The following is a 144179-nucleotide window of genomic DNA, read 5'->3' as shown; positions in this document are numbered from 1 at the left end:
CACCCCAGTGGCGCTGCTTCTCCGCGCTTCCCGCCAACCCTGGTTCCGCAGTGGCAGCCGGCGGTGGTCAGTGACTGCCCCCCACTTGTTTTCCATTAGAGCCCCTACTGCTTTAGAATCCCCACTGATATTGTTATTTTATGTGTGTTCCCCCTAGGGGGATGAGACCCTGGAACAGTGGAGCTGTGATTTTAACATTCCTGGTTTACCAAGTTGCTGTAAATGTAATCTAACTGTAACTAAATGACTGACTTGAACTGTATTTTGTTGCTGTGAATGGTGGATTTGCATGGTGGATTGTGTCTGCCATGATTTTGTTCCTCAATAAAGGTTTTTGAAAAATAAAAAAAAATAAGTTTTTATCTTGAAACTGTATTGCTGTTCTGCTTTTCAAAATCCATCAGTAGAGCAACAAAGGATGCCGAAGCCCGCAAGGGTTCCTCAAAGTCACATATGTTGTTGTCAAGCTCCCACTGATCCTTAGGATTTGGTGCTATTTGAGTTCTTATTTGAGATCTTGATGTGAAAAAGAAGGCTGTTGCTGAAGTCAGTCTGGTGCCAAGTGTTGGTTCATTTCAGCTAAGTGGTTAGTATTTGCACTACAACAATCTTCCTGGCTTTTGTAGTTCCTGCATTGCCCCCTAGAAGACCAACACTTCCAAATCTAGATTTAAATACATGACTGGAGTAAAGGGAGTCAGCAGAACTTGCTTAACGAATATTATCCCTTGATAACAAAGAGTTCTCTTTTTAAAAATGTACTACTTTCACTGCAGTAGGAAATGTTTGCCAAAAAACTAAAAATAACTTTCAAGCAAATCTGTATTATTTTCATGTGCTGAAATATGAACATAGGCTTTTATTCATAATGAAGACTGCTCAAGGAAGATTGCAACTTTATCTATAGATTGATAAATGTTTTTGGGGGTCTTTTCAGGGTGTGGACATATATTCCTTTACTATTTAGTATGTAACATGTCCACATCATCCATCTACACAAGAAGTGGCATCACTTTATTTACCATCATCCATATGAACAGGAAGTGACTTCACTTGTATCCCAATAAAACTGTCTTCAAAAGAAGAAGCTAAGCAGTTGGACTAAATTCCATCATCCATCTACACAGGGAGTGATATCACTGGATTTCCCATCATCTAGCGGCCCAGGAAGTGACATTACTCCTCTCATCCCCCATGACCTACTTAGTGGCTGCTGCAGGTGTGCCATATGCAAGCCCTTCAACCTAAGCGGGACTCTCATTCACAGGATCTCTGAATCAGCTCACCAACTTCACTGCCATGGATTTTGTCACAACACTCACTCTTGAAGCTAGCAATTACTTCCAACTCTGAGACCTGAACTTCCATTTGGAAGATCACTCCTAACCCAACTTAAAAGCATTAGTCGAAGAGCAGGGAAGGCTGGACATTACCCATTGAGTAACAAGGCCTACCAGTGCCACTGCACACATTCTGGACCCTATGTTCACCACCTACAACAGCATCAGAGTTGACAAACCCACACTAGTCTCCTGGACAGACCACAGCATTGTAAAGTTTAACATCCCTTCATAGCACAATGCGCAGGCACCACCGCCAGACTAAAACTGGAACAGCATCACTGACAAGGACTGGAACACTGCTCTCAAAGCCCACTGACCCAAACACAGCAACAGCCTGTCCTGAAGCTCTGACACGTTGTTGGAGTTAATTGATAACTACCTGATCCTGATTTCCATGGCTTCACAATTTTCATCTGCCAGAGGTAAGAGTGACCCCATCCAGTAGCTACGTTGTTGCTGACACTACAGACCACCTAAGCAGAACGTCCCAACCAGAAGGAGCCCTGAGAAGGAGGAAACAGACAGAAAGCAAAAAACCTCAAAGAAGATGCGGGAAGCCATGACTGAAGGCACCAGGGAAAAGGCAAGATAGTCAGGAGCGAGGAACACAATGACTGGGATACTCGTAGATTTGCGACATGAAGAGTAGACAAGAAGATTCTCTTTATATAGGCAAAAGAGAAGGCTATCACCATATTTGATTAAACAGATCACCTTTTTTTGTTGAAAATACTTTTATTGGCATTTATAAACATATAACATACCATTCACTCAGAGAATTTCAATATGCAAAAGTTGACAATGATAACATTTTAAATTTCTATTGGCTCGGGCAAATTGCCCTCAGCATATTACAGTACATACCCTACGGAGATAAGCAAAAAGTCTAACTTTACAAACAGTCAGTATTCACACTACCCCATATATTCCATTCCAGTACATGGGCAGTTCAACCCACCCCGTCTAGCATTTATCCGTGTCCTTATCCATTCATGATCCCTGGGGCCTGACAAATATCAAGAACTAAAAACCAGCACAAAACCCTTTCAATGGGCATCAAGTGCACATGTTATTACATAATAAGTCATTAAGCTAGAACATCAAAACAAAGAAAACATTAAACCAGTCCGCACATAGGCTATTTTCATTACCAGTACTATACATGCGGTGGCAGTTCTATGCCCCTAGCCGAGCAAGATAGTGTCACTTGTTCGCGCCTGGAGCAATGCCTATCTCAGGACCTCCCGGCAGCCTGTGGGAATCCCAGGGGGCAACCAAGGGGGGGTGGGGAGGGAACAAGTGGGGCGAAGAAAACAAGGAAGGAGGAGGAAGGAACTCCGGACCCAGAGAGCTCCCCATCAGGTGGAGTCACGCAAAAGTAGGGCGTGTAGCCTGGGTCAGTCCAACTAAGGTCAAAAGTCATGCCATCACATCCGTGACAGTCTTCCACTCTCATCCCCATGCTGCTCTATACATAATTCTCATGTGCTGAGGACAGCCGGCTCCCCCCCTACTACTTGGATGACTCGAATACTCCTAATTAAACAGTACTTCACCCCAAGCTTCAGCGATAGGGAGCTTGCACAAGCCCTTCAGTTCTTCTCTGTGCAGTGCCCTGCCCTCTGCCGCCGCCCAACGATGGACCTCTACTGTCCAGATCCCTGACCGCGGCCCCATCGCTGATTTCCAGGAGATTGAATTCACCGCCTGGCCAATGCCAAAGAAAATCAATGAACTGACTTCCCACCTTTCGCTTAGACAGCCTGGGGTAAAGACCCAGAAGGCAGACCTCCACCGTGAGGGTCAGTGCGTGACCCAGAGTATCATTGAGTTTTAGAAACACTGCCTCCCAGAACTGTTGCACAATTGTGAAGTTCCACATCATTTGAAGGAAGTCTGCATCTAAGTGTCGACATCTTGGGCACTCCCTAGGTTCACCTCCGCATGCAGCCTGTAGGCAATGCGGGTCATTATTGTAATGTGTACATAGTTACCTGATATATTTGAGTCGAGAATTATGTGAAATCTTCTTAGGAGATCCCAAATCCCACCTCCATTCTGCATCAGTAAGCTGTCTATTAAGGCATATCTTCCACCTCCCCCGTAAATCCAACAATGGGGACATAGCTTCACAAGTGATGCATAACACCATTTAATTTGGTGTCCACAGAGTGAAGGACCCCATGCAGCAATGGTTCCTCCCGCCCTGCTCCCCATAATCGCTCAAACGTCCTCACCAGTGTCTTGTACATGAGGAACTGTCCAGAGGCAATCCAAAACTCTCCACCAGCTCCTCAAATGGGAGTAGGCAATTTTCCTGAAAACAATCCCAAGTCGTGTCAATCCCCAACTACGTCCAAGTAGATAATTATTCCGCCCCCAGAATCACCTGCGGCTCTCCATGAGGTAATCCTATCAGTGGCAACATTGGTGTGTAACGCAGAGTGTGCCCCCCTGACAGCATCATTAAGATAGACCAGCAGATCATCTGCAAACAGCAAAATTGTATAATTCCTTCCATTCAACAGTATACCTAATCCCTCGCCTCCTGCTCTAAAAAGTGCTGCTAGCGGTTCCACCGCCAGTGCGAAAAGCAACAGTGACTAGGGGCATCCCTAACAAGTGCCGCGAGTTATTGCTTATTCTGGGGATATAATGCCCCCCATCTTAACCGTGCCATCGGGGATGTATACAACAAATGGACCAACTTCAACCAGCCCTCACCCAGCCCCATCATCCGCATGACCTCCAAGAGGAAATCCCAGTTAACTGTATCAAACGCCTTCTCCAGATCTACTGAGAGGAGCGCAGCCCGAGGCAGATCTTTTGCCTCAGAATGATACAGAGCCGAATACAACTGTGTAGATTACATTATGTATTGCAGGAGGGCACAAACCCGTCCTAATCCGGGTAAACCAAGTGTGTCATGTGGGGGAGCAATCTGTGCGGTACAACCTTACTAAGCAGCTTGAAGTCAGTATTACCATTAAACGTAATTGGGTAACCCAGTAACCCTCAGAACCTGGGTAGTCAAGCTAAAGAAAAACAATGATTCTGTCGGAAAACACAATTTCATTGAAAATATACTCTATATACAATTTAAGGAACTGAGAAGAAATCGTGAAAAACAAACACCTTACCAATAAAGAAGGTGTAGACAAATTATTGTATTTTAACCTTTTTCACTGTTTGAATCAATTAACGCTGTCCAGAACATACAATAATTAAACAAACTGTACAAATAAGACATGAGTAGTGACTGGTGACTGGGTGCATAATAGAAAATTAAACAACAACATAACCTTGGACATACATATATATATATACAATATTAACATCACGGTTGTCCACTATTAAATACACTTGTTTCAAAATGGATCAATTATTTCTTTCGTTTGTTGAAACTCTGTGTGGACCGATACATAGACAGAACGTAGACGTTTTGACCCTAAAATATGATGCGCTGATTTGTCTGCATCTAAAAAGCGGGTCTTCCTCAGGACTGCAGAAGTTGGACAGCCTTAGAATGTAGAAAAAATTTAAGCTGTGACTTGAACTGTAGTAAGGAGGATGTCAGCAGACACGCTCCCCCCTTTGGTGTTGGTGAATTTCCTTCCTTGGATTGGAATGGTCTCTGACACCAGCCGGTGTGAAGATCCTAGTGTTCTTGTGACACAATAGCGATCATTTCATGTTTCAGCGCGGGACGTCTTACTCGTGCTCTGAAGCGCGTCTGTATTGAGCATAGTTAGCGGTCTATAATCCCGCACACCAGCCTCCAGGTGATCAGTCTTGGGGAGTGGTATCACAGTAGCGAACCGCGCGGAGGGCAGCAGTTCATCCAGCCTGCGGGCTTCATTATACATAGTTACCAGGCGAGGGCCAACGCTGATATATATTTCGTAAATAAAATTCAGCAGGTAGGCCATCCGTGCCAGGGGTCTTACCATCGGCCAACAAGAATATGGCACTCCTAACCTTCTGGAGCGTAATCGGGCTACCCAGATCTTACACAGCGTCCTTCTCTACCTCCTCTAGAGGCAGGGGAGCCAAAAAGGCAGCAATCTCATCCTGCATTGGGTCAGGAGGTGCCTGATAGAGCGTTTCATAGTACGCCTGAAAGGCCCTGTTAATCTTATCTGGGTCATACTCCACCCTATCCTCTGACTCTCTGATCTGAGTAATCGGGGAACCCCTGAGCTCAGGTCTAATAAGCCACGCCAGTAAGAGCCCCGCCATCCCCTCCTCACTCTGCCAGCCACGGTCGGCAGAAGGAGTTCCTGCAGGGCGGTGATGTGGGGAGGGGGAGGGGCAGGGTGAGGGGTAGTAATGTATGGATTATGGAGTTTAACAGATAAGTAAACATATAAATAAATAATACGAATTTCGTTGCGTGCACTGCATCGCATTTGGTGATGCAATGCACGCAACAAAATTCATTTTATTCATTTATATGTTTACTTACCTGTTAAACTCCGTAATCCATACATTACTACCCCCCACCCTTCCCCTCCACCTCCCCCTCCCCACATCACCGCCCTGCAGGAACTCCTACTGCTGACCACGGCTGCACTCTGCACTCAATCCATGTAAACTCTATAATCCTGCGCACAGAGCCTATCCAGCACTTCATCATACAGCGTGCGTTTAGCCTGTAATTGCTCACAGGACCTGCAATCCGGATGCTGCACCAGGGTTCGCAGGACCTCCTCAATCCCGGCAAGCTCTCGATGGAGCTACCTCTGTATCCCTACAGTCTGTCCCATACAATGTCCCTGTACCCTCACCTTCCCATTCAATTAGAGCTCTGGATGCAGTGTCGGCATTCTCAGTAAAGAATGTGTCCACAGCCTCGCATAATGATTCCGCAAACGGCTACTGGGGTAAGCCGCCAGGCCGGTATCAGTGGCCTACGTATCAGAGGGTGAAGAGTTAGCAGTAGAGGGCTCTGTTCAGAAAAAGTACAGCCCAGATATTTGGTAGAATGAGTAAGGAATCCAATCAGTTGTGAGGACCAGAATTAATCAATCTGGGTGTGGAGCTGACGTAAGTGTGAATAATAAGAGTAATCCCTGTCCCCTGTATGCGGAAATTGCCATATATCGTGTGAATCCCAATGTGCCATCCACTTCCGTAGCCTCACTGCTGTCCTATGTGATTGTGCGCCTGCCAGGGGGGGGTGAGAACGGTCCAGACACACATCTGCTACATAATTAAAGTCGCCCCCAACATCAGCTGACCCACTGCCACGTCATCTATGTGTGCCGATAAGGATGTCAGATACGTCAATTGGTAGTAATTGGGAGCATAGCAGCAGCAAATAGTCACTTCTTGACCCATCAGTCGTCCCACCACCAGTAAGTATCTACCGGCGTCATCCACCAGGTTACGGGTCATCTCAAATGGAACCCCAGGACATACCAACACCAACTCCTGCCTAGCAAATGCAGAATGCCCCGTGGCATAAACCTGTCCCCTCCATCGTCTCCTCAGTCGGTCCACCTCTTCATGTGTCAGAAGGGTTTTCTGCAACAAGGTGAATTGCACTCCCCCATGCTTCAAATTATTATAAATATTCTAAGGCTTAGCCCCGGAGCCCATATCTCTAATATTCCAGGAAAGTATTTTCACCTCCTGTTGAGCCATCATCATTCTGTGTATCCCATCAATCCCCCCCAACAAGCCTGCCCCCCAGAGAATTAAGATCCATTAACAAAGCAACCCCTGCAGGTGAGAGGCATATCTGATAGACTGTAACAACCCCAAACACAATCAATCAAAGTACTTGTAGAGCGCGCTACTTACCCGTGAGGGTCCCAAGGCGTTGAAGGGAGGGGGGGAGTGCTGCTAAGCTCGAAAAGCCAGGACTTGAGGAGTCTTCTGAAGGTGAGTAGGTCTTGGGTCTGCCGTATGTGGGTAGGGAGGGTGTTCCAGGTCTTGGCGGTGAGGTAGGAGAAGGATCTGCCGCCACCGGAGGTCGTTGGTTGGATGCAGGGGACAGCGGCGAGGGCGAGGTTGGCGGAGAGGAGCTGGTGGGTGGGGGTGTGGAAGCTGACTCTGCTGTTCAGGTAGGCTGGTCCGGTGTTGTGGAGTGCTTTGTGTGTGTGGGTGAGGAGTTTGAAGGTGATCCTCTTGTGGACGAGGAGCCAGTGTAGGTTTCTCAGATGGGGGTGATGTGGCTGCGGCAGGGGATGTTGATGATCAATTGGGCGGAGGCGATTTGGATGCATTGTAGTCGTTGTAGGTGTTTGGCTGGGATTCCTGCGTAGAGTGCGTTGCCGTTGTTCAGTCTTCTGCTGACGAGGGCCTGTGTCACCGTTCTTCTTGTTTCGGTCGGGATCCACTTGTAGATCCTGCGGAGCATGCAGAGGGTGTTGTAGCAGGAGGAGGAGATGGCGTTGACCTGCTTAGACATCCAGGGGGAGGAGTCGAGGATGAATCCTAGATTGTGTGCATGATCGGTGGGTGTTGGTGCTGTTCCCAGTGTGGTCGGCCACCAGGTGTCATCCCAGGCTGAGGGGGTAGATCCGAGGATGAGGACCTCCGTCTTGTCCGAGTTCAGCTTCAGACGGCTGCTCCTCATCCAGTCAGCGACGGCCTTCATTCCTTCGTGGAGGTTGGTTTTGGCAGTTTGTGGGTTTTTGGTGAGGTAGAGGATGAGCTGGGTGTCGGCGGCGTTGCAGATGATGTTGAGGTCGTGATGGCGGGCCACTAGTGCGAGGGGGGCCATGTAGACGTTAAACAGCGTCGGGCTGAGGGATGAGCCCTGGGGGATGCCGCAGATGATGTCGGTGGCTTCGGCTCGGAAGGGTGGGAGGCGGATGCTCTGGGTTCTGCTGGTGAGGAAGGACGTGGTCCAGTCAAGGGCCTTCTCTTGGATTCCGGATTCTAGGAGGCGTGTCTTTAGAGTGTGATGGTACACCATGTCAAAGGCGGCTGGCAGGTCCACGAGGATTAGAGCTGATGTTTCGCCGTTGTCTAGTTGGCGCCTGATGTCATCTGTGGCGGCGATGAGGGCTGTCTCGGTGCTGTGGTTACGTCTGAATCCAGACTGGGATCGGTCCAAGATGTTGTTGTCTTCCTGGTGGCGGGTCAGAACAACTCCCGGGCCCCAGGGCAATATGGCAACGGTCATCCGCCCAAACTACACCCGCACAATAGTCAAAGAGTGAAGGCCAAACCTAACATGATGAAACCAGCAGGGTGGTCGCAGCTCTGTCACCTCAGCAAAGTTATAGTAAGCTACAGCAAACCTGTCAGTATGAACAGTAATGCACGACCTCATTTGGCACCAGTCCAGCTTCAAGCTTCCAAGCTGCAGGATCCAGCCTCTCTTGTTACATGATATCATCCGATGTGTGCAGGGCCAACACCATGAGTTCCAAACTAACCATGTCCGCAGAGTGCGATTTGGAGCCTCCCGACCCCTTGGCAGACCTCGAACCCTGGTCCGATGGAGAATCCCCCTTCCAGGCTTTTTCAACCACAGCCTGCAATGCTGCAGTACATTGTAACTCTGACTGTAATGAGGTGGGTTTCTTGGACCCAATGCATTCTGACTGTCTGTGAAACCTTTTCCCCGATCCACGGTCTCTCAGTGGCCGATGTGGCTTTGGCGCCCGGCCCAGTTGCTCCATGTGGTAGGCCTCAAACCAGTCCCAAGCACCCTGAGGGCTGTCGCAGAAGTGAGTCTTACCATCCACCACAACACGGAGCTCAGCCGGGAACAAGAGCAAGTACTGGATACCCTCTGCCCGGAGTGCCTTCTTAACCTCAAAATAAGAGGCCCATTTCCGCTGGACCTCCAATGTATAGTCCGAGAACATAGAGACCTTGGCATTGTCAACCACAAACAGGCTGTCTGCATGGGCTCTCTGAAGAATGATGTCCCTGTCCCTGTAGTGCAACAGCCTAGCCACCATCGGCCTCGGGGGTGGCCCGGAGCCACAGGACGGGCAGGCACACAATGTACTCTTTCCAGCGTGAAGAACTGTGTCAACGCTCCCAGGGCCACAACCTCTCGGAGACTCTGCTCCAGATATGCCACCATGTCCTCCTTCTCAATCCCCTCCAGAAGACCAAGAATGTGCAGATTGTTACGATGATTGTGGCCCTCACCGTCCTCTGCACGCCGTTCTAGGATCCGTACTCTGTCAGTCAATTCCGCCACCTGCCATAATAGGGCCCTATGGCCCGGCACCAACTCCTCCAATCCAGATTACACCACCTTCACCCTCTCATTGAGCTTCTGATGTTCGGCACGCAAGAGGCCAAGGCCCACAGACACCATACTATATCCTGGTGGAGAGTGATTTTCGTGTCTGCAATAGCGTCCAGTATCTTGGAATGCTGTTGCTGGATGGGGTCTGGCCTTGTCTGGGGCTCAGGGCTACCCTGCTCCTGATCCGTTAGAGCCTCCTCATGGTCAGGTGTGGTTCCAGCATGTTTACCCCGCGACTTCCCATTATTTCAGATAGAGTGGGTTGGGGAGGCCCAACAGTCGACAGCAAAGAGCGTTGCTACTCTCTCCAAGTTGTGTCCTAAGCGATGTACGGTCGCTCTCAATGGCCTAGTCACACCAGGAAGGTGACCTACCCGACCACGGAAGCTGGTCTCCTCACAACCAGGAAAGATTAAGAACAAATCTCCCACACCTATCCAGAAGGTAAGCTCAGGTCTTCCCCAGTGCTCTTATTCCCTATCAGCCTCTCCGCCATGTGTGGGCAGTATAATGTAATGTCTACTGGACTCAAGTCAGTATGCCTCTGGCCTCATGGCTACTTCTCAGTTACCCTCAGTGGGACCAGCTCCTCCACCATCTCGCCAGTAGGCTACCAGCAGCCACAGATCGACCCCGGCTTTGCTTTGTGAAAGGCACCGTACCAGGTGGCAAGGTAAATCATGGTCAATCTTAATGGGGCCCCCTTGTTCACCCCTGGCCACCACAAGTAGATTTCATGTCCTCTGGAGCACGCCAACGTTTGGGGATCTTTGCAGCGTCTGGCGCCTCAATGCTGCGTCACAACATTTTCAATGGCCTCCTCTGGCAAGGGCCAGGCAGCAATCAGCCCTAATGCACTTCCGAAGGCACCCTTGTTCCAGCGCTACTGTCCCACTATGGGAGCAGGACTGCTGCGCTACGAGATCTCTCCCAGGCAGCTCTGGCTGGCTCCACAGTTCCACAGGCCTCAGCGTCCATAATCACTCCTCCGAGCCCCATTTCTCCATTCCGTTCATTGGACCTCAGCCCCATGTGTGATAACCTTTTTCCAGCCTCCAGGTGGACCTCCCGCTGGCCCAGTCACAGCAGGTATATCTAACATCAAGGAGCCAAGAGGGAAAATTGGGTCATGGGTCGCCCTCCACTCAATACTATTGTCACAAAAATGACCCAGACCACCAAGGCACTTAGAAATTTATTATTTTCATGTTGTACCAAATGTTACAAAGCTTTTGCAACTAACTCCTCTATTTTATTTATTGAGGTAGGAGGTACATCCATGTTGTGCCATATTAAAAGAATGCCCAAGCCCTTAATATAAAATACCAGTTGTGAGTCGACGAATATCACACACCTTAGTGTCGCACTCAGACAGACATGAAAAAAAGTGTGTGAGAGCAAGATGGTGCCTCACGGGTGCACCACCAACGGGAACCTGGCAGGTACTCACCAGGATTGCCCTGATCTCATCATTGGCACCATCAAGCTCAAAGGAAATTGTGTCCAAATAACAAACAAGACAGTGTGTTTGTGAAAGGGTACAGTGTGAATAAACCACAGACAACACATATAGTGTCAAAAACAACATATAACCCACAAACAACATGGATATATGCCTTTATTCGGTCTCTTTCGTGTTGGTTGTGGAATCTAAAAAAGTGGGTATGGCTACTCCTTATCCAGCCATACTCTACTTGCCGACATGTTTCATTGCCATTCACATTATTGGCAATTTCTTCAGGGCATCAAACATTTTTAAGCCACTGCACTGGACATACGTAGTCTTCACAACCTTAATCGGCCAACTGGACTCATACCAGCCGACAAGGCAAAACCCTCCTGTGTTTCTAGAGGACTCCAAATGTGAGTCCCCTTAAGCTCCCTTCGATGGATTTCACGATAGGGACGCTTGTGAACAGCCGTATCATCAACCCGTTTTCTTTTTTTAGTGTTAAAATAAGGGGCAGTGAATGGGGTACTGAATGCTCTCACTGCTGAGCCGCCGTACACGCTATATCTAACATCAAGGAGCCAAGAGGAAAAATTGGGTCATGGGTCGCCCTACTCTCAATACTATTGTCACAAAAATTACCCAGACCACCAAGGCACTTAGAAATTCATTATTTTCATGTTGTACCAAACGTTACAAAGCTTTTGCAACTAACTCCTCTATTTTAAATATTGAGGTAGGAGGTACATCCTTGTTGTGCCATATTAAAAGAATGCCCAAGCCCTTAATATAAAATAATAGTTGTGAGACGACGAATATCACACACCTTAGTGTCGCACTCAGACAGACATGAAAAAAAGTGTGTGAAAATAATGAATTTCTAAGTGCCTTGGTGGTCTGGGTCATTTTTGTGACACCAGTCACAGCAGGCCCAGCACCAGGCCCGGACTGGCCATTGCGGGCACCGGGCAATACCCCGATGGGGGCTGGTTTTGGGCCCCTGGGGGCCTATTTTGTTACAGGGCCGTTTTTGCAAAAACGGCCCTGTAACAAAATCGGCCGAAAACCGGCCCTGGCAAATAGCGCACTCGCACCCCCAACCCCCCGGGGGGAGGTGGGGGCCGGCTGAGCACTTTGCCTGGGCCGGTTTCGGTTCCCAGTCCCGAACTTGCACGGCACCTTTCGCCTGGGCTCCGCTGACCCACTCCCCCCGGAGAGGATAGGAGCGCTCTCCGCCTGGAGCTGTCTCTCGAGGTCAGGGCTTCGCTGCTATACTCGGCTGCTGCTCCCCCGGGTGGCAGTCGGAGCGCCCAGTTTTGGCTGAATTGCAGCTCCGTGGTCTCAAGCCGTGGTACCAGGGCCAGCTCTAGGGCAGTGCAATCGGTGCCACCGCACCGGGCGCTGACTTGGGGTGGAGGCATCATTTTTACAAGTAAATTATCCTTTTAAAAGTACCTGCTACGGCGTTCCTGGCCTCCAGCAATTTTCAGGCCTCAATTAAACTAACAAGATAACTCTGGTGATTAATCGTCTCCCTGGAAAGAGAACGGAGGTTTGTCCAGTGGAAATTTTGACTCTTCCTAATGTAGCATAGAGGGTTAAAATGCCTGCTGCTAAGAACGTGTACTATGCAGATAACAAAGTGCATATAATGTAAATAGGTCAGTAGATTACTGCTTCTGTAAGAGAGCTCTTTTTCTAACCTGTCTTTTATAAGACAAAATCCTAATATACAACATTGAGCTATTAACTGTCATCGAAGAGCTGCATGCAAACTGCAAGGTATATGTTAGAGCTATATGTTTCTTTGTCCAGTCTTTCATCATCCTAATTTTGCGAAACGGGTTCATTTGGGTAGACAACAATTCTTATTATAAAGAGAATCCCTAACAATGATGTTACGTTTTAAATTCTGAATTTGTGATTTTCAAGAATAAGGACTCTTAAACTTTATTGCCTACCAGTATCAATGACATGTCACTCCTACACCTTCTAGTCCTGTCAGATGTAACATTTCCTATATACTGATTTACATACATATGCGTGTGTGATTTAAAGTGGTCTGACACCTTACACTGGTATGAGCAGTGCTATAAAACTAAATTAATCTGAGATACAGTGGTTATGGAGACTTGATGGGCACTGTTAAAGTGTGCTTGTGAGGGAATCCATGGCAGAGGTGGTCATGGGGGGGGCGGCTAACAGACATTGTTGCACAGGGCGCAACCAATGTCAAAGCCTGCCCTGGGCGGTAACCCCGCATCCGAGGTAGCAGGCCAGATCGCTGCTACTGTGTTTTGCAGGAGAAATGCTAGGCCGGCGTGGAGCTCATCGCTCACACATCCGCAAACATTGGAAGTTCGCCACGCCCCCCTTGATTAGACAGATCACAATAAGGTTCCTTTTGGTGGTAGCCATCTTGTTTTGGGAAATATCTACCTTCCCCGAGGAAGAGGAAAACTGCCAGGAATTTGGACGATGTGCTTGTCTAAAAGCATGGCCCCATGGAGAAGAGTTCATGGCAGGGAGGCAGCACCAGTGGACCTTCTGTCATGAGGTAAGTTTCATCAGGAGAGTAGTTGGCCTGCTAGTGCAATCGCGCTCTCTCCTGCACCTGGGATGCTGAGAGATCAGTGCGTCCCGCCTACTAGTGGCTGAGGCTGAGCATGGAGGTGACCACAGCAGCAGCGTGACAGTTTCAACACTTGGATCACCTGCTGTGCTGACTCCCTGCCATGGGTTATGAAATTTTTTATCACAGGAGATTAGATTTACTGAAGAGCACCTATGGAGACCATACCCCTACCCAGTATAGCAGAAGCTTTCATAGAGACACCATGTGGATAGGGTTTGAGCTACTTCGAGCCTCAAGGGAAACTTAATTTTATCTCCCACCCCCAAGGAAACAGAAAGAACATTGCTGAACAACTAATTGAACTTCTCAAGTAAAATGCCATCTCCACTGGAAACAACATATTCCTACATGCGTGTGATCCAAAAGACGAAACTGTATTTCCTCTGCCTTACTATCAAACAGATGGAGCAATGACAAATGACAACTACTACCACTTGTCTGGTTTAATCACTGGTATAATCACTCTTGAATCCTCTTGTCACTCAGTTCCACAAAATTAAAAGGCAATGTACAACTTTATCACATATGTCAATCACAGACACCCATGATGATAAATGTGACTTCGTTGTTCTTCTTTGTTGAAAAGATGTAAAAGATCAACTAGCCCACGTGGATATACTAAAAGCAAAAGTCTCAAAACACAAGTCCAAATGGCGTAGATCTCATAGTCTATCTTAGAAAAAAATCAGGTTTTTAGAGATATTTACGACCATATTGTTTTTGACATCTTTCAACATAAAGATTTTACATTTTTCGAGTTATATTTTCATTCTTTATATTTTTTTATAAATATAAAATAAGATGAATACATTATTTTGCATTTATTTTTACAAGTATATTTAACACATATTTGCATTTTTATAAGATGATGTTTAAGCAGTTTTTACACTCTCATTAATTTTTTACTTTTATTTTTAGAAAAGAAATACATTATTTGCATTTACTTGTTCCATTGGCATGTACGGAAAGAAAGTTTTTTTTCATTTCCATTATTCTGCCATATTTGTTTTCACCCGCTTGATTTTTCTTGATCTGTTTTTTATCATTTTGGAGCCTGAACCCTCAGTCAGTTTACTTTCAGGGTCCGAGCATCCAGTCTGCCTGTCTTCAGTGCCTCCAGCATAACTGCCTTCTGATCCAAAGCCTTTAGCTTGACTGCCTTCTGACCCTGAGACTCCATCTTCAAAGACAAAACTCTCAGCATGTAAACTTCCAGGGCCTGGGTCTCCTGCACTTCTGCTTACAGAGTCTCCTGCATGTGAGTCTTCTGTATGCCTAACTCCAGGGCCAGAGCTGCAAGTCTGCTTCATTTTAGCTCCTATATCTTCCATCAGCTTGCGTTTAACTTCTGGTCTTTCGGCCAGTTTGTATTTGGCTTTTGAGCCTACAGTCAATCTGCCTTCCTTTTCTGAGAGCTACTCCAGTCTGTCATCATCTGAAGATCATGCACTTTTTATTCAAGTGCCTAAGTCTCCATTGCTGGATTTGTATCCTGCAAGTCTGCATTCAGTCTTGTCTGGGGCATCTGAAAGCTTATCTCTACATTGGTCTGCCTCTGATGCTCCTGTTAGTTAGCAGGCAGCGATTCTGCAATCCAGAGCTTACATATGGAACTTTCCAGTGTTCAAATAAGCTTCTGGATCTTCTGCTATCTCCACATAATGAGCTCCTGGCTCTTTTATGCTATTTGGAAAGTTCCGTTTATTCAGGATCAATTTCAGGGTTTGTAAAAGCCAGTCTGCTTATGCTAAAAACTTCACACAGAGAATTCCCTACTCACTGATTCGTCTTCACCCCTTCAGGTCAAGGATAGGTAGAGGAATTCAGGACACCTGTGGCAGCAAGGAGCTAGCCTGCTCACACCTTATTCATGTAATTAAAGTGAGATCTTTTGAGCCCCAGCTCCCTTGAGGCCAACATTAGTCATTGTAGCAGTGTTCCTGTTGGAGTGACCCTTTGTTTCCTGAGTTCCTGAACTTTAATTAATCCTTATTCCTTGAACTAACACTGCCTGCAATGTTACCTTCATTCCCGACCCTGAGCCATCACTTTTTTAGTGCAACCTTGTTCCTTGAAAATACTCCCTTTCTGCAGTTACAGTTTTCCCAATTCCCACCTTTCTTCCTATTTGCCTTAGTCCTAGTTTCTAGTTTGCTGCATTCTGTTCCCGCTATATTAGCTTCTAGTTCCCTTGTGTGGTTAGTTACTTCCTTTCTGCCAAGTGTGTCCTTTGTTTGCCTTCTGTCCTGTTACAGGCTCCTTCTGCATGCTCCTTGTCTATCGTGGCTGTGTATTTTAGTTTTACACCCTTGCTCTTATTGCATTCAGTGTTCTTGTTTGACCACCATGATTCGTGGGCACAGCTGACAACTTGGGTGTTATTTCTTGTCCAAGTTAGTACTGTATTTGAGTTACTGCTATACCATAACCCTGCCTTTGAATATATATCCTATATGTGGGTATCTTTAGTCAGTATTCGTAACAGCATTTGCGTATGAAAAGACACTGAGCTTCAGTCTTGCTGCATGGAGCTCCTGAGTGCTTTACCCCACATTTGTTTCATGGTTAATGTGGTTATATTTATGTCTTGCACGTCCATCCTGGGTGTTAGGCATTCTAAATGACAATTGCCTCTTGAGTGGCTGTTCTTTATTAGCTTTGACTTTTTTGTTTCCTTGTGCACAGCTTCCCCTTTGGCTGCCTTTTCAACCCTCTTAATCCATCTTGCATATTGCTAGCTTATTCAGAAATCCCTGGCCCTGTGTCAAAACTAGGAAACAAACACAGGTGGTCATAACAATCGTACATCTTTGAAGCTGCTCTCCAGTCAAACCGGTGTACCCTGCCCCAGCCTCCCAACAAGGAACCTGAATCCATCTTTTTTTTTAAGACGCCTGTGACCCCCTGACAACAGCAGAATCTTATTAAAGGGTCCATGGAATTTTTAAGCTGTGCGGCTGAGGAAAGGACACAGCATCAACGGCTTGTCATTGACTATAGTCTGTTGTTACTCTGAATTTTACATTAAATTTGGAAGGCCATAACACGCATCAGGCTAAACTTGACTCAGATAACATACTCAGTAAATTATTGCTGAATTGTTGGATTATACATCTCCAAGTCCGCCAGTTGTTTAACACTTCCTGACACCTTATTGGCCCATGATCATGTTTCTTCCCGTTTGCGCTATGATGCTCTTTCTTGGTGGCCTACCTGTTGCTTTTAGAAGTAACCTCTATTTTTATTAACTGTATTTTTTGATACTATGCCGCCATGTGGTTATATTTAAGCAAAGATCACCCTGTCCTAGAAGTAAACTATTATAGTAATAATTTTACTGTCTCCTTTTTATTGAGAATGATAGGAGGAGCCAAGTGAAAAATGTGTTGTAATTTTTTTAAAGTTTTGTCTCTTTTACATGGATTGTATTGATTTAATTAATCAAACAATAAAGTACTAGCCTTTTCAACGCTGACTCCCTGTGTGATCAGAGATGTTTTACGACATGGGCAAAGTGGGCTCTGGCCAAGTGCCCCAGCCTTTTGAGGTGGCCACCTGAAGGAGACAGCTCTGTTCTGCAGAGAGTCTTGTCCTAATTCTGACCTTGCATAATTTTTAAACTGATTGTTTTTTAATTCCATTTTCCATTAATGTATTTTTAATGTGGGTGATGTGTGAAAACATATTACAGACATTTTGCAGAGAAATGTTGTGTTTATGTTTCATGCAACATCCGTTAAAACGGTTTCTTTGGATCAAACAGAACCTCCTATATGAGAAGTGGGAGAGTGTCACAGAAATATTTTCAGTAATATTAGTGAGATGCTGCTGTGTTACAATATTGAAAACACATGTCACTATCCCTGAACATTACATGTAAACACATTTAGAATTTGGACGAGTGTGTCTGTGCACTGTCAGTGACCTGGCCAAAATGGGCATGAAAGAGCTGAAACTAGATCATTTATTCACAGCTGTTCTAAACAGAGGCCCCCAAATAGGTTTGGGCCAGGTCCCCCAAAATCCTTAAGATGTCCTTGTGTGTGATCTTGGGTGGCTCTGTACCCAATATTCTGTTTGCTTTGTCTACCCTGCTACCAGTTCTTCCCAAATTCCCTGACAGTTGCAGCCTTTAAGGCTGTAGTTTCAGTCAGGCAGAGTGGCGCATGTCAACAACAGTGGCTTCTTCTGCAGCAATCAGTTGGATATTTTTGCTTTCAACCCCTCCTCCCCCTCCAGCTTATTATTATAGTTCAAAACTGGCCGAAAAAGAAAATATTATTGTATAGGTTTCCACACATTGTGGACTCTGTTAAATGTTTGAATTTCATTCTAGACAACCTGGTACTGAAGCTCCCTCTCCAGCCAACTCAGGTCAACTCCAGTGCTACGAAATGCCTGGCCTGTTGCTCAGGATATGTTGCCTTGGGAGACTGCAGTACCCCACTGGGAGACTTGTGGAGTTAAGATATATTATTCATACTTTTGGAAAGATGAATAATTATCAGATTTAAAATAGTTTCTTTGGCCTGAAGAATTCTATGGTTTTCTGGAACGAAACACATTGGCTGTGTTATTCTTCATATTATGAAATAAAATTAAGAATACTTTGCAACTTCATATGATTCATTGGTCTCTAGGGCTCCTATGCTACTCACTGAATTTCTTTGTATACAATTACACAATGATAGACAAATAAATAGCTGCAATGATAGTATGTGCTCCTCCCAATCTTTTGTGGTAATTCATTCATAGTGGAAGAAGTTAGGTCAGATATAGCTCTCTATGGGCCAGATGTGCGACCATCGGATTTTGCAACTCGCAAATTGCAACAAATTGCGAGTCGCAAAATTCAATGTACAACAGAGTCACAGACACTGTTTGCGATTGCCAATGGGGTCGCAAATTACATGCCTCATGAATATTAATGAGGCTTTTGCAATGTGCCACCCCATTGAGAATGGTTAGCATGCCCAGGGATGGTGGCCTACTGAGATCAGCAGACCACCATGTCCGGGACTGCTCTGTCAATAAAGCAGGTTTTTTTTTTAATGCAGCCCATTTTCCTTAAAGAAAAATGGGATCCATTAAAAAAAAGTTACGCTTTTCGGGTTCATTTTTTAAGGGCAGGCAGTGGTCCATTGGGCCCATGAAGCCACTGCCTGCTCTTGAAAAATATTTGCACAACCATTCTCAAACGGGAAAGGGTCCTGGTGCCCCCTTCCCGTTTGCGAAGTGTTTACCACCTACTTGAAGAAGGTGGTAAACTGTGAGTTTTTTGCAACCGCAAACGTGTTTGCATAATACTCATACATGGCATTTGCACTCACTATTAGGAAGGGATGCCCTTGGCAGGCCCCTTCCTAATAGGGAGTCGCTAACCCTATTTTGTGAGTTGCTAATAGATTAGCGACTCGCAAATAGGGTTGGTACATTGTGCATCTGTTTTTTGCAGTCGCAAACAGGCCAAATGCCTCATTGCAACCGCAAAAAACAGTTGTATATCTGGCCACAAACCTCCTGCAAAGAGGTTAATCTAAAACACCATATGTGCACTCAAGATGGTGCAAACAAATCTAAAACGAAAGTATGTCTGTTTGTCCTTAATGCATTAGTACACCATTAATCCGATCGGCATGAAACTTTGGGAAGTTGTTAAGTACACTCCCGCGAAGGTTTCTGGCAAAAAAAAAATACAAAAATGTAATAAATAAATAAATAAATAAATAAATAAAATTGTTAAAAGTTGTTGAGTACACTCCCGCAAATATTTCTGGCAAATATCGGCCCCCCGTGCCCCCAGGGCCCTCATAATCTTTCCAATACTGAACGTTTACAGCTTCCGGTGCGATTCGCTTTTGCAATGACTATCAACTAAGCACAAGGACAATCGCTGCAAGTGTGTTGAATTGATTTGGAGAATCTGTGTTTCTCACATGGACAACTGTATGTGGCCAGCTCACGCGTCGGAAAACCTTCAGTTTTTTTTGTGTACGCACCAGACGGAAAAACTAAAAATACTGTGTATCCACAAGCACTCGAATAAATAAACAGAATTAAAACAACACTTTAAAATGTTTTCCATATTAAAATGAATAAGTTTAAATAAAAATGACACAATGTAAATTAAAAGTTAACATAACAAGTTTCCTTAAATGTCCTTTCTTCTGAGATCGCAGCAACGCGCGACGGGTAAGTTAGTATATAATACAATTCAGCTTAAAGACCAGCTTGACCTGCCACTAAAAACTGAAAAGTCAAGACATTTTAAGTATGAAGTGTTTGCTTAGACACTGCAATCTCTCTTGCCATGACGTTAGTTTCCCCTTGATTCATTTACAAAAGATTGTAAGTTTATGTGTTAAAAGCAGTGTAATCATTTTATTTTAGAGCCAAGGGAATCAAAAGTCTGATAGTGTCTACCATGTGAATTTCACACAGTGCATTGCATCCTACTGTTTATATATAAATACTGATTACAAATTCAATTTTTTTATTTCCTGATTACTGTTAGACTTGAGTTAGTGATACCAAGTGGACAAAGTGTAACAACCTGTTTTAAATACTTTGAAATATATTTACTGTGATGTGGTAATCATGTCAAATAGGCGTTAACTTTCAAGCATTTCTCAGTTATCTGCAAAGAACCTGTGTTCCTTTTATGGCATTAAGATACATCTGATTTGAATAATTATCCTTGGAAATCTTTTTAATGATACATTTTTATGTATTTTCTGACTGTATCTTGGTTTTATTCAAGTAAAGGTTCTCATCTTGTGTATAACATTAGAGTTTACACATAATAGTTCCAAGTCTTTGATGTGTTTTCTGTGGCGTTGAATCGGGAGAAGCAAATCCAGTCCAGTGTTCAACAAATTTCACAAAAAATATATTCCCAATCGAACAACTTTAGTGATAGACAATGAACATTAAAACATTAAAACATTATTGAATTTTGACGGGGGCGAAGGGGATGGAATTGTAAAGTAGTGAGCAGAGAGCTCCTTCTTTCCAGAAATTGCACTCCAACTAAGCATGAGCGAATTTTGCGGATCTCGCGTTCGCGAATTTTGCGGATTTGCGGATTCGCAATCCGCAAAATCCGCGAATTCCCGCGAATTTGCGGATTTTTTTTTTTTTGTGTTCGCCCGTGTTTCTGCCAGTTCGCGAGGGTTTTGTACACTTTCGCAAATTGCGAACTTACCTGTCGGGTCGCAAGTTTCGCGAACTTGTTGTTTCTACGTGTCCAGCCTGTTTGGGACACTCTTCTTCATCACTGCCACTCTCTGTCACCACTGCCACTCTCTGACTACTCATGCCACCCTCTGGCCCACCCATGCCACCCTCTGTTTCATCACCACACCCTCTGGTTGTCCAGTGTACATTATTTTCGGCAAAGCAAAGCACACCTTCACTGCCTCAAGTGACCTGAATTATTTTGGGGCTGATTCATGTGTCACAGAATATTTTTTTAGCTGGCACCTGCTTCCTTAGTGCGCCCTGATTAGTGATCTTTTGCACTTGCTAAGTGCTTTCATTGTTGCAAAATTAGTTACAACACCTGCCCTGCCCCAACTGACAATAATGAATTAGGGGCTGATTAATGGATTTTAACTTCCAGCCTGGCTCCTGCTTGTCTCCCTTAGCTGTAATTCAGGACCTTTGTGGCATATGTGTAACTATTCTGAGGTTCAGAGCAGGGTCACATAATAGTTTCAACTGGCAACTGAACTCTGGAGGGGCCCCTCAGGAAGCACTCCAGGAAATGGCTACTAATGATGAGCCTGAACTTTTGAACCTGGTAAGTAGTTACTTTCAGTTTTGCTAAGATCGTATTTCTGCAATTTTGCACTTATTCGCGGGGCGCGAACTCACGCGAACAGTGCGAGCAGTGCGAGCAAAATCCGCTGCTCGCGGATTTGCGGATTTTGCGGGAAATTCGCAAATCTCGCGGATTGCGGATTTCCCGAAAATCCGCAAAATCCGCGAGCGGAACGGATTTTCCGCCCACGCCTAACTCCAACCTTCTTGGAAGCGCAGTCCTTAGGAGATACAACCTCTCTCTCTCCTGTTTTTCAACAGTCCCAAATGCAGAAGTAAGTGACTAACAAAGTGGAGAAACATCTCTAAAGCTGTGAGAAGACTTTTAAGCACACTATAAAACACTAAAATGGATATCTATTGAACTGGCATTTTTGTGCAGTGGTCAAACGTTTGTTTGGACTTTGAGTAGAACTTCTCGCCCCATGCTTAAGTGTAAGACGTGTATGACATTGAAAGAGCTGGGGGTAGGCTGGCTGCCTACAGTTTCATTCAAAGCCTACAACAATCCTTCTCAGGCAGTCGCCCAAGAATATAAAACTCACTCCCATCAGACCTTTGATGTGTCACTTTCCGCATCAGCTTCAGAACAGTCTTAAAACCCCTCTTATTTAGAAGGTATCCCAAGGAGAGGCTTCAGGTAGACCACCCTTTCGCTAGTTTAGGCTCATGGTAAAAGTGGTAATGGCAGCCTGAGAATTAAAGCACCTATGCAGTGGTGTAACAAAACTTAAGAGCCCCCCCAATGCATAGTACATGCAGGGGGACCCCCACCCCCTGCTCCGGACCCAGTCCAGAGCTCTCAAACAAGGGAACTGCCAGTGAAGGAGCTGGCCCCTGGAGCTCGAGGCCCGCCCTCCCCCTCTCCCCCACACCACAGGGGCTGCGGGCTTTTATTACACCACTGCAGCTATGTCTCCTCCAGACCCTTCTACAGTTGTTGCTCTAGAGAACATATGTCAGCAGCAGCCCTCTCTGATCTTCCATTTCATAGTCGAGTACCCTACGGTCCTCCCTGTCCCATTGTGGGCACCATGGCAGCTGTGACATCTTCATGCTATCTATACTTGTCATTTACTTGTAATACATGGCCCTGACTCATCATCGGTTAGTACTGTCCTCATTGGATATGATAGGGGTATGATAGCCACTTGACATCAACTTTACACGACGCACAACCTTCCTGTACCCACCCCTCACCTCCTAGCCTAGCCATTCCACAGCTTGACTATTGCAAGGTGTGTACTTTCCAAGTAGAAGTTGGGTTTGCGTGGGGTCACAGCTGTTAAGCTATAACTCAGTTTATGTCTTACCAGGTGGATCCTCCAACCCCTTTCTTTTCTGTCTCATCTTTATCTGATTTGAGCTGTTAAGGCACTAAAGGTGTGATCATTGCTACATTAAGCTTCCATTTACTGTCCTCCTGTCCCTTCTGTCATACCTGGAACTTCCCCACCCCTCCTGAATGTTTCACCTGTCTCCATGTATCACACCAGAAGTATTTTACAAGGTGACCATTCAATCTTTGAGTGAGTGAGTAAGTGGCAGACACTTATCATAACACATTAGCCAGACAGCTTCTTGGAATTAGGGCTGCTCCATCCATGAAAGGGAAAAGAAACAAACCTTTAAAACTAAAATGTAGAACAAGTGGGCCTCATGACCCCATTAAGAAAATTCTGGTTCACAATTGGGCGAAAAGTGAGCTTTGTCCGCTGTAATTATTCTTTGCCAAGCACCACATTCAACCGCATTGCTACTGTAGGGGTTTATTACCACAAATCCCATCTCTCTCTCTCCAGCCAAGTTATTTTACTCCACGTGAACCCTTTGGTTGCTCGGTTAATCTGCTCTAAACCCAAATTCTGTCAATTACTTCCTGTTTTTGGTTGACTCCCATGCTTACGGATTTTGCCATTAAAAATAAACATTCAATTTATGGTTTTACTCTGTATGGATTTCATGGTTATTTAATTACCAAAAGCCCATCCAAATGCATCCATTAGAAACCATTTGTAACTGGTCAACTTGTATTTACATTAGTGAACGTTCTTAACAGCATGCTGCAAAAAAAGAAGGTAGACAAAGTACGGCATTCTGCATTACACCTCAAACTAATTATAATCTTCAGCTGAAAATGATAAGACAGTTTTTTTAAATGTCACTATTTTAAGTAACCTTGTAATTAATTAATATGTTTTGAAAGTTATGTGTAAAATACAGGAGAGGAAATTACCGTTTTCGAACGAGTGAGGGGGAATCAACAGCGTTCAAAATAGTTTTATGAACCCTCACCTTGATTAAAATAGCAATTAACAAGTACATTTTGAATGCGAAGTCGATAAATCAGCTCAGGAACGGAGCTCCATGTTCCCAACATTATCAATCACAAGCGATTTACAAAATGGAAAAATGTACCAGAGCACAGTCACAGACCTTATCACAATTGCTTCCTGACAGGAAAATAGAATAAACAAACTCCTGCCAAGGCCCACCAGCGACTAGCATGGAAACCATATTTCTTGCTGCTGTTGGTTCAAAATAGGAAGTAAACAGCTTAAAAACAGTGCTGAGAATTACACGAAGGAAGTACAGCTTCCTCTCTACGTCTTTGCATCTCTAGCAATGTCAAGTAGAGCCGAAAACCAGTTGAATTCCTTTCTCAAATCTATATTTGTATTATTCCATTTAGTGGCGGCAAAGACGTGGTTAATATCCGAATACAGAGGAATACCTGAAGATGTTAGTCACAGTTCCAGTCTAGAATTCCGCACGTATCCAAACTGTGCGATGACGGGCAAGTGGTCCATCAGTAGGACACCATAGAAACTGAAGAAATCCTAGCGTTAAACACCGTATAAAACCCACTGACAAAGTCAACACGTTAAGCTTTGGGTATTATTGTGCTGATCGTGAAGTGGTTCGGTGTTTTGTTGCTTTAAGGTTTTGTGTAGCAAGGTAAGTAGCAATAATCGGTTGGTTCTGATTTTAATATTTATCTGCAGCTGTCTATTTGTTTGTGATATAGCATAAGAGCAAAGACAGGTATTAATGCAATCGTAGCGAATGTAAAGGCATGACAGGGCCACGTCCCTGTATCCCGAAGCACTGATACGGTTGTTGTTAGTAATTCTAGGTCGCAAGAGTGCAAAGACATTCCAAGGTTCCTCGTGTGAAACGGTACAAAATAGCATGCTGGAATCAATGTTTATGCAACAATTCCTGCATGTTATTCCCCATTTACAAGGGTTTTATTTTTTCAACAGCCTTTTTGTCTCCTTTCAGCAGCTGAAATGTCTGTGTGAAAAGTCAGGAGCTGCAAAATGCAAAGTAGCATTTTATGCTACTTTCTGATCCATGGCATCAAGGGTGATCCCTAATGTCGGCATTCCAGTGCAACCACCCATGGTTTTTGACACAAAGCACTATCTACTAAAAATGGTAGGCAGGGTGTATGCTTTCTCAAAGCACCTGTAACATTTGAGAATAGGTTTCTTTTCTCAAAATGTTTCAAACTTTGCATGTGTGCTGTAACATAAAGCGCGCATGCAACATGGGAAAAGTGTTAAACTAAGCATACTTATTTATTTATTTACTAGTTTTATATAGTACGAACTTTACCCGAGGGTATCAGAGCACTTTACAGAATATGCATTGCAGCATTTACATGCAGTATACAAGGAAAAAAAAGAAAAACAATGGGAATATATGATTATAGTATGTAAACAATGGTGGAGTAGACGGGATATCAGCAGCATTTATAGATAATATACAAGCAAAATAATAAAAACAATGGGCATACATAGTAGTAATGTGTGAGCAATAATGGAGTAATGTGTTATATAGTTCAGAGGTAATGTTGGTAGATTATTTAAAATATTAGGGGGATACAATGTTAAAGTCAGAGGTAGTTGTTCATGCTCTTTGCTGTTTGAAGGGGCAAGATTGTCGAAGAAGTTGGTTATTTTAGGTGGTTGGGTTCAAGTATTGGGAGAGAAGGAGTAATGTAAGGTTTTTTCTGAAGTGTAAAAATTAATGATTGTAATGTAAATCCTGTGGCAGGGCTTAGTGTAGTTGAGTGGTCAAACCATTTGTGTATAGGACAGGACTTTCGTTTAGTTGAATGAAAAGGAGTTTAGTTTTGTAGGTGTTGTGCCTGAGGTTAGTCATCCAGGATTGTATGATGTTGTGAATGTTGTTTAGGTGCTGAATGTCTTTGGGTGATGAGATTTTAATGTACAGTTGGGCATCATCTGCGTAGAGATGGTAGGCAAAATTGACATGTTTCAGGATGACTGCGAGTGGTTCATTATAGGGTTTGAACAAGGCAGGGGACTGAATTGTTCCTTGAGGAACTCCTTGTGGCACTCATGCTGCTGATGAAGTGGATTTGGTCTGTTTGATTAGTTGAAATCATTGGTTCAAGTATGAGGTAAACCATTGAACTGTACTGTTGATCTCTGCACAGTCTGAGATGGTGTTTAGGAGAGTATTGTGGTTAACAGTATCGAAGGCTGCTGAGAGGTCAAGGAGGATTTGGAGGCAGGCCATACCATCACCGAGAGATCTGTGTAAGTCATCAGTATTGTTTAGGAATGCAGTTTCCGTACTAAAGCCTTTCCTGAACCCAGATTGGAAGGTGTTTTGCAGGTTGAATTTTTCAGTGTGGCAATTGAGTTGTGAGAGCATACATTTCTTGATAGTTTTGGCTAGGAGAGGGGGTCAGTTATGGGTCTGTAGATTTTAAGGTCATTCTGGTCAGCATTTGTCTTTTTGATAAGGGGTGTGACTTGGCGGAGATTAAGTGAGGCCGGCATCGAGCCATTGGATAGGGAGAGGTTGATATTTTTAGTCCAGGTTGGGGAGACGAGGTGCCTGAGGTTGTTGACTATGGATAAGGGAAGGGAGTCCATTATGTGTGATGTCAGCTTCATTGATGCAAGAATTTGTGTGACTTCTTCTTCAGAGATATTTCTAAACTTGGTCCATGTTACATTGTTTTTCAGTTGTATGGGATTGTGGTTAGTCTTCTGGCACAATGAGGAGGTGGGTTTGGGGGCTCGTCATTGGTTGAAGGTGTAGCAGTGATGGGAACGCCATTAGTAGCCCCTCTGGGAGGATTCAATAAGAGTTTGATGTTTGCAATTTTTTTTAGAGAAGAATCTGGTGAATTCTTCACATAATTTGACAGATTCATCAGAAGAGTGTCAATGGAAAGAGGAGGTTTGCTGTTTTAATGATGTTGAAGAGTTCTGTAATTTTAGTGTTATAAAGTGGGAGGTGAGGTCCTCAGTGGAAGGACGGGCGGGTGGAGGAAGAATTTCTGGACTAATAAGAGATTCTAACTCAGATTGGGTGATTTTGCGCATATTTCTAATCCAGTGCTTAGGGTGGTTAGTTTGGGTGTGGGGCTGGTTGACATTGAGATCAAATAGAATTAAGTGGTGGTGGATCCAGTCAGTGAGTAGGATGGAGGGATATGGTATTATCTTTGGAAATTATTTCATAAAGGATAGAGCCCTTGTTGTAAATGTATAGGTATTTATATAGCGCACTACTTACCCGTAGGGTCCCAAGGCGCTTCGACCGCTGCGAAACCCTCCCTGGCTTCCCTGAGAGATGGTCCCTTTAATGGGTATCTCCAGGGTGAGACCGGGCATCCCCGGCGGTCTGGTGGGGCAGTTAGTGAGGATGAGGCAAGCTAATGCCCAGAGTTGCCGAGTGTGATCGCTGATCAGAGTGGGCACCAAGGCGAGAGAATTATCGAGTCCGCTGACCCTGGTCCAGAAACCTGCCGCGCCGGGAATCGAACCCTGGTCCCGGGCCGTCCTCTGCTCTCGGGTCTGCCGCCTCTAACCAGTGAGCCACACTACTTCACTGTTAAGGGTTTGCTTTCTGCAGTGTTGAATGAGATGTTTCAATTCAAGAAGGTGGGTTAAGGCTTGTACTCTTTTATCTTCAGCATCATTTAGGTGCAGGTTAATGTCTCCTAATATAATTCTGTTGAGTCCTGCAGGTGCTTTGGGCTATGAGGTCTGTTAGATCCACGATGAATTGTGTTTTTTCGCCTGGTGGGTGATCGCTTAAATTAAATTTGATGCTTTTGGAGCCTTGAACTAGACATCAACTCCTAGGTATTCAATGGTAGGATATTTGGTTGTATTGAAGTGTTTCAGGCAGCGTTTTTGTGAATGATAGCTAATCCACCACAGACACAGTCTTTTTGGTCACAACAAAGGACAAAATAGCCTAGAGGGGTGAGGAGATCAATAATGGGGAATGAATGGTTGTTTAGCCTGGTTGCATTCAGAAAACAGATGTCAGTTTTATATAGTAAGATGGTTTCCTCTCTTTTAGTGGCATGTTTGCCTGCTGTTCAACAGTTTAATAGCAAGCAGTTTAATGTGGGTAGTGTTCTTAATTCAGATTGATGGGGTTGGATGGTAGTGAGTTAGGCAGATGGCCTGGGGCGATTGGTGGAGGGGATCCTACTAGTGCCAAGGATGACCAGAATCTTGTTTTATCAGGGAAGGTTGGGAACATTGTTGTATGTGTTGCTCCGAGTCTCAGCTTCATGCTCCAATAATCCTTTAATGGTGCATTGAGGTTTGCAGTGGTAGTGAATGAAGGGGTTAGTAGGCCAGGGGGTGGGACATGGGAAGTCGGTTTGCATATATTGTTGATCAGATCAGTGTGCATCATAGTTGTGCGGTTGGAAAGTGAGTTGAAGCAAATCTTTGAGCATTTACGTATTGATGAAATTTCATCGAGTATGGTGTGGCTTTTGACTTAAAAATGTATGATTATGGGGATCAGTTGGGAGGCAGTTGGTTCTGTGGCAGAGAAAGGGGTAAGCTGGTAGTCATCGTAGGCTAGGGTGGAGGCTATGGCTTTATTTCGTCTGAGGTGCATCAAGCATTGTGAGGATTCCTGTGAAGCAGCTTGGTCTAGGATTGAAAGAGAAGTGACTATTGAGGGAGGAGGAGATGATTCCTGAAGTAAGGCCAGAACTTCATGGGGTTTAGGAATAGGGGAGGGTGTAGGAGGGGTGTGGGAAGAGTTGGTGCAATGGGATTGAGGAGTGAAAGGTTCTATTGAGAGCAGAGGAAGTACAGGGTTATGTTTTTATTGTGCCACCTGCTCAGGTAGCCCCTTAAAGCATGTCCCAGGCCTGCCAGTGCAGCCTGAATGCAGTTATAGCCTGCCAATTTGATGTGGCAATACAAATCCCTTGCCAAGCTTTAAACTCCCCTTTTATTGCATACAAGTCATCCCTAAGGTAGGCCCCAGGTATTCCATTTGGCAGGGTGTATTGTAATTAAAAGGTTGGACATGTGCTTTTATAATTTACATTTACTGCGAGTGAAAAACTCTGACATCCATTTTTCACTGCTGTGAGGCCCACCTAGCTTATAGGATAACATTGGGGTGCCTTATTTCATTTAATAAGAGCAAAATTTTGTTATGTTATGTTATGTTATGTTATGTTAAATAAACTTTTTGAGCGCATTTAACACCATTAGTTTCCTTGGCGCTTTAACGGAGAGAGCAGGATGAGAAACATGAAATAGCAGCTAATTATAAGACTCAGTGAAGAGGAAAGTTTAAGGGAGGAACTGAACTTGGAGTAAGGAGAGGACAGCCTAAGAGGAAGGGGTAAGGAATTCCAAAAGGTCGGGGCTAGGAATGAGAACCTGAGGCCACCATGTTTCTTCCTCTTGAATCTAGGAACTGATAACAGGGCCATCTGGGATGACCGGAGAGTGCGGGAAGGAACATACGGGTGGAGAAGGGAAGAGATGAAAAGGGGACTGTGACCTGCAAGGGATTTGGAAATAATGCAGCCAAGCTTAAATTTGCAGCGGGCAGATACCGGAAGCCAATGGAGACTTTTTAAAAGGGGACGGACATGTTGATCTCTAGGTTGATGATAAATCAGGCGGGCGGCCTGATTTTGGATCAGCTGAAGTCTCCTAAGTTGATAAGCAGGAATGCCTACATATAATGCGTTGGCATAGTCAAGCCTAGACATGACTAGCGCAAGCAGGGCCAAAATTAGGGCCTCAGGTGTAAGTAGGCGAGAGATTTTACGTATTTTCCTGAGTTGGAAGTGGCTAGAGGATACTACCGCGCTTATCTGCTAATGACGACTCCCAAACTTTTGGCAGAATTATCAGGGCAGGGAGGGCTGCCAAGGCTAGCAGGCCAGAAAGAGGGATGCAAGGGATTGTAGTGTCCCCCGACAAGAACCAGCTCGGTCTTGTCGGGGTTGAGCTTCAGATGATTTGAGCTCATCCAATTGCTGATGAAGCAAAGAGTGTTTTGAAAAGTGGAAATAGATTCATCGGAAGAGTCGATGGTAAAATCTAATTGTATGTCATCCGCGTAATTGAACGCGGTGACATTAAACCGACTAAGGGAGCGGATTAGCGGGGACAGGTACAAATTAAAAAGAAGGGGGGATAAGGAAGAGCCCTGTGGGACACCGCAGGTCAGTTCGACCTGAGTAGCGGAGAACTGGGACAGCCTGACTGCTTGATGGCGTTGGGTCAAGAAAGATCGAACCCAGTCCAGGGCGGTGCCCTGGATGCCAGCCTCCCCGACACGGTCGACCAAGATATCATGGTCGACCGTGTCGAAGGCGGCCGACAAATCCAGGAGGACCAGAGCCTGGCAGATGTTAGCATCGGCCCCCCTGCGCAATTCCTCCATCAAAGAAAGGATGACTGCTTAAGTGGAGTGCGCAGGTCTGAACCCAGCCTGCTGGGGGTCCAAAACACTCGAGTCTTCCACAAAAGTGCTAAGAATTTGAGTGACGTGCGACTCCAAAACTTTGCTGAGGAAAGGAAGGAGGGAAATTGGGCGATAGTTGCTCATGATGGAAGGGTCTGCCGATGGTTTTTTCAGAAAGGCAACCACCTCGGCCTGTTTGAAAGATCCAGGAACCTCCCCAATAGTCAGAGAGTTGTTTAAAAGAGCGAGGGGGGGTTCTGGGCAGGAAGTGAAAGCTTCCCGAAGAGCCGAGGGGGGGCAGCAATCGCTAGGGGAACCAGAGGAAACTTTATGTAGGAGTGAAAAAAAGTTGACCTTTGAGATAAGGGGAATGTGAGTTAGAGTATGAGTGGAGGAGTGACCGGGGACACTGGGCGATGCAGGGACAGGTGGAGCTTGGGTGGAAATGCTGGTTTTAATCTTAATGATCTTGTCCACGAAAAATTGGTTTAGGGAGTCGCACAAGGACTGGGAAGGGAGGGGGGCAATAGTAACTCTTGCCGGATTAGACAATTCCTCCACAATTGAAAAAATGTGTTTAGACTTATTCGAGGAGTTCAAGATTTTATTAGAGAAGTAACACGATTTGGCCAGAGTTATTGCTGACTTATACTCTCTCAACCGGGAAGAGAAAATCTCTTTTGATTCAGAGGAATACCCCCGGCGCCAGCCCCTTTCTGCCTGACGAAGACCAGGTTTTAATACTCTGAGATCATCGGTAAACCACCTATGGGCGTCGTAACTGCGCCTCGTCTTAACTGGTTTTAAAGGTGCCACTGAGTCAGCAGCAGAAGTGAGTCAATGGGTAAGGCCCTCTGACTGAATGGGGAATATCTGTACTGTCATTGGTTTAAAGTGGCCTGACGAACTTCATCTGGTTTTGATAAGCACCAAATGTACTCCAGATAAAACGATTGGTTTATCACCCCATGAAGTGATCATGGACAGAGCAATGAAATTGGCTTAAACTCCTTCAGTTGCATTGCTTTCAATAACTGATGACATTGTTGTAGATTACTGCAAAGGTCTGGCTGATATTCTGAAATCTGTCTTTCAGCAGATGACCGTGACAACTGAAGCAACAAAAGACATCTCCTGTCATTAACTAAATACAGGGGGTTGGATACTGATTCAAAAGCACGTTATGCAAAAGTGTCTGAAGGAGTGCTGGTGTGTCCAAGTTTATAATGATGAAGAACACTGGAGTGGTGTGGCTCACTGGTTAGAGGCGGCAGACCCGGAAGCAGAGAACGGCCCGGGACCAGGGTTCAATTCCCGACGCGGCAGGGTTGTGGACCAGGGTCAACGGACTTGATAATTCTCGCCTCGGTGCCTAATCTAACCAGGGATCACACTCGGCAACTCTGGGCATTAAGCTTGCCTCATCTCTACAACGGCCCCTCACAGATGCCGGGGAAGCCTGGTTTCACCTTGGAGATACCCAGAAGGGACCATCTCACAGGGAAAGCCAGGACGGGTTCCCCAGCGGTCTTCAGCGCCAGGACACCCCAAGATGGGGTAACAGTGCGCTTTACAAGTATCATCATTAACACTGGAATTCTGCAGTGAATCCACATGCAAAGAGTGAAAACCGCAGATGAAGAAGTGGTGCAAAAATAATCACTAATTCATACAGTTAAGTTCATGATGTGGACCAGTGGGGCGTGGATTTGAAACTGGTGAAGTTGGTGAAGTCCCAATAGTGAAATTAATAATTTGGGTAAAGATCTTGATACCTCTGCCAGCTGTGGCACTATCCAGTTTCAAAGCAGAGATGAAGAGATGTTGCATTGTCAAAGTCAAATGGAAGAATGGCACAAAAGAGAAGCAGACTCCACTCCAAACAATGAAATATTGCAGTTGAAAAGTTGAGTCACAAGAACCCCCATAGTAAGAAAGCAATTCACAGTAAGTTGTGCAATAGAGAATGATCAGGGTTCAAGTTCAAATACATGTTCATAAATGTGAGGGGAAAAGAGAAGACAGAAGAAACCAATCAACTGAAAAGAACCTTCAAAAGAAAACATTGTCAACCAGAGAGACAATAGGTACTAAAGCCAATCAAAGAGATTTTCAAAGTAATTGAATTAGACTCTGGAAACAGTGGGAGTAAATCATCTGTTGCTAAAAGACCAGCTAGAAACAGCACACTGAATAAAAAACATGCCTCACCTGAATGGGGATATCTACCTACAAAAAGAAATTCAGATTCTTACAGTACCATAAATTGTTGTCAATTCAGTTTTGAAAGTGAGTTTGAAAATTAATCAAAAGAAGAAGAACCACCATGAAAAATATAAAAGATTGTAAAGAGAAACATTTTCTAGTTGAAGTAAATGAAGAGGAATTCACTAAAATAATTAACTGTACTAAATGAAAGAACTTTTGAAAAAAAGATTATTTAGAAATGTTGTTTGATTAGTGCTTTAATTAAATAAGAAAACCTTTTATTAGAAAATATTATTGTTTCAAAGAAAAACGTTTTTAATTTTGTATTTGGAGCCATGAGACTGAATTGTTTGTCTTTATAGAAAATGGAGTACAGCAGATGCTGTAAAATATTTGGTTTTGTTGTTTTATTAACAATATTAATGATCTTACTTGTCCTGTTGCTGTGCTTACTATTTCTGGTGGGATATGCTTCCACGAAAGATGAGTTAAGTACAGTATGCAATAAGGTGAATCAAAATACACTGATGCATTGAGAGATTTTATCTAATGAATATCAAGATAATATTTATACTAGAATGGTAAAGGAATATTTATAGATCGCATTGGTTATGAATTATTACATATGTACTTTCCTTCCTTCTTCTGTGGGTGAAGAAGTTACTTATTCTGAACTTACCATTTCTTATTTTTTCCAACTTCTTCTAAACTTCCATTTCTTACGGTTTGCCCGGTAGAGTGTTTATTAGCATATTTATTCATGATTAACCCCTTCCATGCTCATGACGGAACAGTTCCGTCATGAGCGTCGGTTGAGCTGTGCTCATGACGGAACCGTTCCGTCATGAGCCGATAGGCTCATTAGAACCTTCAGCACAGCGCGAAAATTCGCGCCACGCTGAAGGGGTTAAATATTGTTTCCTTACTTGTCAGATTTCAACATGTTGCGAACAAGTTTGTACATCTACACCTTAAATTGAGAATGGAGCAGGAAAAGAGAGTTGAAATATGTATTGTGTATCGTGAATCTACAGAGGAGGTAAGGCTGAGTTTGTGAGACAAAGTGAGTGTGCAAGAAGTTAAGTTTTGAGTGGTGATTATTTGATTGGTGATAAGCTGGTTCTGAGGAATCTATTGTGTGTGAGGTGAGAATGCTTATTCCAATCTGCTGAAAATTTGGGTGGATCTTGCTATCTTGCTTTAGTTTTTCCTAACGTTTATCACATGGATGAAATGAAATATGAAGCTGGTTTGAGAAAAACGAAACAAAGATTTAGACTGATGGCCTTATAGGTGCTATTATTTCTTCCGTAGGTGTGGCAATGAATGATGCGAAAATTAGACGCTTATCTACTTTGGTGGATAAACGTGTTGTTAGTACATTGGGAGCATTAACATAGCTTAACTAAATTCTTAACTAATAGCTATTAGGGCTATGGTAATCCAGAACCCCCTAGCATTAGATATTTTTCTTGCAAAAGAAGGAGATGCTTGTAAAGTATTGAAAGTTTAGAAGTGCTGTACTTTCATATATGGTAATAGTCCTATCATTGATTCTCATATCTTGAATTTAGGTAGAATTTCTCTTGAACTTAAATTTTTCGAAACATGGCTTATGGCAAGGTATAGGTTATTGGATTAGTGAGAGAGGGAAGGGTTTTAGTAAAATTGGTTAATGTATGGATTCTTTTGGGTGTGGGACATTCAATATCATACTCAACCAATAATAATTATAATGATTTGTGAAATTAATTTTTTCAATTATTTAAATTTTCTGGGTGTTTGAAAAAAATAGTGGATCCAAAAAAAAGACAAAATCAATATGGAAAAAATGGTCCAAAGAATATACGTTGGAGAATATACAACAATTGTGTTTATAATCAATTGTAATTGGTGGAGGAGAATGCTGGAAAAGCGCTAAAAGTGCTTAAGACGGAATTAATCTTTATGATTAATGAAGTTGCATTAATTCTTTTAGCAATTTTAAAATAATCAGGGGGGCTGTTAGATTGTTTTGGGATTTTCTATTTTTGTGCATTAAAATATTGGCTAATGAGTTTTGTTCCTTATGAATTTACAAACATAAACCGAATTCATGTTTGTAATTGAAACAAATCTCCTACATTGTGTAAAAATGTATTTATTCATGTGTTTTTGTTATACCACCTCTCTATGTGAAACAACATACTGGAAAAGATGGATGTTATTTCTGTCACTCACTCCTGCTTCCCCACTCTGCACACATCCTCTTCCCACAAGCTTCACAAAACTTAGTCAAGGTAAGTTGTAATGGTTTATTTCCACTGTTATGATTACATTGCTTTCAATGAATTCTTCCTGTTCCTTAGGACTAGACCTGGGCAGTGAACTCCGCTCCGTTCGCCGGGTTTAAGAGTTTTCTGCACTCTGTGCTCTGCGGAGCTCGCAGAGTGCAGAAAACTCCACTTAGTGGAGTGCTGCGGAGATTTTTCCCCGGAGTGCTAGCTGACACTCGGGTAGAATTTCTACCCAGCGACAGGAAGACCAGCGCGAACGGCAGTTCGCACTGCACTCTGCCACTTGCGGAACGCCGCTGAGTTTTTTTGTAACTTCGCTGAGTTCCGTTCAGAGAAACTCTGCAAACTACACCCAGGCCTGCTTATGACATGTATAATTTTCAAAGCACTTCCACTGTGATTTCACTAGACTATTAAGCAATTGAAGGTTTTGTAATGGTAATTGTAATGGTGCTTATGTGTTAACGTAACGACGTGTTATTTAATTGTGATCCGATTTGTTAAAGAGTAGATACTTTCGATCATACCATGATGATTTTGCAGTTTCTTTAAATTTCCATGCAAAAATTGTGTAAAAGGATTCATTGATTTTGAGGGTGAGCCAGAGATTTTTGAGCTTTCCTTGATGCTAATAAACCTGTAAACCTGTAGACTTGTAGAGCGCGATTGCTGCCCGGAGGCGTCCAAGCGCTAGGGTAACCAGAACCTACCGAAGAGCAGATTAGGAGGAAGCTAGGGATTAGTGGGGGGAATTAAACAGGAAAGTCTTTAATTGTTTACGAAACACAGTGAGGTTGGGATTGGCTCTGAGATGTAGTGGCAGAGTGTTCCAGGTTCTGGACGCATTGTAGGCGAACGTCCTTCCGCCTGACCTGGATCTTTTTATTCTTGGCGCCACTGCTAAAAAGGTCTGTCTGGAGCGAAGGCTTCGGTTGGGAATGTAGTGAGTAACTAGGTCACGTGAAATGCTGGGGCCTGTGTCCCAGAATGCTTGGTGGGCTATGCACATAGCTTTAAAAAGGACTCTCTGCCGAATCGGTAGCCAGTGAAGGCTGACCAGACCGGCCCTCACTGATTGTCTCCGAGGGATCTTGAGCAGTAAACGCGCTGCGCAGTTCTGCACTATCTGCAGTCTGCGCAGAGTGTAATCTGGGGCGCCTAGATAGAGCACATTGTTGAAATCGAGGCGTGAGTGTATGAGGCCTTGTATGGCCACCTGTTTGGCTTCCAGGGGGAGGAGGGGGAAGATTTTATTTAGCGTTCTCATGATGCCAAAACAGGTGGCTGATAGTTTTGTGGCTTGAGCGTTGAAGGACAGAGATCTGTCTAGCCACACTCCGAGGCTCTTAATATTGTTCTTGAGGGCTGAGGGGGGGCCCAGACAAGGAGGCCACATGAAGGGGGGAGGCCAAGATATGGGGGGCCTAAGAGCATCAGCTCTGTTTTATCCCCATTCAACTTGAGGGATGATGAAGACATCCAGGTCTTTACCTCCTCTAGGCATTCTCTAAGCCCACCTGACGCAGGCCGGGTAGTCTCCTGCGCCAGTGAGACCACCAGCTGCGTGTCGTCCGCATAGGAGATGATCATAACTCCGAATGCGCGGACAACATCAGCCAGTGGCCTCATATACAGGTTAAAGAGTGCGGGGCTCAGAGAGGAGCCCTGAGGAACTCCGCACTTTAGAGGTCTGCTAGAGGAGACGGACTCACCCTCAAAGACCCTGAAGGATCTGTTCTCCAGAAAGGATTTAAACCATGTCCAGGCTTTGTTCTTGAACCCAGCGCAGGACAAACGGTCCAGTAGGGTGTCATGACTGACTGTCAGATGCCGCGCTTAGATCAAGGAGGATCACTGCCACTGATCCACCTTGATCCAGGATTTTTCTAGCTTCCTCAGTGACCATGAGGAGAGCGGTCTCGGTCCCGTGTTTCGGTCTGAAGCCTGTCTGGGTGGGATCTAGTACGTGATGATTTTCCAGGAAGTTCACTAGCTGTTGATTAATATATTTTTCTAAGACCTTACTCACCCATGGGAGCAGGGAGATGGGGCGATAGTTGGCCAAGTCAGACGGGTCTAAATTGGGTTTTTTAAGCAGCGACCTGACCATGGCCTGTTTCCAGACGGTCGGTACAGTGCTGGAGGTGATGGATGCGTTTAGTACCTCCCTAATAATAGGCAGGGTGATCTGAGAGGCAGCCATTATTATGTCTGGTGGAGCAGGATCATCCGGCGATCCGGACTTAACACTGCGCGCTAGTGGTTCAAGGGTGGTAAGGTCTAGTAGGGGAAAGTGGGACATGGTGTTTTGAGATAGAGAGTTGGATTGGGTAGATGAGTTGATTTTTTTGGGGAGGAAGGCTGAATAGATAGTGTTTACTTTCTGATAAAAGAATTCAGCGACATCATTGCAATGAGTGACGGATTTCTCGACCTGCAATGCAGGAGGGGGGTTCGTTAACTTTTTAACAATCTGGAAGATCTCCTTAGGTTTGGACTGGCCTGTAGAATTTTTTCGGCGAAATAGGTGGGCTGGGCTGCTTTTATTTGAACTTTGTAGTCGCCGATAGATTCTCGGTAGCGAGTTTTATTGTCTGCTGAGTCATCTAAACGCCAGCGTCTTTCCGACCTTCTACATAGGCGTTTCTTGTCCCTGAGAGCCTGCGTGTACCAAGGGGCAGTTTTTTGGGAACGCTTCAGCATAGTCTTGCTCATTGGGAGAGTAGCGTCAAGAGTTTGAGTGATCCAGTTGACATAGGCTTGATTTGCTAGGACAGGGTCTTTCTGATCACTGGGTTGAGAGCTGGTGAGTTTGGTAGACCAGTTGTCAACCTCGAGGCACGACCAGGCTCGCCTGAGCCTTGAGGTAGGGGCGGGTGACGGTGGTTTGAACAAAGTCCAGCTGATGGGGACCAGAAGGTGGTCTGTCCAGGGCAGAGGGATTGGTGAGCCGACTAAGAGGTCGGGGCAGTTGCTGAAGACAGGGTCCAGTAAGTGGCCTTTGGCGTGAGTGGGGGAGGTGACACGTTGGGTGAGTTGCAGGGCCGCTGGATCGTCTGTCAGGGTGGCGGCTGTGTGGTCAGAGAGGGAGTCGAAGTGGAAATTGAGATCACCTAGCAAGGTGAAGTTAGAGGTGGTACTGACTCTATCGGCCACACTGGATGGTAATATTTCATGGAACTGCTTGGGGGGGCCGGGGGGCGGTAGATAAGAGTACCAGAGAAGCAACTGTTGGGTGAGAGTTCGATATTAAAGCCAAGACTCTCACAGTCCGGGATGGTTTCAAAGGTGATTCGGCAGTGATATTGTTCCTTGTAGATAATGGCAAGGCCTCCTCCTCTTCCTTTAGGTCGGTCTTGCCGTGTGATTTGGAAGCCTGACAGTAGAGCATCTACTACCGCATGATCGGAGTCGGAGGTGAGCCAGGTTTCCGTCAGGAACAGTATATCAGGAGTGTATTCCTCTAACAAAAGTGCCATTTCAGCGCTGTGCTTAGGCAGGGAGCGGCAATTTAGTAGGAACATGCGAAAGTCGTGTGTGGGCTCGGGGCTAGGTTTGTGTTTGAGGGGGAGGCGGCAAGTGGGGCAGGTTTGCGGCAGATCCTCGGCTGGATAAATATGCCGGGTGCAGACACTGGCAGAGGGCCTTAGTCGATAGAGGGTTTCTATGTTGTAACATCTGTGCTGTAGTGGCTGAGATGCAGGGGGGGTGGCCCAGGGCCCGGACTCGGCGCGGACGAGCGCAGACGAGCTTGCCTTATTCGCGCCTTCGGCGCGCATTCGTCGCACCCGCTGCGCTCGTCCGCTGCGCTTCGGGAACATGCACATATTTGTAGGGAGGGAGCAATGCAAGAGGCGTGGCTTCGAAGTGGGCGTGTCCCAGTCAGGGAGAGGGGAATGAAGTTGGCTGGAAAACGGCGGTTTTGCCCTTACCAGTGCTCATTTTTCAGCAGGAAAGGGTGCCTGCACACTGCAGTGATGTGACAGGAAAGGGGAGTGATTTTAAAAGCAAAGTGAAATTTTTCAGTTTTAAAACAAAGTTATGCTCAGTTTTCCTTGCTACTCCCGGCTGTGCCTCAGGAGGGTTCAAAAGTTATCTAAGGCGCTAGTAGTCAGTGCTTCTTTTATAACTTTGAAGAGGGGGGCGTGGCCTCGAAGTGGGCGTGTCCCAGTCAGGGAGAGGGGAATGAAGTTGGCGGGAAAACGTCGATTTTGCCTTTACCAGTGCTCGTTTTTCAGCAGGAAAGGGTGCCTGCACACTGCAGTGATGTGACAGGGAATGTGAGTGATTTTAAAAGCAAAGTGAAGTTTTTCAGTTTTAAAACAAAGTTATGCTCAGTTTTCCTTGCTACTCCCGGCTGTGCCTCAGGAGGGTTCAAAAGTGGATGCTATGCGACTATTTTCTGATTTTGCTGTTCATTTCAACATCAGATAATTTTCTGATTTTGCATTCTCTGTATTGGACTACATTAGAGAGCTTTCACGGCATTGTACTGCTTATTTTAGAATGTCATAATTAATCCCTTTACGTTTTAATTGATCTAGAACTCAATTATTGAGAGGGATCAATTACTATTGGACAGTTTATTCTGCTAATTGGTGTAGGGAAGTTGCCTTGATGTGCAAGGTCAATCTGTGTATGAGAATCGCACAAGGTAAAGACATTTTGGAGTATCTAAATGTTGGGGTACAGTTTTGTTTTCACACCACAATTCGTCCAGGATGGGGTATTGGGAAAATATACAATATATTTAATGAAAAAGGCGGAAAGTTGGAAAATATAAGGAGCCTGGGTGAATTGGTACATGATAAAGTATGTAAATAGCAGGCTTCCGAATTGTGAGGGCCGTAGTAAAACAAGTATTGGCAAAGTCATTAGAGTTCAACATTTAATGGCATTACCAGACCTTTTATATTCACCAGTGTTTTTGTCAATGCTGTTCCGCATCAGCAAAACCAAAAAAATTGCTTAGTTTAAATTTACTATTCCAAGCTCGTGAGTGCGAATCTTGGAGCAGTACATTTTCAAAAAATGGTTTGTGTAAAAGTGCACTCAGGTAAATAAAAAGGAGTGACCAAGTAGCTAATAAAAGCTGTTGTGCCCTACAATAAATATATAAATACTTTTTGTAGAAAGCAAACACTGTGATAGAAGGGGCAGGGGAACACTGAAACAGTGGGTGAATGAAAAGAAAATGCGTGGAGAGTAGGCACATAAAAGGTGCTGGGGAAGAAGAAGTGAAGACTCTGACATGGGTTAGCGAACAATCGAAGAGCTGGGGTGAAGTGAAGGTAGTAGACCAGAAGTGGTGGTGGAATATAGTATTTATTTTAAGATAAGTAATAACAGGTGAGAGCCAGGGAAGCGATGTCCTTCTCCCAGCAGCTCTGCATCATCAATGTTCCACATGGAACCAACCAACCATTACACTCTATATTCTAGACACGAGAACTTAAAGAGATAACAACATAACACATCCCCCCCCCCATACAATAAAGGAAAAGATGAAAATAAAAAGGGAAAGGTAACAGGGGAAAATAAGAAGGAAACAAAGATCTATAATACTACAAAGCGTAATCTTTAAACCATTTAGGTACAGCTCTTGTTCTTTTATCAAGTAACACATTGGTCTTATTCTGTGTAACACCTGTATTCAAACTTGTGGAAGTAGATGCACTGGCGGTATCCAAACTTGTGGAAGTAGATGCACTGGCGTTAGCTTGAACGTCATGACTGCAACCTTCACCCACTCCCCCCTCAATATGCAAGGGAAGGTTGGATTGTTTAAGCCCACAAGAAACAGGTACAAAGTCATTTTCAAGTTGAGACTGAATATGGCTATTCTCAAAATGGTCTTCCACCCAATCAAAATTATTAACACCTGAGTCTGGAAGTACATCTACACAATTTTGATCAGGGTTAAAGGCAATGTTTTTAAGATTCCATACTCTTCCATCATCAAGTCTCACAGAATTTCTTAAAACTTCAGCAATCTTACATGGTGGTTCAAAACGACTCACACCCTTAGGTACCTTAAAAGGTTTCTTAACCCTCACCCAATCTCCAACCTTAACAGAAACATCTTTGGTGTTATGGTGAGAGTCATAAAACTCTCTGCTCTTCTCATGACAGGACAGTAACTTATCTTTGACATCTACTGGAGACCAACATGCAATTTTTCCATCAAACAGCCATCCAGGATTAAATTTACATCTAGCTGTTCTGCCTCTCATCATGGTAAACGGGGACATGCCGGTGCTGTTCTGCATAGTAACTCTATATGACCAAACGGCTTTTTGTACCTGTACTTTCCAATCAAGTCCACCATGCACAGCAGCCTGAATGATGCCTTTGATCACTCTGTTGAACCTTTCAACAGTGCCGTTCCCACTAGGGTTATATAATGCAGTAGTCTTGTGTTTGATGCCACACCTGTCGAAATACTCTTTAGCCAGCTTGGAGGTAAATTGGACACCATTATCAGACAGCACGCAAGCCGGCAAACCCTCCATCATGAATATTTTATCCAAAAATTTAAGTACTGTCTGAGTGTCAACCCTTTCTACAATTTTGACAATAGGCCATTTAGAAAACAGATCAATAGCCACTAAACCATATTCTTTAGAGTCCCCAACAGGTCCAAACATGTCAATAGCGATGGTGTCCCAAGGAAAGTTAGGAATTAACCCATCACTCATTTCAGGCTTAAATGTCCTAAGAGTCTTGTCAGCAGACATGCAAACTGTACACTTCTTTACAAACTCCTCAACCTCCTTGTCAACTCCTGGCCACCAAAACATTCCTTTGACAACTGTTTTGGTTCTCATAATTCCAAAATGCCCCTCATGGCAAAGTTGCAGAATTTTCCCTCTTAAAGACACAGGTGGAACAATCCTATCACCTCTAAAAAGCATATCATTTTCAGAGGATAACTCCATGCGGATTTGCCAAAAAGCATCCAAACCAGGAACGTTCTTCACCTTGGGCCAGCCCTTGCAAATGTACTCTAAGACACTTTTCAAAACAGTGTCTTTCCCTTGTTCAGTCAACCATTCCGTTTTACTTATGGCAGGCTCACCACAATCATGTACTAAAGCCACACAGTATTCACTCCAGGGATCATCTTCACATTCCTCAAGAGGAGGTGGAAGCCTTGACAAACAATCAGCAATGCGGTTATCCCTTCCAGGTAGATAAACCATTTTATAGATATATTCCTTCATCCGCATAGATAATCTAGCTAATCTTGCAGATGCACCAGAGATACCTTCACACGATAAAATGCGGATCAAAGGTTTATGGTCTGTACGAATGGTCACAGGTTTCCCCCAAACAAATGCTCGGAAATGTTCCAAAGCCCATGCACACGCTAGGGCTTCCCTTTCGATGATAGGATACCTACTTTCAGCAGGGGAAAGGGCCCTAGAAGCAAACAAAATTACCTTTTCTTTACCATCCCCATCATATTGTGACAACACAGCACCCAAACCCTTGTCACTTGCGTCAGTTGTTAACAAACAATCAATATTGGTGTCAAAACTAGCAAGAGCATTTACCTTTTGCAGCTCTTTCTTGATTAAATTAAATTCCTCCTCACATAACTCACTCCATATGAACTTAGCATTCTTCTTCAACAGTGCACGCATGTTGTAAACCTTTGCAGCGAAATTTTTTATAAACTTGGCACAATATTCGGCCATGCCCAGAAACGCTCTTACCTCATCTTTTGAGACAGGTGCGGAAAATTTAACTGTATTCTCAACTAGAGTAGGCTTGGGTTCAACACCTTCTTCACTTATGATATGTCCCAAATATGAAACACTTCTTTGGCTGAACTTGCATTTGGATAACTCTACAGTCAGACCAGCTGACTGCAAAGTTCCCAAAACTTGTTTCAACTTAGAGTCATGGCTTTCCTTGTCTTTAGCCGCGACAAGGATATCATCTTGAAAAAATGAGACGTTCTCCATATCTCCAAAAAGCCTATGCATTAATCGCTGAAAAACAGCAGCGGCTGAGGCCAACCCAAAAGGCATACGCCTGAATTGATAACAACCAAACGGTGTTATGAACGCCGTAAGGTTCTTAGAGTCCGGATCTAACATCACCTGATGGTAGGCGGCAGAGAGATCCACAGTGGAAAACCATGTGGCACCTTTAAGGGAAGATACCATTTCGTTTATTCTAGGAAGGGGAAACTTTTCAACCACGATGTTATTGTTCAAGTGGCGCAAATCGATGCATAGACGGATTTTTCCGTTGGGTTTCCGGGCCACCACAATCGGAGAAATCCATTCTGATGTTTCAACTTCCTCTATAATGCCTTTGGCAAGCAGTCCCTGAATTTCCTTTTTCACTTCCTCTCTTATAAGAATAGGTATTGGCCTCACTTTGTGAACCTTGGGTTGTGCATCACCCTTTAAAATTATCTTATGTTCGAACCCCTTCAGAACACCCAACTCCTTGTTAAACACTTTGGGAAAATTTTCAGATAGTGTTTCTTCCATCCTACTACAGTCATCTAAAATCAATACTTTGTCTTTAGAGTTAGGATCTAAAATGATGTGTAATTTCTTCTGATCGAACCATCCTAACACAGATGGCCCAACCTTTGCTACATACAATTTCGCTCTTGTGGACCTGCCTTTAAACAAAAAGGTAAGCCATCTAAAACCAATCATTCCTATCCTATTACCTGTAAAACTGATTGGGCAAACATCGGATGGATATAATTGCTCACCAATCTTATTTACAAATTTCTTCCGCCAAACTTCCTCATTTATGATCGTGTATGGGGAACCAGAGTCCGCATACACACTTATGACTACCCCACCAAGGGATATCTCACAAACTGGTTTTCCTTTTAGCGAATCTTCGGAAATGTTGATCACGTAGTTTCCTCTTACACTTTTTATACAACATTCATCCTCAGTTTCTAACTCATCCACACTCTCACTCTCATCTTCATACACATACTTCACATTGCTGCGTCTGCGACACATTTTGCTAAAGTGACCTAAAAGTCCACAAATTCCACACTTCTTTTTTAACGCTGGACATAGTCTACTAAATGCCAGATGTTCTTTACTATCACATCTATAGCATCTCCTATCTTCCATGTTCTTGTTCTGGACCCTTGCAGGTTGACCAGTCCATCTCCCTTGTTGTTGCTGTTGACGAAAATTTCTATTGGAAGCCTGAATCTTACACACAGTTCCCGAGGCCTTGGAAACATCTTTCTCAGTCTCTTTTACCACCGTTGCACACCTCCCTGACATTTCTGACTTTCTCATGATGGCAACAACGTCATCAAGAGGTGCGTCACCGTTAACCCAAAGACGATCTTGTAAGGCAGAGTTGTTGTTGTGCATTACTAACTGATCACGTATAAGATCGTCATGCAAATTGTCAAATTTACAATCTATGGCTAGTTTTTTGAGGTCATCCATCCATTCATCCACAGTTTCCTCTTTGGTTTGTTTTCTTTGGAAGAATTTGTGTCTTATGACCCCAATGCACACCTTGGGTGCAAAGTATTTGTCCATATTTTTTATTGCGTTTTCAAATTCATCTAGATTGGAGTCATCAGACTTACTCATTCTTGAAAATGTCTTTAATCGTATGGGACCTAGAGAATGTAATAAAAGTCTCTTCTTTTGCTCAGATTTCATTTTCTTGGTTTCATCAACGGCTTCCAAATAATTAATGAAATATTCCTTCCATTCTATCCACTTTATATTGGGTTGGGTACCCTTAACCCAAAATGGTTCAGGAGGACTAATAGAAAAATTCTGTTGTGCCATGTCTCTGTCTTTAACTACAGTACTTATACTGGAATCTCCCTCTTCCATGCACTGTGAAGTACAATTCAATTTAATAACAACCTTCTCCCGACCTCCTCACCTGTTATAATGTTCCACACACCACAAAAAAAAATTTAAAATCAAATTTCTTTTTTTTTTTAAATTTCCGTTTCACCTACTGTGCTGTCCGGAATGTGTTCCTTAGAAATGTGAATATAATCTCTTCGTGTTGCGCCACACGACCTTTGACGCCTATTCCAGAGAAAGCTCGATCTTTCTAACTCCTTCCGATCGATGTAAACTCCTTCCGATCGATGTAAACAAAGAATACAAGATGGCCGCCACGTTAGGGTCACGTTGCGTGACCTGCGTCTGGCGTCAGTAGCTGAGGGGATTGTGGAAGACGCGCTGATAGTGACGCGCGCAGTCCCCTTGGCAGTCAGCACACGCAGTGGAATGGCGAGCGCACTTGAAAGATGCAGGTAGGCGATAACGATTAACGGTTGCTCCGTTAACGCCGCTGAGCATGGACCAGGTTCACAATTGTTAAATAAATAAAGCGCAGTCGGCAGGCAGTGGCGATTCCAATGCGAACGGAGAAAAAATAAATAACTCACAAAGTTTTTGTTCCGGTCCGCTTTTCTTCTTCTCTTCTTTTTTTTTTTAAAGATGAAAGTTCTTCTAAAGAACTTCCAAAGAGATAGTCAGTAATGACCAAACGCAAGTTTCCCTCGTCGCCAATTGAAGTGAAGGTAGTAGACCAGAAGTGGTGGTGGAATATAGTATTTATTTTAAGATAAGTAATAATAGGTGAGAGCCAGGGAAGCGATGTCCTTCTCCCAGCAGCTCTGCATCATCAATGTTCCACATGGAACCAACCAACCATTACACTCTATATTCTAGACACGAGAACTTAAAGAGATAACAACATAACATGGGGAGTTCTAGAAGACAACATGGGAGTGAGGGAGTGTTTATATGGAAACAATAAAGGAGTTAGTAGGACAATTGCAAAAAAATAAAAGATTAAACCATGTTAAAAAAAAATCAAAAGCTGAGCATGGAGTTATGGGAGGAGCAAAAGACAAGCTTTGGAGGAAGAGGTGGGGCAAAACTGAGAAAGGGGAGGTGAGAGGAATGTGTGGGTAGCAGCAATACATGAGGGAGAGAGCAAGAAAACGCATGCACTCTTGTAGTGCTCAAAGCAAAGAAAACAATCTTTGGCAAACCAATATTTATCTCGCAATTTTTAAACAAGCAATCACATTACATTTTCAAGGACTTCCAAAGCTGCAATCAAGAATTTCCTAATGCATGCTGCAGTATCTTAGACTGTTATTAGAGTGCCTTGAGTTAAGCACAAGTGTTTTTTGTAGTCACTGCTTGAGGTGCCATAGGCAGAACTTGCCACTTTTCCACAAAGCTTCCTGCAGGCGTTTCACATACGCCTTACAGAGGTAGTGGTAGCTGTGGTGCTTTAGGTATGCTAGGTAGGTTACGTATGGAATGGCTGGTAGGACAGATATGATGTGCAGGCATGGTGGACTTTTTCCTTAGATTATTACAGCATTTTTAATGAGAAGCGAAAAAACATATTTTTTTAATAAAACACACTTTTTTAGTTTATAGATGACTGGGTTACATACAAGTAGGAGTGTTTCCTTAATGACAATCATAATAATACTAATCATATCGATAGCTTAAGAAAGTCATCTTTTTTCAACAGATTGCATTTGTAGATGCATTCCCTACCCTCAAAGATGTGTTTCAAGAAATTGAGATAGAAGATAACGTTTCCATTGGTTGTATGTGCTGAACCTAGAGACATACACAGCAAAATATGGCATTGTTGATATGTTTGACAAAGGCCCAATGTGTCTGTTGCTCTTTAAGAAATCTTGTGTGTCTGTTTAGCTTTACTTTGTGAACTAACATGCTATAAATCCAACCTTACAAAGGCAACAAACTAAAAGAAATGAAGGCATAAGGGTGATTAAAATGGCTCTGGGACTTCACTTTATGACAGGCGTAGGCATCGCAACAGCAAGCATTAAAGCTATAAATCATAAATGAATATGTATTTGTGTCAGCAATGTAAATATATCAAAGAACACAGACTAGAGGGTACTTATCAAGTTGCATCTGCGCTCTAATAAAAGGACTACTTTATGTAAACATCCTCAAAATGTAATGGCCTTGACCGACAAACCAAAGACAAACCCTGAAAAAACACAGGTAAGCTAAAAAGAGCTGACCCAAGGCCCACTCTCTCTAAGTGTGCTTGGTTTTGATAGACTGATGACAGCCGCTCTCTCGGCAGCGGTCACCCAAAGCTGACTGTACTGAGCAAAGGAATAGCCAGAACATTAAAATAACCCCCTACTTTGAATCAAGTCAGAGAACCGGAACCACTTAGAAGACTTCCATTCACACTTTCTTCTCCTCCCAGCCATATATATCCAGCCATACTCCATCCATCATCTGTATTTCCTTTCTGCTTTCCACCCACTCACCCGTCCAGCTATACTTTCTCTAATGTCCATCCATCCTCTCATATTTACATCCATCCTTTCACCTACCTACCTACATATGTTTATCTGTCCGTTCTTCTCTTCACTCATACTTTCACATATCAATCTTTTCAATCTTCAAATCACCTCTTCACCTTTCCGCTATTCTTCCTTGTACCCTTCCATCCATCCCTTTCCCCTGCATTTTCTCCACCCTTTCACCTTGCCATTCATTTCATCCTTTGTTCCTTTTACTTTTCCATTCTCTCACCTTTTCGTCCTTTCTTTCACCCTTCTACCCTCCTCCCTTTCTTTATTTGCACTTTGCATCTTCACCTCTTTATTTAGCTATATTTACTTTTACATTGTTTTTATTTCTTTCACTTACTTTTTCATGTTGCCCTCTCTCTGTTTACCTATTTTCATCATTTCTCTTTTTGTTTTCTTCACTGGGCAAGTCAGCCCCAGGGCCACAGCGCTCTGCAATAACATTGGCTACGAGTTTTATTATGAACATGTGTCTGCAAACTTGCAGACATAGGAAGTCTGTAAATAACTACTTAATGTTTTAGAGCGGGTGAACTTACTAGCCTATGGGGTCAAGTGGCACCCCCCTCCCCTGAAATCCCACCCTGCCCCCAAGATGCTTGGGGTTCACTACGTCACTGATGCTGAGATCTAAACAGTACGGACATATTATCAAGAAAGGGCGATACATTATCGCCGCTTTTATTGGCAGGAAACTCCCGCTAAAGCGGCGATAATGGGCTTGATAATTTGCCCTTGTGAATTCCCATAGAAGCCCAGGTTAACACCAGAACCTGGGCTTCTATGGGAATTCACAAGGGCATATTATCAAGCCCATTGTCGCCGCTATAGCGGCAGTTTCCTGCCGATAAAAGCGGCGATAATGTATCGCCCTTTCTTGATAATATGGCCCGTAGTTCCTTGAAGGTGAACAGTGGAAAGAACAAGTCATTCAATCAAAGAACGATAAAGAAGCTAAGCTCCACGGGAAGGACAACACAGCAAGAGGATCGAAAGCCAGTAAATAGTAAATGATAAGCAACCAAATCAAGGGGCATATTAATAAGGAACGGTGCTAAATTTATCGCCACTTTAACGGCAGAAAACTGCCGCTAAAGCGGCGATAATGGGCTTGTTAACACACCCTTGAGAATTCCAATAGAAGCCCATGTTCACTCCAGAACATGGGCTTCTATGGGAATTCTAGAGGGCGCATTATCAAGCCCATTATCGCCGCTTTAGCTGCATTTTCTGACGCTAAAGCGGCGATAATTTTAACGACGTTCCTTGATAATATGCCATTAAGTTGGTAAGAAAGTTATCTGATGGTAAACAATGGGCGCTATGCTATAAGCAACACCTAAAGATTATTTAATGTCTCTAAACCTGAGAATTATTTTGCTAAGAACATCAACTTGAATAAAGATATGCTCTCTGAATTATTTTTTATAATGTTTTTAACGATTGTATAACTATAGTTCCATTTCCACTTGTTGAATGCTGATTAGAATTGTGCTCTATTTGTCATTTTCCATTAATTTTTATTTCTAATTTGTCCAGAATTAAATTTTAACAGTTGGATGATAAAAAAGGTTGAACGAAGAAAAGATAAATTGCTCAAAATAAGAGGCAACAACACACTTTTTATCCCAGAGGTGCGTTGAATTCACGTGTGGTAACATTGGAACCACACTGCCACCAAGCGTCCAGGCCTCGATTTAACTACACTCAGCTTTCATCGGATGTAAGAAGGGTTGAAACGTTTGTAGATTTTTTGAGTAGCCCACTGTACACTGGGATTGTCGGAAGGATTAGACAAGTTCCAAATTGGCACCTTATCAGAACGCGACACAGAGATTAATTGTAGAAATCACATTATACTATATAATAGGTCAACAACTAGATCGCGTTTATAGCACCTTTCATCATGCTGGTATGTTCCTGACACTCACCGCACTTTCTTTGTCTTTCTACCCTCGTCTCCCCCTATATTTCTCAATCCCTCGCTTTCGTTCAGTCGCCTCACTCACTCTCTCATTATCAGTCACAAGCCTCTCTCTGCCACCTATCCCTGCCATTTCTATTCCTTGTCTCTTCCTCACTCCATCTGTTTTTCACGCTCACATGTTTCCGCGCACTCTGTGCCTCTCTTTTTATCTCATCCTCTCGCCCCCCCGTCTCTTACTAGCCCTGCTTTCTTTCACCCTCACTCCCTCCCCGATAACAAGTACAGCTGCTACACTGACAAGTACTTGCGCTGTACCACAAGAAGTGCAGTAAACCTGTTGTAACATTAAAGGCAACACAGCCCTGTCCAAGGTGGGAATGGATTTTTGCAGTGCTTAATTTGAGCCCATGGTGTGTGATGCTCAGCACCGGCAAATATGACAGTGTGCCACATGGTGGTGCTGTTTGTTTGATTTAGGGTTGAGCATAACAGTTGTTTACTAATTTAATTTACATTAAAAATGACTAGTACCTGCCGCCCAAGCTATTCTTGTAGCTCTGGGGCCCCAGGAATAGTCTGGATTGTCACACTTGTAGGAGTTTGATGGTTAGTGGTTGTGTTGGTACTGTCATTGGCATTGCTGGTAGGAGCAATGGGTGTTTCAAACTTCAGTGGCCTCCTGATGAGGGCCATTGCACTTACATTTTGTACAAATTAGGCATTGGAATTAGGTATTGTACCAGTAGAAACCTCACGCACTTCTACAGTGGTTGGAAGGCACGCACAAAACGCCAAAGTTCTGTGTTGTCATTTCAAGTCTCCTTCCACATCAGCAGGAAAAGTGAACAGGACACGAGCTACACCCAACATGTATCCAGTATAGGATTTTCAGCAGACAGCCTACTTGTTCAAGGGTTTTCAGTGGCCAGTGCCACATTGCTTAATTTGCTACAAGACACGGAGAAGTATAAGTGCAGGGACTCAAATTTTATTGTTTGAGCCCTCTGTGAGCACAGACGACTATCGGGTTTTGGAGAACAACAAAGCTGCTAGTCTTTGTTCCATTGCCACCCTATACTTTCTGTCTCTTTACCTGACTATGGCAGGTTTTTTCAGCCCTGCTTTCTCTCTTTGTCACTGTTTAACTTTATGTGTCGACTTTCTATCTTTTCTGCCTTTCTCTCTCTAGATCTGTGGCGAAGTCAGATGATGAAAGATAAGTTCTGGTATTGTACTGTGTGCAAATTTGGAAGTAGACGCTAACTATTTTTCAGCTGGATTGGGGGTAAGGGGGTCTATCCAATGTGTTATGTTATGTTATACCGTTTTCTAAAGCGCAGAGTTGCCCCAGCAAAGGGGCGTCCCAGCGCTGTGAGCAGAAAACTGCAAAGCTACAGGAGGGAAAGCCTAGAGCAGAGGAAAGAGGTACATTTTGATTGTCCTACAAAATGGCAGATAGTTCCATGCTACGAATATGCAGTGGTAGCGCTTTCCAAAGTTTGACTGACAAAGTGCAAAAGGAGCGTCCACCAGCACGCACCCTCCTCACCCAAGGAACAACTGCCAGATGCTGCCCCATCGACCGAAGTTAGCCTGCAGGAACATAAGGTACACGCAGGTTAGCCAGGAAGCCTGGCGAAGAGAGCTTTAACATTTTTAAAGAAATGCAGAGGGACTTAAACTCCACGCGTTTGGCCACAGACAGCCTGTGTAGCCGACGAATGGCGCTCGTCGTAGAACACGTTCTAGGCAGGCCAAGAAGAGTTCCGGCAGCAGCGTTTTGAATCCTCTGCAGTCTCTGGATTTCAGTCTTATTTGTCCCCAAATAGAGTGAGCTAGCGTAGTCCAGTCACGACTAGATGGAAGACTGCACAATGACCTGCCTAATGGGTGTGACGAAAAACCCCAGCAGCAGTTTAAGCCCACAAAATATGCCAAAGCAGGTCCTTGCCACTTTCTTGGTTTGAGTCTGAAAGGTAAGGGCAGAGTCCACCCAGACACCTAGATGTTTTACCACCTGTTTAGGGGCAGGTGCACAGCCCAGGGTGGCCGACCACCAGCATTCACTCCACAGCTCCTGTTAGCCACAACAATTTAGTAGGGGTCCAGTCAACTTGAATGCTTATTTTCTGTGAAATTACTTCACCCTGAAAACGTTTTTAGTTCATATATATTTGTTTTATTGGAGTTCAAGTTACTCTAGAAATCGTTAGGTGCATTTGCACAGAGTGAGCATACCGGAATAATTGAATATATTTTAAGTGGCTTTCATGAGGGTTTTCCAAATTTAGCTCAGGGGGGCCAGATCCACGGCAGATTTAGAAGATAACTGAATTTATCTAAACAGGGATATGCTAAAAATCTGACATGGATTCAACCCTCCAGGACAGACTTTGGAAAACTCTTGCTTACATTCTTAACTAGAGTAGTAGGGGGAATTATGACCACATTTTTGGGAGAATTATCTATTTATGACTCACTCTGTAAGAATAATTTTTCACTTCATCACAATAAAGGTCCCGTGGACCCTCATCTACAGCCTTCCAAGGTCATAAGAAAACATTGGGAATCTTGTTAACTTTGATGCTTCCCTCTCAAATACTTTTTAAGGCTTGGGCAAAATGGGCAATAGCCAAAGGCCCTCCTTCCAGGTGGGTGCCATGGAAAAGAAACATTCTCTCTGTTTGTCCTCTGCCTATTCTATTTTTCTGTCTAAACCTACCTGCCTCTGCCGCTGACTCTGTCTGTCTATGCCATATCATCTTAAGTATATTTTGGGTCCCAGGCAAGACATATTTCACGTGTTTTGTGTCCCCTGTTAGGAATTAACATAATGTAGAATTGTTTGGCATCATGCAGGCTTGAGTTAGCAGAAAATGTGTAATGAAATTAAAAGCTGTTCCGTACAGGAGCCCCTAAAATATGTTTTGCCTGGGGCCCACAAAATTCTTAAAATGACACTGTTGCCTCTTACTTATGCTAAGGTGACCGCAACATCAAAGGCCCGTTTCTATTATTCCAGGGCTCTGAGAAGGGTTCTCTCTTCGTTCTCTTCATCCCGGAAGGCTAGGGTAACTAATGCTGTGGTCAAATCCTGGATGGCCTTTTGCAATTCTGCCTACTTAGGCTTACCGAGTAAAACTATTGCCAGGTTTCCGAACATACAAAATCCTGGGACAATGAAATTATTCATGTGAATATTTAGGGCCCAATTAGGAGAATGGCGGTCTGACTGCTGGACCACTGTTGCGGCAGTCGGGAAAACCCCGCAAAGCTGGCGGCATCCCGACCACCGCATTATGATCTCACCATCTGATCTGCGTTGGCACTGCCATGGCAGCGGCATGCTTTGACTCAGAGAAAGAGCCTGAATCACGTGCTGACATACACAGTGCAGCACCACTTGCACATCAGGTGCACTGTGTATCATGCACCATGTTGTGCAATGCACACAGTGCAAACAGAGGAGGGCACAACATGTGTCCCCATGCACAGTTCTCAATTGACAAAATGGCCCTTGAGCCCTCTTTGGGGCCCATTCCCTGTCTTTCCATCGTCCTTTATATGGCTTTGCCCCTGCCATTAAAAGGTCAGCAGAAAGGCAGGTTGTGATCAGCACGGTGGTGCCGGCATCAGCACCACCGCCAAAGAGTGCTGCTTTCCCCACCGGTGCCGCTGAGGGATCTAAGATACTGGAGGTTGCAGTGGTCTTGGGGTGGTCTAACCCCCCACCTCGTAATAGGGTGGTCGGACCGCCAAGGAGTCGGTGGTCGGACCTCCACCGATCGTACGGTAGTCTCAAGACCGCCGTACTGGTAATCAGCCCCATAATCATTTCCTTGCTAAATATTGCCAATCACCTTTAAAACATCTGTCATGATTGAGGCAAGGAACTGCTATCTGAAGTATTGCTTTGATACAATAACTAACTAAATTTCCCAAAGTTTCTAGCCATCTCCCAGTGAGCAATTAGATTGACTCCTTCCTTTATTTATCTTGGGATATAATTAATAAACTGTCGCTCCTGTCCATGTGACGCTGCTATTTCGGCGCCAGGATTCAACTCCACCTTTTCCCAAATCTCATAACCATGTGCCGTACTTTCAAACCAGATGGCCGCTCCATTCATCTCTGCCGCTAGAGATCAGTTTGAGAATCAACATTGTGCTTGCTACTCTTCTTTTGTCCTCATGATGACCCCTCAAACAATCTAGGGCCCAAACGCCTTTCGCATTCTGTGGAGCAAACACTTTTATCAGGGTGACATGGATGTAATGGAGCATTGAACTTTTTAATCTTTCTCAAAACGATTAAGCATGCTCCAAAGTATAAAGTTTTTTAAAATAATAATTCTGCCATTTGTCTACCACCATTTTTTGACATGATCACCTTTATCGGGCTCTATTGGTCCTATTTGTTTCACTTGCACCATGTGACCACTTACACTACCAAGCACTGTTTTCCTGCTTAATATAAGCAGTTTGTAACACTCTATTATGCTTTTCTACATATACTGTCATAAAGTAATTTTATTGCATATACATCTCAATGGATACGTTGAAAAACTGTATTTTCATTGAATGCAACTAGATTTTGAAGCTATCTTATTAATCAGAAGTGCTGATTTAGGAGTAGAACCACAAACTGCACATTTTAATGCAAAACTAAATTTAGATCACCCCAAATTTACCTTAGAAGTGCTGCGCCAAACATAAATTTAGCAGAGTTACAAAATATGAGGAAAAGGTAAAAGGTAAAGGATTTTATTTCAAAATCACATCTCAATTAAGCAGTACAGAGAAATGCAAAGTATATGCCATGAAGGCTAAAATACCATGGGCATAGTCAAGAAATCAGAATTATGTAAGTCACAATAAACAGCAGAAATCATAAGTGGAACCGATAAAATCTAGATGATTCTTTTATTTCCTCTAGGGAATCAAAGAATCATCTAAATTCTAACAGTCAGGATCACAAAGGAAACCATCAGTATATCTAGTAGAAAAAGGTAAGTCTCTCTCTGTACCTAATCTCTGGTAGAAAAGCAAAGTCATCTGGCTTGTCCCAAAACCTTATACACATTTTATGAATAGGTAAGAGGCAAAGACTGCAAATTCAACATAGACTGACTAGTGATAACACATACTTGACAATTCAGAAGTTAAAACTTCACAATAATGATCATAACTATAATCTCCTTTTAAGAAAAACTCTAGCACCTTCTGCACTGTTGCTGTCCGGAAATACGCAACACAATATGAAACATGTTTTAAACAATAAACCATATACACATGTATTCTGCAAGGCCCACATAGTAACTGTGGTGAAAATGTCTTTGGAGTTGCAAGATTTAATATATGAAGACAGTTTCATTCACCATGCATGTACTCTAAGGACATTGACCAATGATGTCACAGTATTCTGTGCTCTGCAAAGATTGTGGGGAGAGAAGGCACCCAAGGAAACATTATTTGGAAGGGATAATGAGCAGGCGCTAGATGAACAGTACATCAGAAAAGTTTCCATATTAATCAGAATGATGTCTTCGTAAAAATGGGGCATTAATAAACACACTGCTAAATGTCAAAACAAAATTCTTTTAAGTGCAATGTTATTATTTCAGCATTTACTACTAGAATATGTCAGAAAAAGGATTAGTATTCAAAATATTTTGTCACTCAAATTGTGCATTTAAAAACAAAACGTTTGCATCCTTCCCCTTCTGATTATTTATGTAATCACTAAAAAGACATTAATACACTTTTATTAATCAACCATCAGTTAGTAGACATTGTCGTCATCTACAGTTGCTTTTGAGAATTCCCCTGAGCCATTTCATCTGGTTGTAGACATGATCCTTGAGATTCTCCATCTGCATAGACCTTTTTCTTTTCATCAATCTATGTTCACCTTTGTATTTACATCTACTAATCATACACTCAGAACATTTCAGCAAAAGAAACAGAATATTTGCACACATCATTACGATTAATATATGGGTAAGTATTGCCTGAAAAGTATTTCCACCTAAATTACCTAGCCATTTGCCAACCTTCTGAAAACTCTCCCTAACTCACCAAACCATTAACCTACAGTTTCCCATAAGCCAGTCTGTTGGAACCTGGGGTGACAGGTCACCTAGGGTAGCCTGGCCTAGGGTAAGACATGCAATTCTAGAGGCACAAGTGTGAAGGTTGCAAACCACCCAGCAGTAAATCCACGCAATAACACTTAAAAAGGACACTACACCAATTTGTTAGAAAAATATGTACTGGTTTATAAAAATAATATACTCTGCTCTTTGGTTTCAAAAATTTACAACTTAGGCATTTCAGTTTGTCTTGGAAGCATTAACTATACTTTTAAGTTCTAAAACATATTATCAACCAGCATTTACAGTACATTACATTTAGTCAAGCCTCTTAACCAAAACTGGCAGGTAACACTTATACTCCAATAGCTCAGTTATGCATTTACTGTACTCTGCTTTACTCCTCAGCAACTCTCATCACAGCATTACTTTAAAAGAGGCAAGATCAGCACTTATATTAAGTCAGGTATGCAATATCCATTACATTGATAACCCTACAATTCCCCTTCTTAGCTTGTCACCTTCCCATCAAAGAACATTAGTTTCCCTGTGGATAAGCTTGTTCTCCCCTAGAGGAAGTTATACATTTCTTTCCCCTTTACTCTGGACCAAAGAAGAACTAGTTTTAACCAGACAAATCAACATTCAATGAAGACCCAACAGGGATTCCTTAAGGGCACTGCACTCCTGGGGACAGACCCTCTGTTCAATAACTTGTCGGGTCTCAATCACGGATACTAGTCACACTCTGGATGTGAAGGTCACTTCCCCCACATGAATAACTCCTTACTTGTGCCTTGGTTGATGCTGGAACCTTCCTGCCAGAAGTAAGGGGGAAAAACAGAAGATGGGGCCAAGGAACCGAGGCTGGAAAGGCTCTCTCGCCTCAGAAGACTCCTCTGTGCCCCCTCCCCCGCTCGGGCCGACTCCTCTGTGAGGCGCTCGAGCGGAAGGAAACAAAGGCAGACACCACGATGCCCCCCAGGCCCCTACCGGGCCTCTTAACTCTCCCTCCCTGCTCGGGCCAGCTCCTCAGTGTGGCGCTCGAGCAGGAGGAAAAGGGCAGATCACTCGTGCAAGCTGAGGAAGCTCCCAGCGCCTCTCCTCAGCGCTGGTTGGCGAAGTCACTCCTCCAGCGGGCATGCGCGGTAGTGCTCGCGCTGGTGCCGCCTCCCACTGCGCCCGCTCCAAGGAAGGACGCTTCACTCCCGGGCCTGCTCGAGCCTAGGCCCCTCCTGTGCCAGGGATAATGCAATGCTTGGGCATGCGCGAAGGCGCCTTTTGGCAGTGTCTCGCCCTCACTTCCTCCTGACAACCGGGGCGCTACACAGCAACGCGACTGGAGCGCGGTAGGCGCCCCCGGGGTCCCGCTCACGAAGGAAAGCCTCACAAGGCTTCTCAGGCTCAGTGGATCCTGTGAAGGCGCTGACACGGAGCGCGATCGGTGCCCCAGGGGTCCCGCTCCCAAGTTGTTGAAGAGAATGAGATCCTAGCCCCTCACTTTCCACCTAACAGGCTGGAGGGCTTGCCACACACCTCAGGACCAGTCAGTAGTAAGGATATCTCGTTTTTATATCGAGGAAGTGCTTCCTTTCCACACTTTAGAGAGGAGGGGGGGTAAAAGGGGGGGCTCCTTCAGAGTAGAGCCACAGAGCTCTTCTTCAGCACTAATCCCCTATCCCTCCTTACTGGACAGACTTAGGGGCACCAGGGAACTCTTACTTCAGCTCCCAGGGCAGGGTCCTTCTCCGCTCCCAAGACTACTGGAATTAACCCCTACACCTATCTGTCCAGGATCAGCAGGATGAACTAACTTGGCTAGGACAACAGGAAATGGGAGGTGGAAAAGCCTTGACAGAGGGTTACCCTTGTAGAGCAATCCACCCTTCAGGATCCTACCCCTACCAGACCTCAGCCTTCACTCTAGCTGCTCCTCACTGACAGACAAAATGGCTGTCCAGCATTCCGCCTTTTATAGGCTGACCCTCAGGAGTCCAGAAGGGACCAGAAGGTTCTGGAACGCCCTATGCTACTCTATGGGGCTGGTTCTGGGTTTGGCAGTTAGGGCAGTTGGTAGCCACCATTTTGTGACTCCAACTATTTCTGTCAGAACAGGCCTCTGGGCCTGAGGTGAAAAACTATGAGGGGGAAAAAGAACACCTATCCCCTTGACCAACACCTAGAAAAAGTTAGTGGACAAAAATTATTAAAAATATGAGGGGCAAAAAGGGGACAAAATAAATAATAAATTGGAGGGACTACGCAAGAAGCCAGACAGGTCTAACACGCGTCCCCCCCAGCTGAAAGTGGGGAGAACTACCCAACCCCTTGGGAGTCCTCATCACTAAGGCGGAAATACCTGGAGAGACCGTCTGCATTGGCGTGGTCCACTCCAGGCCGATGTTCCACCCGGAAGTCCATTCCCTGTAGGGAGATGGACCACCTCAACAGCTTGGGATTTTCCCCCTTCATTTGCATCAGCCAATGAAGGGGTCGGTGGTCAGTCTGAACCAGGAAGTGCGAGCCAAAAAGATATGGCCGCAGCTTCTTCAGAGCCCACACCACCGCAAAAGCTTCCCTCTCAATTGCACTCCACTTCTATTCCCGGGGAAGCAGTCTCCTGGATAAGAAGACTACAGGCTGATCCAGGCCCTCTTCGTTTAGTTGCGATAACACTGCCCCAATGCCATGTTCTGATGCATCTGTCTGGACAATGAACTCCTTGGAGAAGTCTGGGGCCTTCAGGACCGGTGCTGCACACATCGCCTGCTTCAATTTCTCAAAAGCTTGCTGACAAGCTCCCGTCCAAACTACCCGTCGAGGTTGTTTCTTTGAGGTGAGCTCTGTGAGGGGCGCTACAATAGTGCCATACCCCTTCACAAAGCGACGGTAGTAGCCTGTGAGGCCCAGGAAAGCTCGGACCTCAGTCTGTGTCTTGGGGGGTTCCCAGGCCATGATTGCCTCAATCTTCGCCTGCAGGGGCTGCACAGTCCCCCTACCCACCAAGTGTCCAAGGTACACAACCGACCCCTGCCCATTCTGGCATTTGCTGGCCTTGATTGTCAATCCAGCTTGTTTCAGGGCCTGGAGAACTGCTTGCAAATGCTGCAAATGGTCCTCCCAACTGCTACTGAAGACAGCAATGTCATCCAGGTAAGCAGCAGAGAAACTCTCCATTCCAGAGAGGACCTGGTTCACCAGCCACTGAAATGTGGCAGGGGCATTTTTGAGCCCAAAGGGCATCACGCAAAACTGGAAGTGTCCCTCAGGCGTGGAGAAGGCTGACCTTTCCTTTGCTCCATCTGTCAAGGAGATCTGCCAGTACCCCGAAGTGAGGTCAAAGGTACTCAGATATTGGGCAGCTCCTAGCCGGTCAATTAATTCATCCGCCCTAGGGATCGGATGAGCATCCGTCTTTGTCACTGAGTTCAGTCCTCGGTAATCCACACAGAACCTCAGTTCAGGTGTGGTGCCTGGTGGCGCGGCTTTTGGCATGAGCACCACCGGACTGGACCAAGGGCTGTTAGAAGGTTCAATAACTCCCAGCTCTAGCATCTTGGCAACCTCTCCATGGATGCTAGCCTTCACCTTGTCGGACAGCCGGTAGGTCTTCGACTTCACTGGTGGGCTGTCCCCTGTGTCCACATCATGGGTACACAGGTGAGTCCTTCCCGGGACAAGGGAGAACAACGTAGAGTACTGCTCCAGGATCTGGCGGCAGTCCTCCCGTTGCTCAGGAGTTAGAGTGGGAGAGAGAATCACTCCCTCCACTGACCCATCCTTCTCTTGAGACGAGAATAGATCTGGGAGAGGTTCGCTTTCCGCTTCCTCTTCCCCGTCAGTCACCATCATCAACATGACTTCGGGCCTCTCATGGTGGGGTTTGAGTCGGTTGGCATGCAGCACCCGTAGGGGCTGTCGAGGGGTCTTAAGGTCCACCAGGTATGTGGCCTTACCCTTCTTCTCCAACACTTCAAAGGGGCCTGTCCAGCGGTCCTGGAGGGCACTAAGCTCTCCAGGCTCCATCACCCACACTTTCTGGCCAGGCTCCAATTCCACCTGGTGAGCATTGTGGTCATACCACTCTTTCATAACTGCCTGGCTGGCCTCCAAGTTGTCAGAAGCTTGCTTCCACAACTTCGCCATTTGGCTCCTGAAGGCCAGCATGTAGCTCACCACATCCGGGGGGGGTTTCCTGGGAGACTTCTCCCAACCATCCTTCACCAGGCTGAGAGGCCCACGTACAGGGTGCCCATACAGAAGTTCAAAGGGGCTAAAGCCCACTCCCTTCTGTGGCACTTCCCTGTAAGAAAAGAGCAAACAGGGTAGGAGGACGTCCCATTTCCTCCGCAGGCTTTCGGGCAGACTTCTGATCATGCCCTTCAAGGTTTTATTGAACCTCTCAACCAGTCCATTCGACGGGGGGTGATAAGGAGTGGTGAACCGGTAGGTCACTCCACACTCCTTCCACATTGCCCGCATGTAAGCTGACATGAAGTTGGTCCCCCTGTCAGACACAACTTCCTTGGGGAATCCCACTCGGGTAAAGATCCCCATTAGGGCTCTAGCCACTACAGGTGAAGTGACTGTCCTCAGAGGAATTGCCTCTGGGTACCGTGTGGCATGATCCACCAGAACCAGGATAAACCTGTGACCAGCTGTCGTTGGTGGATCTAAAGGCCCTACAATGTCGATGCCCACCCTCTCAAAGGGTGTGCTAATGACTGGAAGTGGTTCCAGGGGAGCCTTTAGCTTCACCCCTGTTTTCCCACTGGCCTGGCAGGTTACACAGGTCCGACAGTAAGTGTTGGACGCCACTTTCATCTGAGGCCAGTAAAAGTGGAGGACAAGCCGAGCAAAGTTCTTGTCCTGGCCTAAGTGTCCTGCCAGGGGTATAGCATGAGCCAATTCTAGCAGAAAGGCTCGGTATTGTTGCGGGACTACCAAGGCCCTTGACGAACCAGGTAAGGGTACCTTGGGTTCACTGTAGAGGAGTCCATCCTCCCAGTAAATATGGTATTGTCCCGTAACATCACCTGCTGCTTGGGCTTCAGCCTGTCTCCTCAGTCCCTCAAGGGTGGGGCACTCCCTCTGCCCCTTACAGAATTCTTCTCTGGTAGGACCTCCCGCCACATGCCACTCAGCAGAGATGGCTAAATTCTCCAGAGAGTCTACTTCCCCCTCCACGGACTCCTGGTCCACCACCGCAGGTGGCCGATCTGTCACATGGGGTGTGGAAGCCGGAGCAGGCTCTTCCTGTCTCCAGGTCTGTCCCTTTTTAGCAGCGGGTTGGGCCATTGTTCCAGGCTCCAACCCAGGCGAACTCCCTCTCCGGGCAGTCGCAGACCGTGTGCTCACACAGGCCCAGTCAGGTGTACCCAGCATCGCAGAATGCGTCCGGTATTCCACCTCTCTCCAAGTGTTGTGCTCCATGTCATTCCCCAACAAACAATCGACTGGCACGGCAGGGCTTACGGCAACTCGAAGTGAACCTGCAACCCCCTCCCACTCAAAGGGAACCTCAGCCACTGGATAGTGGCCCATTCTGCCGTCAGCCATCGCGGCGGGGTGGAGTACATTGGGAACCACCTGCTCTGGAGACACCAGTTGACTTCTCACCATAGTCATACTGGCTCCTGTATCTCTCAGAGCCTCCCCTCTCTGGCCATTGATGGTGACCAACTGCCCATACTTTGTAGTATTTGGGGGCACCTGGATCTTTGGAACCATCTCCCGCTCTCCCAGGGACACTAAGGTGACACCTGCCCACTCACCCCCCCTATCTAAGGGCAACTCCTCCCCGAGCGCTACACTAGCTACTCCCGGTGATTTTCCTCCGGTGGAGGGGGTGGTCTCTTTGGGCATCTGACATCTCCCTTATAATGTCCAACACCACCACACTCAAAACAGTGGAGAACCCTTGGCTGCTGGCTTTGGCCAGGATTAGGGTTTCTGGGCGGGTTTGCCTTAGGGGTGAAACCTGCTCCCTTTCCTTGGAAATTATTTTGGGGACCTTTGGAGAACTCCTTCTTTTTATCTCCCCCCTCCTTCTTCTGGGGGGCGCCCTGTCCGGCTTTTTGAGAATCCCCTCCAGTCCCCTTTGAGGACACCCGGGTACTTGCCCAGGTATCCGCCTCCTCTGCAAGCTTCCGGGGATTGGTCAGCTTGCTGTCCACCAGGTGTTGGCGCAGCTCGGGAAAACATTTCTCGAGGAGGTGTTCTTTCAAAAATAGATCGTACAGATCCTCATAATCCTTCACCTCGCTGCCCTTGACCCAACCCTCCAAGGCTTTCTTGGCGTAATCCAAGAAATCTACCCAATTCTGGGTACTCAGTTTGTGACTTCCCCTGAATTTCTGTCTGTATCTTTCAGGGGTAAGTCCAAACTTCTTCACCAGTGCCACCTTCATTGTAGGGTAGTGGGTTTGCTCATCCTGCTCCAGAGCCAACAAGGTGTCTCTGCCAGCAGGTGGCATGTATTTATACAGCCCACCCCCCCAGTGAGTTTCTAAGATCCCGTGAGCCCTTAAAGAAACTTCATATGCGGCTAACCATTTGGCAATGTCATCGCCTGTGGTGTAACTGGCAATTACATCCTTGGGTAGATAGGGTCTGGATTCCCTGGTATTCACTTTATTTTCGCTGCCACCATTATCTGGATTGGGAGACCTTAGTGTTAAAGCTTGTAGGTCCATCTCCTTTATGGTTCGCTCATGGGCTAACCTCTTGTCCTCCCTCTCCATTTCCATCCTAGATAATTCCGATTTCATTCTCCTCTCCTCCCTCCTATCTTCTAGCTCGGCGTCAGTTAAACCCCTCTCCGAGACGCTGCTGCCCACCCTCGAAGGTGTCCTGGGACCTGTCAGCAGATTCCCCCCTCCAGCTTGGTACAACATTGCAGTCTCAAGGACAGTGTCCCTGTCACTCTCTTCTGTATCCGGTTCCTCCACTAAATGAGCTTCCACCCATGCCCTTATGCTTGTCAGCAACTCGCCTTTCCTGGCACCTTTTTTAAAGAATACCCCCTGTTGCTGACACCATTCTTTGAGTTGGGTCACAGTGTAGGATTCTAGCTCTTCAAAATTTAATTCCATCTTTCCCTATGGAATAAAATAAGCACTCAGGAGAGAACCCAGAAGTGTAACCTGAGGTTAACCTCCACCCACCACCAGAAATAAATTTGGAAAAAACAAAATTCAAATTAGGAGGGCCGCAAGGAGAAAACTCCTGGTGTAGGCCAGTGTATTGCGTTGAATTACTATTGAGTAGCTGCAACCAAGTCAGTATCCCACCGCTAGACACCAATCTGTTGGAACCTGTGTAGAAAAAGGTAGGGCTAGGACCTTTCTCAAGATTTGCCCGGCGCTAACCGCCCATGTACCATTCAAGTTTACCAAGCAATGAGGCAGGCGCCGGAGACCAGAAGGCAGGAAACAGAAGTTTATTCCGACGGAGCAGAACACATCAGATCAGACAACAAGGTATCGTCTCGAGGTGCTCTAACAAGTGAGCTGAGACTCTGTCTTTTATACTTTGCAGAACACTTGGCACTACAATCATGATATTGTGTAACAAGGAAAATACATCCCCATGATCCTTGTGTCAATCCTACCCCACATGTGTTCACAATAGGGACCCTTGACCTGCTGATAAGAGGGGAGGGTAATCACGCAGCTAAGTGTTCCGTCAACAGTTTAGGATGTGTGCGCCTGATCATAGCCCAGGGGGTGGGGTGGCCAGGATCAATAGTGGATCTTTTGAAGAGGAGTGACTTCATACAATAAGGGCAGTTAATGGTATTTCCCGGCTCAGGCGATGGCCTCGGACATGTGTGGTCAGCCGGACTCGGGGGAAGAGGTCATCAAAGGAGTGGTATTCATGCCGCGTGGACAATCGAGCGCGGAGGGAAGGCTTGTCAACAGAGGGGCATTCATGGAAGGAAAGGAGGTGTTTGGTCAGGCGCGGCCGTGACTCCCAAGGACAGGGTCTTGCAGAGGAGGAAGGTTTATGACTTGTCCATGTGAGGGAGAAGGAGGGGGTCAGGGTGCGCGCAGGGTCAGAGTCGCACAGAGAGAGAGAGGTCTTATGACCCGTACATGAGAGAACAGGGGCAGTCAGATACAGCTGGGGGGCTATGTCAGCTGAGGCGAAGGATGCTTCTTCAAGAGGGAAATGGGGGGGGTGCCTGGGTCAAGCAGGAGGGTTGCCTTTCATAGCAGGGTCGCGCAGAGTGCTGGGTTTCATGGTCTATGCATGTGAGAGTGGGAGGGGGGTGCTCAAATGCACGCAGGAGGGAAGCCGGGGATTTTATAAAAACGGACAGAGAGGCCATGGCCTAAAATGGCTGTCATGTACATATGGGCACGGGCTTTCATTGGCAGAATGATGCGGTCAACATTTCAGGGTATACGTGGTGCCTACAGGGAGGGGGACGGGAGAGGGCAAATGAACGCCGCTTAGGTACATTAATTTTGCTAATTTCCACAGTCGCCGCTTTTAACATAAGCGAGTTCATTTTCCTACTCTTCCTAGTTGATGGGCGTACATATAAACAACAACAGTTCATTTTCCTATCCTTTCTAGTTAAGGGGCGTACATATAAACATGTGGTTGATGAAATAGCATTTGTCAATACTAACATATTGCATAAAAATCATGAACAGTTGATGTGATGGGCAGAATGCAGCACATAGGAAATTGCATTTGTCGAGTTCCTATCATTTCAAAAGCACTACATAGCATAAATGTTTCTGACTTAAAAAATGTGACCAATGAACATTTTGACCAAGTAGTTGAGGGCGGAATTCAGTTCAATATACAAGATCTCTTCGTTCCAGTGTCTTTTAGCAGTGAGCCATCACTGGTAGGCTCTAGTCCGCGTCCTTTCGTTGGGGCTGTTGAGCACCGGCGGTGGAGCTACAGGTCCAGCTCGGGTCCATCCTTACGCGTTGCAGGGTGCGGTCAGTCCTCTGCTGTTAGACCACAGTCCTGTTCCCTAACCAATCCTTTTAGTGGCGCCTTAAGCTTGGCACCTATATTTCCGTGGCGTAACCCCATTTCCATCTATTTGCTGTTCTTCCTTTCAACAAGAAGTCATGTGGAAAAGAGGGTGTGTGGTTTCGATAGTCGATGGGAGTGAGAGGGCGGAGTGGGGGCAGATTTCCTGGGACACACCAAAGGGACCAAGGGAGCAATGGATAACAAGCAAGCGGGCCCATCAATCGGGCTTGAAAAGAGGGACGGAGGCTCCAGGCACACGTGGGTTGGCGGACAGAGAGCTTCAGGACAGCCCTTCATCCTTTCTTTTACCGCCTTTGAGAGTGCTGCCTCGTCCCGTTTCTTGTTGTGCTGCGGCTCCACCTTTGGTCGAGGTCGCATGTGTCTCATGATCTGCAGCCACGCTGTGCGTCACGTCCGGCCCTTCTCCTCCGGTGATTGAGTATCTTTAAATGGGTAAAAACAAGTTTTAGAGAACTGGCAGGAGAAGATATTTTTACATTTGAATTCCACTCGCAATCCTAGCACCTGGCGTTATGCTCATTGGTCATAGTCAGAAGTCTATTACCATGAAGTAAGTAGGTGGGTATTTCTACTGCGTTCGCACCTAGTCTAATCGGCGTTCGTTCATGACATATATGGACAGAGGTCAGACTCTTATCACCTGCGTATTTCAACAAAAACCCCAAGATTGACAACATTCAGGGGAGACTCGTCCTTCTAACCCGAGCCTTAACAGTCTTACATTTCCCTTTAGAGCTGGCTAACTCTTTCAAACAGAGCGGGGGTGCAATCATTGAAAAGACAGGGTCAAACAGGTTTTTCTCGAGGGGCGGCAGTTACTCATGGTCATCAGATATATATATATCGGGGACAGTAGCCGGGGTCAATCAAGTGGGGCTGGGACGCTTCGGGCATTCGCGCTTAGGTGCAAAGGGGGTGGGGCAATCTGGGCATTGGGGGTCAATCTGGACGTTGGCGCTTGTCTCTAACAATTAAAAAATTAGGATGCCATTGACATATAGTCCCCCTTATAAAAGGGCCAGATTAGGGGACCTTAGTCGTCTCACCTGTCCTTTCTTTCTTAGCCAATTCGAGTTCATTCATTTTGTAGAAAGGAGAGGTAGTAATATGGCAAATCACAATCATTTTATTATCTGTCAATTTCACCGAACACCTTTGTGTTCACAGAGTATCCAATCAGACTGGTGCCAGCGGGGCACAAAATATATACAAAAAAGGAAGATGGAACAGGGGGACTCTCGTAGAGAGTGAGAGTCGTCCGCAACCTAAACGAGCTATTCGGTACACGTATGACATGTAGAGAGAGGGAGAGAGAGAGAGAGAGAGAGAGAGAGAGACGTGTACGAAAATAGGTCATTTAGTGTGCTCACAACACAGAACGACAGAGGTCAGGTAACACGCAAACGCAGACAGAGGGAAGACATAAACCCGTACATTACATACACACAAACTCAGACAAGGGAAGACAGTACATGTGTTACATACAAAAGAGTTCACGACAAAACATAAAACAGTTATTGGCCAAACAGAACTTCTGCATGCTGCGCATCTTTAGTATTCTATTTATCTATGTGCTTAGCTCTTTTTACCTTTTTCCTCCTTTTTCTCTCAATTACTATCTTCGTGAGTGTTCTCAGTCGCTAATACTTACACCGTGGTCAGTCGATCTGAAATTAACCTGGTCGCGCTATTTACCCATGGTTTGATCTTAAACCATTTTTCAGTTCCTTCCTTTGGTGGGAAGTTCTCCAGGCTGAGGCAACGGCAAGTGTTGATCGGGAGAACAGTCGGACAGCTTGGCTAGATCTATAATGTGAGAAGGGGGGGGGGGAGCAGTATTTTTGAACATCAGCAACATTTCTAACTTCCCAGACGGCAGCAGCCTTGGTAACCCTAACTCTTGCATTTTTCTTCTGTCCTTTCCCTACCTAGTCAAACGTCTAGTTACATTATTTAACACGTCATTTCTAGTCAATTTTTCGTCATTCAGTACCTGTCCAGTTTCTATGTCAGTCCATCCTCTCAGTCGCTATGTCCTAAGGAGGAACAGTCATGTTAAGCCTACGTCTTTTAAAAATTTATCGTTATAACGACTACACACATATTCCCTCTTTCCCTTTTTCGTTGGTGGTTCAATCATCGTTCTCCCATACTTCAGCCGATGTTCCAATGCGACCTGCAGAAGGGAGGAGAAAGAAGGGGTGGGGGGGGGGCAGCATTCAAACCACATCAGCATGCAGTAATCTGGAAATGTTTTTACCTACCACATACTCGACCTATCTCCACGTAGTGCATTTCTTTACCATCTCGGCGTTTAAGCCCAGAAGGACCAGTAATGTCAGGCATATGATATCTACATAGGTTACTTGGTCGCAACCCCTTTTGTTGGGTGCAAGGGTGGCGGTCAGGTGGCATTGTGGTGTCGTTTTAAGTGTGTCTAAAACATTTTTCCAGCTGCCTGTGACACATAATGTAGCTGCTAAATATCTGGTTCTTTTTAACCTTCAGCTTTCATCATACTTATTCTTTTGCTCATAGTAGCAAAACATTCGAAACTCATTAACGCAACCACTACAACTATGCTTTCTTTTTCAAAATACTTTTAATAAAAAAAAGTGTTGATGTATAAATACAGGCCTACAACCCAGTGGACCGGCCACGGAGCAGATTGGAACTGTACATAAGAAGAACGAAGTTGGGGGCAGTTCATTGCATAAAGTGCAGCAGTGCAATAAAATCGTATCAAAACTTCCCTACAGAGCAAGCATGATGCATGTCAAGAATTCTGTTTTTCAATTAATTCATTAATTCAGTATCCAAATGCTCATTCACTGTCTAAATTACACCAGTTCATTTTCCCAAATCATAATTAGTACCCACCCTAAATCAGTTCATTGTCCAAACACATGATCAATATCTGTCTTACATTGCTTTCTTCTCTAAACACATACTCATTATCCATCCTATCGACTTCCATTGTCCAAAAATGCACATGTATCTCAGAGCATCAAGATTCGAGCAATCCGGGTGAACAGGGCAAAAAGTTTTGTTTCGTGTATCGGCGCCATTTTGGGCAAGGTCAGGCAGGTTCCGGTATAGTCAGAACGTCTTCAATGACTCATGGTTGGACCAGAACCTTCCGTTGGCAGTTCAAAAAGTTTTTTTTTTTTCGCAATGTGGTAACAGTCTAACAATATGGACCATCAGTTTAAAGAGTGGGGAGGGCGGCAACAATTTTCCTACCGGGTCATTCTGGTGTTCCACCGGAACTGAACAAGTCTGTACCTTGGCTGTGCTTTAGCCATTTCCAAACTGAGGCTGGCACCGGCAGGAGTGCGTCGATGTCGCGGTTCCCAGTGAGGGGGCGGGGGCGCCCATGAGGAGGGATCGGGGTGCCCCCCCGGCTCTCATAGAATCTTCAAGATCGAGGAGAGAAGGCATGGAGCGTGTGCCCGTCCTGGGCAGAAGACCGCTTTTTGATGTTGACCCTCTTTAAGTAAGAGCATTGGGGTGTCGCTGGAAGCCTCCACCTGGAGGGAGGTGGGGGAGGCTCGTTCGCGCCGCCTCCCCCTTCCAGCGACCCCGCGCCGTTCCTCGGCTCCGCCGCTTCGGTATTGGCCGTGCCGGCTATTGAAGATGGGGGGGGTGGTCGGCGGCTCAGGCAAGACAGCCCCCCCCCCCTTCCTCTTTGACAGGTGGCGGGACTACCTCCAACTCTCCAGAGGTGGACATGTGGCGGGACTACCTGTAACTATCCAGGAATTTGACATGTGGCGGGACTACTTGCAAGCGCCGCCGTTCTCGCTTTTGGCTTCGGCCTTCTTCGCGGGTCGGACCAGGCGAGAGACAGAGGGGGGGGGGTGGTCGGTGGCTGAGGCAAGACAGCCCCCCCCCCGTGGCCTGCAGGGCAGCAGAGGAGGAGAGAAGGAGAGGCCATCACGGTTTTCTGGGCCGTCCGCCCCACAGCCTCCCCTTCCGACTGCGTCCAGGCGAGCCCCGCATGCCTCGAGGCCTCGCCTACCGGATGGGCGTAACCGCGGACCTGTGGCACTTCGGGAGTTTCCGGGATGGGGGTAGGTACCTATTGATTTGTATCTATTTCACGTGACCGTTATTTGGGCGTGGTGGGCAATGAGGCAGACATGTTTAGGGCAGGAATAGGCAACGGAACCTAGCTACCTCGTGGCTTGCCTGCTGTCAAACTTGTCTTCCCTCGCCATTTGTATGTTTCTTATTACGGGTTGTTTCTAGCGTTTCTTATTTTATTTTTTAGCGAAGTTGATAACTCCTCAGTGGCCTACTGATTTCGCTCAACTCCTTTTCTTGTATTTTTATGCCATAACCTATTATAAGCTATAGCGACTAGTCCATGCTTAGTGAACATGTCCTTATTAGGGGTGCCCTCCAGTGGAGCTGGATGGTTCATCTCTAATAAGCGGTCCGGGCTAAACAGGCTACCAACCAGTGGGGAGAAGATAGGCATGACGGTTTACACCGGGGACAAAAGTCTGCACTACCTATCTTATCACGGCGGGCAAAGACTAGACAGAATATTTCTATTCTCCGTTGTTTGCCGGCGGTGAATACCTCAAACGAACCAATACCGAATAATCGGCCAATCAAACAATTCAGTGGGGAGAATAAGTGGGCACGAAAAGTTATCGCTACCCACTCTTTCTCTACCTGCAAAGAGAGACCTTGTTCTTTCCCTGTTTGCAGACAAAGAATCTCCAGACAATAATCCACGAACGACAGTTCGGGAAACAGTGGGGGAGGAAGATAGGCACGACGGATTACAATGGGGACAAAAGTCTGCGTTACCTATCCTTCACTGTTTGCAAAGAGAGAGCCTGTTTGTTTTTCCCCGTTTGCAGACAGCGAATCTCCAGAGGTTTCAACAAAGCGTAATACTAGTATTATCCAAACAAAACAATCTTTTCTCAATTTGTCGTGTTTACACGACCTTACCCGGACCGCATGGACGGTTTCCTGTCTCCTGGATCCAGCGCCTGATCGTCCTCTCTCCTTCGTGATGCCCGTGGCACTCCTGATGGTTCCCAGTCAGGACCGTAGATCACTCGAGAGAGGTCTGTTCAGAACTAGTGAAGGTCGGATGATCGGCTGTCAGACGAGGGTCTATCGGACACGAGCTCTCCCGATCGTTGCAGTCGTTCACTCTGTCGTCGGGACCTCTCCCACTGGATCCACGTGTCGCTGATGGGCCCACCCAGGGACGCCAATTGTAGAAAAAGGTAGGGCTAGGACCTTTCTCAAGATTTGCCCGGCGCTAACCGCCCATGTACCATTCAAGTTTACCAAGCAATGAGGCAGGCGCCGGAGACCAGAAGGCAGGAAACAGAAGTTTATTCCGACGGAGCAGAACACATCAGATCAGACAACAAGGTATCGTCTCGAGGTGCTCTAACAAGTGAGCTGAGACTCTGTCTTTTATACTTTGCAGAACACTTGGCACTACAATCATGATATTGTGTAACAAGGAAAATACATCCCCATGATCCTTGTGTCAATCCTACCCCACATGTGTTCACAATAGGGACCCTTGACCTGCTGATAAGAGGGGAGGGTAATCACGCAGCTAAGTGTTCCGTCAACAGTTTAGGATGTGTGCGCCTGATCATAGCCCAGGGGGTGGGGTGGCCAGGATCAATAGTGGATCTTTTGAAGAGGAGTGACTTCATACAATAAGGGCAGTTAATGGTATTTCCCGGCTCAGGCGATGGCCTCGGACATGTGTGGTCAGCCGGACTCGGGGGAAGAGGTCATCAAAGGAGTGGTATTCATGCCGCGTGGACAATCGAGCGCGGAGGGAAGGCTTGTCAACAGAGGGGCATTCATGGAAGGAAAGGAGGTGTTTGGTCAGGCGCGGCCGTGACTCCCAAGGACAGGGTCTTGCAGAGGAGGAAGGTTTATGACTTGTCCATGTGAGGGAGAAGGAGGGGGTCAGGGTGCGCGCAGGGTCAGAGTCGCACAGAGAGAGAGAGGTCTTATGACCCGTACATGAGAGAACAGGGGCAGTCAGATACAGCTGGGGGGCTATGTCAGCTGAGGCGAAGGATGCTTCTTCAAGAGGGAAATGGGGGGGGTGCCTGGGTCAAGCAGGAGGGTTGCCTTTCATAGCAGGGTCGCGCAGAGTGCTGGGTTTCATGGTCTATGCATGTGAGAGTGGGAGGGGGGTGCTCAAATGCACGCAGGAGGGAAGCCGGGGATTTTATAAAAACGGACAGAGAGGCCATGGCCTAAAATGGCTGTCATGTACATATGGGCACGGGCTTTCATTGGCAGAATGATGCGGTCAACATTTCAGGGTATACGTGGTGCCTACAGGGAGGGGGACGGGAGAGGGCAAATGAACGCCGCTTAGGTACATTAATTTTGCTAATTTCCACACCTGGGGTGACAGGTCACCTAGGGTAGCCTGGCCTAGGGCAAGACATGCAATTCTAGAGGCACAAGTGTGAAGGTTGCAAACCACCCAGCAGTAAATCCACGCAATAACACTTAAAAAGGACACTACACCAATTTGTTAGAAAAATATGTACTGGTTTATAAAAATAATATACTCTGCTCTTTGGTTTCAAAAATTTACAACTTAGGCATTTCAGTTTGTCTTGGAAGCATTAACTATACTTTTAAGTTCTAAAACATATTATCAACCAGCATTTACAGTACATTACATTTAGTCAAGCCTCTTAACCAAAACTAGCAGGTAACACTTATACTCCAATAGCTCAGTTATGCATTTACTGTACTCTGCTTTACTCCTCAGCAACTCTCATCACAGCATTACTTTAAAAGAGGCAAGATCAGCACTTATATTAAGTCAGGTATGCAATATCCATTACATTGATAACCCTACAATTCCCCTTCTTAGCTTGTCACCTTCCCATCAAAGAACATTAGTATCCCTGTGGATAAGCTTGTTCTCCCCTAGAGGAAGTTATACATTTCTTTCCCCTTTACTCTGGACCAAAGAAGAACTAGTTTTAACCAGACAAATCAACATTCAATGAAGACCCAACAGGGATTCCTTAAGGGCACTGCACTCCTGGGGACAGACCCTCTGTTCATTAACTTGTCGGGTCTCAATCACGGATACTAGTCACACTCTGGATGTGAAGGTCACTTCCCCCACATGAATAACTCCTTACTTGTGCCTTGGTTGATGCTGGAACCTTCCTGCCAGAAGTAAGGGGGAAAAACAGAAGATGGGGCCAAGGAACAGAGGCTGGAAAGGCTCTCTCGCCTCAGAAGACTCCTCTGTGCTCCCTCCCCCGCTCGGGCCGACTCCTCTGTGAGGCGCTCGAGCGGAAGGAAACAAAGGCAGACACCACGATGCCCCCCAGGCCCCTACCGGGCCTCTTAACTCTCCCTCCCTGCTCGGGCCAGCTCCTCAGTGTGGCGCTCGAGCAGGAGGAAAAGGGCAGATCACTCGTGCAAGCTGAGGAAGCTCCCGGTGCCTCTCCTCAGCGCTGGTCGGCGAAGTCACTCCTCCAGCGGGCATGCGCGGTAGCGCTCGCGCTGGTGCCGCCTCCCACTGCGCCCGCTCCAAGGAAGGACGCTTCACTCCCGGGCCTGCTCGAGCCTAGGCCCCTCCTGTGCCAGGGATAATGCAATGCTTGGGCATGCGCGAAGGCGCCTTTTGGCAGTGTCTCGCCCTCACTTCCTCCTGACAACCGGGGCGCTGCACAGCAACAGGGTCAGAGCTGATTTGCATATAGCCAGTGTCTAACCCAGGGTGGTGTGGAGTGCAAAAAAACGATCCTTGTACTGGGGTGAATGTATGACATTGTTCTACATTCTGTCCATCAACTGTATTTTTTGTAATTTTCACCCCGAGTGGGCTGGGTATGCTCAGACGTGAGCCCCAGGCTCTCCACACCACTGGAGTCAAGCTATCCAGGCTGAATGAAGGGTGATAGCCAGAAACCGGTCCTTGGATGCTTGATTCCGCTCTGGGAAAGACACGGCTTGGTAGTTCGGACTGGACTGTTCCCATGAGGCACAGGGTCAGAGCTGATTTGCATATAGCCAGTGTCTAACCCAGGGTGGTGTGGACTGCAAAAAAACGATGGATTTAGGCCCAGATCCTTGTACTGGGGTGAATGTATGACATTGTTCTACATTCTGTCTATCAACTGTATTTTTTGCAATTTTCACCCCGAGTGGGCTGGGTATGCTCAGACGTGAGCCCCAGGCTCTCCACACCACTGGAGTCAAGCTATCCAGGCTGAATGAAGGCTGATAGCCAGAAACCGGTCCTTGGATGCTTGATTCCGCTCTGGGAAAGACATGGCTTGGTAGTTCAGACTGGACTGTTCCCATGAGGCACAGGGTCAGAGCTGATTTGCATATAGCCAGTGTCTAACCCAGGGTGGTGTGGAGTGCAAAATAACGATGGATTTAGGCCCTGATCCTTGTACTGGGGTGAATGTATGACATTGTTCTACATTCTGTCCATCAACTGTATTTTTTGCAATTTTCACCCCGAGTGGGCTGGGTATGCTCAGACGTGAGCCCCAGGCTCTCCACACCACTGGAGTCAAGCTATCCAGGCTGAATGAAGGCTGATAGCCAGAAACCGGTCCTTGGATGCTTGATTCCACTGTGGGAAAGACATGGCTTGGTAGTTCGGACTGGACTGTTCCCATGAGGCACAGGGTCAGAGCTGATTTGTATATAGCCAGTGTCTAACCCAGGGTGGTGTGGAGTGCAAAAAAACGATGGATTTAGTTCCAGATCATTGTACTGGGGTGAATGTATGACATTGTTCTACATTCTGTCCATCAACTGTATTTTTTGCAAGTAGTAAGAAGATAAGCAAACACACAAAAAACACACATTAACTTTGATTGTATATACCTATTCTCTAATAATTTAAATATAAACATTATCCTTAAATCCATTAACCATGGGGCCCATTTGGATGGCGGGCGGATTGCCCCCACCAGGCTGGCGGTAGCCACTGCCGGCCTGGCGTGGGCGATACGCCCACCATCCTTGCTCTAAAGTCCGCCCGCCATATTAGGATGGCGGGCCGTCCGCCGCTTTTCCGCCCCAGTCGCAAGGCGACAGGGGCGGAAAAGGTATAATATGGTGGCGGTGTCTATCAGACACCGCCAGCCATATTATGATGGGCAAATTTGAATGCCTTTCCGTGGCGGCAATGCCGCCACGGAAAGGCATGCGATGAATCCCTGTGGGGGCCAATTGCGGGTCCCCAGGGACTCCAGGGGGGTGGGGGTTCACATGGGGGGTACCTATAGTACTCCCCCGCATTTCAAAGTGCAACATGGCAGGCACCGTGTGATGCCTGTCATGTTGTGCTTTGAAATGCACAACGTGCATTTTTACCATTGCGGCGGGCGGCGCTTTCAGCACTGCCCGCCGCAATGGTAAAAATACAGGATACGCCCGCCAGTGTGGCGGGCGCATCCTAATTGCCAAGGCGGGACCGCCGCTCCTATTGCGGGCGGTCCCGTTCTGCACGGGGATGGCGAGCGGGCAAAGTCTGCCCCCTATCCTAATGGGGGCCCAAATGTTCTTTATCCACCAGTACATCATTTTTAAATGTATTTCTAATAATAGTAAACTCAACTTTAGCCTGAGTTCTCTCACGATTAAGCCCAACAACAGTCCCACTAAAACTATTCACTTTATTGTTATGAACACTAACCCTACAAATGTACAGCATTTGCTGTCTTCCCTCTTGTACTTGAGACAAAAACATATTGTTCAAAAACTTTAAAATCAACAGAAATGTTCTTTAAAACAATAATACTTTCTTCTTTTTTTTATTTCAATAAAGCAATAATCAAAAACAATGTTCAAAATAATCATCTCAGTTTCTTTTCCAAATATTCTTTTTCAAAAGACAATTTTAGTTATTTATGTTCAATCAGCAGTTTCAAAACGAGTGGGGGTGGGGGGTCGTTGCGGCTATAAATGATTGTGTCCTTAACTGGTGCTAGTGCAAATTGCAAGTGCTGAGCACCGGAAAGCACCAGCTCAAATTAAGCACTGCTATGGTGAAATCAGTCGCACCAGTAGATATTTCACTATTTGTTGAATCCCCAGTGGAGGATACTTCCGTCACGCAATTGGAAATTTTTTGTTACCAAACAAATGTATATTTTATTCCTTAATTCTGTCCTTTATCTAAAAACGTAGCTTCAGCTATCTTCCAAAGAGCTTCATAGCAAAGGGTTGGCTCAACTGGGTGAGGTACCTCAGAGGGGCAGCAGTGTTCTCCGCCCCTCTGAGGTACCTTAGTAACTCGCTATGGAGACAACCTAACAGGGGGATGTGGGCGTCCCTTGACGCACTTCTAGGCCCATTTGAACCACCTTGAATACTACTAGCAAAAAAAAGCAGTGTGGGGCTTGTTAGCTCTCCCCCACTGGTTCAAGGCAACAACGAGAAGGAAGCTAACTTCTGTATGCTATCTCTTCTCTTCTCCACCTTAATTCCTTTCCTTCCCCTTTCACCAAACCCCTCTCCTCTTACGGAGACAGTGGATAGGGGGGCAGCCTAGCATATACATGGCGACAATGTACTTCCAGCAACACAGCCAGTCTGCAAGGCCACCCTGCAACTACAAAGCGGTGATGACTATATATTATATGTTGTATGTTGTATAAAAACAATAAAAACTATTTTGAAATTTTAAAAAAAGAGAGAGATTTGTAACCAGTTTGCTCAGAAGGGCTAGTAATGGCTATCTCTTAAGCACTACGGCCCTTATTTATGAGGCCTTGCGTCAGTTTTGCGCCGCCGGTGCGTCACTTTTTGTGACGCACCAGCGGCGTACAAAATGCGCCTTGTTGCGCCATATTTAAAAAGTGACACATCTAGGTAGATGCGTCACTTTTTAAACCCCTGCGCCACATTATACCTGCGTCAGGTATAATGTATGCAGAGGGGGCGTTCCCCCGCAAAAAGCCTCGTAATAGTGATGCAGTGAAATCTATGAGATTTCACTGTGTCACTTTTAGGATAATGTTGCGTCAAAATCTTGCGCCTGCCTCACAGCAGGCGTAAGACTGACGCAGGCCCTTTCACATGGGGCTTTCCCCATGTGAAAGGACGCATTGCTGGAGTTGCGTCACTTTTGTGACACACTCCAGCAATGCGTCACTTTTGCGCTTACAGATACGTCAGAAATACTGACGTATCTGTAACTCCTTGCGACATGATGCGTCATACATTAAATATGACGCATCATTGGTGTCGCAAGGAGTGCGCAGTGAAAAGTGACGCATCGCTGTTTTCACGCAGCGATGCGTCACTTTTCATAAATGAGGCCCTACATATGCATTAGAAAATTACAGTTTCGAGTTACAAGCACAACACGCAGAGGCCCTGGCTCCTAGCTTGATTGCTTTACCTCCTAGGCTCATAACATAAGCATTGAAGAAGCAAATAAACAGGGCTGAGTTTCATTTACTCAAGGGCCACGCAGTTCAGCAATCCAAAAGGAACACAAACGAAGTCCACTTAAAACAAACTGGGTACCCAGCACACAGCGTGGGGCTCGGGATTCAGGGGGAGGGGGGCGGGAGGTGGAGGGAGGGAGGTGGAGGGGGGGCTCGTTCAGTGAATAAAGGTATGTTATCGGCACTAGGCCTTATCCCTGGCCTTGAATGGTCCCTCTCCGAGGTGAAGTTATCGCATAGCTATGTCAACAATGCAGAGCCGCACCAGGGCGGGATTGAAAGAATAACAATCAGCTGGTGGCTGTGGAATGATCGTTAATCCAACATTCTCCTTAATCTTGAAAACATGACAAATACTTGACAATCCAGAGCAGTGCAGTACACCGGGGTTTTTCTTATGTAAATAGGGAGCGCGCGCTGAATTCCCAGCTCAGCCGCGAGTGCCAAGCTTGCAGCTTTGGCCTCGGATGGAGCGCAGTTAAAACGTTCATTATTATTCACATGGCAGGATAAAAAATGTCAAATATATTTCGCTGCAAGCCCTTAACCAAAAGCATTCTGCTGTATTCTGTATTTTATGACAAGCTACTAGTGGTATTTTGGAGCCTTACTTGTTCAATTCGAACTTTTGAGCATCAATAACCTTCTTTCTGGCTGATATTAGCATTAAAATATTTCTAACTACTTGTCATAATCGGACAAAGGCGTTACTACTGCCTTTTTTCTGTGTTACGTCATACCGTAGTTTGTTTCAGAAATCACTCATGGGTTGTTTTTTTTACACTTCAAATGTTGCAAATGATTGATTCCTTTGCCACCTCAGTTTTGTGCACACCAAAACAAATGATTAAAAGTGACATTTACTACAGGTAAAGCCCAGGGAGGAGGGCAAACGCGAGGAGCTGGAACAGTTGAGCTCATGATGACATTACGAGTTCTTATTCTGCTAGTTATGAGTGATTGTCGAGGACCGACTGAATCCCTTTTTAGAGCTTGTCCACCTATACAAATGAGTTCCCTGCTTAGGGGAGAAAGTGACAGGTCTCTGGCACATCTATGAGAGCTGGGATTGTATTACACACAGTGTCCCTTGGGCACAACGGGTGTGTTACCCCACTTTCTCCACCTGGGGCAATAGAGGAGGGGTCACAGGTGTTGGTAACAAGGCAAACTCACTGTGCAAAAGAGGGATGGCACACAGTCAGTACCCCTCCCCGAGGACGGCGTAACGAAAATTGAGGGGCTCCCTGCACGGTACGAAGAGGGGCCCCCTCCAGGCTCAATCAGGAGCTCTCTGGACAGAGTGCAGTGCCGAGGGGTCCCCCTGGAGCTGTGGGCCCCCCGGACCGCGTGGGCTGCGGGGGGCCTTTGTTACGCCCCTGAACCTGTCTGCAGGCGCCCCTCTGACCTTCTTTTAAACACAGGGCTGCTCGCGGCGGTGGGCCGCCTGCTTCAAAGAACTCCGCTGCCTCTTTTTTGCAGCTGTACCGCAGGCAGTGTATTATTTGTCACTGACCTCAACTATGCCGGCCACACCCAGTTGAAGGTGCGGCAAGTGTAAACCAGGGAAGTGCCCCTAATAGTAATGTGGACCTGATGTTCCTTCTCAGCCTGGTAAGCTGGTGTGACCTTATGTTATGTTAGTTATGTTATGTTATGTTATGGTGTGACCTTATACTCTCTCTTTTACAACTTCACGCAAGCCAAGCCTCTTGCTCTTGATCGATGATAGGTGTAGCAAATACTTTGCCACACTCTTCAATGAGCAATTCCCTGAAAGCACTTTATAGCTTGACAGAATGATCAAAAAGAGGTTCCTGTAATGTGCAGAAGCATTTGTGTTCCACTTTAAATCAATGGACAGCCATCCTGATTTCAAAGGTACCACCTCTATCTTTCCCAGAAGTTCTTGGCTATCACAAGATGGAAAGACTTTCCACAGACTAGCTAAACAGCAGTTCTTGGGTTAGGTGAAATAAGGGTGGAGCGTTTGCTTACATGCACTGATTACAGATAATATTTTTTGTGACATTTGCCAACTTGTATCTCCATAATAAAGAATTAGTCAAGCATGATGTCTAGATTCTGTGCTTTCTCAACACATGCCTCCTGTATAAGGAGTAATGGATGGTTTACTGTCTGATGATCATTTGCAATCTGCTCGCTAGTCCGAATAACATCACTCCAGGTTCCTGCTATTAAGCTGCCACCAAAAGTAACAAGCATTTGCAATGCAATCGGTATTGCCTTTGGGACCTTATATGTATTTAGTTATGCAGCACATTAGCTTGGGTGCTGAAACATCTACTATTCTTTAACATGGAGGGAAAGTAAGCATCAAATTGCGTGACAAGCCAAGTATGGGAAAACATGGAGAGAAATGTAGGAGAGTAGGGTCTGTTTCCTATGGTTACCAACCCTTTTTGCTGTGATTCACTGGTTTTTCAACTTTAGTATGGCTGTGGCCCTGCTAATCAGGCCCACAGCCAAGCTGTTCTCTCTTTAGATTGATACTATGTACTTTAGGTACATACCAGAGTGGTTACTGGGTCACCCTTGTGAGCCCCTGTATATGGTACCTTAGGTACCCAGGGCATAGGTGCACCCTAGGCCTACCAGGGGCTGCAGCATGTATTGTGCCACCCCTGGTTAGCCTTTCAATCTGACACCACAGGTCTGTACTTACAGCCTGGGTAAGGTGGTGTAATAAACTCTTAGTTAGATATAGTATATCTATATCTACCTTATATATAGACACATAGTAACCTATAAGTCACTCCAATGGCAGGCCTTGACAATCCTGGAGGCAAAGTGCTTGGTTTTATGTGAGAGGGTGCCCTAGCATGAGCTGAGCCCCTCTGCAGCATTCGGAACCATCTCCTTATAGCTGTTCTATGATATAGCCATATCATATACTCTTAAGTGAATTATAATCCTTGCGGTTAATGCTAACTTTGGTTTGGCTTTTTCAAACCATGTTGTGTAAGGTGTCAAACACTTTGCAATACTACCACCCTGCCAATTCTAGTGGCAGGGGTAGCATTCCACCCTTCTAGAGGGAGAAGACATGTAGTTACTGTTAAACCCGGTTAAAGTTAAACAGAGCCCCAACATCACAAAATGGATGCTGCTGCCACAGACACGAGTCTGCCCTACTGCTGCTAGATGAAACTCCAGCAGGGTAGGCCTGGACAATGATGGCATTGCTGCTGGAAAAATGAACATATTTATTCATGTAACCACTCTTTCTATTTCAGGAATAGCTGTATAACCATTCCTAGATCGGCCTTGTGAAAAATACAATGAGATTGTGATAAATTTGTAAGGGGGTGATAAACACCCTAGGGGGGGCTAGAAAATTATTACATTACAGGGGAAGCAGAAAATTGTTACATTACAGGAGAAGCAGTGGTTTAATAGGTGCTCGTTGACATTGGGAAATTAGAATGCTGGTAACTCACTGGTCAGTGCAGTAAATGCTACTAAAGTTGTAGCTTGCCAATACAAAAGCATACAGTTACATGTACTCATAAGGCAGAAAGGCAGAACACTGAATAAAGTGCATATAGCGGATTGTCCCTGTTTACCATATCTTAGAAAATTATTACAAGCACCCAGATCTGAGGGAGGACTGTGAAGCAGTGCAATTTAGACTCTATTCTTACACATCAAAGAAATGCAATTATACGCATGCATTTGACATTTTATTCACTTTGGGGCATATGTATAAAAATAACGATTTGCGGTTCCCAAAATGCGATTTTTAGCGAATCGCCTTTTGAGAAATGCAAATGGCGATATAAATAAAAAGTCGCAAATATTAGCCATTTCTTAAAAATCGTTGAATATACTACGAGTCCTGTTTTTGCGATTCCTTATTTGCAAAATTCGCAAATAAGAAATCGCTAACTTAGGGAATCTGCAATTCAGGTGCAGCTTGATTTTTTTTTTTTTGAAAATATTTTTTATTGTAGATCCAAGCATATGATACGTCAATCCCATAAACATCATTAGTGTGAAATCCCCCCTCTCGGTGCAAGTTCTCCAACCGGTGTACACAGCCGTTTAGCCCACAACCCGAAGGTCGGGCGGCGTAGTCACAAAACGGTGCAATCCTCACAATCGGCGGGTTTTGTACATCGCATGCGGGGGGTTCCACTGTCTGCTTTTTAATTTTTAGGCCTGAACCCCTCCCTCCCTGTAGTGCCTATAACTGAACGTCCCAACTCCACTACTGGTCAGGGAATCTCACCCCCCTCCCCCCGTATTCCACCCTCCCCCCCACGTGTCATCAATCGTTCCGGGTCAGGAATTGGGTCAGTATGACTGCAATCAGAGGGTCCTAGGTATCTACTGTGTGTGTGTGACTGGAGGGGGTACTGGTATCCCCTGGTCATTAGTGGCCTCAAGCGTCACGTCCCGCTCATCCTCCTCTTCATCCAGTGTGCTATCACGCAGCGCTTGCACCAAGAGTTCCCATTCCATGGCCGCCTCCAGGGCCCGCTCGTCATCTCTTCTGTGCGCCAACTGATATCTAAGTGTGCTCTCGCTCGACGCCCATTTCAGAAATTCAGCAAGCCACCTTCGATGTGTCGGGCACGACTTCGATTTCCACCCCCTTGTCAATTCGCGTTTGGCCAATAAGAGGCCCATATCGATGAACCTGCTCGACATCCTATTTTTGGGTGTGTGCGGGAACCAGTGGAGAATGCTGACAGCTGAGGTATATTGAAGGTCCCTGTCTGCGACTTCATTCAAGGTGTCGCCGATGTCCCTACAGTAGCCTTGCAGGTGGGGGCACTCTCTGAGCATGTGAGTCAGATCCGCCCCCAGTGCATTGCAGCGTGGGCAAGCGGCTTCCTCTGCCCCAAAATATTTCCGAATGTTGCCCGGGGTAAGGTAGGCTCTGTGGAGAATATAAAAGTGGATGAGCTGGAATCGTGCGTTCCTCGTGCTCTTCCTAGCCCGACCCACTAGTTGCTTCCACGTGGTGTCCGGGATCTCCACCTGTAAATCTGATTCCCACTTGACCTTCCGAGTAGTCAGCGGTTGCAGCGTTTCCCTCAGCATTCTCGAGTATAAGCACGTAACCGCCTTATAAATGCCTGCCGACATCATAATGTACTGGCAGGCCTGGGCTGTCGGTGGCTCCGCGAGCCCCATACCCCAGTGTCCCTGTATGGCTCGCACCACCGCTGCATGCAATAAGTAGTCACCTCGTGGGAGGTCGAAGCATTCCTGCAGCGTCTGGTATGGGACCAACGCTCCATCCTCGTACAAGTCCCCCACCACCTGTAGTCCCGTCTCTTCCCAGCCCTGCAGGCGTGACCAGTCTCCCCCGTGTGGGAGCGCCGTCACCATGCCGAGAGGGATCTCAGGCGCATATGGGCATTTTATCCCCGCGTGTCTCGCCGAGCGATTCTAGCACAGGCGGAGAGTTCTCTCCTCCCAGGATAAGTCTCTTAGTGGCAATCTCTGCCGCAGGGCAATGAAGGCAAGCACATGTCGGGGGATGCCACTGTCACGGTCTTGTTCTGGGCCGCGGTACGCTCTCGCAATTTCTTGCGTTAGGGTTTGAAGCTGGGCAGCTAAATAGTAAAGCTCGAAATCCGGGACAGCCAGGCCTCCCTCGTCTTTCGGGCGGATCAGCGTGGATAGTGCCACTCTGCGCCTGCCCGCGCCCCATAAAAAGGAGATAATCATTGAGCGCAGCTGCCGAAACAACGCGTCCGGGACCCAAACAGGCAAGGTCCGGAAATAATACAGCAATCGGAGCAGTGCTATCATCTTAAGCAGTGAAATGCGGCCCGTCAGTGACAGCGGGAGAGTGGCCCAGAAAGTCATATTGCCCTTTAAGGCCCGGACACAGCGTCCAATGTTCCCTCCTAGCAGGTCTGCCTCTTCGTGATAGATGTGTACCCCCAGGTATTCCAGGCAACTGGGCTCCCATCTAAGTGAAGGCCGGAGGGAGGGTTGGATCTCATGCTTACGTAGGGGGAACAGGCAGGTCTTGGCCCAGTTAGCCCTCAGGCCAGAGATTTCCCCAAAGCGCGCAAGGAGTCTCTCCGCCCCCGACAGCGCCTCATCGGCGTCTTCCAAGAAGAGGAGGAGGTCATCCGCGTATAACGAGATAAAATGGCGGGCTCCATTGTGGACCTGGCCCTCATAGTAGGTGCCCCTCCTAGCCATCGCCGCCAAAGGTTCCACCGCCAATGCAAACAGTAGCGGGGACAGCGCACAGCCCTGCCTGGTACCACAAAGCACTTCGAATTTGTCCGACACCAGAGTGCCCACTCTCACTCTTGCCCTCGCCCCGGCATATTATACCTTTGTCCATTGTATGTAACCCTCCCCGAGCCCAAAGCACCGCATCACCTTATAAAGATACTCCCATTCCAGGCTGTCAAAAGCCTTCTCTATATCTACTGCCAGTACCAAGGGAGCTCTTACCTCTGGTGGTGGCTTGCTCAATAGGCGGGTCAATCGCCTAATATTGTGGCTGGTATTTCGCTTGGGAATGAACCCGGATTGGTCATTATGGACCAGCGTTTGCATGTGTTGCAATAGCCTGGTCGCTAGCACCGTGCTCAGGATCTTATAGTCGGCGGTCCGCATTGATAGGGGTCGGTAGGACGCAGTATCAGTGCTCTCCCTCCGCAGTTTTAATAGTGGGATCATTAAGGCTTCACGCATTGAACCTGGCAGTCGCCCCTGAAGCTTAGCCTCAGCATAAATAATCTGGAGCCGCGGGCCTAGTTGATCGAAGTATCGCCCATAGAACTCAATCGGTAAGCCGTCTAGGCCCGGGGTCTTATTCCGGGCCATCCGCTTTACCGCTCCTCTAATTTCGGTTAAGTCTACCAGGCCTCCCAAGGCTTTCGCTTGATCCCGGTCTAGTCGCGGCAGCTGCAGGTCTTCGAGGAAAGCAGCGGTATCTCTCTCCCTGTCACCGAGGTCACTCCTATACAGTTGTTCATAATAGGCCCTGAAACTATTCAGGATCGCCGATTGCGTGGTACACATGTTGCCTTCCCCCCCTGAAACAGCCAGAATCGGGTGGCTGCGCCTGGTGGGGTTGGCGAGCCAGGCCAGCAGGGTTCCCGCCCTGTCCCCCTCTGCATGCGATTTCACCAAATACGTCTTATAGTCATAGCTGCGGAGGCGTTCTAGTTCTATTGCCACCGCTTCCCTTGCCGCACAGAGATCTCCCTGGAGGTCAGGTCGGTCCGGGCGCGCCCGCTCAATCTCGCGCAGTTTACGTTCTGCCCTGTCCAAGTCGTCTAGCAGAGTTTTACGAGCCCCCGCGAACTTTCCGATACAATGCCCGCGGATTACCACCTTAAGGGCATCCCATTCTATGGCTCTGGAGTTGGTAGACCCTTCATTCTCCGCAAAATATTGCTCAATTCTCTCCCCCAGCGCCTCTCGGAACGGAGGGTCATCCAATGTATCCGGTCGGAGCTGCCAAGTCGGGACCTTAGAGATTTCAGTCATCCAGTTAAGCGACAATAATAGTGGGTTATGGTCCGAAATCGTGCGCGCCAGATATTCAGTGTGGGTTACTGCGGGGAGCACAAGCGGTGAGCACAAGAAGGCGTCTATACGGACGTGGAGGTCATGGAGGCCAGAGTGGAACGAGTAGTCTCGCTCGAGTGGGTGCTGCATGCGCCAAGCATCAATTAATCCCCATTGCCCCTGCCAGTCAGATCTGCATTTCGCTAGTCTGCGTACGGGCGAAGAGTGTAATGGAGGATGCGATCTATCTAGGTCAACATTTACTACCGAGTTAAGGTCCCCCCCCAACAGAACGGGGCCTGCGAGGTAACTAGCCAATTCCCCAGAGAGCCGCGCATAATATGCAGCCTGGTCTACATTGGGTGCATACGCGCTGCAAAGCACTATATGTCGCCCTCTAAGGGTGCCTTCCACCGCCACGAACCTCCCTTCTGGGTCCACCACCTGCCGAGTGACTTGGAACGGTGTGCCCGCCCTTATCCAGATCAAGGCCCCCCTAGCGAAGGCCGAATATGTGGTGTTAAATAAGTGTCCCCTCCATCTACGCTGCAGTGCTACTCCCTCCTGTTTTGTCAAGTGTGTCTCCTGCAGCAGCGCTATGTGAACCCCCCTGCGAACTAGATAGGCATGAATCTTGTGGCGTCTGGTCATGGTGTGCAGTCCCCTCACATTCCAGGTCACACATTTATCACTCCCGCATTAGCCATTATCCCATGAAGTATGGTACAGTGTTCTACATCCATACTCCCGATCACTCATGATGACACAGTCCCTCCCCCCCGCAACAACAACTCCCCTCCTCCCTCTCGCAACTGTGCCCCTGGCCACCCCAACTGCCTCAGGCTCACCACCCTCCCCCAGAACAGGACCTAACTGTGCTAGAGTCGCTCCCATCCAAACCATATGCGGGCAAACGTGCCCTCCTTCCCACCTAATCCGCAGACTGCACTACGGAGGCCTTATGGGCCCTAAGAGGCGCGGGTTGGCTACGGGTGTCTGATTCTCGGTCCCCTCCCCCCGCCCTCCAATAGAATATTACTCACATCATTATCGTCCAAGTTCTGCCTGCTCCGGCCATTAGGTTGGCCAAGGTCCAGCAAGTAAGGGAAGCACCGGGCAGGCAGCGCGCCCCTAGCCTTCGACAATCTCCCCCGAAGTCTGCGGCGTAACCTCCGGGCCTTTCACGCTGCCAAATTCCGACAGTTCCGTTTCGGAGTCCGTTGCTCGAGCCTCTGAGCCCGAGGCCCGCTCCGATTGAGTCAATACAGCACCTGACACTTCAATTACTGCCTGTAGTGCGGCCTTCCGTTCACTCTCCGTCTGCGAGACCGTCGGTCTTCCAGTCTTGCGTTTGCGACCTCGCACCCTTCGAGATCTTCGCAGCGGTTGCTGTAGCCGTTCCTCCTCCTCTCTCATGCGTGCTCGGTCCGTTCCAGCTTTGTACCTGTCCCACCAGGCCCATGCATCCACTGAAGTAGGAAAAACACGGGATTTCTCGTCCACTATCACCCTCAGCCTGGCCGGAAAGAGCAGCGAGGACTCTAGGCCCTCTGTTCTCAGTTCTTTTTTGATGGATAAGAAGGAGGCCCGTAACTTCTGGGTCTCAAAGGTGTAATCCGGGAACAGCGTCCCTCTGTTATTGTCTACTTGGAAGGGGCCCGCCGTCCTCGCTTTTTGCAGCAACCAGTCCCTGTCCTTGTAATGCAGTAGTTTGATTACTATTGGCCGGGGTGATTGTCCTGGATTGGGCGGTGTGGCTGGTACTCGGTGCGCTCTTTCAATGGTGAAGAAAGGAGAGAGGTCCTCAGGCGCCACCTCTGTCTGCAACCAAGTGGTCAGATAGTCCACAATGTCGGGTCCCTCTTTTTTTTCCGGAAGGCCCACAAGGCGTACATTGTTGCGCCTACTGCGATTTTCTGCGTCCTCCGCCCGCCGCTCGAGGGCCTGTATCCGGTCCAGAGCATCTGTTAGTCGACCTTCCACGGATTTCTGCGCCGGCACCAGCTCTTTCAGGGTTATTTCTGCAGTCTTGACCCTGTCCGACAGTTTCCCATGATCCGCGCGCAGGAGTCCAAGGCTCGAGGCCACCTGCGCTATGTCCTGGTGCAGGGCGTCTTTTGTGGCGGTGATGGCTTCTAATATCCGGTCCTGCATCTGCTGGAGGTCCGGTGGGGTCGGTAATGTGTCGTCGGGAGCTTCCGAGCCAGCGCCTCCCTCTCCCATCGGGCCTTTGGGCTTTCCCATTTCGTCTTGGAGCTCCCGGGTCAGGGCAACACAGTGCCGGTGGTGATGGTTGGCACTCGCCCCAGTGAGGAAAGGAACTCACAGTCAGCAGGGGTCGGTAGGTCGGCGGAATCAGGATTAACGGCCGGTTCTCGGCAGGGCCGCTGACCCCCCGCAGCTCCCAGTTGTCCAGCCCCCTTCTTCCTGCCACACACCCCCGGGCAGGGCTCAGCCCCTTACACCGACGTAATCTGCAGGGCCGCGAGGGAACGACAATCCCGCCGCTCTCCCCTTAGTGGCAAGCGCCCAAGCCGCTGTCCGCGGAGGCCAATTCAACGCAGCGTCCGAGGCGTGTGCGCCTATGCCCTCCACCCAACAGCCGCTGCGGACTAGTTCAGGGGGCTAGGTCCAGGAGGGTTCCCCCTATGCCGCACTCACCAGTGACGGGTCTCCACAGGCCCCTCCGGTAGCCAAGGAAGAGGCGCGTGCCACGGGGCCCTCGGCGCTCCGCAGGCGTGACTCTCCCGGCAGGGCCAACCCAAGGACAGCAGCTGGACGCCCCCTCACCGCTTAGCAAGGTTCCGCCTCTCCGTGTCCGATCCCTGCAGCAGAGCCCGCAGTCGTCAGGCGTAGTCGTCGCGCCAGCGGCTCCGGCGTCCCCAGCCCGCCAGGCATCAGCAGAGGGTCAGCGGCCCCTCGGTCATTCGTCTCCGCAACTTTCGGCCCCAGTGTGCTGCACCGGTGGGCTTCACCTCCAGCCCGACTTAAAGTGCACCCTCGGCCCCCTCCTCTCTCGGCCGCCATGGACCGCATAAGATCCGGGCCTCAATTCAGCTGGCAGTCAAGCGGGGAGGAGTAGCGGTGTCCGCAGTCCCAGCGGCCGGATACACAGGCCACACAGTGTCGCCGCAAGCGGGGCTGCCACTCACAGCCGGCGGTCCCCGCAGTTCAACGAGCTCAGGTGAACGGGAGGGGGGGACGGGGAGAGCAGCGCAGCTCGTCTCTGTGTGCCCCCGGACGCTGCAAGCCTCCGGAGCCGGGATGTCGATTTGGCCTTCCCCGGGCAGGGGGAGGGGCCTCGCCGGAGCCGCAGCGCGGCGGCAAGCACTGCTCTGGGCCAAGGGTCCCAGCGGCAGCCGCCCGCCCCCTCAGTCGGCTTCAAGCGTCAGAGCAGCACCCGCTGGCAGGCCATAGGAATGAGTGGGCTGGCAGGATCCTTAAGGTCGCATCCCAGGTCTCGGGCCGCCGCCATTTTGTGGGTCAGCAGGCCGGAGCTCCGTCGCCAGCGTGTCCCCTCCCCAGCTATAGTAGGGATTCTTCGCCTCGACCGGAGCAGGCACAGGAGCTTCCTCTGGATTCCCCCGGGTTTCGGCGGGGATCCCAGTGCCACAACAGGATTATAGGGCGGATTAATGGGCAGGGGGTCGGGAGCCTCGTTAGGCTGCGACCATCTTTGCCGGCTGCAAGCCCCGCCCTCCGTCTTCAGGTGCAGCTTGATGACATCACACCCAGGAAGTGGGAGTGACATGCTGCACCTGATTGCCTGAGGCAGAGTCAGAGGCACTGAGGAGAGGTAGAGGAGTGAGCACACCAACCGCAACCGGTTACAATTGAGTCACAGGACAAACAGAAGGACAAGGAGGGTGCAGGGAGAATGAGAAACACACAAGGTTAGTGAAAGGAAGCAGGAGGTGATGATTGAGGAGATGGTGTGCAGCCATGAACTCTTATTTGGCAAAAAGGCACTCCGTGTTCCTGAGTGCAGAAAGAGGAAGATCTGGCTGGATATACAGGAGAAGGTCAATGCTGTCGGTGTGACTCAGCGCACAATCGAGGAGTTAAGGATGCCATGGTATGATATGCGCCAAAGGTCCAAGGAGAAGGGGGAAGCCAGGCTGGCGGAGGTCAATAAGACCAGGGGTAGAACATCAACTGCAACCGATTCAACACACCATAAGGAGTTGGTGGAGTCCCCCCTCCAGTGGTGTGGCTGACATAGACAGTTCCGACCCTGCAAACACCAGCCAAGGTAAGATGCATGCCAAATGCACCCACACACATCACCATCCCATTCACACACTCAGGAATGCACCAAACACAAATGGCACATGTCACTCCGGTCCACTTTTTCCAGCACACACAGCAATGCATCATGGGAGTAGTAGTCAGATGTATAACAGCGGGGCAATGAGACACAGCAATGTTAACGCAGTATGTGAATTCCTGTAAAGGAAAAAAGCGATAGCAGTTAGCCAATACAAATTGAGAAAACTTTATTGAGTGAAAAATGCAGACAATATTGATAGAGCGTCATGTTGTTTGAAAATTGAAGGGGTGCGTCATAATCACCTGTAGTCAGCACCCGCATATTTAGAGGACTGTATTAACGTGTGATTTTAGAAGTGTAGGACTAATCAAGAGTGTTGCAATATGTAGAATTATGCTCATGTCATTTGAAGACTAATGTAGTGCTTTGACTGAGAGGGAGAGAATTATGCCTTAACACCATCGCTGCTGATGGTTTTCCCCTCCTGTGCTGCATTCCATGATTTACCATTGTTCATAACGAGCTCAGCTCGTCATCAGCACAGCTCAACCGTGCCTCATGACGAGCTGAGCTCGTCATGAGCATCAAAAGGGTTAAGTAACTTAGAAATTATTGCTTCATGTGTAAAAGGTTTGAATGTGCCATATTAAAGTTCACGTGCAAGTTGCCTATTAAGAAAATGTGATGCTCTAACATGAGTAGAATAATGATTTGCTAATAATGAAATGTAATGTTAGGATTGATTAATGAAATGCTTATGGTATAGTATTTGAAATGTATTTAAAAGTGAAAAGGCCTGAGACATGAAAATGCCAGCAGAAGCCTAACTGTAGTTTTCTTCGCATAACCAGCAACGTAGAGTTGAATATTTTCCTTGGGAAAAGGCTCCGGTTGGCAGTTGAATTTCGAAATGTAACTTAGAGTGTGTACAGGATTGTTTCTCATGCATTTCTTTTGCAGGTGTAAGGCCATGTAGCTCGTTAGGTAGAATGATCCATTGTTTAGAAGTTAGGCTCGTGGGAGTGGGAACAAAGGGAGTCTACTGGTATGCAAACTGAAACATTTGGCGGAGAAGGTGCCTGGGACCCAAGGACACAGCAACGGTTTTTGGACAAGGATGGGATTGTGGTGGAAAACTCCAGAAGCAGACACCTGCCAGAGTGGGTGTGACGAGGGCGTGTTTACTGTTTTTGGATTTTGTACTAGGGAAAGTGCCCTGGTGGAGGAGAGTCAGTCGCAGTTAGTCTTAGTTTTAGTTGCAGTTGGAGTTAGACTGGGTCCTGTCTAAGGCAGTCCAATTGGATATGCAGTTAGACGGGGGTCTCAGAGGGGACTAGGCAGTAGAAATTAAGGAGCATCTTAGAACAAGCTCGGTAGCTTAGGCTACTTAACTGAAAAGAGTGAATGTGCTTCTTAGGGAGCCTTCACAGCTGACACCTTTTTCTCTTGCTTGAGAGGTATGTTAAGTAGGGATGTCACCTTAGAGTTAGTGTAGGGACAGGCTAATCTTTCTTTTCCATTTGAGCAGATGCAGTCGAGACTTCCAGTGGGAACAGTTATCGCTTGCCTAATGCTTCTTGAATTGACATTGCTCTTTATTTTGAGTCGCCTGAGACTCCTGCGTAGGATTATGTTTGTATTAGTGCTAGTTTATTTCTTGAACCTCTTCCTGAGGTGTTTGTATGTCCAGTTGTTTTTGTTTTTGTAATAAATCTTTAAACTTTTCTTCAGAGTCAATGGTCCTTTAGATTGAAATGCATGTGTTCATTGGTAAATTGTCAAAAGTATGGAACTAGAGAACTTCCTTTATACTTCTATGCAGACTAAAGAGGTCCAGTCGACCAGGGATTCTTGGGATTGATAAGGTGAAAAATCTGGACGAGAATCCCAGCGTCATCAGTTGGTAGCAGAGGATGGTTTGTCTCCGGAAGTAAGGGAGTTCTAGATTAGGATAAGAGTTTCCATAAGGCCCTTAGAATTCAGGTGATGACCGTCCATTGGATTACCGGCGGAAGACGGCGTTTTATGGAAACTGGCGGAGATTGACGGTGCGGCGAAAGCAGCAGTTCGTGGGAGAGTGAGTGTTAATAGGGTTATATGTTGTTAGATTGCGGTGTTTGTGTTGTGATGTCTTGCAGAGTTGTAATGCCTGTTGAATGAAAGAAAATCAGGCTGTGAGAGAGCGCAGCCCGGGTAAAGTCTTAGGCTCAAGGAGTAGCTTAAGCAGTTGGGTGTGGCAGACAACGGAAGTAATTGTCGACCATTGTTAAGGGAATCGTGAGGTACCATTGATTGCCCGCTGGATCGAGATAAAGGGAACAAATGTGTGAGTGTGTGAGTAACTGATGCTGGTCGTGGGTTGCTGAGTGTTTGTAACCTATCAGTTGAGGTGATTGTCCGGTTGTTTCGTGGACAGACAGTTGCCAGTTTTCGGTAGACAATTACACGACTGTGGACGTACAGTCAGACTGTGGACGTACAGACAGCAAAGTAATTGCTTGGACGTACAGGTGATTATTTCAGTGTATGCATGGGACGTATGCGTGAGTGAGAAATGAACTGAAAAGGAGGGGAACTGCTGCAGGGGAAAAGTGATGTCAGAAGGTGCAGCGCTGTGATAGGTCGGTTGGGGTGAAGCCGGTTGGGATTGGTGGATTGTCATCATGAAGTAAACAAGCTCTGCAAAAAGAGAAACACTGGTTTCATCATGAAATCTTTTAAGGTTTTATGAGATTTTTTCAAAAGAGAAAAGAAATTAGAGCACCGGGGTGGGTGGAGAGGCTCCGCCCGAGGACACTCCAGCTCATTACATGGCTACAAATGTGGGTTTGCATACTATACTGTGGCTTGAGAATTAGAGTAAGATAACTGAAAGAAATTAGGAATTGACCTTTCCCAGATATGGAACTTTTAGATTAGAAGTGTTATATCAATTGAAACAATTATGGCTTCTTTGCGACCTTTGCCTAGACCAACACAGTTTGAGGCATTACATGCATGGATTAGGGCGTCACACTAAATAAACAGGGACAGGAGACAGAAGCGAGTGAAGAGGTCAGTCAGGGCATTTCAAGATGCGAGATGGGACGCATTGGAAAAGAGATAGAGAGTACAGACGATTGAGGGGGATACGTTGTATCCACTGTTGGTCAAGTCAGGTGATGCGCAGAAAAAGAAGGTTGAGGATGAAGACAGTGATACTGACGATAGCTTGTTAGAAATACTGTTATCTGAGAGACCACCTACGTAAAATCCGGAGTAAGAGGAGGACAGATCACCCCCGTTAGAAGGAACTAGGGAACCACAAGCTCCACCGTGTTCTGCAGAAGTGGGAAAGCTCTCAATGGGGGAATTGCAGAACGCTGAAAGTGTCAGTTCTCAGACGTTACCGGATGCTCTTAGGGTGCCGGTTACCATTGGCCCAATAGTGGCAGTGTACAATCCAGAGCAGGTGAGGAATGGAAGTCCATCACAGACAAGAATGGAAGGAAGTGCTGACTTTGAGGGAACAGTGTAGTGAATGAGTTGGTTCCAACACTGAAGCCTGTAGAGTTGAGCACACCATTGCCGGCTACAGCAGATTCGTCAAGAGGAACGATGGTTCTGAGTGGACCAAGACCACAATCCCTGGGAGAATTGAGGTCAGATCTGAGGACATGGGAGTCAGTTGATGGGACTCAAGGGGACCGGTCAAGGGAGGACTGGGATCATGGGAGTGCCAAGAATAGAGTGGCTTTAATGGACATTTTTTAAGTAAATAGAAATAATTAATTATACTAGGGCGCTATACTGAGAACCCACAACTCAGAGCCAAAAATAGGAAACGTTTCTACACATGGACTTATTGTCTCCATAATCATTGGAAACTTGAATGCCATATGATCACGGGTCTTTTCGATTTTGGATCAGACAAATTGTACTCTTTCAGATTGGACCATGGGACGTTGTTCTCACATCTAGAGCCTGGGCATTTTATGCATTTTTGGGAGATCGCTCTTTGGCAACGACTGGACGACCTAGACTCAGATGGAAACCATTGTTCTTAGCCTTGAAAAATTCATCAATAGACGAAACTTGTGTCGGCTGTCCTTATTTCTGCTCTCCTAGTCAACATTGAGGAATATATAAGAATAAAAGAACCACTGCTTTTGTACTCAACTTGTTCTTCTTCAATATTGTTTACACTATTTTTTGACTCACTGGAGTTAATGCTTTTGACTTTATAGGGTTGTGCTCTGTCAACCAAATTTGTGTATGAAGTAAATAGGTGTAGAGAACCGGAAGGTGACTGCAGAGAGTCGAGTGGTGCATCTAGTCGAGGCATCCTTAGGACAGCGATGAGGGCAAAGAGGTTAGATGTGATGCAATTGAAAGCAGAAGTGGACAAGATTGTTGAAGGGAACTTGCCCATAGAGAGAGTTGAACTCTATGAGCCAGACGAGCTGTTGTTTGTAGCAAAGGATGTGACCAGTAAGGCAAGATCAGCATATGAGAAACTAACTGAATTGGCAAACAGATACAAAGTGGATTTGTCTAAAACAAAAATGTTGCAGGGTGGTCACCGGTTACAGTATACTGATCAAGATTTGGACGAAAAGAGGGTAATTGGACTGAAGACCCACATCAGAGAACTGATTATAGGGATACGAGCATGGAGCAGGCTTGACAAGTGGGAAGAAAGATGGTCCAAGAAAAAGAGTGTTAAGAGAAATGCAGCAGAACCACCTCCTCCAGGAGGGGGAGTATCAGGAATTGGAAACTACCCTTTACGAGAGGTAGCTAGTGGAGGGTATGTGCATGTGCCTTGGAGTAGAGGAGATTTGGCGGCATTCACAAATGATTTCCCAAAACTGAGAGAAAGCCCAGTTGAGTGGTACAAGCAGGTTGAGAGGTTTGTCAAGATCTCGAAGGTGTTGTGGATTGATTTGAATACGCTGTTTGACATTGTGGTTCCGAGAGACTTGTGTGTGGCTTGTAAGGTTGCAGTCGAATGGCCCACCTCTGAACCGGACAGGGATGTTGTCACTAATGGCCCATCACCTCTTGTTATGAAGAAGTACGAGCAGGTGATCACATGGTTGAAATCGAAGGTACCGCAACAGGACATTGATTGGGTGAAAATAGATCGAACAGTTCAGGAACCAAAGGAGACAGTGCATGAGTACTACCAAAGCTTGTTGCAAGTCTTTAAGCAGTACAGTGGGTTGGATGTAATGGATCTTAGGGATATGGGACAGTTTGTGTCGAAATTTGTCCTGGGATTGAGACCTGAGATTTGTCTTATGATCCAGCAGCATTTGATTTGTTGGCAGAACAAGCCGCTGGATGAGATATTGAGATATGCTAGATATTGAAGTGATGGGGTTGATTTGAAGCATAAGAAACTCAAGGACAAACTAATGCTGGTCCAGATGCAATCTGCTGATAAGGGAGGCCAAATACAGTCAGGTGGAGGTACGCTGGGAGGAAGCAGAACGTTCAGATTAAGGCAAAGGGAAGTACAGAGGATTCTAGGCCAAGAGTGGATTTGGCAACTCTGAAAAAGACTACTGAATGTCATCAGTGTCATCAGATTGTGTCCTTTGAATACAGCAAATCAGATACAGCAAGAGGTAGAAGTACTGCAGGAACAAGAGCCCGAGCTGACAAAGACAGTGGTAAAGTCAAACTCAAAGTCGCTAAAAGGGGGACTTTGGCTCTGCAAGTACAGGTTCCCCTGCCTCCGAGGATCCCAACAGGGACTCGGACTTACCAGCAGATGCCTGTTTTTGACGACAGCGATGATCGTTACCTAGCCGTCATTTGCATGACGGTGCCTGTTACCCAGGCGCCATCTTTGGCATGACAGCGCCTGAGGGTGGAGAAAACCTGCACTCTTGGGGCAGTCTTGGAGGTAGACCAGAGGGGACCATTTGTGGAAGCTGATGTTGATGGTCACCCTACCACCTTTCTGGTTGGTACTGGTAATACCTGTTCTACTGTAAGATCCGCAGTAGTCCCCAACCTACCCCTTCCGGGACAATGTATCCAAGTTGTAGGCGTTGCGAATAAGAAAATAAAAAGCCCTTTGACAGAACCGATTCCTGTGAAAATAGGAAAGTTTCGAGACAGACATCAGTTCGTGGTGTGCGATTCGAGCCCTGTTTGTTTACTAGGGAGGGATCTCCTGTGTAAACTCAATTGCACCATTTATTGTACCCCTAAAGGAGTGGAACTGCAAACCAATGATGATGATGCTTCTTTTAAGGTCACAAATCAACATTTGTGCATCAAGATGTACCCTGTTGTGACAGTGGAAGTGCTTCCTCTGGATTTGAGAGATTCGGTCTCACAGGAAGTGTGGGACTTCACTGGTGAGGACATAGGCTAGATCAAAGGAGTTGTGCCTGTCCATATTCAAGTTAAGCCGAACGTTGATTTTCCGAGAACACTCCAGTACAATTTGACCCCACAGACGGTTGCAGGAATAAAACCTGTGATCGAGTCCATGATCAAGCAAGAGATTCTGAAGGAGCTAATGGGCAGTCCATGTAATTCGCCTATGATGGGATTGCAGAAACCGAGCTGGAAATTCAGAATTGTACAGGATTTGCACCAGGTTAACAACATAGTTGTTCCCTGTTGTCCAGTGGTACTGAATCTATCTGTAATATTGTTTCAGATTCCATGTCAAGAGGAATGGTTAGCTGTGATTGACCTTTGTCAGGCTTTCTTCTCGATTCCATTGCATGAGGAGAGCCAATTTCTTTTTTTGTTTAAGCTGGAAAACTGTGTTTTAACATGGTGTCGTATCCCACAGGGGTATATAGAGAGTCCATCGATCTTTAATCAGATCTTGAAAAAGAATCTTGAGACTTGTACTGCCACAGATCCCTGTTCTCGTACAGTACATTGACGACCAACTTGTTGCGTCAGAGACTGAAGATACATGCAGGATTGATACCATTGCCTTACTGAACCATTTGGCAGAAAATGAACATAAGGTGTCACCAAATAAGCTACAATACTGCTTGAATGAGGTGCAGTATTTGGGTCATCGGATAGAAAAAGGCAAGAGGAAGGTGTCACCAGACAGGATAGAGGCAATTATGGGAATGATGGTGCCTTCTACTCAGAGAGAAGTCAGGATGTTTTTAGGGATAGTTGGCTACTGTCGTCAGTGAATTGCCAATTTCTCATTGAAAGCGAAGCCTTTGCAGAGACTGACACACAAATGTAAGCGATCCGGTACCATGGGACGATGACTGTATGAAGACATTCTTAGAGTTGCGAGAGGACCTTTGTTGTGCTCCGGCATTGGGGATGCCTGATTACAACAAACCTTTTTCATTATTCTGTTGTAAGCGAGAAGGTTGTGCATTGTCAGTTTTAGTCCAAGATCATGGAGGTGTCCGTAGACCAGTTGTCTACTTTTCAGCTACTTTAGAGCCAGTAGCTTCAGCAATGCCCAGATGTCTCAAATCCGTTGCTGCAACAGGTGTCAGCATTGAAGGTGTGGGAGTATCGTCATGGGTCATCCTTTCATTGTGCACGTTCCACATTCAATTGAATTGTTAATGACCAGGACCAAGACACAGCACCTGACCAATAATAGGCTCACACGCTACGAGCAGGTTATACTTGCTGCGGAGAATGTGACCCTTAAGAGGTGTTCTGTTGTTAATCCTGCCACACTGATGCCGTTGCCAAACAGACTTGATGAAGATTGTGCGGACCACGATTGTCTTGATGTGACTGAGCTTTACACCAAACCGAGACCTGACATTGTTGATGAACCATTGCCCGACCCCGATGAGATTTTCTTTGTCAATGGTTCATGCTTAAGAGACAGTGTTAGCCAGTTGAGAGCAGCATTTGCTGTATGTACCATTACAGGAGTAGTTGAAGCTGCATGCCTGGAAGGAGTATACTTCGCTCAAGTGGCTGAGATCATTGTTTTGACTCGTGCCTGCTTGGACCGACAGCCGGTATGGGTTTGGTGTGGTTCATGACTTTGGACAGCTAAGGTCCCAGAGAGGTTACATGACATCGTCTGGATCACCCATCCGGAATGGGGAGTTAGTGAGGTTGCTCCTACAGGCCTTACAGCGCCCCAAGGATATTGCAGTTGTTAAGTGCACAGCTCATGTTAAGGGAACAGATTATGTGTCACTTGGAAATCGCTTTGCGGACGAAGTTGCACGTTTCTGTGCCGAACAGGGTTGTTCATTCACTGAGAAGCATGTACATGGGAGCCAAGAAAGATCCGAGTTCAACACGATGTTGGCCATGGCAGATACTTGGGATGAGCTCAAGTGCCTGCAGGAACAGGTTTCAGACCAGGAGAAGAATGTGTGGATCAATTTAGGCTGTGTGAAAGGGGATGTGGATTTTTGGGTCTTAAGTGATGGAAGGGCAGTGTTGCCGGATGAGTTGCTGAGCCCGATGGCAAACCAGATTCATGGTGCAGTACATTTGGGAAGAGATGCTATGGCGCGAGTGTTCAGACAAATGTGGTACAATTCGCGATTTCGTGCTGTGGCAGAAGCTGTGTGTCAGAGGTGTGATACATGTCAGCAAATTAATGCTGGAAAGAAAACTGTGGTTACAATGAGTCACATTGGGAGGTCTGGGGGACCTTTCAACAGGTTGCAATTGGATTTCATTGAAATGCCTAGGTGTAACGTGCTGAGGTACATCTTGGTTGTGGTGTGTGTGTTCTCAAGGTGGGTGGAGGCTTACCCTACTCGTAGGTGTGATAAACTCACTGTAACAAAGCTGTTGTTGAGGGAACTCATACCTAGGTTTGGGATTCCGATCTCTTTGGAATCGGACAGAGGAACGCACTTCCATAGCGAAATAATGAAGATGCTCTGTACAGCATTGCAAGTTGATCAGAGACTCCATTGTAGTTATCGTCCAGAGGCTTCTGGGATAGTGGAGCAGATCAAAAGGACTTTGAAAGCTCGAATGGGAAAAGTGTGTTCATCTACGTCTCTGAAGTGGCCTGATGCTTTGCCGTTGGTGTTGATGAGTATGCGCAGTACCCAAGACAGGAGAACAGGTCTTTAACCTCATGAAGTACTGATGTTGAGGGCTATGAGGTTACCAGTGGTTCCATCGACAGCCTTGATTAGCATCTCTGATGATCTGATCCTTGATTATTGCAAGGGACTAGCTGATGTCATCCGTTCTGTGTCCCATCAGGTGCAGGCTGCTGTGGTTCCAGCTTCAAGTGATCTCTGTCACAACCTAAGTCCGGGGGATTGGGTGCTGGTTCGGAAGCATGTGAGAAAGAGCTGCTTTGATGTTTTCTGGAGAGGCCCATACCAAGTTATCTTAGTGACGAACACTGCAGTGAAGTGTGGAGGATTGCCGAACTGGGTGCATGCTTCTCATACCCGTCGAGTTTCAGCACCCTTGGAAGAAACATCTCCTCTTCCTAATGAAAATCCAGCTGAAGTGGCAGGGCCACAGGAGGGGACAAGCCAAGCTGTGAGGGTGTCTGAAGAAGCTGGTTGCTCATTTGACCAAGCTGAGGAGGGTCACGACAACAGCGACACCGAAACTGCCTCCGAAAGGGGAAGTTGCTGTGAAAGTGGTCCAGAGTCAGACTCAGCCGAAGGAAGTTGTGAGTAGGGTGAGCAAAGAGAAAGCCTGAGAACATGCAGAGCAGAAAAGCAGCGGCCAGAGAGACAGAGGTGAGTGAATTTGAGACTGGTCTCCGAGAGGGATCTTGTTCCAGTGCCTGAAGAGTCAGAGTCAGATGAAGGCTAAGAAGAGCAAGCCTGTGGAGGTCTAAGGAGATCAAGATGAAAGAAAGTGCCTTGCTGAAAATACGCGGCTCCAGATTGGTCATACGTTGTGACTGATGCCAGGAGTGCTGAGATCGGGGAGGGTGAAGTTGGATGTGGTGTTGTTAGTACCAGGACTTGAAATTGAAGGAGTGCTGACCATCTCAGTTCAAACCCTCCGATTCTGAGCAGAATTCGCAACTTGATCTTGAATAGACTGATATTCCCTTCCTTTGGAGTTGAAATCCCATCTCATGAATCAATTGTTCTTCATGTTGAACTTTTGCAGCATGTTCTAGAAGCTGTTGGAGCAAATGTTATTCTGGATTAAAGAGACTTTGTTGTAAATAAGTGCAATTAACCTAGGTCCGAGTGGAAGAAAAATAAATTTAGGGACTTTCAACAGAGGACGGAGAAGGGTTAAGGTTGTCTTTTTCTTGTTGTAAAGAAGGAACTGAAACAAAAAGGGAACTTCCAGCTTTCCGAGATGCGGGTCGAGTTGGTTCACAAGCATCTGAAGAAGGAGAGAGATTGCTTGAGCGTTTATTGCTGCACAAGGAAGCTGAAAATATTTCGGAGACCATGGAAACCCAAACCGTAGGCCTAGGTACATAGTAGGCACACTTGTAGGAGGAGTGATACTCTTCATAATTTTGGTAGTTGTAGTTTCATATTTAGCACCACATGAGCAGGCATTGGAAGTAGAGGGAACCCCTACACCTACTACTCCTAGCAAATAAGAGGTCAAGGTAGATAACAAAAGAGCTTTGCTAGTAGAGGAGAGTCGTAGGTAACATGCAGATCTGTGTAGAGGTAATTTTAAGCTTAATGCGCAAGCGAAGTTGTTGTATGAGTATATTGATGCAATGGATGCAAAATATTGCTATGTGTGTATGCAGTTGCCAGCTTCAGTGGATGAGGATATCAGATACCATCATCTTGAATTGACATATCATTCAGAGGACTAAGGGGGAGGTCACACGGGCCAACACAGCAATCTTCAACTTTTCTGCCAAAATGGGTAAGCGGCAATGTTGAAATTATACCAGGCGAAAAGTGTCTCCATTGCGAGCTACGGGAGTGGACTATGGGGCTTTGCTAGAACTGATGCTATTCAGGTGGTGGAGAACGAATTCTTAAAATGCCTCCTTGGAGTGACAAGGGGTACATCTAATTTGGCGGTCCACGAAGAAGTGGGGCTGCCATATATTAGTGATAACCTTGCCTTGCACCCCCTGCTACTCTGGCTCAATTGTTGGATGAACGATGAGTTAGCTCTTAGCCATCAGATTTTAAGGGACATTTTAAGTCTGGATTTCATGCTACCAATCCTGTGCGTAAAAAATATTAAGAGCTGTTTTGAGGAGCTAGCGCGGCCTGATGTATTTTTTAAACCTGATCTTATTAACATGGAGGATGTGGGTTATGTCAAGAAGACTTTTATGACAATTAAAAAGCTTGAAAGAGATCACATCGAACTGGGAAAACACAGTGTCCATAAATATGTGATGCTCAAAACCTTTCCCTCTTGGAACCATATCTTTTGTGGCCTTTGTCAACACACAAGCGTTTTTTATTGGTCAGGTTTCGTTTGGATTATTTTTATTTGCTTTTAGCAGTAACAAAGGGGAGCCACAGGGGACAGGTGCTAGCATCCTGGGGCTGCGACGGAGTGTTTCCACAGGATCTGCTGCACTTTGTTTTTTTTTATAACTTTTAAACCGTTCCTCGTAAATATTTTTTAATTCCTCTTTTAAAGAAGCTGAATTTTATCCAGGTCCGCCCGCTCTATTTTACCTACAACTGTTGAAACCAGATTGTATCCCATTTGTAGTAGGTTTTTTAAAATCTGCCTTGCTATCTAGAATCTGTATGGAGAACTGATAGCCACTTTTTGCCATGACACTTTATACTCTCTGTGGTTGTATTTTGTACTATGTTCATGCCCTGTTCATTCTCCAAATTCATGCGTCAGATGTACATATTTTAACCCTATTGTATTATATTGGATTAATTATTATTTTTAATGAAATGAATTGTATTTTATAAATTGTTTTATGGTGCTGTGCAACTTTTATGGTTTATTCATAAAACCGAATAAAGTATTTTGATGATGGTTAACATATGGTATTTCATGTAGTTTGCTGCTTAGCATTTTCTATGGACGAAATCAGTTTGTGTATTTCTTTTCAAACTATGATGCAGTTCTTCCTGAAGTGCCAACTTATAAGCATTTGGATAAGTATGATTATTACAAATCAGAAGATAGACTTAGGGCTTATTTCATTCCGACTCAAGAGTTGGATACAGCTCATCGCCATAATTTGACGTGCCTGTTGTCAGATGTAGAGAAGAAATGTATAGATCAAGTAGAAGATAGATACAGGAAACAAAAGCTGTTGTGAGATTCAGGACAGGGTAAAGTAGCTTGGACAGATGAAGAGAAGTTGCACAAGTCGAAGGGGAGTTATGGTCCGATAGCTCTAGATGAGGTGCAGAAGGGGAAGTTGTGCATAAGTCATCCACAGACATATTACGAGAATGTGTATGTGGGGCAGACCACATGTGAGCATACTTTTACATTGGAGTATTATGGGAAGGACTTTTTGCAAAGTGTAGTACAGATATTTCCAACTGTGAATTTCGTTTATGGGAGGAATGCCTATGTGTGGTTGCCTGAGAAATGGTATGGTACTTGTTACTTAGCGATCATCTTTCCCAAGTATTATCATACAGAAGATTTTGAGCTCCTAGAAGGAGGACAGCATGTGCGAGTGAAACGAGGTAAAAGTGCAGCAGCTGTGGTTGGAGATATTTTTGGAGCAATGATACCAACTTTGGGAGTGATTTTGAGTTATGTGAAGATTAGAAGGTTGGCGACTGTTGTGGACAAATTGTCAATGAATACAGCTAAGTCATTGGTGTTGGTTGAAGGAGAGATGTTATCAATAACGACGATGGTTTTACAAAATCGTCTTGCTTTAGACATCCTTCTAGCAAAAGAGGGAGGAGTCTGTAAACTTTTGAAGATCCAAGAGTGCCGGACTTATATACCAGACAACAGCAAAGATCTGGAGAAATATAGAAGTAACATCACTGCCATTCATTATGAGATTGAGGATTTGACTGAGGAAACTGTGTGGGAAAAAGTTGGAAAACGATTTGGAAAAGTGGGGAGTTGGCTTGCGAACCTTGGAAAAGGATTCCTTGGGCTGGGCTGCGGAGGCAAGATGGCGGCCGCGTGATTGTGCGGGTGTCGCTCCCTGGTCGAGCTCTGCGGTAATGTGGCTTGTATGAGGGAATAAGTCAGAAGGAGTGAAGGCGATTCTGGCAAAGAGGCTTGTATTACGGCGGTGGGTCTGTTGTGGCTTTTTGATTTACATGTTTGCCGAGTGGGAAAAGCGAAAACCCTGGCTGAGGACTGTGTGGTTAATTATCGCGGAACTCCGCTCCCGCACTCACCTGAGGCTGCTGCGGGTGGGTTCTGGGCGGAAGCCAGCTCAGGAGCTGGAGCAAGGGCGGGATACGAAAACCGGCGGAGTCACGCCGGCGGCTTGGGAAGTATGCCGCCACGCAAGAATGGAACGCTACCTGTAGTAGCGGTAAAGCCCCCGGGGTCTTTCCAGAAGGCATCTGCAACACTGGGGAAAAAAGTGTCTGCAATCGAAAAGAGGCAGGCGAAATTGGAAAAAACTGCTGCAGTGAGTGCCACGAAGGGGTCGGTAACTAAGGGAAAAACCGCAGATAAGATGCAACCCCCAGGGATGGTCAATCAGGAGAAGGGTGCTAAGAAGGAGGGGATATCCCCTGGTCCTAAACAACTATCCTCCCAAATGTGTACCGGATTGGCAAAAGCACTTACCGTCCCGGGGATGTTTTCGAGAAAACCGTCAGTTCCTAAAAATACCGGCAATTCCACTCCTGGCGCTGCAACTTTTGTGGAGGGGGGTAAAACGGCTCAAGATTCAGAGGCAGTTGGGTCCCGAATAACACCCCAGGCAGCTGGTAAGGCTATAGCTGAGGACTCGGTAGCTCATGAGCATGATGCGGACATTGCCTCAGAGGTGGTACTTATTCATCAAACCCCAGACGAGGGCCGGTTAGATACTGATGTCGGTACCGATAGTATGCCAGATACACATGACGGGGACAGTTTTTTCTCCTCGGAGGAAGGGTCTGACGACACTACAGACTCTGAGCACTTAGAAGAGGCACTTCCAGTGAGGATAGTCCCCCTAACACAGCGGACACTTTAAAGGGGGCATCCAGACATAAAAAAAAACAAAAGGCTTTACAGACTGGTGCAGCGCGGCGGGAGAGTGACTCTTCTGAAGCTAGTAATAATTTACACAGTGGGATTACTCGGGAGTCACAACGGGTTTTCCAACTTTAAAAGGACCACATGGGCTGGAACCGGGAGCAATGTCGGCAGGTACAGAGTTGAATATACCCCCTTCAAACACCCTGATTTATGCGATGCTTAAGTCAATACAGAGTGAGGCTCGACAAGAGCATAAAAGAGCGCAGCTAGCAACGAAAAAATACAGGGGGCTATTCCTAAAAATACTAAAGCATATGCAGAAGTAATTACCAGGACAGCTGCTCTGGAGGAGCGAATAGTGGATCTTGAAGCGGGTCTAGAAACGGTAGAAACTAAAACTGCAACTAATGATGAAAGGTATACAGACATTTTGTGGAAACTTGAGGATTCCGAGAATAGGCTCCGGAGGAACAATCTACGCCTTTTACGGATTGAAGAAAAGGTTGAAGGGGATGATAATAGAGGATTCATCCTGAAATTGTTTAAAGCAGCATTCCCGGAGCTGGCTCATTGGTCTTGGGATACAGAGATTCAAATAGTTCACCGTTTTCCATTGATGCTTAAAAGACAGGGAGGGGGGAAGCAAAACCACGGGCTATTTTGATTTTTTGGGGCAATTTTCTGTTAAGAAAAGCTATTTTTGAAAAAGCAAGACCGGATGCCAGAAGGACTGCCGAGGGCCAGACCTTTTTTGTGCGGCCAGATTTTTGCCACACAACCGTAGAGAGGAGATGGCGGCTGCGGCAATTGATTTCCCCATTTCAAAAAAAGGGATGTGAGGTCTATTTGATGAATCCTGCCAGGCTAAAAGTCATCTATCAAGGAAAAATTCGGGTTTTTACATCGGAAACCCAAGCAGAGAGTTATTTAAAAGAACTGGTAGACGGATAAAAGATATTGGCCTGGTGTGAGACTCACGTTCCTTGTCTTAAAATGTTTTTTTTTTTTGCTTTCTCTCCCTTTTAGGATGTCAAAATGTTCATACCCAGTAATTCATATCCTACTCTATTCATTACATGTGGATTTTTTTGTGTGGGGTTAGGAAGTTGATGAATGATATGGATGGGTTGTGGGTTATATATAGACCTGTAGAGGGTTCTCTTTCCAGAATATCTTCCTGTTTGGTTTGGTTGGAAATAAGAGGGTGTCTCCTTCTTTCTTTTTTCTCTCGTTTTTATTTTTGTTGGTTTTGGGAGACCAGGGGGCGACCAGGTGGCACCATGGATCGTGGGAGGCATCGCAAGGGTCTGTGGACCTTTTTGCCTGGATGTTGGGGGAGGGAGGGAGGGTGGGGGTGGGGGTGGGCGGCTCGTTTCAGGGAAGGGGGAGGGAGGTAACAAGAAATTGGATACAGGGAACAGGTTTGCTTTTGTTAAGTGGTTATTTTTTCTTATTGATGTTAGTGGTAATGGTTGCAAGATTGTTAATTTGGGATGGCTAATATTAGGATTGCTTCAATTAATATTTGTGGGCTTAATGATCCTTGCAAACGGCATCAGTTTAGAGAAGACATTCGTTATCTGAGGCCAGATATCATTTGTCTTCAAGAGACCCATATTGAAGGTACCCGTCATAAACTTTTAAAGTTTGAGGGATTCCAACTAGTGGCATGGACCGGATTGGAAGCCAAAACTAAAGGGGTGGCAATACTGGCCAGTCGGGGATTGATAAATGTAACTCGCTCCTTGGCGGATGCATTTAGTTGTTGGGTTATTATTCAGGGTAATATCCAGAATAGACATTTCACATTGTGTTCAGTTTATGGCCCAATACTAGACGATCCTGAATTATATAACTGGCTCAGTTTAGAGCTAGTAGGCTGGCCTGCCAAGCTTATAATATGTGGGGACTTTAACATTAATATAGAATGTGAGCCTCTTAGCTGTCCAGACAAGGAATATCGTGGTCGTAAACCTAAAGTGTATAGGTCTTTGATGCAAATGTTAGAGCTACATGGTTTGATTGATGTCTGGGCTCATTTTAGAAGAAATACTTTTTTTCAGCGCCTCATAAAATTCACTCCATACTAGATTATTTTTTTATTACTTCAAGTTTGATACAAGGATCCGATATAATTAGATATCCGAGAGTGAGGTCGGATCATAATCCGCTAGTACTTGAGGTCAAAATTCACCACAGGGTTAAGAAACCTGACACCTGGACTTTTAATAGAGGTTTGCTACGGGACAGCGGGTATATAGACTGTATGGCTATGTGGATTACGAGGTTTATAAGTGAGAATATAGGGAGTACCAATATACCAAATGTCTGGGATACATTGAAAGCGGGAATAAGGGGGGAGACTACAAGTTATGGATGGGAGAGCCAGAGAAGGGAGAAATTAAAGTTACAGGAGCTGTACGGGGGGCTTGAAAGGGCGGAGATAACCCTAGCCAAGATATTATCGGATGGCGGGAACGGGGATATAGCACAGACACAAACTATCATTATCAAAGCAGCAATAACAGAAATCTCTCAGACGAAGGCCGCAGCTAAATTCCTGGGTTGGCGATCGAAGGTATATGAAAATAATGAGAGAGCGGGACAACTGTTAGCAGTTAGAACTAAAGAGAAAGAAGCTGCGTCATATATTAAAGAGATTTTGGATCCTGATGTTGGGTTAGTATCGGATGAAGTGGTCATAGCAGTAGCGTTTCAGAAATTTTATCAGAAACTATATGCAGATGATATTAGGGATAATAGGGAGCTACAGACAGAAATTCAAAATTATCTTAATGAAACAGAGGTGGGGTCTTTAACATCTGATGAAGTGGCAATGTTGGATGCCGAAATAAAAATAGAAGAACTGGGGTCGGCTTTGGCTTCCATCCCGAGTGCCAAAGCAGTTGGACCAGATTTTCTACCCAGAGAATTTTACAGGACATTTAGGGTACAACTTGTTCCTTTAATGTTAGAGGTATTTTCACAAGTGTTAAAGGAGGGAAAAACCCCGGAATATTGGCGGAAGGCAAGGATAGTGACCTTTTTAAAAAAGGGAAGATACCCTCTGATACTGGTTCTTATCGACCCAATACATTAATAAACAGTGATATTAAAATCTACTCCAAAATTTTTGCTAACCGGCTTGCAAGTGTGATTAAAATATTAGTCTCCCCTCAACAACATAGTTTTGTGCCAGGCCGAGAGATGATTGAACATATCCGCCGTACAATTGCACTCTTCGACTATACCAAGGTTACAAGAGACCCTATGGCTTTAATTCTGCTGGATGCGGAGAAAGCTTTTGATAGGGTCTCCTGGCCTTTTGTATGGGCCGCATTACAGCATTATGGTGTAGGAAAGAAGTTTACTGGTGCTATTAAAAGCATGTATGTTCAACCTACTGCCCAGGTTTCAATAATGGGGATCCAGTTGGCGTCAATTAATATAGAGAGAGGAACTAGGCAGGGGTGCCCCTGCTCCCCCCTATTGTTCGCGATCTGTATTGACCCCTTAATAAGGAAAATCTCAAATTAAGCCTCTATTCGTCCAGTACAGGCTAAAGGGGGGATACCAAAATCCTAGGTTATGCTGACGATCTTGCAATATTAACAGACTCCCCTCAGTTAGCTTTTCAAGGAATCCACATTTTAACTTCACAATTTAGGGCACTATCTGGCTATCATCTAAATGAAGCGAAGACACAAATCCTTTGCAATGATAAAATTAACTGGACAGATCCTCATATAGTAAGTAAGATCTGGGGATATAGATTGGTTCTAAACCTGATCAGATGATAGAACTGAACTTGGGTCCTTTAATTCAAAAATTGGAAGTCGAGGCGCGTCGATTCAATAACTTACATCTGACTTTAATGGGCAGATGTAATATAATAAAAATGATTTTTTTACCAAGGATCTTGTATTGTTTAAGAGCCATTCCCCTGTTGATTGACCTAAGTTGGTTTAAAAAACTGGACCGGATAATATCATGGTTTATCTGGGCTGGCAAGCGACCAAGAAGGGCTCTTAAGTTTATGACTCTTCCTAGAGACAGGGGGGGCTGGGCGGTACCAAACTTTCAGGTATATTATTGGTCTATAACACTCAGACACATTTCTGATTTATTGGATGTGGACTCCACAGATCGCTCTGATATTTCAATCTATCATTTAATTTTAGGACCCACAGCACGTTTGTTTAGACAAATTGATTTTTTGTATTTTAAGCGGGTCAGGTTTAAGGTTCTTGTGGGTGCGTACAAAGTGTGGACATCGGTTCGGGAAATGCTGGATATAGGCAGACTGCATATATACTCCCCATTTGTAAATAATGGGCTATTTCCAGACATTTTTCAGGATGCTTATTTTAAGGATTGGTCCTCCCATGGGTTTAGTAGGATCGGGGATATAATGTCTACCTCAGGATTAATGAGTTTTGAAGCTATAAAACACAAATATGGATTAGGTAATTGACAATTTTTTAAGTTTCTACAGAATAGGGATTTTTTTAGTAAAAGAACAACAAGCTGGGTTCCTAATCCTGTAATTGAAGCTATAAAAAGGGGGTCCAACATCTATATCCTCGATCTATAAAAATTTGAATGCTAAGAAACCTGACGACTTGAGTAAACTCTTTACGCGCTGGGATGCTAGGGTACAAGCTGGTCAAGGGGTTTGTGAAGATTCACTTTTATATAGTCAATCTGTTTTTTTCTCTGCCAACTTGCAAGTGCAATGTTTTAAAACCTGGTTTAACCTGTATATAACTCCTTCTCGAATACATAAATGGGGATGGGTGGCGGGGATAAACGTCCCACAGTGTGGGGAACTGGCGGCAGACAGTGTTCATATGCTTGCGTCCTGCCCCCTTCTTGTTCATTTATTGCAAAAAGTAGAACAGCGTTTGGGACAAATGCTCTGCTTTCCTGTTGTATTGACACCCCAGGTTATTATGCTTGGGGTCACTGATCAAAATATGTCTGAACCTGAAAGCAAGTTGATATTTATTGCAATGACTATTTTGAGGCTATGTTTAGCTACGGTTTGGCTTGACCCAGCCCCCCCAACTGTACATGTTTGGTTGAGTAAATTTCTTAGTACTTATAAATGGGAAATTTCTGTATTTAAAAGAAGAGGAGGGCTCGGAGGGATGGGAAGCAGATATGGGAACCTTTAACCAAATGGCTAGAACAGAGATAATGTTGTTCTTTCTTTTCTTTTGCCTGAGCCCGTTTGGGGGAAGTTTTCACCACTTATGTGTATATATTTGTAAATAGGCTGTATATCCGTGTATCCCTGTGTCCTCTTTAAGAAATGATTGATTAGTTCTCTGTATCTCTTCTCTTCCCTGGGATGAACTGTGCGGGCTGGGGGGTGGATGGGGGTGATAAATTGAAAATGGCATGAGGGGACTGTCAGTATAATCAGTTGCACTGTTTTGTGTATATGGTGATTCATGTCATATCTCCTAATAAAAAATAAATTAAAAAAAGGAAAAGGATTCCTTGATTATGTTGAAACCCCTTATTATAGTTGTGGCATGTGTGATTGGGTTGTGGGGTTCAATAAGAGCTTACAAGTGGTATAGGTCTAGCAGATTGGAGAGATCACTGAAGGTGCAAGAGAGATGAATGCAGAGGCTGTAGGAAAGTCAAAATTGTAACCGTAAGAACATGGAACTGCTCAGGAGAGGAAGAGTGGCAACAAGTTCTGTTTAAGTCGGTTCTTTCTCCAAGGATGGTGTAGTTTGTGATGACACAAGGGGGGGACTGATAGAGAGCCATGTTGTTTGAAAATTGTAGGGGTGCGTCATAATCACCCGTAGTCAGCACCCGCATATTTAGAGGACTGTATTAACATGTGATTTTAGAAGTATAGGACTAATCAAGAGTGTTGCAATGTGTAGAATTATGCTCATGTCATTTGAAGACTAATGTAGTGCTTTGACTGAGAGAATTATGCCTTAAATAACTTAGAAATTATTGCTTCATGTGTAAAATGTTGCATTAGGTTTGAATGTGCCATATTAAAGTTTCACATGTAGGTTGCCTATTAAGAAAACGTGATGCTCGAACATGAGTAGAATAATGATTTGCTAATAATAAAATGTAATGTTAGGTGTGATTAATTCAAATCATGAAGCTTTATTCGGTGCATGTATATGACCATAAAAGCACAAAACAGAGTATAACAATCCATTAAAAGCACACATACATTTCATAATTCATAAGCTAATTCTACAATTAATATTAAAGATCAAAATACATTAAAAACACATACTTTTCCTGGTGTTGATGCATTGGTTTAAAAACGTTACAGTATAAAAACAGATGTCTGCTGATTGCAAGTTAAAAATTAAAGTCATAGCATGTTTAACTGTACGAACACCATATTTAACAAACATGGGTTTCAAAAAAGTAATACGAAAGTTCGTGTACAGTTTACAAAACAGCAGAAAGTGCAAAGTGCTCTGAATGGATACACCATCACACATACATGGCCCGATTGGATGTTTCTTAGTACTTGGGTGGGCCACTAAATAATGTGCCTTCGAAATCTAAGTCTGGTTAGCACAAATTTATGTGAATGCCTAGTTACCATGGTTAAGTACAGAGGAAAACCTTCCACTGAACTATATCTGTTGTAAAACATGACAGTGGACATAGATCCAGTGACAAAAGCCCGTTTCCTCCCCGCATATGCCAAGAATATACTTTTTATTTCAGCTTTAGGTATCCTTGATGCTGCACTGGGATCAATTAAAATGTTCAAGTTAAAAATGTATGAGAAACAGGCAACAACAAATTTAACCCAAGGTATCTCTCGATATTTATCCAATTGTAAACAGTCCTCAATAATTGATCTGTTAAAGGACTTCTCATCCTTCAGCCAGATTGACCGCCAAATCATCAATGGCCTAAGGGATAACAGATCAGTTAAATAATTGGTGGCTAGTTCTCGATGACTCAATTCGGTTGGGGCTTAAGTGGGCAAAAATAGGAGCTTTTTTAGAAATAAATTTTCCTCCAGCTGTAAATTATGGACGCAGCTGTGGCCCCATACTCCTGCCCCATACAACGCTATAGTAACACATCTAGCCTGGTAAATCTTGAGCATATCCCTTGTACGGCGATCCCCAACATTCGCAGCAAATCTATAGATACCATGGGCATTCTTTGCCATTTTGTTCCGGATGTTGTTACATTTATTAGTTCATTTCCTGTCTTTAGAGAAGGTAATGCCTAGGTAACAAAATTTGTCAACCTGCTGCACCTTTTCACTGTCTATAAACAAGCCATTTGACAATTTACTTTTGGCCCCACAGGTCATAATGTGTGTTTTCCCTTTATTAATTACTAATTTTCTGTCTTTAATAAAGGAAGAAAAGTGTCCATTAATCGCTGTAATCCCACAGGGGTTCTGGAGAGTAAAACAGCGTCATTGGCATATAATAACACCGGTACCAGGACACCTTTAATCTGGGGGGCATCTGCATTAACCTTTTTTAAAATAGCATCAATTCCATTAATAAATAAGATGGATAGGAGGGGGGCCAGTATGCAGCCCTGCCTAATTCCTCTTTTAACCTTGAATTTTGGGGTGCATTCTCCTTTAGTTCCAAAGCACACTCTAGTTTGCAGTTTCTCGTACAGCCTAGCGAGAAAGAAGATTATACCATCGGGTGCCCCTTGCTTCAACAAGGTTGGCCATAAGACAGAATGGTCTACCATGTCGAAAGCACTACTCAGGTCTGCAAAGCAGAGGTACAGGGAGCTAGGTTTTGCTTCAGTATATTTCCCGATCAGTAAATCAAGATGGATGCACTGATCGAGTGTACCCTGACCCTTCCTGAATCCATACTGGCTATCAGCCAGAATGCCATCCTGCTCGACCCATTCCTCTAATCTCGCCAGCATGACTCTGCTCATGATCTTAACTGAGGAGTCAAGGAGAGAAATGGGGCGATAATTTTTAGCATCAGACCTACTTCCCTTTTTGTAAATGGGCACTATAATCGATTCTCCCCAGGTTGTAGGGGCCTCAGTACACTCGGCTGCATTACAAACGATAGTCAAAAGAGGTCCCCAAACCTCTGGTGCAGCTTTATAAATGTCTATAGGCACCCCGTCCGGGCCCTGGGCTTTCCCTCCCTTGCTAGCACGTATGCCGCATTCAACCTCGCTAACAGAAATATCCAAGGGCAGAACAGCCCATCTATTAGGACTGACATCTAGAAATTTATTAGAATTGAAAATATTAGAAAAATGGGTTATCCAACCATCACTCGAGACGTTAGAGGTTAATTCAGGTTTCTTTTCATCCTTAAGGAAAGAAGAATTAACCGTGGCCCAGAATAAGGTGCAATTTGATTGCTCTGCTGCTTGGTTAAGGGAATCCCAGGCCTGTTGCTGCAGTTCGCTCTTTCTCTGTTTGAGCACACATTTATATTCCAATCTCAAGTTAATAATTACATTTTTATCCCTAGGATTTTTTGCTAATGCCAACTTGAGATCAGTTAATGCAGCGGTGCAGTAATGATCGAACCATCCTGGTCCGTTCCTACGTTTCCCACTACTGCGTCCAGTGAACTTAGGGTCAATAGCTTTATTGATTCCATTAAAATAGGATAAAACCTTCTCGTGATCAGATCTGTTTTCCAAAATAGAGACAATGCCCAGCAGGCTCTCCTTAATTATGGAGCTAATTAATTCTTGGGTCTTTTCTCCTGCCCATCTAAGCCTTACTCCATTGGTCCTGTGAGGTTCTATATTAGTGATTGTACTCCCTACACTGACTGTGCTACCTGCCCAAAAAGTACTGTGAAGGATGATACAATTATGGTCACTTAATAAAGTTACATCAACTCTGGGGGGAGTACAGCAAGAGATGATGTTGGAGGAGACAATCACATGGTCAATTACAGAGCTAGTATGCCAGTTTTTAAAAGTGAGAATAGGTAAACCATTTACATCTTTACAACACTCCAGTATTTCCATGTCATAACAGCCCATGAGCTTATTCAATGCTTCCCCATAGCTGTTGTGCCCGAAATGCAGTACATCCCACCCGGCATTATTAGTGACCCCAAAAACCTTTAATGATGACAGTTCACATAGTGTAGTGTTAAAATCCCCTACCCAAATAAAATCAAAAACAACATTCACTCCCAAACATAAATCTTCAATGGCACTGGCCAAATCTATTACTACTTTGGCCCTAGTGCCATCAAAAATATTATTATAATAGTTAATCAATAAATATTACGATCCTTGCCCTCAGTGAGCCAAAGTATCTGCACAAGATCGCCCACTGGTATATACTTTTTAACAATGATTGGGCGAAGAATCTATACAAGTGTCAAAAGACCACCTTTGGCTCTATCTGGTCCCACACCCACCGCCGGTAGGTTTTAGGAGACATATCCCTCATAACTAACATCATCTCTCCACTATGTTTCCTGGCAACATAAAATGTCATGGGCGTCAATAAAATTTGACCATCCCAAGTCCCTCTCCTTAGATTTCAGTCCTGCCACATTCCAACTGACAATTATAATACCTTTACCTCTTATACCAACCTTGTCAGACATCAAACGGTTATTTTGTCCCACACTCTCAACGATTTTGCATTGTAATATCAGGATATGGCCTATGAGTAACAGGGCAGAAACTACTTCTTTTACTCTCGTGAGGGGCAGTGTTAAGGTGGCTATAGAAAAAACCAAGCGAGCGGACACACACATTGTTATCAGTAATCGGTAGGGAGGCAGCTCTCAGAAGTACAGTGGCAGCGTGTTGAGGGTATTTAAAGTTAACAATTATGCAATCTCCCCTATAGCACTTCCTGGAACTCCCTATCCAGTTGACCCTTCTCGTAGTCAATACTTGGTCCGAAAATGCAGTCGGGAAACCACAATGGCTATGCAACCAGGATACTGTTTTATATTTTAATGATTCGTGTGTTTCCTGGTTGTTCTCATTCTCAATGGGAGGTACATTAGTTAAGACAACCACATATGGTGCACAGTCAGGGGGGAGGTTAGTAGCGCGCTTTCGCCTTACTTCGGTCCAGCCCTCCTTCCTTTCTACTGCTGTTACATCCTGTCTATCATGACAGACTGGGGGCGGGACAGGCGGAGTGTTCCGAACAACATTCCCACTAACACATGCACCCCTCCAGAAGGAGCATCCTGTTGATCAGTGTTTCTCTTAGTTAGGGCTGTTAGACTGCCTACTTCCTCCCCACACTTGTTAAGGAGTCCTCCTAATCTATTGACCTCTGCGGCCAGCTGATCAAGTTTGGCCACTAAAGGTTTAATAATGCCCTTAATCTTCGAGTCAATGATACTGACTAGGTTTTTAAGTTGTTCAGCATCCAATTTGACAGCCTCATCTTTGGCTGTATCACCATCATCCTTGTCTATATTTTTAGGGGGGGTGGCAACTCTTTTTCTTATGGTACGTGAACCCCCACGTTTGGTCTGGGCTTTCCTGCATGCTCTAACCACTCTTTTCACAGGAGTCGGCGGATGCTGTACCATAGAGTCTATGGAATCATCCAAAACAACTTGAGTGGAAGTGGACTGCTCAGGCGATTCCCTGACGGAGGCATCGTGATTATTAAGACTAGTACTAACATCCAGAGCCAGTGAAACAGGGACAGGACAAGTTGTAAAAGAGATAAAGAGGGACTGCTTAATCCTAACGACTGTCGCCTTTCATTATTAATCTTATTGACAACTAGATAGTTGTCCAAGGTGCATGGCGCAGAAAGAGCCTTTTGCTTAGACATACTTAAAACTAATAGATAAAAAATTCAAAAGAAGAAAGAAACCAGAAACAAAGCTCTCATGAGTTGCACAGAATGAGTTGCCGAAGGCGGGCCAAAGGCAAGCCCGTCTGCGCCCGTCCGCGCCATGACCGGGCCGAGGGCCACTACCCCTGGTTCTGTCGGGACAGCGAGGCGTATAATCTACTCTGGCGATGATCTTCGACATATACGGTCAGTCTCATGTAACATCTGCCCTCGATATAACCCAGTGTACATCTCTCATACAGAAACCACCGCCTGTCCTAGTTGTACCTCCTCCTTACCGTTTACTGCCAAAGCCTGCACTAAACGAGGCTCGAACACCAAATCGAGAAACACCATCATTGCTCTTATTAATGCCAGATCCCTTGGAAAAGATAGACAGGAAATTCATGATCTGATTTTGGACTATGAAATAGATACGCTGTTCATAACCGAAACATGGATGGACGCTGAATCAGACCCAGACCTGGTGGTGGCCACTCCACAGGGTTATACAACATATCAACATGATAGACAGGGAAAGAAAGGAAGAGGACTAGCGATTATTACGCGAAGTTGCCTCTCAGTTAGAACATCTCCAATCCCATCCAAATGTTGTGAAGCGCTTCAATTTTCCATCATGCTGACGCCTTCATATAGCCTTAAGGGAGTACTTATCTATAGACCTCCGGGTTCCCGGTCTGCGTTTTTGGTCAATGTTGGCTCGCTGCTCGAATCCCTGATGACTGAGGACTCCTTTATGGTGCTGGGAGATCTGAATTTTCATCTAGAGAAGCATGAGGATGCCGATTCCCAAGCACTAATTGGAGATCTGGAGAGTTTGGGATTGGTTCAACTCGTCAATGCTCCAACACACGAGGCAGGCCACATGTTGGATGGTATTTTTTCCAACATACAGGGCATCTCCGTTCTGGATATCTTACCCTTGACATGGTCCGATCATTCCATCATCCTTTGTACCCTTCCTATCTCCAATAGTCCCCTAAAAAAACAAGTCCATCTAACCAACGAGCCTTTCAGAGTATGGAAAGATATAGATAACTCCGCTTTTGCGGAGGTGCTGACTAAATCTCGCCCCACTATATCTACGGACCCTTAACTTGCCGCTAAACAATTCACCGAGTGGATAGGAAATGCTGTGAATCCTCTAGTTCCGTTGAAGACCATATCTAGAAACAGAAAGATACCATCCTCCCCATGGTTCACAGAAAAACTTAGGAAACAAAAACAAGAATGTCGAAGGCATGAACGACATTGGCGCAAGTCTTATGATCAAACTAGTAAGACACGCTATAAAGAGACACAGCTCACCTATAAAAAACGTATTCTGGAAACTAAGAAGAAGTTCTTTGGTGATCAAATGGATTCCTCCAAAAACTCCTGTTAACAGTTATTTGAAGTAGTGAAGCAATTGGCAGGGAACCTTACAGTCACAGCGCCTTCTCCATCACAGGCTCTCTGTGACTCCTTAGCCAACTTCTTCTACACTAAAGTCAATGACATCTACTCGGAATTTTCTACCAAGGCTATACCGGCTTGTCCAGCCATTCAAACTAAACTCCTCACTTGCTCATTAGCCCAATTCCAAGGAGTAGAGGAGCAACAGATCAGGGACGTCATAATGTCTATAAAAACTGGTTCTGCTCTAGACCCTTGCCCCCCTAAAGTCTACTTACCGGTAATTGACGTGATCAGCACAACTATGACACAGGTCTGCAATGTATAGTAGGGAGGTGTGGCTCACTGGTTAGAGGCGGCAGACCCGAGTGCAGAGAACGGCCCGGGACCAGGGTTCGATTCCCGACGCGGCAGGGTCTTGGACCAGGATCAGCGGACTGATAATTCTCGCATCGGTGCCCACTCCGACCGGGGAGCACACTCGGCAACTCTGGGCATTAGCTTGCCTCATCTCTACAACGGCCCCCCACAGACGCCAGGGATGCCTGGTTTCACCCTGGAGATACCCAGAAAAGGGACCATCTCACAGGGAAAACCAGGACGGGTTCCCCAGCGGTCTACAGCGCCGGGACACTCGGGTAGAGTAACTGTGCGCTATACAAGTATCCCACATTTACATTTACATTTACATTTACATTTACAATGTAATTTTCAGGTCCGGGATATACCCGAACATGTTAAAGAACACTCTGTTAAAACCCCTTTTGAAAAAACCCTATTTAGACAAGGAGCTGCTCAAAAACTACAGACCCATTGCCAGTCTCCCATTTCTTGCCAAGGTGCTTGAAAGGCTTAATGAATACGCAGCTGGCCGATTACCTTGAGCAAAACAAATTACTGGATGACACTCAGTTTGGGTTTCGAAAGCTCCATGGTACGGACACAGCTCTCATCAAAGCGGCAGATGACATTAGAACCATCAGAGACCATGGAGGGACAGCTGTCCTCATAATGCTGGATCTATCGGCGGCTTTCGACACGGTCAATCATTCCATCTTGATTGACCGTGTCGGACATCTGGGCATCCGATCCAGCGTCAGGGACCTGCTAACCTCGTTTCTCTCCAGTAGAACTCAGGCAGTTACGCTGGGATCTTTTAAATCACCGGAACTTGCCTTACCTCGTGGAGTCCCCCAGGGATCGTCGCTAAGTCCAACACTGTTCAATATCTACATTTTGGACTTAGCGAGAGTGATCAAATCCTACCATATGAGTCTTACCTCCTATACTGATGACACCCAGCTGGTGCTCGCTATCAATAATGACGGGGAACAGGTAGCGGCACTGTTTCAAGAAGGCATGATGGCAATCATGGACTGGATGCACGCCAATTGCTTGCGGTTACACTCCGAAAAGACGGAGGTGGTCATTTTTGGCAAAATCGTCCCACAATGGTCTCCAGCATCATGGCCCCCGTCCTTGGGAGCTTTACCAATTCCATCAGCTAAGGTTAGAAACCTGGGTATAATCTTTGATGAGAAGCTTAATTTTGAAGCACATGCCAATCAGACAGTAGCAAATTCGCACCACAAACTCAGACTGATAAGGAAAATCATCCCTTTTCTTTCTGATAGCGCTGGAAAAACGGTGGTGAGCACACTTGTGCTGTCCTCCCTGGACTACTGTAATGGCCTATTTACCAATGCACAAGCCCGGTGATCTCCAAGCCTCAAATGATCCAAAACGCGGCTGCCAGATTATTATCCAGGACCCCTAAATTTAAATCAGTCAGTCACACAATTAAGAGCTATCACTGGCTAACAATTAAAAACCGCATTAAATTTAAGGCATTGTGTTTAACTTTTAAAGCGATTCACAATCAAGGCCCGAAGTTTCTGCAAGAGCAGCTCTCTATCTACTGTCCCTCAAGATAACTAAGATCAATGCATCTGCATCAACTAGCAGTACCTCGCGCCAGAACGGTTACCTGGGGTGACCGGCGTTTCACGGTGTCTGCAGCCAGACTCTGGAACTCTCTTCCGCCGACAATCAGATCGGTCCAATCTCTTCTCCAGTTTAGGAAACAGGTGAAGACATGGTTGTTTAATCAGTAAAGTCCATTTTGCCTCTGTGCTGCTTCTACTCAGAGATCTTATGCTGTAATTCAGCGCCAAGACGCCTACGGGCATACGTATGCGCTCTATAAATTGTATTAATAAATAAATAAATAAATAAAACCGCCAACCAGTGGCACTAATCATTAAAAACACAATGTTTGTACATGGACCGAATAGATTATAAAGTCTCACTGTATAGGGGGCATATGAAGTCCAAGGTCTGTGGCCCAGCCCAGCCTCGTTCTGTCCCGGACTGTCACAGACTGTCTGCCCTTTGTCCGGGCTTCGTCCCGCGCCGCGCTGACCGGATGGCGTTATCTAGAGCTTGTGGGCGTGGTGGCGGGCCTCTGCACAGGTGGGCTCACGCACGGACTCCTGGTCCCTGGAGTCCCATGCGGCGTGCTGCGTGCAGGTGATTGCCTCCAAATGGAAACTGCCTCATTAGGTTCTCCCCCTCCAGGGGAAGCAGCAGCTCTAAATGCGGTGAAATCGGCAAGCAAAGCGGGACCCGCGCCAGCGGTTCCGGCGAGCCGTTCTGTAGGGCTGGTGGGTGTGGTGGCGGGCCTCTGCACAGGTGGGCTCACGCACAAACTCCTGGTCCCTGGAGTCCCGTGCGGCGTGCAGGTGATTGCCCCCAAAAGGAAACTGCCTCGGTAGGTTCTCCCCCCCCAGGGGAAACGCTAGCTCTAAAAGCTGTGAAATCGGCAAGCGAAGTGGGACCTGCGCCAGCGGGTCCGGCAAGCTGTTATCTAGGGCTGGTGGGCGTGGTGGCGGGCCTCTACACAGGTGGGCTCACGCACTGACTCCTGGTCCCTGGAGTCCAGTGCGGCGTGCGGCGTGCAGGTGATTGCCCCCAAATAGAAACTGCCTCGGTAGGTTCTCCCCCTCGAGGGGAAGCGGCAGCTCTAAAAGCGGTGAAATCGGCAAGCGAAGCGGGACCCGGGTGTGATTAATGAAATGCTTATGTTATAGCATTAGAAATGCATTTAAAAGTGTAAAGGCCTGAGACATGAAAATGCCAGCAGAGGCCTAACAGTAGTTTTCTAAGCATAACCAGAAATGTAGAGTTTAATATTTTCCTTGGGAAAACGCTCCTGTTCGCAGTTGAATGTCGAAATGTAACTTAGAGTGTGTACAGGATTGTTTCTCATGCATTTCTTTCGCAGGTGCAAGGCCATGTAGCTCGTTAGGTAGAGTGATCCATTGTTTAGAAGTTAGGCTGGTAGGAGTGGGAACGAAGGGAGTCTACTGGTATGCAAACTGCAACATTTGGCGGAGAAGGTGCCTTGAAACGAAGGACACAGCAACGGTTTTTGGACAAGGATGAGATCGCGGTGGAAAGCTATAGAAGCAGACACCTTCCAGAGTGGGTGTGACGAGGGCGTGTTTACTGTTTTTGGATTTTGTATTAGGGAAAGTGCCCCGACGGAGGAGAGTCAGTCGCGGTTAGTCTTAGTTTTAGTTGCAGTTGGAGTTAGTCCAATTGGATGTGCAGTTAGACGGGGTCTCAGAGGGGACTAGGCCGGAGAAATTAAGGAGCATCTTAGAACGAGCTCGGTAGCTTAGGCTACTTACCTGGAAAGAGTGAATGTGCTTCTTAGGGAGCCTTCACAGCTGACACCTTTTTCTCTTGCTTGGGAGGTATGTTAAGTAGGGATGTCACCTTAGAGTTAGTGTAGGGACAGGCTAATCATTCTTTTCCATTGGAGCAGATGCAGTCGAGACTTCCAGTGGGAACTGTTATCGCTTGCCTAAAGCTTCTTGAACTGACATTGCTCTTTATTTTGAGTCGCCTGAGACTCCTGCGTAGGATTATGTGTGTATTAGTGCCAGTTTATTTCTTGAACCTCTTGCTGAGTTGTTTGTATGTCCAGTTGTTTTTGGCTTTGTAATAAATCTTTAAACTTTTCTTCGGGGTCAGTGATCCTTTAGATTGAGATGTATGTGTTCATTGGTAAATTGTCAAAAGTATGAGATTAGAGAACTTCCTTTACACTTCTATGCAGACTAAAGAGGTCCAGTCAACCAGGGATGCTTGGGATTGGTAAGGTGAAAAATCTAGATGAGAATCCCAGCGTCATCAGTTTCACAAAATCAAAATTTCCCTTTCCATCAATAGCACAAGCTAGGACACCGGAAGACAGCGCAGGAGCCAAGGATGCAGAACATATGGATGAGAAGGCAGGGCAGGGGGACTCCAACGATACCACAGAGACCACATCAGTCCCACGGAGAAAGCACACCATTGTGCCAACACTACCACCACTGGAGGTTGACACACAGTCCACAGGGGAGGATGATGCACAGGCAGAGTCAGGGAAGCGTGTGACACAAGTTTTGGAACAGCACACACCCCAACATAGGGAGCAAGGAGCAGTGAGACGTAGGCCAAGGTCCAGCACCAGCTTTGCCACAGATGAAGAGGCTACAGTGTATGCTGGACTGGAGGGCAGCATGCTGCAGATACAGCACCTGCAACAGAAATAAATGAGATCCATTAACCGGCAGCTGTGCAAAGTCAACAAAAGCCTACGCTACATGGGGGAGGGCATCATGGACATGGCAGGTGCCATTTGTGAACTGTGTGCAACATTAAAGAGGAACCAGGCAGCCAGGCGCAGGGTGAGCAACTTTCCGACAGCCGTCTGAACAGCTACACCAAGGCCGTGAACCGCCTGTGCACTGCCACTAGCCAGCTGACATGCTGCACCATCAGCATGCAAGTGGAGATGTCCCACTCATGCCATGATGTTGCGAAAGGCCTGGTGCAGGTCACCACTGCTGTGGAACGACTGCAGACAGCGAACACGGGTGGCATAGCACTCCTGGGCTCGGGTGAGCGAGGAGGTATCCAGCAGGAGCAGCATCACCCCACCAGTACCCAATCCAAGCAGGCGCAGTGGGAGACAGGGTGCAACACCTGTGGACTCAAGGGATGGCAGTCAGCACCCAGAACGGGCAGCAGCAGTTCGTCCCTGGAAGAAATGAACTGGCAACACTGAGTCACGCAAATGGGTGAGGCAACCCATTCCTACAGGACTCCAGACTTGCATTAATACCTGCACTGTGGACCTAACATGTGCTACGTACAATGACACTCATTGAGTCGGTCAGGCTGTGTGACGAAATTTCATCCTGCAGTTAAGGGTTTGAATAAACACAGACCTGCTACAAAATATCTTTTGCATCATGTCATTCTTACTCACCTAGAAGTAGTTCTGTGTGATCTCTGCCCGTTTTTGCCGTTCGGCAGCTGCCCCAACTCCAACTGCTGGTCTGCCAAGGGGACCTGGGCCATCATCGTCCACAGTATTAGTATCAGTCAGTTCTATTGGGATGCTTTTTTTTATAGGAGCATTGCACAGGTAGCCACAATCTTGCAGCAGTTCTAAGGACTGTATTGGAGTGCTTTTCCGCTTTTATGCAGGCAGCTGAACCGGCTCTTCATGATCCCAAAGGTCCACTCAATTACACAGCGCGTAGATTTGTGTGCACGGTTGTATCTCCTCTCCCTTGCATTGGCTGGATTTAGTTACGGTGTCAGGATGAAGTCCCGCACTGCATATGCACAGTCACCTGCAGGAATGGAAACAAAAGGTTAGTTAATGTCTCACACCCCAAAGATGTACTGTATGTAGGGATTTTTGCCATGCATTTACCTAGCAGGTAGCCCTCAGCAAACTCGCCAGCATTGAGACGTCTGTATATCCCACTATGTCGAGAGATGAAAGAGTTGTGAGTACTTCCTGGGTATTTAGCTACAATGTCATTGGTAATACGCTTGTCATTGTAGATGGCCTGTATGTTCAAGGAATGCTATGATTTACGGTTTCTGAATACATATTCATTGGTTGATGGGGGTGTGAGGGCCACAAGGGACCCATCTATGCAGCCAATTAGGTGGGGGAATCATGCAATCTGGTAGGAGTCCAGTTTTGTTTGCTGTAATGCCTGTTGTATGCTGGGGAACTGTATGTGATGTTGTAGCCTCTGTACCATTGCATCTAGGTATGCATGGAAGAAGTGCAACAGGCCACTATGGGAGACCACACCTGCCACTGCTATCCCCCTTTGGAAACTCCCTGAGGCCAGTAGGTGCAGTGAGGAGAGGACCTGCACATGGGTAGGAATGGTTTGGGTCCTGCGTGTTGGGCGTGCCAGATGGGGTTTCGGCTCCTCTATCAGGTCTAAAATGCTATTTGAGTCCAGCCTGTGCTTCTCATGGATCTCCTCGTCAGTCTGCTGAAACAGAGTGATGCGCACTCTGAATATCCGTTCCTGTCACCTCCTTCTCTGTGCTGCTGACCGGATTCTCAGCCTCCTAGCTATCACATATAACGCTGCCATTGTGGAAGTCCCTGTTGCATTGTGGGCCTGCTTATATAGCTTGCACCTGATTACCACCTGCATTGACTTGGTAAAAAAATTGTGGTGCAAAATTGCGAATTTTCAGAATTCGCAATTTGCGAATGTTTCATACATGGCTTTGCGAATTCTCAAACTGCGATTTCTCAATTTGCGCAGACTGCGATTTCCCAGAGAAATTCACAGATGTCAGGCCTCGCAAAATAAGAAATTGCAAAATTAGCGATTTTTTTTTCCGCAGTGTTTGTGATCGCGAAATAGTTTCCTATATATGCCCCTTTGTGCCCTAACTTTATTAACATCTATGAAGCATTCAACCTCATTATTGAAATATATCCCTGTAGAACTGGAAATGTATATACATGTGCATTAGTGTACAGTTAAAAATTAAAAAGTGCATTCTTATTCACATTCTAAACTTCCAACTATATTTGCATAGATAAACAGGCATTCTATTATTCACGTTTGCATTCATTTCTAAAGTTGCACGTGCACATGCATAATTATGTATCCAAAGTGCACATTAAATGCTCATTCAAAGTTAGTCTGCCTACAGGCCTAAGTCGAAATGCATTTTGCTTTGCCAGCATGTTTTTCGCTTTCCTTGCAGGTTCATTTTCATGATTTACTTTAGCTAGAGAAAGGTTTACTGTCTGTATTAGACTGCTGATAGACAGACTTTAAAGGAAACTTGGCAGTGAACATGGAGAAAGAGGTCTTCTTTTCATCATGTACTAGAACGGCAAGATGTTAAAGGTTGGGAACTGCAGTTTCAGTTCCATACGATGTGAGCCTGAAGTCATGTTGCAGATGTTCAAGTGTTCAGATTGGTCCCTGGTGAAGTGAAGAAGATAAGAATGTGTCTTAATCTCCTGTTACTTTTAATTGATGTTCTTAAGAGTTAGGAGAGAGTCCCTTTAGACTTGAAGAGGTAGAGACCTCCCTGCCTGCCCTATTCTTACAAGTATGAAGCTTTCGCTAAACACTTATTTCCTTTTACTTTGGACTTCTTCTGAAGTCTGACCATGCTGATACATTCTTCCTTTATGCGCTTGATTTAAAGACCTTTTATAGATGAACATATATTTGATCTATGTTTAAATTCGATTTGTCATTTTATTGCACCTTAACCTACGGAGATATTTCTGCTTAGCTACCACATTGCTGCATTTGTTGAACTTATTCTTGGATTGCATATATACTAGATTGATTGATAATCTAAATAAAACCCTTTAACTATATTCAGCTATTTGTGGTCCTTATTGTGGAGTCACTTTGGCTTGACAAGTCAGAAATCTATTGTTGATATTTTCTCCCTTTCATTACTTCGCGTCAGCTATCAAAGGTCCATACGACTAAAGGAGAAAGCTCTTTAATGAAATGACTAAGAGATTCCATGGTAAGGCCCAGCGCTCCAGCAACTTGCATAGCCTGAAATAGAAAAAGTCTCTAAAGTGGCCCCATTACTGCTAGCCTTTGCATAGTCTCTTAGAGAGGCCCAGTGGCCTTACCCAGAACTCATGCTGATGGTTAGACCACTGTGGCATTACTTGTGGATTCCATGGGAGATTGCCTCCCAGTTATGTGTGTCTCACACATTATACGCCCTCTGATGCATATGTGAGATGAAACTGCAATAGATACAAAGATTACCTCCTTTCCATTCCACCTTCGTATCTCAATCCAGAATTCACACCTGCTCCGAGGAGTGAGGAACTCACAAAATTGAAGATGGAGAATTGGCCGATGTTGAAAGTTCTCTTTTGACAGGTTAACTTAAATCTTTTGAAATCTGCAAAAAAGACTTTAGCCTAAACACAATAAAGTGTCTTTAAAAAGATGGCAATACTCATAATAGCAACAATTCCTAAGGGGAGAATGAACCTGTATCTGAGGTGGGCTTTGACTTCTCAGAATAGTATGAGGCTGGACAACAGAAAGGAGGTGGCACTCAGGGGCATAGCTACCAGTGGTTCAGCCAGTGCAATGCACCAGGGACTAGAGGTGGGGGGCAACCACAAGAGCTCCTTGAGCCCTGAGTGAGGACCAAATAAACATGCAGGAGTTGCTTTTATCTTGTATTTATGTGGTCTCCTCATGCTTTTATACTCAGAATGGTGAAGAAACTGTTCCCCTTCATCCAGGCTGAAGCCAGGAGAAAGATAATATCTGCATTAGTGAGTCCAAAGTATATTACTGTAACAGTTTATCGATTAACACACAGGAAATTGTTTTAAATACGTTACAGCTGGTTCATAATGCAGCCTCAGGATGCTTTCTGGCACACTGAAATTTAAGTGTGTCTCTAAGGTTGTTAGACAAGTTCATTGGTTGCCTATGAGAAGCAGAACAAAATATACACTTCCAGTAGATCCTTGTGTTCGTTAGGTGCTAACCTGCTTGTCGTCCCAAGACTTATAGAGCTAACTGGGGGTGACAGAAGCTTCGTGGTTGTCAATGCTAAGCTATGGAACTCTCTTCCCCCTCAGATTAGAGCCAATCCTACTTTGTTGTCATTTAGAAAACAATTAAAGCATGGCTCTTCAATAAGCAGGCTTCTCAACACCTCTGCCATTTCTCTGCCATCTGGAGAAGACAGCGCAGAGACACCTATTGGTATGTGTGCGCTTTATAAGTTGTTTTATCATAACATAACATAATGTAACATTTGCTCAGTGTTCGAAGACCGAGGTCAAATGCAAGTCTAGTTTTCAGATAAATTGCTGCTTATTCTTTTAACACGGACATCGCTGTTTACTTTTCTCATGCTTTCTGCAAAGTGAGTGGATTTTGTAAAATGAACTATGTGATAATTTTACTGGTGGGCAACGCTGTAGTTGTTTTCTTCTTACACAAAATAACATTTAAATACCTATAAATGAGCTGTACAAAGATTTTAAAGTAAAGAAACGAGAACGCACAATCGAAGCACATAAAATAAATTCTGAAGTGCAATGGAAAAAAGGTTTAAATGCTGGCAAAACAAATCAGGACACTTCACTTGGTGATGTGCAATTGACAAATATTCGCTGACACTATCTTTTATGTGATATATAGTTTTATCACCCATGCTTTAAAAATACGTTTGTGACAGTGTGATCTTAAATGCAACTCAAGCTACATATTGCACCCTCACCTCTCTCCTGATGACTGTTCATTTGTGACACTGGTTCTTTCTGTGATGCTTGGATTTTTCAGAATCCCTAAAGGTTTAGTGATGTAACATTGATGGCAGCACCCTTAGTTTGAAAATTGTTGCAGCATCACTGCCTACTAGAGCAACAGGAGTTCTTAAAGCACTGGGAGCTTGATATCAGCTCCGTCCGATTACTTCAGCTGCAGGAGTTAGACTCCAAGCAGGGAAATCTAGTGACACACCCACGGGTCACTGCAAAGGACTCATTGCAGGCACAATAAATGTGAGCAGTGCGCTTGCTTATATTTGTAAATGCCGAGTGGGCCCGGATGCACTGCCAGTCTGACACCAGCAGAGGACGAAGAAGAAGTCATTCCTATGCTGCTGAGTGGCTTTTGATAAAAAGAGAGTCACAGTAATCACTGCGTTCACCCTGACAATTGGAGGGCAGACAATGACAAATACGGGTAGTAGGAGAACATAGACTTACTTAGGACAGTTCTGGAGCCCGTATAATGAATGATTTGAGAATTGGTTGTTTCATTTTATGCTAAAACAATGCACAGGTAACTTTAAACAACTTATTGGAGTCGCTACTGCACAATTCTTCCTTATTAAAACCAGAAGTAGGACTAGTATTCTTTTGAATCTCGCAAAATTAGATGGTGGTCTCCAGTGCAAGAAAATGAGAGAGGTGGCAATCGAGTCACTGTTACACAGCACTGTAGCAGAGGTTGGCAAGTCAACAAATTAACAGGGAGATCCATGTTAAGGGCCTGTCTTGGCCTTAAGACCCCATCTAAGCTCTAAGGGCCAGATGTACGACCTTTACATTTTGGAACTCGCAAATTGCATCGCTTTGCAACTCGTAAAATGCAATTTACAACAGTGTCTCAGACACTGTTAGCAATTCCACATGGGGTCACAAATTGCCTGCCTCATTAATGTTCATGTGACCCCATTAGGAATGGCTAATACTGCCAGGGATGGTGGCCTGCTGGGGTCAGCAGACCACAATGTCTGTGACTGCTTTTTAGGTTTCGCCTGGCGTCCACTGCGCAGCAGTGTTCGCACAGGTGAAATCTTTTGATTTTCAGTAAGGGCCTTTCACCCGCCTCTGTCTTCCATTGGCTAGCTCCATAAATGGAAGCTAGCCATTGGAAGAGAGATCTGTCCATAATTCTCGGAGCAGATTCGTGGGCGTTCCAGTGATTTTTTCTCATTCCGCCCCTTTTAGAACGTCATGCGGCGGTGGGCGGATTTTATATTTTTTTCTCCGCATGTTTTGGCCATTTTGGACGTGTGTTTTGCAGGGGTGGGTTGCGTGATTTCAGTTTCCTTGATTTGCTAGCAGGTAAGCGGCACTTTGTACGTCCGTGGCTTGTCTTTGTTTTCTGGTTGTTTACTTTGTAGGTCTTGTCCATGTCCTGTCGTCTCTGTGTACTGTTCTTCGTGTCTGTTGGTTGTCGGCTGACACTTTGCGCCCCGTACTGTGCGTGGCATCTTGCCGGTACGGTGCGCATCGAAAAGACTGTGCGCTTCAGGAAAACTTACTGTACGCTTGGCAGCTCGCCCGTAACCTGTGCGCACCATTCTGCCCATCTGGACTGCCTTTATAAAGAATCGCGCGCTCCCACTGTACTCTGCCGGATTATAAACTGTGCGCTTCATATTGCCTGGTGAACTGTACGCTTCCTCCCCTTTGAAAAGACCCGTACGCTTCGATCCTCATTGCGAAGCTGTACGCCACGTACGGTTGCTTACGCCAGATGCGCGAGCATTGGTAGGGGCCATCCATTTCTCCCGTTCGGAGCGCACAGGAGCGCTACGAAGTGTACACCCTGCCCCAAACTTGCTAAAAGTAGCAGAAACGCGGGGGAAAGTATTTTTAAAGGACTACAACCTTTGCTCATAGACACGCTGGGAACTGAGGCGCTACAGCACTTTGATCTTTAAATGGTGGCTGCAACTGAGGACGAGAGAAGTCGGTCTGTTCAACAGCAAGTGAAATTAACCGAGCGACTTGGGTAAGCGCGTAATCAGCTGATTTGGTGTGACTGTAAGAGCGGCTGAGCGCAGCGGTTTGAAGCGGAGACCAGACCCAGCTGTTGTCTCAATCAACTAACTGTGCCTGACCCCGTCATGGCCGCCAAGTAAGACCGAGGTGAGCATTGTTTCTTTAGCATCGGATCGGCGCTGAAGTCCCGGTTAACTTGTTGGACACAGCGCACGAGTGATAAAGTCCTCCCTGCCAATCTACTGCTTTGGCCAAGTTTAGCCAAATGGTTGTTGGAAACAGATTTAAATACATTGCAATGGTGTCTGCTGCCTGAACTTGTCATGGTTGTCATGGTACTTGTCATGGTTAACTCCCCATTGCAGTCCAAACTTAGTGGGAAGCCCTGCCCCAGCGCCCTGGTGCTCTCCAAGATTCTTCCCAGTTCAGTGGTATTTGTCCCTCGCAGTTACAATTGCAGCCTCTCTCTTGTAGTCAGGAGATAATGTTTCTACTTCTGAGGTTTCATTTAGCTATTTAAGGTATTCTGGGAGTTGTTTTTGTTTGAGTGGCCGGCCGGATACCAATGGTTTGTTCAGAATAGCCAAGCACTGGAAACATGGCTGTGCTTGCTTCCCTGCCCCCTGGCTGTGCTTGCTTCCCTGCCACCTGGCTGTGCTTGCTTCCCTGCCCCCTGGCTGTGCTTGCTTTCCTGCCCCCTGGCTGTGCTTGCTTCCCTGCCCCCTCTCTGTGCTTGCTCTCCTGAGTTTGTGTGTGGCTCTGGGTGGGTGTGTGTGGCTCTGGGTGTGTGTGTGTGGCTCTGGGTGTGTGGGTGTGTGTGTGGCTCTGGGTGTGTGTGTGGCTCTGGGTGTGTGTGTGTGTGTGTGTGGCTCTGGGTGTGTGTGTGTGGCTGGCTCTGGGTGCGTGTGTGTGGCTGGCTCTGGGTGTGTGTGTGTGGCTGGCTCTGGGTGTGTGTGGCTGACTCTGGGTGTGTGTGTGTGGTAGTAATTGCTGTCTGCTGAGCTCGTCCGTAGGGTACAATAGGTCTCACATTTGCGAGAGATTAAGCTAATGGCAATGTAAATAACAATGCCATTTATTTATCTGTTTTCAAAACCAACACATAAATACAATTTTTGTCATTTACAATGCCAATAGCTCTAACTTTTCGAAAGGCGAAACCATTGCATTGTAAATGCTTGTTAAATAAATCTGCTTTTTTTTTATTGCAGCCCGTTTTCCTTAAAAGAAAACCGGATGCGTTTAAAAAAGAAAAATGAAAAGTTTCTGTTTCATTTTTTAAGAGCTGGCAGTGGTACCTGGGACCACTGCCTGCTCTTAAAAAACTTTTTCGCACACACTCACAAAGGTGAAGGGGTCCCCTGGGGATCCCTTCCTGTTTGCGATTGGCTTACCACCAACTTGATGTGGGTGGTAAACTGTGAGTGTTTTGCAACCTCATTTGACATTGTACATTGAAGTGTAAGCCACTATTAGGAAGGGATGCCCTTGGCACGCCTCTTCCTACTAGCGAGTCGCAAACGCTATTTTGCAAGTCACGGACTCGCAAAATCGCATTTGTACATGCCAGGACCCTTTATTCCGCTCGCAAACTGACCGATTTCCCATTTGCGACCACAAAAAATTATCGTATATCTGACCCTAAGAGGCTAGGCACGAGCTGAGCCATGGGAACATCTGCCATGAAATGCATGCAAAAAATGTTATGCAAAAATATGATAAAGTGTCTTCAAAATTTATTGAAGTGTGTTTCTTTGACAAGTGTTTCACCTTAGTACACCAGACTATCTTACTGACTTCAGAGACATTTATTAAAAGTGATTGTGAGGGTGAGTAGTGCGCTTTACAAGTATCAATTTACAATTGTTTTTAAACATTCATGTACCGTCCTCCCAATACAACGAATTTACCATTAGTGAGCGCAGAGGCAAGTCAGTTGTTATGTGCACCCTACATGTGGGCTTCATTTTTAGTTCACATGGAGCAGAATTATATTTCATTTAGGAGGGGGCAGAAAAACACTTACTGGCACCAACAAGGAGGGGGGAGGAGAGCAAGCCCCCACTCGAGCCGCCACCGCCAGGAGTCCACTTGAACAGCCTACAGCGCCGCCGCTCCGAGACTACAGATCCCGGCAGCCCTAGCGGCGGCGCTGCTCCCACGCAACAGGGAAGCGCCAGGAGGCGCCAAAAGGGAGAGCTACGCTCCGCTACGCGGGACGCCGGGCTAAGCCCGGGCAAAGGGCGGGCCCTCTACGGCCCTCATCGGACAGAGGAGGACGGGGACGGGCCATCCCCTTTGTTTCTTTTGAGGTAATTTACCGACTTGTACTTCCTCTAACCATGCCTAAGCCCAAAACAGGGGATATGCCCGATAAAATCCCGGATGACATATTTGCACTTTCTCCATCTAGTTTTCCATGGTTGGATGATTTAAACAGCTTGTGCAAGGTTAAGTATGTTCCAGCCGCACTCTCCCTCACGTTAAAATGTCGCAGCTCATTACTACGTCCAAGGGAGCTGAAATCTCTTCCTGATACCAAAAATATACCTCCCAGGGTTACACCTGCCAAAAGGAAGATCGACGGGGACATAGACAACGGGAGTCCTCCTAAATCTCAAACACCTGATAAACCTTCTCTAAGTTCAATCCCACCTTTAATTAAATCTCCCTTTATCTTGCCACCTGTCGTTAACCTGGATGATTTATCACCATCCTCCCATCAGGCCCTTCTGACTATGATTGAGCATTTGTTCAAATCTTTAATACACCCCTTGATGGACAAAATCACTACGTTGGGGAATAAGCTCACGGGGTTGGAGAATTCCATTGAATCCCTCCTGAAACCCTCAGCCCACGTCGTAACAACTCAAAGCCCGCCGACAACCGCCCTTTTAGACCTACCTCATCTGATTACTCCTCATGAAGCGGTGCCTATTCAATTGCCAACCCCCACCTCCTCGTTGCCTATCAATCCTAAAGCCCCCCTGAAATTGACAACACCAGTCACATTCCACCCAAACATGTGCGCACCACCCATATACACTTACCTCCAGAAGCAGCGCCTTTTGTAATTGTTCTCTCGGGAGTCCCTGAACTAACAAAAGGCAAAGCCGAGAGACAACACGAACTTATGAATAAGGTCAAGTTCTGGCTTTCTAAAAACAGACCTCTACCTTACCATCTTGATGGCCGAATAATAAGTGTCCGGAGGGTGGGATGGCTTGGACCCCTTAAAAAAGACATCTTGGGGGATTTGATCCTAATTCGATTTAGGAGTAGACACATTGTGCCTTACATGCAGACATGGCTACCTCAAAATGGAGACGGACTAATTTCTATCTGGAATCTACATGACTTTTACCCTAATATGTTGTTTATGCTTTCCCCTAGTCCCTGGGGCATTGATAACAACCCAGTGGGCAGAAGAACCCACTCAAGTAATGTCAGTAGTTTTCCAGTGGCTTTTAATTGTCCCAAACCGTCGTACAACAATTTTTTGTATCGTAACCACTAAATCTTTCAGAACACTGTGACCTACCACGTTGCCTAAAGGTTGTGTAAAGCATGTTCAATCCTTTAACTGTGCAAATCTAAAGCCATTATGAGATTTATTTTAAAATGTTTTTTTTATTTTTTAAATTGTATTGCAGTATTTGTCTGTATGCTTTTATGATTTTAAAACCTAAAATCGAATAAAGCTTCTAAAAAAAAAATATATATAAATAAAAAAATATTTCATTTAGTCATACACGAGAGATGTTTGTACAGCACACATCCTCATGTATTTTTAAAAAGTGTTTTTATTGATTTTAACGTAGCAGCATACAACACGACCAGCAATCAGGGTGGTGTCCTCCCACTCCTGTGTACTACACATAACATTTAGTTATCATCTGCCGCAATCCCCCTCCGTGCTCAGTAAACAGAGTTGACAAAACTATTAACTTCGTCAAGCTTGCATTCATACTCATATTGCTCAAGGTTCTATACATGGTGCCTACAAAGCAGCAGAAGGCTATGTGTAAGTGTCCATGCATGAAGGAACGGGGGTCACCCCGGCTAGGTCATCGTGCCACTGCCCTGGGTCATTTCCTGCTCTCTCGATCCTTTCTACCTGCCCAACCCAGTCCCTCCTTCTCAATGCCTCTCTCATTTAGATTGTCTCTCCATCAGGGTTTTCAAAGCTATCCAGCATCTCCTGCAATAGATCCCCCATAGGCCTCCTGTGGAGATCCCTGTAGTCCTCCAGGCACAACACCCATTTCTCTGACTTCACACAGGTTAGCATTTCCACTTGCCATCGATTATGTGGTGGGCCCTCTGGGACTTCCAGTGCCTGGCTACGTCCCTACAGGCAAAACCCGGCACCTGGTCTTGTAATTTGTTCCCCTCTGTCACAGCTGATTGACTGCCATGTAGTCCTACGCGGCAAACCTCTGCAATCCCAAGGCCCTGACGTCCCAAGGCTCACTCAGTTCTGCTACTATCAAGCCCCAGAAGGGGTTGATGACTGCACAACTCCAGACCATGTGCCCAAAGTCCGCGTTTGGGTGGAAGCTTCGGGGCACCACCTATCTTCCCCATTGGACATTACATTTAGGTGGAGCGGTGTGAGATAAGGGGTGTGTATGTAATTGAACTGTGTGTACTTAAAACATGTGCTCTTTGCCCAAAAACTGTCTCCCCAGAATCCCCTCCCAACTGTTCCGAGCCCCAGGAAAGCCATCTCTTTTCATAGCCATCATCATGCGGTATAAGCATGACACTAGATGATGGCCATTGCCAAATGTCAGTACCGTCTGAAGTAGATTATGTGTGGGTGGTTCCTGCTCTGGGTTCCCATAGAGCCTACACAGTACCTGGGGAAACGCCCAATACATCAGGAACTGCTTGCTCAGGAGGGGGAGTCCTCCACTTTTGCTCCCAAATGCAGACGAATGCCATCCTTGTACAATTCCCCGAGTCAGCTAGTCAGCTTCTGTACACTCCTCCATTCCGAAATTCCACCATCTCTGTGAGATCTAGTCCTGCTAGCCAATGGGCTAACCATTACAACTGCACTGTGAATAAATACAGTTCGAACCGCCAGCATCCCCAGTTCCCCTATGTACGGTGGTCTCTGGAGCATCTGCAACAAGACCCTATTTCACTCCCCATCCCATATCAAGTTGCGTAACAAAGTGTTCAAGTAGTAAAACCATTTCTGTGGGATCCTAACCAGAGCCTTAGTGTGCGACAAAACCTCACGCTTTCCTTTAACGTTGCCTTTCCTGAGGTCAGCATCTGCATTGGTGTTGAGTAGTTTCTAAAAATACATAGGATCTGCACGTTTGATTGGACAACATAAACTGAGGGATTGGTGTCTAGACTGATTCGGGACACCCCACAGAATATGTCAACCTATAGAGCATCTAGCTCACAGTGCCACTATGGGCATCCGAACCCTACCACGGACCGAATCGTTTCTGGGAACCATTGAACATGACAAATCTTGACCCTTCAGGGATCGTGAAAACAGTACATTAATGAGGCCCCTTGCACAATTGGAACATCACATTTTGTGACGTTCCTTGGCGTAGGAGGCTGCTCCATATTTACGAGGCAGCATTTAGCCACTCTTTTTGGCATAATACTGTCTTGTAAATATTATCCCCTTAAATGCAGTTTTCTGTGTTAAAGGGACGTGGAATGGGTGTTGCTGGAGGCGTTCACAGCAACATCCATGGCCTTTTGACACTGCCCAAGATTTACCAGATGAGCAGCGCCAAACACCTACAGCTCCTGAGGAGGCATAAGGGAGGCACAACAAGGAGAATATCTTTATTTCTCCTAATTTTTCCTTTTTCTATGTGTATTACATTCTGCAGCACACATAGAACTAGCATTTGCAAAGCAATCGGTCTCGCCTTTGGGAGGACCTTATATGTATTTAGCTATGCAGCACATTAGCCTGGGAGCTGAAACATCTACTGTTCTTTAACATGGAGGGAAAGTAAGAGCCTAACTGCGTGACACGCCAGGTATGGGAACACATAGAGAGACATATTGCCTTTCAGTGGGAAATGGTATAATCCAAAGCCATGTTTTTAATATAAAATCAGGGCCTTCGGTGGTCATATCACTGAAAATACAAGATTTGAAAAAAATATCTACGGGTGCTCGTGGAAGACAATTTCTATGGACTGGACTCTAAAGAATGCGAAAGTGATTCTGGTATTTTACTGACCTCTGCTGGTCATTTTCTATCAAGAAATTTAAATAGAGGCAGTTGAACAGAAAAAATGTCCCTAAGCGGAAGCAGACAAGTCCTAGGGCTGATCTCCAGAGCCCACAAAGTACATACACATATAAGTATATACTAAAGTATATACAAGAGGTCTTGAATACTCGACCTAAAAAAGAAAAAGACACTTCGGATTGTTTTTGTGCAGGAAAACACTTTCTGTGCAAAATCAATCATCCCCCCCAATGCTGGTACCCTTGCACCAGGGTGTAAAGGTGCCTGCTTGGCGCACGACAGCCCATTGTGCGCTGGCGCAGGGGAAAAGGACAGGAATGCACCGCATCTCAGAGATACGGCGCATTCCTGCCCTCTTTTTTTACCGTAGGGCAGCGCAGCATGGAGGCCTGGGGCACTGCCCTATGGTAAAACTTCATAAAGGAGGCCCTTAGTGTCAGAGAGATACACAGAATAAACTTTGGGGACATTTTCAATGAGCATTTATTGAACCAGCGCCATTCTAGTACAAAACATGTTTGCTGCTACAATCAATAGACAGAAGCAAATGTAAGAGATTACAAGCACCAACAGAGTAAACAGTAGATATATTTCTACCATTGTGCTAAGCAACGAATATATGCAAGCATATATAAAAACAATAATCTTAGTGTACTCCTACTAAGCGTACCCCACCTAAGTGTACCTTAAGGTACCTGGCAATGCATGTATGTGGGCGTGAATCCAAGAATCTCCTAGGAAAGAGACAAACCCATTACCTGATGGGAGAGAATGAAGGACCCGTCTTGGTCACGAGTTGGACTCCCCGCAAGGGATGTCAGACTGCTGTGTGTTGAAGACTGTGCGTGCAGGGACCTCTGTGTCAGTGTCAGCATAAAAGAGTCTACTCCTCTTACCTAGAAAATGTGCTGTTCTTTTATACCAAAAAGGTGACCTCTGGAGTTCTACCACAATCAATATGTTGTGAGTACGATTATGTAGATGAGCCTAAGTCAATGTTTGTAACTGTGCAAAGTAGGCCTGTCGCCCGATAGCAATGACGTTTTGTACAGAGTATGTTAATCCTGTTATGTACGTCATGTGCAAGGATAAAGATATAATGATAAGAATCCTCATGCATAATAAATTAGGCTAGTTTCAAGTAAACCAATCGACATTTACTCAGCACAAAACTGGGTAAAAGGTTATTGCTAGAACCGTTATGCAGAGCAAGGTAGGACAAATGTATGTAAAAGGTCGCTTTGCTACTTAGACTAAGGTTAGGAAACATAACAGTTTTATATCTTAACTCTCAGGCACCAGAACACTCTGGGCTCCCAGCAAAGTCCCTTGTGCCTCACTATTGCTAGTGGTAAAGCACACATCTTATTCCAGTTTGTGTACAATCCGGATACCCCCACCATTTCAGCCAGCACCTCCATCGACCATGGGACCCCAGATAGAGTTTTCAGAAGTACAATAGCACATCATCCGCGTCTCTCAAAATAACATGCTCCTCATCTTGCAGTGGTAACCCCCTCTCTTAGCCTCCCGCCCTCAAGATGCTACCAAGCGGTTCCATTGTCAGTGTGAAAAGCATTGGGGATGGCGGGCAACCCTGCCTCATGCTTCCGTGTACTTCGAACAATTCAGAGATGCAACAGCCTATCACACCCTTGCACTGGGCACTGCACACAAAAGCGATACCCACCTGCCCCACCCCTCTATTCTGTCCATGACTGCCCTTAGATAGTCCCACTGTAGTGTGTCAAAGGTCTTCCAAATTTCTACAGAGAGTCCCACATACTCTGAGAAAGTAGCTAGTGTGGCCTCTCCCATGATGCGGTATGAGCGGTAGATGGTAGCTGATGTTCTATGTTGCAGAATGAAACCATTCTGGTCCGTGTGGAATAATAAGCACAGGTGTGATGTAGACATGTTTCCAGCACCTTGCTGAGCATTTTATAGTCCACACTGAGCATGGACAATGAGTGGTAGGATCCCACCTCCAGGGCCTTCCAGGTGGGTTTGGGAATGGACACTATCAGCGCCTACCTGATGGTGGTATGTAAGCGCCTACTGGTATAGACCTCTGCATACACCTTCTTCAGGTGGGGCATCAGCGGGTTGGCACACGTTTGTTTAAATTCAGCAGGCAGTCTATCCGTGCCCAATGTCTTGCTGTGTGCCATTTCTTAAGTGCCCCCATAATCGGGCCGCCTAGGGCCTCAGGATCTTCCTTCACTAGATGCGGAAGTGTTGTCCGATCGAGGAAGTCCTCCCTCATTGCCAGCTCAATCGCCAAACAGGGCCCCATAATGCAACATGAACACTGTGGATATTCTGCTGTGCCTCCTCACACACTAAACACAACATCCTCCCTGTCCTGCCCCCTCCGCGTGTTCCATTGCAAAATACTCCTGCCCACCAATAATCTGCCATTTGTCCTGTAGTTCTGAATGGGGCGTGTGCTTTTCCCACAGCTGATTGCATGCCTGGGGCTCCCCTGAGCCTCAAGCTCTAGGAGGTGCATATTGTTTTTGACAACGCTATGCCTGCAGTGAGCACGTCACAACTCCACAGCCTGCCCTAGCAGTTAACCCTCACCACCACCTTGAATGCATCCCATTCAACATTGCTGTGAGTTGCGGTGAGGGCATTGTGCTGGAAATATTTGCAAACTACTTTCACTAATGGCACCATGAATATGGGTTCATCCAACAGCTCTAGACAGAGCTTCCATGTGGGAATGAGGGCCCCTTCCTTCTCCAAGCAAGATTCAGGATTAATGGATTTTGAAATAATAACACTATAGAGGGTTAACCAACTTAACCTATCTTAGAAATCGCATTTGTTTGGCGAGACAGTTTATTGGCTCGAAGTATATCTCTTCAAAGTATGAGATCTACACCTTGTTATATTGGTGTGATCAGCACATCTCTGGGATATTTTTGTTGGGTCCTCATCCACAGGTCCCACCTGTGGCCTGCTTCATCATCCGACCTACACCCTACTCACCTACTGTGAGTGGCCGGGCTCAAAGGGTTTGTAAGCAGAGTGATTACATTACTACTAGGGATTAAAAGTGAATTACAATTGCCTGCGTTATTCTTGTTTCCTATTTATTTGGGAGGTCCTTTGACAAGCCTTAAAAACAATGGGATGTCCCAGGGGTTTAATGGCCCTTGATATCTATGGTCAACAAGTTTGAGTCATTTACTGCCCAATGGGTCTATTGGCTTTCTTCACAACCAGTATAGTTTAGTAATCCCTATGGTGTGGTTGCTAATTCCAACCAATTTTACATGCATTCGTACATGGATCTGTAAAGCATGCACACAACTAGACAGATCAATAATAGGGGTTTTCCTTGTTATGGTCTGGGCTAAAAGAGAAACTATTATATAGTTCAGCATTCCAGTCATACATTTATCATGATCAGGTACAGTATCCCTTTTTTATGTGCTAAGAATTATGTACACACATGTAAGAATCTATACTTGAAATAAGCTTCAATGCTGCTGCCAGTTTGACACCTGTTTTGTATGTGAGAATATCTTAGCTTGAACTGCTGATGGCTATCTTATGCCTGTGCTGCATGTGAGGGGAGCTTACAATGCTGTCAAACATTGCACATTGCTTATGTGATGCTGTCTATGTTCTGTGCATGTGAGGGAAGCTTGCATTTTTCTGACCAGATCAGTATGTGTTCCATGGGCCTGAGGGAAGTGTGTACTCCTGCCTGATGCTCCTGTTTTGTGTGTGGGAATCTTGCTATGTATGTAAGTCAAGCTTGCACTCATAGACTTCAGTGCTCTTTCCTACTCTTGTACAAAATCTAAAATGCTGCTTCTTCATTGTATCCAAGGAAGTGTTAAATGGTGCTGCCCTTGCCATACTTTTTTTTATCTATTTGAAGAAAGCTTGAACTGACTGACTTGGCAGTAGCATACTGGTTCCATGACTCTGAAGGAATCTTGCACTGACTGGCACTGCACTACCACCCTTTTTCCATGTCTTTCCGGAAAGATTATAATGCTTTAGAACAATGCTCTATATCTTTTGTGTGGCAAGCAAGGACCCATTGCACTCCTGCACCTTGTGCCCTATCTATTCCTGTGTGTTTCAGGTCTGAACAAGATACTGGTGTAGCAATTTCTCCAGCCTCATGCTTTCACAAAAATAATACATAATCTTGATTAGAGAAAATGGGCTTTATGTAAGCCCACTTCAGTTATTCATCAGAGTTACATTCACATATTAGTTCAGCCCTTCAGAATAGCAAATATTCAATTGGGCAGTGGATCAGCCCTCTTCAGACACTGGATTTGTTGTCAATGTATGGCTCTGCATAGTAGACAACTGATGATCTTTAGGATGTCTGGCATTCTGAGTTACCTGCTTACTCTGTGTTACTCTGGACCTCAGAAGATATTTCCTTCACTTGATCCCCAGAAGCTCACATGCAAACACAGATCGGTGTTCATTGAGTAATGAGCGTACCAGCAGCTGTGCTGCCATTGGACTACAACCTTCTTTTAAAGAGCACCAGGCAAAGCACCAGGCATCACTGCTGCAAGCTTCAAAACCATGTCACCAGCTTGAAACGGTATTCTGCACACTCCATTATTTTCGACTGTTCCAAGATGGCAGGCCAGTGCAAAGCTTTACTTTTTAAATTTTTGCATTGAAGTACTTACCCATTAAATTTAGTTGGCGATTTTTTATTTTGTTTTTCTATATTTGTAATTTTAGCATATGCTTGCACTGCAAAGTAAACAACTGTCTCTATTTTTTAAACAGGCAAGTGAGTTTTTTATTTTTTATGCCAAGAGTCTTCCTCACAATAGTCCACAAACTTCAAACTCACATAGTATGCAGTACTGATCCAAGTATAACTTCAGTGGACTTTCAGGTTCCAGTGAAGCTTCTCTCCAAGCACTCTAAATTACACTAGTGGACGAATGCACTAGATAATCAACCTGTGGCTCCTACTCCACCACCTGTCTAAACTTTGCACTGTCCTATTGAGCGGTGTAAATATGTGTGATATGTGCGTGCAGAATAGCCACAATGATTTGGAGTGCACTGTAACGGATGTGCCTGCGTAATTGCAAGATTAACATTGTCTTTTCTGAGTGCTAGATAAGCGGTCTATATGTTGAATGTTGTGCTGTGTGTGAAGAGTAAGGCATATGCTTATGTGAATGCAGCATGAGGGATGTGCCTATGTGATGGCAGCAGTATGAGTGTGGAGTGCCTGCATATGTTGTTGTGTGCATGTACTCAACAAGGGCCAAACCTATTGGCTTTTAGGAATGCTTTTTAGGGTTATGGCTTTGACTTGTATAAATACAGTGGATGGAGTGGAAATACCATGTAGTATGTATGAAATGGTGATGAGTTTTGATCTGACAAATGCAGACTGTGTCAAAGGAGGCTGAGGAGTTGTGGGGGCAGGTCACAGACAGAGATCTTATCCTAGTGAGGGGCACCTGTTTACTTTGCTTGCACTAGGCCCCAGGGCAGTCTAGCTAAGCCACTGATGATGCTCTTCTTTATCAACCTTGTGAGCCTCTTGGGGATACCTTTTAGGGGGTTAATTGCGAAACTAAACTGTTCTCAACGTTTATAGGAAATGGTGCTTAAGAGCTCTACTGTACCAAGGAATAATAAAAAGTTCCCAATAGAGGGGGTCAACTTTAGAGAAGAGTTCTTCATGTCTTAAAATAGAAAATCTAAAATAGTTGGTCCTTGCTGAAATTTGGGTTTTATGTATATCTCAGAGAAGGTGCCCCTACTTACACATCCACGTAGAATGAAGTTTGTATAGACTGTATTGTTTTTGATGTTGAGAATGGGATGTTTATTACATTTATGTTGTGAGTGGCTACACTGACAGTTTCCACTTCCTCACCGTCTCTTCGTCCATAAGTTATTTTCTTTCCCGAGCTCACATACCCAGTGAAAGAATGGAATGCTCCCCTACAAGATTTGATGATTGTGAAAGCTTTGTGGGCATGTTAAACACATATTTTGTAGAAGTGCTGACCATATTTCTTGGATGTGAGTTGACTAGTAATAATGAGATCATAGTGGGCAAGGGAGTACTTAAGAGCTAATTAATTCTGATGACCATGTTTAAAGAGGAAACATTTAAGTTTGGAAGCTTGAATGCGCAGCTCAAGAGGACATGGTCCTTTTCACTGTTGCATAAGGAAAGTGCTCTGATAATGTGCATGATCCTCACACCTTTTCTGTTTTTGAGTACAACTGTGCACGCATAAAGTGAAAACACACAAAACCATGATTGTGATTTAAATAGGCGGCATCTGCAGATTTATGTTGTGTTTTGATGTCACAAAGAATTGTATATCTAGACCAAAAGTGTGGATTTTTCTGCCATTATAAGTGACACCAAGGGTGGCCTTGCGGGTTCTAAAGTGAGTGTCAATGAAATTGACAATACAATTGATGCGGACATCTGCAGTCGCAAGGAGCCTCCTCCCCAATTCTTCAGTACAGCAAGAAGCGGAGTTGCTGGCTTTTTGATTAATCACTGAGGGGTACACACACCTACACACTTGCCCAAGCACCTGGATGCCCTCAAGGGTGATTAGTGCGCTATACAAATCTGCATCACAAATCTGCATCGCAAAACAAATAGAAAAATCTTTCCCATGTGAGATAAAAAGAAAAAATTAGCTGCACACAAATGTTTTATTTTTCTAAACTGATGCCTGTTCATTTTCACAAGCGGTTTATTACACGAATGTATTGTTAGGGATTCCAAGCAACAGTCATGGAAACTGAAAATTATTGATTTTTTAGGAATATGCCTAGGAATAGGGGTCTTCAATTTGAAACCTCTAAAGTCGTAGGCATTTCAATAATTTATAACACAGTAAGGCTAGCGCAAGGTGTTTTGTAGGGGGTTTATCCTTTCAATTGTTCCATGCCCATTGACTTACATAACAAAGTTCAACATTTGTACAAAGGTTAGGGTGACCAGGCATTGGAGGGAGCTTGAAGTAGATTATAGCAATCTACTTTAGGCGGGCAGCTGCCTCGTCACTGTGGTATGCAGACTCTGCTTCCTTGATCCCAAGCACAGCTTGCTTGCAGTCGCAGCCCGTCCCTTGCCAAAGAGGCGGGGCAGGCCGGAGGAGGGAGTGGGGGAGAGTCGGAGGATTCAGGGGACAACATAACAAAATAAAATAAATAAACGTATCTGATCGCCGCCGCCTCTGCCGTCCACTCCATCACAATCTTCCTGCCTCTGGGGCAGGCTCCCAGACAGCACTGCAACCAATCATGATGCTGCAGGAAAGCAGTGTCAGGATTGGCCTGAGCGCCATGACTTTGTGCTCCCAGGAAGACTGGGAGCCTGTGCCTGCTTTCTCCAACCCCAGCAGCGCTACCATTCCCCCACCACAGTGTCATTCCTCTGGAACGGCCCCAAGACTCATCAGAGTCCTGGGAGTGGGTGCATGAGGATTAAAATAAAACAATAATAAAACGGGTTAGAAACCTGCTTTATCATCATTTTATTTGAAGGTGGTGGCATGGGGGTGGCACTCCCCCGTCCTAATGCAGGGGCCGCTGCTGGCGGCTTGCTCATCAGAATTAGTGTGCCCTGCCAAACGAGCAGGGAATATATGCCCAACAAGACGGGGGAACTTGAAACTTCTAAATTCTGCCCAATCATGTCACAGTACCTTAGGTGGAATATATTTTTGTTTCACAAAAACAAAAAACAAAAAAACTATTTGTGGTTTTGAATGACAAAAATTCTACGTCCCCGAGGTGCTGGGAGTTTTGTAGCAACGGACAAGGAAATTGTTGGTTTTCTCTTGCCAAGACATGACATGCTGTGCAAGGCTGGGGCTGCAAAAACAGAATGAATGCCTGGTCTTACGTAGGGGTGGCCTTATGAAGCTATGAGGAAGTAGTTATCTGGTGGCTGGCTACTGGAAAGGTGTTGGTAGAAATGGTGTCAACTGAAAATTAGTATTTCCCCCACTTCTAAATAAGGTGGAGAATAAGAAATTTGGTGGACTGATCATCTATAAATTTTCGATGGGCACTTCTTTACTGATCACCTCTAAATAAACTCCTAAATATAAGCTACATACAAGTGTTATTCTTTGCCTGACCAGCAAGCCTGAAGAGACGAAGACTATGAAGCTGATCATGAGTGCTGGTCATTTTATAAGAACAATTATTCATATATGACGGGATTGCCAAACACATTTTTGGACCTCTGTTGGAAATGCCAAAGGTCATAGTTTGGGTGAAGATTCAGCACCATCTTGGAATTGTGTTGCTGGGGATAACTAACTGGCAAGATACCTTTAATGGCACATTGGGTAAATTACCCCCCCCCCCCACATTGTTACTATTGGCCAACCTAATTATAGCTTTTCATGGGATCATAAAGATTGTGATGTTGCGCATTGGAGTTCAGTTCTTGTTAACCCTGACAAAAGACCTTAGAGGACATGGTACTTCACCGCAGGTGTAGCAAAGTACACTGTCCACCAAACACTCTTTTTTAGAGTAGGGCTAAACATCACATTTCTGCTACTGGTAAACTTCACTGAATCCACCGGTGGAAGCCTTGCACCAAAAGCCTGGCCATCAGTGTATTTCTTTTTTTGTTCTGTACCACCCGTAAAAGACTGGCAATTCCAAGCAGACAACAATGAGAAAACTACCTGGGTGTCGGCGCCTTTAGTATTTTGTTTCATTAAAAAAAACTCCTACTTTGGGAGGGTTTTTTTTTTTTAAACAAAAAAATTTGCTGAGTTGTGCATTAACCATGGTGAGTGGTCAGTGAACTTTAAGGGCCACATTTATGTGTTTTTTGCCGTAGGGCAGCACAGCAGGCCTTGCTGCTGCACTGCCTTGCGTAAAACAAAAGGGCATGAATGCGTCGTAGCTATTAGATATGGTGCAATCCTGACCTTTTTTACTGCGCCCGTACACAATGGGCTGCTGTGCACCAACGCAGGCACCTTTGCACCACAGCACAGGGGTGCCTGTGTTGCGGGGATGATTATTTTTGTGCACAAAAACAATCACAAGAGGCTTTTTCCTCTTTCTTTGTGTGCTGCTGAATGCAGCACACATGGAAAGCTTAGAAACTTGGACAAATAAAGATATTTCTCCTCGTTGTGCCTCCCCTACGCGTCGCTTGGGAGGTGTACGTTTTTGGCGTGGTCTCAGACTTTGGATTTCTCGTAAATCTGGGGCAGTGTCGAAAAACCATGGATGTTGCTGGGAACTCCCCCGGCAACACCCATGGAATGACTCTTTCATGTCGTTTTCTGCGTGAAAGGGGCACATGTTTAAAAGGCCATAAAAGCCTTATAACGTGACTTGATGTGGCCTTATAAATATGCAAGTGGCACATTGTGCCACCGGAACATCTAAAGTGATGTTCTGGCGGCGCAAAAGTGCCGGTAGATGCTACCTGCCTATAGAAGAACCGCTGTGGCTCCTCTAAAGGCATAGGGCCCAATTCTCAAAGAGTCTCGATAGTCGCAGCAGAGGCTTCGCAGTTGTGGAGGAATCTCCACACTCGTGGAGGGATTTCGGCACTGAAGTTCCTCATTGTGGAGATTCTGCCACAAGTGCAGAGACTACCACGAGTGCGGAGACTACCACAACTGCAAATATTCCACTGTGGCTGCAGAGGCTCTTTGTGAATCTGGCCCATAGACAGAGATCTGAGGATGGAGGGCTGTGTGTCTTCCAGGTCAGTAGAGTACTTCCCTCCATTGTCCTTGTGAAACTAAGTGTTGCCCACCAGGGTCTAGATTACCACTTACTCCTACTCTACATAGGATTACGTCTCCTTAGGTTTGCAAGGTCGGGAGAACTGAGAAAAAGTTAGTGAATTTCAACAAACAAACACATTTATCGGAGTTTCCAAACTCTCAAGCATTCCAGCCTGAAATACCCACTTCCCACCTTTAGAAGAATATGTACTATAATTTAATTTGTACTTTTAACTGGGGTATTAATATACGTGATGACATTATTTTACAAGTAGAACATTACATTTTGTAAAAAGCGAAAGTCGTTTAAACTCACTAAGAAAAAATGTGATGCATTTTAATTAAAATTATACACTAAGACAAAACTACTCACCGAGAAAGCTTTGTGGATCATCCAGATCTTACTAAAATGTAAATGCACCTATCCTCAAGCATTAGCAAGGCAACCTAAAACGAGTTAGGGCAAATAAATTACTGTTTCAATAATTCACAAGAAGAAGCATAGCAGAAAGTAGAATGTTAGAGTCCCCTTAGGGTCTGTATTAAATAAATGGCTAAATAATTCAAAGCGGATGAACTGCACTGATGAAATAGCACATTATTAACATAGCCATTTTCATCGATCCATGTAGTTTGAAATTCTTTCACTCCTTCTTCACAGTTTTTAGGCTTTTGAAACATTTTCACAATATATAAGGGTGCAATGATTTCTCTATAATCGTCACATTTTTTATTGTGTTTTCTGGAACAATAAACCTAAACTGAAAGCAGTATAATTAATAAAAAGTAATCCCACAAAGTTGCAATTCAAAACCCCTAAACAATTACAGCAGTAGCAGAGACAATATGTCACCTCCTCCAGAAGAGAGGAACAACGAGTTATCTGACTAGGGGTGAGCATGCAAATGCAATTAAATGTATGATATCCGAAAAAGAAATGAAGAATAAGATAAACAGGATCTTACCCCGAGCCATAGCCTTCCTAAGGACACCTCCATAGACTCTGGTTCTGATGAAAGTAGTACAGATAAATAACAAGAATTTGCAATGTAATAGGTCTCTCATTTGTGAGAGTTAGAGCTATTGACGTTATAGACAATGGGCCTCATTTATGAAAAGTGACGCATCGCTGCGAGAAAACAGCGATGCGTCACTTTTCATTGCGACCTCCTTGCGACCCCAATGATGCGTCATATTTACAATATGACGCATCATTGCGCAAGGAATTACAGATACGTCAGTATTTCTGACGTATCTGTAAGCGCAAAAGTGACGCATTGCTGGAGTGTGTCACAAAAGTGACGCAACTCCAGCAATGCGTCCTTTCACATGGGGAAAGCCCCATGGGAAAGGGCTTGCATCAGTCTTACGCCTGCTGTGAGGCAGGCGCAAGATTTTGACGCAACAGCGTCCTAAAAGTGACGCAGTGAAATCTAATAGATTTCACTGCGTCACTATTACGAGGCTTTTTGCGGGTGAACGCCCCCTCTGCATACATTACACCTGACGCAGGTATAATGTAGCGCAGGGGTTTACAAAGTGACGCATCTGCTTAGATGCGTCACTTTGTAAATAGTGCGCAACAGGAGGTATGTTTTACGCTGCCGATGCGTCACAAAAAGTGACGCACCGGCAGCGTAAAACTGACGCACGGCCTCATAAATAAGGCCCAAGGTATTTTACCAATGTGGCATGATGAATAGATAGGAGAGAGAGCAGCACATAATAGATAGAAAGGAAGACAGAGAGGCATAGGTAGTTTTTGTGGTGAATGAACTTGACACAGAGAAGAAGAAAGAGTGTTAAAAAGAGAGAAAGAAGGGGAGAGCCGGCCACATACGCATAAAGAGGTAGGGCCTATGTATGCAAAAGACACCCTAAGAGGAGGAAGGAAGCATGGGTTTGAGGGACATAAACCTTGAAAAGGCATGGAAAAGAAACTGTGCTTAGTATGTGTGAGCAGGAGATACAGTATATATAGTGTGAGGGAGGGATGAACGGGGGCAGTGGGATTGTGAGATGGGAGGACGTAGTGGCAGAATGAGGGAGAGATTAGATGGGCAGTGAAGGAGAGTTGACAGGGTTGTTGGCAGTGCAAGGGAGAAACGTGTTGGATTTGAATTGGGTGGTGTGGTGTGAAGTTGTGTAGTGGAAATATGTGGTATGTCAGTGACATACCTTTGAATGGTATTTCCTAGAATTACTAGACATGGTAAGTTACCCGGAAGAACAATCATTCGCTCTGGTTTCCCAAGCACTTTGGAGCAGAGTGGTCTGCTTTGCATGATGCGAAAAAAACTCAACTAGAACATCTTTTCTTACGAGGCAACTCCCATAATCCAAATAGGTCCAATCAAATAAATTGAACCATGTATATCTTTAAAAAGATTATATCTCCTTATTAAATATCACCTTAGACCCTCTCACAAATAATCAGGAGAAGGCTGCACTCATATAATACTCAGACGTGAATTGTGTTTGGATGCAGTAAAGTACCTTCACTGTCCAGCATGAATAGTAAATAATAGGTTCAAAACAAGCTGATAATGTGTTTACATTTATCAAGGAGTGCCTTTGTGTTATTAAAGGTGAGAAAAATAATCTATAAAAACAATTTCTTCAAGTACTATATTGCTGTATGTTGTGTTCATATGTTAATCCTCGCGCTTGCCTCGCGCTTGTATTCATGTGTACACACTCGCGCTTGCCTCGCGGGTGTATTCCCTTTCAATTGTATCTCGTGATTTGTATTCATTCAAAATGTATATGTCTCGCTACACAGTGCAGTTTGTTAATGTACCATTCCATGCTATTCAGTTACTGGAGATCAGTTACTACTGTTGTACGGAGCCATCGGATGTGTACCAGGGAGTGCTTCCTATCTTGGAATAAACTTACTTTCTAATACCAACTGCTTCCTTGGAAATTGATTTAACAATTTGGCGACGAGGGACGGAGCATTTACGGACCAT

Source organism: Lissotriton vulgaris, chromosome 3_1 (genome assembly GCF_964263255.1).
Source record: "Lissotriton vulgaris chromosome 3_1, aLisVul1.2, whole genome shotgun sequence".
NCBI lineage: Eukaryota > Metazoa > Chordata > Amphibia > Caudata > Salamandridae > Lissotriton > Lissotriton vulgaris.
The sequence above is the reverse complement of the archived record's forward strand: the minus strand, read 5'-3'. Positions refer to the sequence as shown.